Here is a 116,626-nt window from a genome sequence, read left to right as displayed (position 1 = left end):
AAAAAATAGTTTTCTCGCAGATTAAATGATAATAAAATTAATTTCTTACTATATTTTTAAGAATAAAAAAGTTTAAAATATAAAAACTCTATGTACAAAATCAATCCATTAATTCTATGTATTATATGCTAAAAGTAATCTATATAACTCGAAAGCTTATATGTTATTAAGTAGAGGAAAGTTTCAGTACGCGAACTCGTACAAATACTACAGCCACCTGAAAAAGAAAGTCAAAAGCAATATTTTATTCAATTTCTTTTTTAGGACTGTTAATAATATGTATTATCATGGGAATTTATGAGGGATAGGCTACTTTATTTATTTATGTTAGTGGGTTTTTTCAGGGAAAAATCATTTGGCAGGTGACAAGGTTGCTATTGTGGATAATACTAATTAATAAAATCTTAAAACAAAAAAGTGGCAACAATGTTAATGTTTAATATGGTAGTGGTGATGAAGTCGATATATAATAATATTTATTGCATTGTATATTTTTTATATATAAAATTTTTTATGTGTTATTAGAATAATTTATGATAAGAGAGATAAAATAGAAATAATAGAGAAAAAATACTTAAATAAATATTTTTCTATTTAAAAATAGTTAAGTCAGTTGATGTTGTGTTGTATTATGGTCTCATTTTAGGAAGAATGATGATGATTGGGTAGTTTATACATAGACAACTATTATTAATAAAACATTATTTTATTATTATTTTTTTTTTTTGCTTCTTATAAAGCCCAAGAAGCACTGGTTTTGGATTTCATTATATCCCACAATATTACTTTCTATTTTCTTTTTGCTGGGTGTTTTTATGAAATTAATATTATTACGTGCAAAATATATGAATTTTAAATAGTAAAATTCCCCTGAAAATTCGAAAAAGAAATAAACTAAAATTTTTTGGGGAAGATGCTATCAATCTTAGTTTTAAGCAACGATTTTGTTATGTTAATTTTATGGCAAGGTACGTCATATGTGAAATTTGTCGTCATCAATCCCTTTCAAAAGTGCCAAGTAAGAAAGGCACACATGTGACATTATTTTTAGCGACAAGATATTCACAAGCAAAGGCTATAAGGTACAATTTGGCCCTTCAATTCTCTGCTCAAGTTCAATGTGCCTCAATATTGACTTTTTGGTCTAATCACCCAAATTATTTCCAAAAATAACTAATTTGGCCCATAAACAAACCGTACACTGAATGCTCCAATTTGTTATTAATATACTAATATAAAAATATAAGAATAATAAAAGATGGCAAATTATTTATCATTTTTTTTTTCACTCTCTCTCTCTTTTCTATGCCAAAAAATCCCAATTTCAAAAGAATCCTAAAGAATTGATTAAACCCTATTCTTTTTACCACTCACTCTCGTCAAGGACAAGGTCAACAAAAGTCAATCTTCTACAGAGATATGATTGATATACTTCGACATTGTTCATCCTATGTGGCAAAGATTGCTGCCTTTAAATGTTCAATCTCAATAAAAGAAATAAATAGTATTTAAAAAATACTATGGAATGCTCAATTTCGATCAGTTCTTTTAAATATTATTTTTTATTAATTTTAGATAATAGTTAATGATATATAAAAATTGATACAAATTTATATAATATGTTATTAGAATATACATAAATTATAAATCTTAACATTAATAAAAATATAAGAAATAAACAAAAATATCCCCCCGAAAACCAGATACCGCTCGGGCCCGCCGTATTACCAGTCCCAGTGAAGCGTCATTTTCAAATTATTTCAACTAATAAAACAAATCAGTTGCAGCTGCTTTCCTTAGCTCTGATTAGCAACTGGCTAGAGTTTGAGCTTGAGCCAGAGGTAATAAGAAAACACATCAATATCATATGAAGAAACACAGAGCTGTAATATTTTAAGGATGGAGGTGATATACTATACCAAGCCCACTTGAGATAGGGAGAGTACACATTGGCCCACTTTTCAGTTCTTACATAATAATAATAATAATAATAGTAATAATTATAATAAACCAACCAATTCTAATGCCATAACAATCTCTAAGACATATAATATAACTTGGTCAACCAAAAAGTCGAGTTTAATTTAGATCAGGCACAAGAGCACCGAGGCCCCTAACTCTTTCCAAGTTAAGATAGCTTTGTTATGCTTAATTCTGAGGAGATGCTATGGCCAAATTAGGCACAGCAAAGACTAAGCAGCTTGTATCCATGACCGTTGCAAATATGGTGGCAGGCATATGCAAAAATCCTTTTGCTTTCTGTTACAATTATAATTACCATAAAGATCTGACAAATAGATCTAGGCATCTATAGATCAGGAAAAAAAATAAAGACATACTTGATTTACCGTTTCAATCTCAAAACACGCATACAAATTGGCATTCAGATTACAGCTCTGGCCTCTGGGCTTTTACCAGCTTCCTAGACTATCCAAAAAGGGATGAAAGGGGGGAAAAGGAAAACGAATATAGAAAGGACCTATACTGCCACAAGCGAAGGCATATTTAGTCCACCAACCTGGGCAGTCAGGGACCTCGGTAAACTTGGTGATTTTTACATAGAAACAGAACCCTTTAAATTGTAACCACAACTAGTTAGTAGAGAACCAAACATGCTTCCCAGAAGTTTCACCAATAGTACTGTACATTTTTAGAGAGCTTCATTAACATTGCAGTTTAGGGCTATACCTGACCAAAAAATAAGCAGGTAGACCCTCCCTCCCACCTTCACAAGAAGTGAACCCCATTTGTTAATTCTAGACAGTTTAACATGGTGAGAATTTCGAGATTCTTCATGGCGACACAGGATCTTCTTCTGACGCAAGCTTCTGAATTTCCGAGTCATCCAGCAAGTTCTTAGAAGAGTAATCCACCGCAGAATCACCTACAGGGAAACTACAGTTTAGCTATGTATAAATGAGTTGATATAACCATGAAGAAACACAACCACTATAAAACGTGTATAGATCCATTACTATGAAAAGAGTCTGTTGATGACTGTGATGTGCTCCTCTTTAAATCTGCAAAAGTTGCATAAAAGTTGAGAAAAATTATTAATTGACCTTCACATAAAAGCAAAAATAGAGACATCAAAACTTGCAGGCTAGAATAATTTTTATTTGTTTTTGTTTCTCCTCTTTCAGTGTAAACAAACAATCAAGTAACATGTAATGATTGAAGTGTCCAATGATGCAGCTGATCAACAAATGACTCTTCCAGATCATCCTACCACAACCCCTGTACCAATTCAGGAAACTAACTTAAATATCCTAAGGCAGATAATGGCTGATTTTGACTATCGCTTATAATTTCTTCATGTTTATACTTGTATTAATCCCATCTGTCCTAATTGGTCTACGTTCATTCATCAATAATGACAAACTCTGTCCGTATGGAATACAAAACTATACTGTAAAATGAATAGTTTACAACAGGGTTTGATGCATTTAACAAGTGACTGGTAAACATTCCAACACATCATCACCATGAATGGAGCCGCGCTGAGAAAATCATCCTTTGAAATCATAGTAAAAATTCATAACATTACCATGTATCATTTAAGACATAGAACTAAAAAGTGTTTGCCCCCATTCTCTTTAATGATCAAGCCACCCTTCCATTAGCCCTCCCACCCACAGGCTCTTTGAGGCATCTAACATTGTTGTTTACACAATAAAATTATACCTTAAAATGTTAATGGTGACAGGAATCTTGCAAACATACAGACATACTCATACAATCGAATGCCTTTTGCAAGCTACAGTAAACTTATTCAATTCATTGGGACAGACAAAACCTACCTTACTTTTTCTCATACCATCAATTGAAAATTTAGAAGTATGATAAAGTTTTGCATCATACCAGGATGCTTATCAGACTACAATATCTACCTAAGCTTCACCATATATCGGCTTACTGGGAGATGCATAAAAATTGTTGATGAGATAAACAAGTCAAACTCGAACCTTTTTCAGAGAAATTCAAATTCTTAAGCCACGCCCAAGCATAATCTTTTAGTGATAACATATTACATACGCCAATAAAAAGTAACTCTTATTTATATAATCAGGGTTGAGTTAACAAAGTTCTTGTACCAAAAGAATGATGTAACCCTTTGATAGCATCGAAGTTCTTGTATGTGTAACCAACAAAAGTAAGATCTTGAGGATTTAACATCATCTGCCAAGAAAGTGACAGAAGGTGAATAGGATGAAATAACAAAAGGATAATAGCAAAAAACAAGAGGTAGGAGGAAAAGGAAAACTCATGAGCTTTAAAAAGAATGAGCATCAAATAGGCTTGTCATGCAATTTTTATTTGAAATCCCAGATTTCTCATTAGAAAGAAAAAACACATATCCCAGTTCACATTTGGAACAACATTTATGCACGTACATCATAGATCTTTAAGACTAAAACAGATATTTGAAATGAAGAAATTTCAGGAAATGGAGCTTTAGAGCTGCACTGCTAAACTGTGTGGTTAACTTTTGTTCTCCCCACTCTTCATTTGATTAATCTTTTTAGCATCTAACTCACAAGAATGTTCCAGCAACAAAATTACCAATGTCAGATGACATTTGGTGAAAACAAACAAGGGTCTAGAATTCCAGTCTTGATGACAATTTCCATTGTAAACTTCTTCAACTTGAATATCAAATACTTAAATTTCATAAATGCTGAAAAAACTCCATACCTTTCTCATAGGTCCTGATCCTCTTCTTGTTCGTGGAGGTTCAACCTACATTATAAGATCTTTTGTTTCAATTTCAACTTCATAAAATCATCAGACTGAACATAGGCACAATCTCAAGAAAAATACATATCAATGGAAGGGGGAAAGAGCATTTACAGCTCATACGAGAATTGTTGACCCGATATAAATCATACTTATCATTATTTGCATGTTTGAATGCTTATTCATGCCGTACTATAAAATGAGTTCATTAAGATCCATTGAATACACAGGCATGTGTCACAACCCACTTTGCATATATCAAATTTCTATCAAACTTGTGCTATTTCCAGAAGAAGCTTCACTGCATCAACATGTAAGTGAAAGATCCTAAATTAAGTGAACACCTTATCCAAAAGCTTTTTTTCTTTTTTATTGAAAATCACCTAGCCCCCAAATCAGAAGTAATACTGCAAACTGTTCCAGTAAGATCTCAGGAAGATGAATAAACCTCCCATCTTCAAACACACAGGAATATACCTCTCACGCATAGAAGGAGAACACATTGACAATTTGTTACAAAGTGTTGAGCTGTATCAAACACATTTAAGCCTGTACATGCCATAAGTCCTACAACTGGGGGAAAATATTCTCTTTCTTTACCCATGTCCATTCTAAAAACAAGAAGCAAGGCTTTGTCATCTGTGTTCTCATTATCACTACTTATTACCAGTATCATAAGATGTCCTCTAAGTGTTTACTTTTGCTACTGAAGAATACCAATAGTTCGCTATTATAAAGATTCTTCCCATTTTCTCTGATGTAAATATCCTTCTATCCATCAAACCTAACTTTACTCACCTAACCCTATTTACCATTTAGGAAGATAGGATTTGATCTCAATTCTTAAAACACAATCCCCAAGAGATTTTAGCAGCATGGTAGCTAGCACTTTTAGCCTTGGGGTTGGGGATGGGAGTTCAATATGTTTCCTAATTCTCAAGTTAAAAACTAATATATTCAAGGACAAATTAATGAACCAATGACAACAGATATTGAGTTAGTAGCCCAATACAAATGGCAGCAAATGGTTCTTTAGAAAAAGTAAGAAATAAATTAATGCCTACCACCTTACCTCATCAAATTTCATGAAATTTTGAGTATCAAGTTCCCCATTAACTTGTGGTTTAAATGCTGCTTCCACTTCATAAAGTTTGTCCCATGCAACATCTTTGAACCAAGGATGAGCCTGTCGAGAGTGAATGATAATAATCTAAGAAAGCACATTAATATAAAGAGAGAAAAAGGATTATATATACTGGTTTTAGTATGAAAAATACTTTAATTTGGTCAGCCCCAAGAGTACCAAGTCTATGTTCAACATCACAAAGCAACCGACAGATCAGATCTTTTGCTTCAGGTGTCAGCCTCACTTCCTCTGGAAAATTTAAGTGATTTCTCCAGTGCACAATCTGGCATACATATATCATCAGGCTAGATAAAAGGATAAGAAAAAAGACCACCAAAAAACCGGGAAGAGAAAGAAGAAACAAGAAGGTTATGAGAAAAAAAGCATTTAAACACATAAAGAAGAACATGTAACATAAACACCATAATGCTGCATATAATAGGCGCTACTCTTTCAAAGTTCAAAATCATATCCTACTCTCAGAAGTTTGGGATTTCTTTTTCTGATTACTCGTATTTGTCTCCTGATAAATGGGCTTGGGTAGAACTCATTCCCAAAAGCTAGCTCAAGGAAAGAGGGTGCCCAGTAACCAAGCGACGTGGGATAAATACAACTTCTAACACCCTCCCTCATGCTTAATGTGACATTCAAATGGGTTAGGTCCAAACCCACCATTGCAGACAAAAAGCCGGCTCTAATACCATGATAAATGGGCTTAGGTAGAACTTATTCCCAAAAGCTAGCTCAAAGAAAGAGGGTGTCCAATCCACTTATATATACTATAACAGCCTAATAAACAAGCAACGTGGGATAAATACAACTTCTAACATTCCCTAAAATGAAAATGAAATTGCAGAGATCCACACAATACTTGAAGCCATATCAAGAAAGAGACGGGGCTTTCAACAGCATTGATAAGTAAGAAAAATCAGCAATATCTGATTCCACATATGCCAAATAAGTTAGTTCATAAGTTGAAAGGTTCCAACAAAAATCTTACAGTACATTCTGGTACGATGAGCCCATCACATAGTTATTTGAAGTAGAAAATCATGATAATTTTCACAGCAATGAAATTTTTATTAGACGTAGTTCTTACTTCTTAGCATGATATGATACAAAAAAGAAAATCAGGTTGCCATGATAATGGTATAAAAGCTATTTTTGCTTCATTAATTATGGTTGGAAAATTTAACCAATTCAACAAAATATCATGAACATGTCTAGAAGTTGGATATGATCCCATAAAAGAATTGATTAAATAAGGAGGAAATACAATATTTTGGAGAAATTTCAAATCAACAATAATAATGAGATGTGAAGGTGACAAAGCCCCGGTGCCAATAATTTTGAAGGAAAATGATATCATCAAATTTTTTTTACTTACCAAGAATATTGGTTTCGCAATGAGGTATTAATGTTCTTTATTTCATTCTTGGTTAATTCAATAAAAAAATTCTATAGAGTTCAATGAAGTTAGATGTAAAGCCACTAAAGGCCACATATGACTAATACTGACCTGCATTTTAAAGAGAAGATCCACAAACTAGAAATGGTACTCTATAGCAAAGAGCACACAACATCTATATTGTAAAAATACTTATAAGAATTGGATGATTCAACTCTGCAAAATAAATCAAACCAATGAGTGCAGCAAGCAACCTTTCTGCATGTTGTTACTGGATCATCAGAGTAAAATGGAGGATAACCGACAAGCATCTCATACATTATTGCACCAAGTGACCACCTGCAGGAAGGTAGCTAGATAAAGATTTCGCAAAAGGAAATACACTATGCCAATGTATCTTAATAGTTTGATCGGAAACAAAAAAGAAGGGAGGAACGAAATTGAACTAAGGAAAATGCAGGTACAGATAATTTCATTCGTACTTTTTGGACTTTGGATTTAAGGGGGGATTAAGTGGAATAAAATAGAAACAATTGTTTCATTTATTACAGCTCTGTGACGAAATTAATGGTATTCCCATCCTTTTTCACTTTTTCTCATTTTCTGCGGGATTTCAAAACACTAGAAATACATTCAACTGATCCTTGCTATAAATAAAACAGTGATTTCATTTTTAATTAACCAACCAGTCACACTCCATGCCATATCCTTTTTTCAGCAATACTTCTGGTGCAATATAATCTGGTGTACCAACTGTAGAATATGCCTGTCATCATTAAACACAGAGAGTTATGAACCTTGAAAACAAAAACCTTAAAGTATAGGAACTCTAGAGAGAAAATAAATGAAAATAGTTCATAGCAAAATATAACTTTAATGACAGAAGTTCATGGAATTCCAAGAGAGAGAGAGAGAGAGAGAGAGAGAGAGAGAGAAAGAGTGCACTATAGCATTTCTTATATGTTATCAAAATGGATATCATTGATCATTTTCCCAGACCAAGTAAATGTACAGGAGAGCATGTGTAAACTGGAAAATGTATGTGGGCACATGTGCACAAGCGCTTGCGTGCATGACTACATGTTGGTTGGCGAGTTTGCATTATCATGCAAAATCCTTTTTTAATTTCTATTTTATATTTCATGGATACTTTAAGTTTCAGGATTTTGGTATCACATATCAAGTAATTTTAGTTCTAAAATTTGGAAACTGAAATTTGCAAACATGTATTGCCAGACACCCTGGTTAAAATTGGCAGAAATATCAGAAATTCCATGAGAAAAAGGGGATTGATTATGTACCAATGTTCTCCTGTTCATCTGCCAATGTTGCAGTTGTTCAAGGGGACTTTTCCAGCGCCTTCCACCAGTATCTGGAAATCTTCCATTAACATCCATGGATTCCTTCAAATTCTCATCATCAAGCACTTCATTTTCATTTATGGCAGACAAATTTGAGCAGTCAAGAGGCTTGCAAAGACCAAAATCAGAAAGCTTCATGTGGCCATTTTTGTCCAGCAATAGGTTATCAGGTTTTATATCTCTGAGGAAAGAAAAGGTTGTTAAAGAGAAAGTAGATTCACAAGATCCATCATACCAAACTAGAAACGAAATCCTCTTCAAGATATTTCAGTTTCTTATATGAAACCTTTGTCCTCCTTCTTTCATTTTGAGATAACAATTGCCAGGAGAATACCTACCTGTGAATATAGTTGTGTCTATGAATAGATTCTATGGCCAGGACACTCTGAGCAATATAAAATCTAGCCACAGTTTCAGTCAAAGTCTCTTCTCTCATTAACAAAGTCATTATGTCACCACCAGGAAGATATTCCATGATTAGATATAAGTACTCAGCATCTTGGAAGGAGTAGTAGAGCTTGACAATGCAGTGACTGGCGACTTCAGCAAGCAAATTCCTTTCAGCTTTAACATGTTCAACCTACAGTGTATGCAGAGAATCAGTGAGTATAAAGAAGAGTATTTTAGACATGTTCTGTTCATTGCTTGTATATCTTCTTCGGAGATGTTACATGGCATTTCTATTGGGTTTACCCTGTCTCATCTGCAGAAGTAAGGACCTCCAACAAAATCTCCTCATCCATCTAAATTTGCTTGATTCGGCTATTCTCAAGAAAATGCAACAAGCAGAAAGCTCTTGGTTTGATATAAGAAAAGGATCGTCATAATTTGTTATTCCTTTTCTGATTTTATGAATAGTCCAAAAAATGAAGATTTTCCAACAAACATTTGCATATAAACCATTTCCTTTAAGTTTTCATGTGGTGACGTTGTGAAGTATTTAGTTATTGTAAAAGCATCAGCAATACCATGGCTCCTCTTCCCTAACTTCTAATGCGATCTGGTCTAAACATACATGCACCAGAGATGCATGTGTTGGCAAAAATCATAAACAATTAAGGCTATATCCCAAGAAAATTTCTCGCCTCGCTAATCTTAACAATTACAGAAGGTAATATACTGGAAAATTATCTAAAAGGCCAAATTGTTAATCCATATTCCACTTTTATGTAACCCTTATAAATTCTCTTCAATTTTTCATGTAATACCTATATCCAATATGTATGGGCCGCATACAATGCAACAGATCATCTAATAACACATGGAAACAAAAAAGGAAAGGGAAAAGTAGATAACAAACAAAACCAATAGCATTCAGAAAAATCATTTAATAGGAGTAAGACACCTAGAGACAGCATGATTCAACATGAAACATAATTTGTGGAGATATATGACATGAGAAATAAGGACCATATTATAAAAATTTAAGGCAAGAAGAAGAAGAATTTTGACAGTTTAAAGTCTCACCTGTCCCCTGCTAAGCATTTCTGACTTCTTCAACTTTTTCATGGCATAGATGTTCCCAGACTTCTTCTCCTGACACAACCTTACCTGTAGCATACAAACACATAAGCATCCTGATATTCTACCACTAAAAAATGCAGAAAAGATGCTTCGATGTATAAAAACCAATACAAGAACTAGTATAATATATCAAGGAACAAATAATTAACTACATGAATGGGTAGCGGAATATGGGAAAGAAAGAAAGAGAACAAGAATTCATTTTAAAAAGCTCTTGCTAGAACCAATTTGCATCTCTTCCACCATCTACCACAAGACTCATTTTGCAACTTCCTTACCCTCTGTTCTTTCTTTGTTAGTCCTCATAAAGTAGACTTGTCTGAGGCATAATCATTTACACTAAGAGGGATATATAATGTAGAAAAATTTTATTCTTAATAAAGCCCCAAAGAAGGAATAAGTTCTTAGGTTGATAATGGTGACAGTACCCATTCGCAAGATGTTTGGTACAACAATCTCTACTCACGTTGATGACCATGACATAGTGTTATGTGTTTCCCCAAGAAACAAAGGTAAAGGGACAGACTCAAGTTTACTGAACCCTAGGAAAGAGTTTAATTTTATAACAGTATATCTAGTGTAAAGTTGATTAGCATGAGGTTGGAGCCAAGTGTTGCTCCTTATACCAGATAAGCTAAGAGTCCTTGCTCCATCACTACCTTGACCTTACCTTTTCTCACCTACTACCACTAATGTATCTGTTCATAGATCCTATGTCTTGCAGCACAATACATGGACAAAGTTTCACAGTTTTGAATTGTAGAACTATAATTATGACAATCATCAAAACAAAGCTACATTCATCATGTACGATGCATTTATGCACCCAACCTCTCCAAAAGCCCCTCTGCCTATGATGGTTAAAAGGTCAAAATCGTCAACACAAATTTTGTTCCTTTTAAGTCGCATATATTCAGTCTCTTTGCGCTCTAAATCCTTCAGTAGATTAGTTTGTTCCTCTTGAGACACATCAGAAGATGCCAACTGCTTTTGCAACTCTGACCGCCTGCATTCATACAATCATCAGTTCAGATGCACCAAGATCATCAACAATTAATCATCTGTCCAATACACGAACTTCACATATGATAAATCTGAAGGTTTTTGCAAATGTAGTTTCAATTTGGCATTCCGAAAAGGTTGCACTTGTCAGAATTAGCCTTGCCAACTCTTCTGTTATTTTATTTTCATATTTAACATTCTAAAAAATAATTGATACTGTTAATTATCAAATTAAACGAGCAACTTTCTAATAAACGGTAAGTACATTTTACAAGCTGAATAAAATAATCGTGACATAAAACCTAACTGAAACTCCAAATAAAGAATGTTTCTGCTTCGGTTCTGTTTCGACGCATGCAAGCAAGCGATGCTAATCTTAAAAATGAGATATCCTCAAAAATATTAATCAAAAAGGATAATTTATTAATTAAACTAACCTTTCTTTGCGTTGTTGAATATGCTTCATTTGAGCCCTATAATGATTCTCAATGAAAAGCTTTGCAGCTGCCACCCTCTCTAACGTCAAACTGGACCCCACCTCTCCTTCCTCCTCCGCTTCTCCCGCCACCTCCTCCTGTTCCTCCTCCGCCTCCTTATTTTCCATAGCCTCTCTCTCTCTCTCTCTCTCTCTCTCTCGTGCTTGTTTGTGCGTAATTTTGATGATTGTGCCAAACCCAAACACGACCCCTCTCTCTCTCTCTCTCTCTCTCTATTCAACAGTAGCTTATCCGGATGACACGTGGATATGGTCCCACCAAAACTTAAGATTTTGCTGGCATGTTATAGGTGTTGCATTTTGCAGCTTTCTGTAATCTCCTCCTTTTTCCATCGTAAGGAAATATCTAACGGTCTTAAATCAATGATTACGTCAGTGATGAGGTCAACGTACAGTTTAAGTACATGTGGACCCTGGTAAAATGATAGCATGGAAATAGTCGTACGCTAAACTGGTCCAAGTCATTCACTTTTGGCTTTCTGGTGTACTTTACATTAAACTCTTTTTATATTTCATTTTCAGGTGTTTGTTAAGGTAGCTTCCGAGTTATTAATTTGCGGATTAATTAGTCATCCAAATATAATTTAAAATTGAGAAATTCTTATATAAACTATGCTTATCACATTAATTATAAATGCATTTAATGAAAATAAATTATATGTCACGGTACCTAACATAATTAATATATATATTATAAAAATTATGCTATAATGTCATAAAATTATTATCTCAAGTGATGTAATATTATTAATTTATAATTATTGGATATATTTTATGAAGAGTAAAATAAATCTAAAATTTTCTTAAAATTACGCTCGGGGACAGCTTAATTAAATTGTCAAAATTGTAATAACCTTATTATGCTTTCACTATTTTTTTATCCGGTACATGCATGCTTGAAAAAGTTATATTTAGATCAATAATAAGTGGTAATTTTTAAAAATATCTTTAAATTTGAACCGTTTTTTCTATCATCTGTAAATATATTGATTAGAATTTTATAATAATTGTAAGAAAATAAGCATGGTAAATTGAATCTCCAATAAATAAAACAATAGGAGAGTATACTACCATATAAGACAAAAATAATATAAGAATTTATATAGTTTATTGAAAAAAATGAACCCATTATATAACATATTATAAAAAAGGACTAATAAAGAAAATGCGAGATTAACTTATCATCCACTGATTTTTTAAAATAAATATGATTAAGGTTTAGTTATTCATCAAACAAGTAATTTAGACAGATTAGGGTTCATTGAATCATAAACACAATAACGGGCACAAAAAAGCAAATTGCCACCCTGAGGTTGGTGGTAACAGAAACTAAACCCAAGACAGACAGACAGTCGAGAAATCCCGAGGGAAGAATAGTTATTATTAGTTTGGAAGTAAAATTCAGTGATGGGATGGGATTTATATAAGTCACCAAGAACCCATAATCACTAATTCCCCCCAATCAATGCCGCCATAACCCGAACATAGTCAATGTGCATAAGAAATGCAGTCTAATTGGCACAAATATTAAAAACAAGAGACAAGAGCCAGTAATCACGAATAACGAACCATGTAAACAAAATTTGGACTAGATTCCTTAAGCAAAGCATTTGAAAATTCGTTACGGCGATGGCACCATCATTCTTTCGCAGTAGTAGAGGACTGACAATCTAGGCTATGGAAAAGCAAATTTAGATGCAAAGAAAAAGAAAAAAGAGAAAGAAATGTTGAATCATGTAAGTAAATTAATCCGTTTATTTGTTGGATGGGTAAAATAAATATTTTACATCGACCCATCAAAAAAATCTGGCGATCTGTTCTCTAATAGTACAATATGATAACCCACCACCCATGAGCTAAACTAATAGAAAATGCAAAAACTACTACAAATCCATCCTACAGAATCAATGATAACTTAGTAACTATAGGAAAGAAGTGCCTGCAAGGCCGTGATGCAAAAGGTTATGAGCAATGTGATCTCTGGCCTGGATAGCACCAACTGATCTCAACCCATTTTCAGGAATCATCTCATCATCAAAAATCTCATACCTATGCCCAGGTTCTATCTCCTCATTTCTCATCTCACAGATGTTGTGCAACACACAACAAGCACCAAGAACCACTGGCAAATCTTGCAGCTTCACTTCAGTTCTCTTCTGCAAGCAAGACCACCTTGCTTTCAGTCTTGCAAATGCTTCTTTACCCACCCTCTGAACCTCTCCAATTTTCTCATTGAAAGCATGCTGTGTCCAAGTCAAATTTTGATGTGTGTAAGGTACAAGAACCCAGTCCATCAAAGGGTACCCAGAATTCCCAACAATCCATACATCCTTCAAAGCTCCCCTATTAGCCCTCTGGAACAAAGCAGACTTCTCCAACACTTGATCATCAGTCATTGACCCAGGCCAGCCGATGCACACATCGGTGAAAACACCTCTTGGATCAACGACTCCTTGAACTGTCATCGAATACGATGTCTTCTGGTTCCTCTCAGTATGCCTCTTGTTGAAATAAGCAGCAACACTAATCTTCGGTGCAATAATTGGAATATGAGTAGTATACATCGAGCCTCCAACATTTGGTATACCTGACACTGCTTCATACTCGCTCTTGATCATCCTCAATTTCTCTTCATCGGGCCACTGAAGAAACCTGGGCATTAACACATTCCTTATAGCAGAACAAACCTCAAGAACCAACTTATGACAAGTTGATATCCCCAATCCAAACCTTTTCGACACGAGACGTAAAGGCTCACCAGTGGCCAACCTCCAAATACAAACAGCGACACGTTGGCGAACAGGAATGGCGTCGCGCAACATTGTATTCTTTTTAGTGACAGCAGAATCCAACTCATTACATATCGTCTCAAACGTTGCCTTACTCATTCGAAATGCTTTCTTGAACTCCTCTTCCGGAAAATCTGGATGGCTACATTTTTCCCACCAATCCTTCGACCTGTCTTTAACCCATAACCGCCGGTGCTGACCTGACCCACTAGCGCCACCGCCGTTGCTCTGAGCTGAATCAGCAGAAGCCACATTATTACTTGCAACAGCAACAGCAGCAGCAGCAGCAGCAGAAGCAGAAGCAGAGCGTCGCGCCTTTTTGATTCTTGAATGATCAAGTTCATGTAAATCAGTGAAATGGTTTTGGAGATGAGAACTATAAGCATCCATAGCTTGAATTTTTCGCTTGGAATTGGAATCGAACAGTGATTTATCTTGCTGAGAATCAATGAGCCACTGTTGTTGTTCTTGTTTCTCTTCTTCGTCTAACATTAAAAGAGAAGCAAGTATATTTCTCATTGTTGTACTCTTCTTCAAATCATCTTCTGTATTAGGTAACTGAAGAAGAAAAGGATCATTATCTTCATTGTCACTCTTCCTCTTTCGCTTCTTTATATCATTGTTGAGACCAAAAGAAGAAGCAGCAGAAGACCCATTGGTATTATTAGTGTCTGCATTAGAACTATCCATGTCTTGTAATAAAGAATAGAAATGTGAAAAGTCGTCTTGATTAAGAAGTGGGAAAGATGATATTTCCATTAAAAGTGAAAACGAGAAAAAAAGAAATTACAAAGGTGTTTGAGGAAAAGCCTGAAAGAGAAGAATGTGAAAGTTCGGTTTCAGATTTGATGATGGAAGTGTGGAACTGAAATGAAATGAAATTGGGGGAATTATGAAGATTAGATTATATAGGTAAGGAAGCGTGTGGGTAAGTGTGAACGCGGGGTAGGGACGACTGTATTTGGACGGTGAATTGGACCTTTCTTTGGACTATTATGTTAAGGAGATGATTTTACGCGTTTGGGGCATTTTGCAATGTTTTTTCGTTTTGATGGATTTTGAAATTCTTCTTCTTTTCTTCTGGGTATTGAAGAAGACACACGTTTTAAACAAAAGGGTGCGCGTGCGACTGGAACCTTCATAGTATTATTTGTAGAAGAGGGAAGGGAAGGTCCGAGGAAGAGAGTTTTAATTTAGTTAAGGGTATGACTGTAAATAATATAAGTTATGATTCAAGATTCTCCACATCAAAATACTATCCAGGTGCTTTTCGATCCAAACTTTTTCTGTCTTCGGACACATTATTTTTCTTTTTTGAAGAATTCATTTTTATTTTTATTTTTGGTTGAGGATATAATCAAATTGATCTAATTCATGAATATCCTGAGTCAAATTCGAGATTAAGCCAAAGTTATTCAAATAGTTTAATAAATCGACTTTGAGTTATAAAATACTAGATTTGATATACTCTTGAGCTTAATTATTTCAATTTTAATTAAATTGAGTCCATTATGTTACTCCTTAGATCTTTTGTTTTATAATATGAGGTATTTTAGAGTATTTTTAACAAAATTTTAAATTATTTTTTTATATTATGAGTAATATGTTTAAGAATTAGATTTTCAAAAGAAATCTTTAATTCATCATCTTTTATTTTATCTTTCAAGAGTAATATCTCCTCTTCTTGAATGAAAAATAACTCTCATCTTTTCTTTTTTTTTTCTTAAGAGTTACATTTCCATCTTTATTTATACTTTTTATTTTTTAAGATAATAAAAAATTAATTATAAAATAAATAGAAAATATTATTAAAATATATATATTTCAAGATAAACTGAAATAAAAAGATAAATAAATATATAAAAGGATCCTTTTACATTTATTTTTTCTAATCACAAAATTACGTATAAAAGAATTCTCTAATAATATAATTTATGGTTATATATTACTAGAATCCAAAATATACTTGAACAAAAATAATATTACTTATCCTCTTAATTTTTAAATTTTAAAAAAATAATATTTGATTCCACGCAGGGTCAAGTAAAAAAAATTAATTAATTTTTAAAATAAAAATAAGGTTAAATCAGTTGAATGGATATTGAAATTAATGATCTAACAATTAACTTCTTTTATGAATAAGATGCTTAATTCGGAGACCTTAATTAATCATTCGAAAGTTGGGTCAATGGATAAATTTAATTTGACTTCATATTTTATTGAAGAGGAAAATGAATTCCGTCCGAGTTTTAGGATTGTGAGTAGGGAGCATGGGCAAACATGTGAACGGTTTTAATTATAATAACTGCCTGAAATGTCAGATTCAATTGCCCTCTCTCATCAGCTAACTATAAAATATCTAAATCATTTAAAGCATGCTGGATCTAAACTGTTCGTATAATAAAAAGAACCTATATTACATTGAGTTTTACCAAATGCATAATCAATTAATTGATGAGTTAAAAAATAAATTAATAACGAGCTAATAATTAAACTAATAATGAGCTAAGAATGTAAATATGAAGTGTTGAGATGCAAATATGAAATAAGGATGTAAAAACGAGCTTAAATAATAAAACTAAGAGCGGTGATGTAAATATGTTGCACTAAATGAATGCTGGTAAGTTTTAAAAATTTAATTAAATAATATAAATTACTTACATATATAATCAATGTTGAGAAATATTTAAAAGTTTCGATCGTACTTGAAATTAATGACTAAGGATTGTTTTCTCTATTCTAAAAATAGCTTGACTAATCCAAGAAAAATCACCTTTTACATCTCAATAATTCTTAAGAATTATAAAATCAATTCATGGTCAATGACCCAAAGATTTACATATTGACGAATTCAAATATAGATTAAAATTTATAAACTTTAAAATTTAGAATAAAATTAAATAAATTTTTATATGGCTGACCAAAATTAGTGGGCTAAACTAGTGTGTTAAATTTGAGGATAAACAATTGAATCTTTCATTTTTTTAATCATCATTAATTGGGAATTAAATGATTAAAACTTCTTCCTACTACTATTATTATTATTATTACATTAAAGATATGCAAATTTTTAGTCAGTAAATCACGTGGCAATTGGATAATCATATGACGAAAGAAAATATAATAATATTAAATATAAACCAGGACGCAACTATATCAATGTGCTATGAGTAAAATCAGGGAGTTTCTTCTTCTTCTTCTTCTTCTTCTAGAGTTCGTGCTTGTCAACTCGAGAAGTGACCCCTTTTATACGCGTTGTTAAGGAAAAACCATCGGATGATTATTGCTGACTAACTTTGGACCCATATGAAATTATAAATACAGATACCAAATTATAATGCATATGCTCAATTATTTTATTTTGTATGCATCGACAGCTATAACTTGACTTAATTTAACATGACAAATAATTCTACACTGAATTATTATTACTTTTTAGCATACGTCTAGTGTGTGGTTCAATGGTCAATTATCAAAAATACAAATTCCTTGGTTACCCAAATAATTGTGTACTATATAAAAGAGGATATCCATGTGCTAAATGGCAATCTAATATGCTTTTGTTGTTCAAAGTTCAAACTGTTTTTATTTTATTTTTTTCTGGGTCAGAAGTATTCACATAAGTGATTACTATAATAATGTTCTAGTATTCATAACAACCACCCTATTTTCTTTATAACAACTTGACTAAACTGCAATACAAAAAATTGTACTACTAATTTTAATTTTTTCCTAGTAAAATATGACTTTCATTAGATTGATTCTGGCTTGGGAGTCAATTTGGCCCTTGAGCCATTTTTTAAAATTCAACATCTAAATAATTTCATGACCTAATTCGTCTCTAAACTTTATATTAATAATTGATTAGCTTCGATCTAATCGGTATTGAAGACTTCATTGCTATCTTCAATTATCCAAATATCATTTAAATCAATGGAAAAGAAAAACATTTAAAGAGACCAACTCCCTTAAAATTCTCTCTATCAAAATCATTACTTTAGGTGAAATTAGAAAATAACACTAATATATATGGAAATTAAGCTCCGATAAAAATGAATAATCAAAGGTGACTCTTCTCGTCACTAGAGGAAGAGGAAACTGCTTGTGAAGTTTTAGGTAAAAGGATTTAGGTATGAATCAACCATTACTATAATCTTGGAGATGAATTTTCCAAGAAGTTGATATTGAGGGCAATTGGACCTTGAAAATTAGTTTAGGGGCCAAATTGGTAGTTTAAACCTTAATATGTATAAGAAGGAAATTATGATTAGTCAAACTTTGGGAATAAGAAGTCAAGGTTTACCAAGGCGTGCACATGTGCAAATGCATTTCATCAGCCGTTAAATAAACAGTGCACAATTAGGTAGGATGATTAATTATTGAACAAATTATACAATAGGGTTTTTTTCAAATGACACACTTTAGCATATAAAGTTATAAATAGCAATTGCCAAAAAGAAAAAAAAAAAAAAAGAACATTGAATTTTCATTTATTAAAAATAAAAAAAGTAAATGTTATTTCCACAATATAAATTGCTAGTCTCACAATTTTTCTTTGTATATATAATTTTTTATATAAATAAAATATTATTGACCTTAAGACTATATGTTGTGAAAATAAGCTCACTCAATAAAAAAATTATACATATAATAATGCATTCATTTTTAGACAATTTTAAAAAATAATATATACCTAAATAACGAACTCTCGAATACGAAGTGACATAATAAATAATTTTATAATTATACTATAATTAGAGTCACATTATAACCATTTTTTTTTCCAAATTGAATGTGATATTGCTGTTCAAAACTACATTTCCAATATTTAGGTTTTGAATTTTTGAATTTTTTTAAATAAATATGGTCTATTTCTTTTTCAATTAAAAAATTGAAATCCAAAAAATAACTATAAATAATAAAAATTAAAGATACTACCCGCAAATTACAAAAAGGCAATGCTAATCGCCACCTAATTTGCTTTAATTAGTTTAAACGAAAACTTAAGTTAGCTTTAAATCGATTTTATTAAAAAAAGGCCCTTTTCTTTTTTAATATCAGAGCCATGATTGGCTGAAAATATAGATATTAATACAATTTAAGAGTCGACGAATCTAATAAAATAAAAAAGAACAGTCTGATGCCATGTAATCATTAGTTCATGGAACAGTAAATAAGTAATGCGTAACCCCTCAAAGACAAATTTATCTGGCACATTAACTGAAGTTATAACCATTTTATTATTAACATTTTGTAGAAAATGCCCAAATTCCAAGTGGCGGCCTTTGTTTATCTGGAGAAATCTGTGGCCCAAAACCTCTAACGAACACGAAAAATGGTGGCTACAAACAGTCTACCATTTAACCGGACCCAGATCACTTCACTCCTCTTCCTTTGTTCTTCCAGAAAGTTCAATGGCTTCTCTCGTTACTCCATCTGCTCCCATCTTTGTGAAACACAAGGTATTGTTATCAATTCTATCACCCCTTCTTTCTTCAGTTTGTTTGACACTTATTATTCTCAACTCAAAATCTTTGGGTCATGTGTAATTTAGCTTTTGTCTTAGAGATTGAGTCAACCTATAAAGATTTAATCTTTTGTTTTGGCCTCATTTCTTTTTTGTTATTATTGTTTTAATTTCTGTTAATTGGTTCAGCGGTTAATAATTGCTGTCTTTTATAAATTTTTAAGCTATTGTTCTTATTTCAGGTGAATCTTTTCAGTGCCAGACCCATATCTACCAACTCACTATTCAATTTTTACAAGAATGTTGTTGGTAGTGATAGATGTCATACTCTTTCTTTCCGGACAAAAGCCAAGCTTTCTGCTGAGGCTAATGTAATGGAGAAAGAATCAATCAGTGGCAATGAAAAGATAGGTCATTATTCTTGTTCTTGCTTCTCATTTTACAAATTATCAGCTTGTTCAAATTTGGAACATCATTGCATCCCTTTGGATTAATGATTATTTGTATCTAACACTGTGCTGTGTTAAATATGTAAACAAAGCTTGAGTTTTAGATACTAACCAGGGAATAGTAATGTGTTTTATGCCTTGAATCTTACCTTTCTGCACTGAAGCTGGTTCATGTTCATGTTCATCTATGTATATGGACTTGGATAAGTATCATATATAGAGGAGGATGCATTTCCACTATTTTTTTTCCCCTCAACATGTGTACATCTCTGCTACATGGTTGCTTTTGACCTACAACAAATGTCTAATAGGGTTCAACCATAAAATCACTTACTTCTACTCATCTAGGGACATGAAGTTGAGATCTTCTGTTGTTGCTGCAGATTATGGAGTTGTTAGCATGCACCATGTTGGAGTTCTGTGTGCAGACCTTGAAAGGTCACTTGAATTTTATCAGGGCATACTGGGTACGACATTTCCACGCTAACGTCAATATGTGTTGCCTTCTCATTCCATTTTTCTTTATGCTTTTCAAATTTCATACAGGAGAGAGCAAGAAAAGGGTTAATATTTACTTTTCTATTTAATTTAGGCCTTGAAATAAATGAGGCAAGGCCTGATGATAAGCTTCCATATAGGGGTGCTTGGTTGTGGGTGGGTTCTGAAATGATCCATTTGATGGAGCTTCCAAATCCTGACCCCTTAAATGGACGGCCTGAACACGGTGGCCGAGACCGACACACTTGCATTGCTATTCGTGATGTGTCTAAGCTGAAAGTAATCCTTGATAATGCTGGTAAACTTTCTCTCCTCATTCCTAGTTGTCATTCCCTGCCTTGACCAAAATAAAGTAAAATTGCACTTTCACTAATCAAGTCAGAAATGTCAAATGCTTGCTCAGCTCTTTTATGCCATAGCATTTGAGATATTAAAGGGTCTATGTTAGAATTAGCTGAGTAGCTTATCTGAAAGATTTTGTCCTAATACTGTTGTTGTATTCTGCAGGTATCCCCTATACACTTAGCAAGTCTGGGAGGCCTGCAATTTTTACACGAGACCCAGATGCAAATGCTCTAGAATTCACTCAAGTGGATAATTGATGTACATGAGCTTTTTATAGGATAGAGAAATTGTAATATGGATGACCTTGGTGTTTCCAATCTTCAACACCAAAAGAATGCGTACAGATTACAAATATTAGATGCGCAGGAACATTGATATATGTATCTACCACTTAATATACAATTTTACAGGTCCACAGTTTATGACCAATGTTATGTGCTATATCAGCTTGATTGTTTTTTTTTTTCTTTTACCAGAACTCGTATGTCATATCACAAATTATGAGTTTTCTGTGAGCAATTTTGAATGGTGATCAATTTGTTTTGTGGCCAATGATAAGTTACCATGCACAAGTTTTGGAAAAACGAGGCACCTCTTGTTCCGTTATTTACCGGATACAGTTCTTGCGGTCTATGACTATGGCTCCCTGTTAGTCTACTTAAATCGAGTTCAAAGATAATTTCCCTGTGATTTTCTCAGAATTGGTTCCTTGTGGTGATTACCACTATTTTTGAATGAGATGCGGAGACATCATCGCATGCATACCATTTGCATCTGTTTCCGTCTTTCATGTGCATTCCTTCTGCTCTTATATTTGTTTTAATTTATTTTTATTTCATGCATCGGAGTCTTATTTCCAAAAGGAGGCTCAAAGAAAGAGGATAGTATATAACCATAACAGCCCAATAATTATGCAACGTGAGATAAATTCAACTTTTAACACCAAACTGAACAGATTATCTTCCCGTCTGAGTCAGAAACCAGAGATTTCTGATCAGACAGGGGGCGCAAGCTATACATTTTAAGTATAAGCTTTTGTACGTTCATGTAATTTACATCTTATGAATTGTTCTGAGTCGCTATTTATTTTATGTAACCTAGCGTGCTTAAATTCAATACCCTACACCGTATACTGATGCATATCTTTTGTCGGCATCTTCTCGAACACTGACAGTAGTCATCTTGCAGTTTTATTTTCGGAAGTTTGCTTAAGGTGGCACAAAACTTAAATATCTTTAAGGCACTTGAAAATGCACACGGGACCTCCACTCCTGTATGGCTGAACGTAATGTGTGGTTTGGAGTTAACATTGAATGCTGAAGCCTAAGCTTCGTCACTGGTGATACATTGTGTCTGCCGAGCCATGCCTTGATTGCTCTATGCTCATATGTAAAACCATCAGCAGCAATGTATGGATCATCCATTATTTCCTGCATTAAGATATGTGAAGAGAAACATAAGATGTGATGAATACTGCATTATCATTGACATTTAAAAGCCAGATGTTCATCTTACACAGCATCACTTCTCACCTGAAGGATTGGACAGAAGTAATAGCTCGGTGCATAAGTATTGCTTCTTTCCACCTTAATGCTAGCAGGTCCAACCTCTACCAGCCTTCTGAGAACTGGTAGAACTTCAGTATCCAAATCTGGCCTGTCCCTACATTTAAGGTTTGAGCACTTCAATGCAATTTGAGCTAATTGCTCTGCTTCAGCAAGTGGCCAATCCATAATTGACGTATCTAGAATGTCAACAAGGCAGCCATTTGCGATGGCATTTTCAGCAGCCAATACAAGTCCATTTGCGCGCCGGGCTGTTAATAATTGGAGAATTATAACTCCAAAAGCGTACAGATCTGATTTTGGTCGTATGGTCCCTGTTCTCTGGTACTCCGGGTCCATGTAGAATAGAGTACCAGCAATGATCGAGTCTTTATACTCAGTGATGTTGTCAGGTACGATATCTGTCATGAGTTTAGCAAGTCCAACATCTCCAATTTTGCTCACATAATTCCTGTCTAACAATATATTACCAGGTTTAAGATCCCGATGGACAATGGGGTCCGGCTTCGAGTTGTGTAAGAATGCAAGTGCACAAGCCACTTCAAAAACTATACGGAACCGAATAAACCAAGGAAGAGATGGTTTCTCATTCCTGTGGAAGATGCAGTCATCTAGACTTCCATTTTCCAAGTATTCATATACAAGACAACCACTCTCAGGACAAGCTCCTAGCAGCAAAACCAAGTGTGGATGGTGCAACTGGCTTAGAACTTCAACCTGCATATACAAACCTTAGTCCAGCAATAAATTTGGGACTACTTAAAATATTTGAAAAATGTAAATAATTTGCAGCTTGGTATCAATTTGAAGTACTATATTAGCAGAAGTAAGCCATAGCTGACAATATCATAGGAGGATATTCTCACTAGAAAAGCCTCCTGTGTTAATTAAGGAAACCCATTTAGGAGGTTTTATAGCCAACGCGGTACCTGTCTCAAAATGCAGTAAACAGTTTGTAAATCAATGAAAGTGTGCTACCAAGTTTAAAATCATGCAACTTTTAGAATGAAAAAGAATAAAAGGTTTAAAAATAGTTAGTGGCAATTGGAGACAATTATAAGTTAAAATTACCTCTCTCAGAAACTCTTCTTTCTTGTTAACTGCATCTGACCTAAGAACCTTAACAGCTACTGGGGTATGATCAAGATTGCATTTATACACTTTCCCATACCCTCCTTCACCAATCACATTACTCTCCGAGAAGAAATCTGTTGCTGCCTCTATCTCATCCCTAGTGTATCTTTTGTACCTCTTATCATTCAAGAAAAGTGCATCAGCAATTTTCTGTTTCTCTGAGGACTCTATGTAGGCCCTGTGCTCAGCCATCTGCCTTTCATAAGCTTCTTTAGCAAGCAGATTTTTTGCATTCTCTACCTCCATCTTGGCTTGCAGATACCTTGCTTTATCTTCAGCAGCAATTTTCCTCAAAGTTTCTTCTCTGTCCAGGGCAGCATTCACCCTTCTAGCTTCCTCAACACACTCAGAAGAAAGTAATTCTACCTACAAAAAAAGCAAACATAATAAGAGGCAGCCTATGGAGGTCAGGGACAATAGTTTCCAACCATCATATGTTCTCCAGCTCACTTTTACATAATATAGTAGAATTAGCACAAGTGAATTTGGATATGAAAATTGCTTCTTCGATGCCATTTATTTTAGTTCTGAATCCTCGAGTTTTTTCTTTATACCAATGAATTATCTAAAAGAAAAAAGAAAAAGAAAAACAAAACTTTATTTCAAAATATACTAGAATATAACACCTGGCTTTGAGTGTGAACCAGCTCTTCACAAGCTCGTTTGTACATGCTAACAGTATTTTGTAACTCTAGCCTTAGCCGCTCCAATTCAGCCTGCACATATGACTGCAAAAATGAAAAGAAGTCCATACAAGTTTCCCCTGAAACATCACCTCAGTGAATGCTGATATGAGTGAAGAAACCAATGACCTGGATGCTTATTGTGGAAGCTGTTGATTCACATCTCCTAGTACTAATGGTTAAAAGATTATCTCCCATATCCTGATAAGCCCTGTCCACATCTGTACTATCATTAGTAGAAGAATCCCTATGTTCAGGTGCTTGGGAATCTAAGAACCTAAGCTCAGACAGGGATGATGCTTCAAAGGATTTTTGAACTTTGGATTCTACAGCAGAAGAATAAAGCTCAGACCCAGAAACTTGTTTACTGATGTTGCTGTAACCTTTCTTATGGTCTCTATTCTTAAACATCCAACATCTAGAGCTGGTTTCTGAGAAAGAAAACGATAAAAATAAATAGTTAAGTCATAACACCTTTTTTGGACTTTACAAACTATCATTATCAACATACCATTAATGGAAGAGAAATTAGTTGATGTAGTAATGATTTTGTTTTTAGATACAACAAAAACATCACATGTCTCTGGAGCACAATTAAGCACAGTTGCTGGTATCCCTGGTCCCTTTAGTTTCCTAAAGAAAAATGCGATGAAATTTAACAGAAGTATGGAAATAATAATGACATAGGGGCACAAACAATATGTTGTATTCTGACCTCAATGTTAAGGATGTGCTTAGTTGAATGCAGACAATCTAGCAAATACATGCAAGTTTTACTAACTTCTGCAATCAAAATATTTAGCTAAACAGACCAACTATCAGAAGGGGCATCTCAAGTAGCATTAAAGAGCCTAAATTTGCGGGATGTGTACATTGCAACCAAATGCAGAACTCAAAAACGGTATTATCCTATAACCTGACTGAAGAGAATACTACACATATTACAGATAGAACAGCAACCATATATTTGCTCAACTATTAGACGCAAACAGGAAAATAAACATATTGAACAAATACATACCTGATTATACAAGTGGGAGACCAAGAACCCAACACTATACAATTAATCCCAGATTGTGATGCATATCTTAAAATCCCAGTTGCAGGATTATCATCCTCTAGCACCAAAGTTTCCATCTATGCAAACATAATTGGTTTAAAGTTACAAACTTAACCATAAAAAGTAAACCTTAACTTCTAAGACAAAAAGCGCCAAACCCAAAACCTGCTGAGTCTTGCATAGCCTTTTAAAGGGTATAAAAACTTCTTCTAACTTCACTTTCACTTCTTGCACATACAGTGACACCACATTATCCTCCAGTTCTTCAATGGGAATACGATCTCCAGCTTTATATAAACCAAAATAATAATAATAAACAAATCACAGTGCATAAATTGTATTAAATTAAATGATCTAAATTACTAAATTAGTATTTAAAAATGAAAAGTTTTGAGAGAGAAATAGAGAGATACATGGAGTGGGTATAAAAGTGATGGCGGGAATGACGTGGACTAAAATGAAACGGTGTGCGATAGGCAATAAATTCTCGACAGCCCATCGAACGGCCCGTCGGCTTCCCTTTCCTCCGACACCATCGCCGCCGTTCACGGCAACTACCACCGACGTCATCTCGTACGCCGAAGAACTAAGTTGCTGCTAGCTGATTGTTCATTTCTTGACGGAGAATAGATTATTCAGCAGGGAGAGTCAACTTTGACTTCTTATTGGGCTTTGATTTGTTTTGTAATGGGATTATCTCATGTTTTCCTACTGGGCTTAGATTATAGCTCTAATTTGTTAAGCCCAAATTCCTTTAGTTTTTGGACAGAATCATTAAAAGAAAATCATAATCTATAATTATTGGTAAATATTATAATTTTCTCGCTATTAATGTATACATGTGTGTTGATAAGAGTTGGATGCAATAAAATTTTAATTTTTATGAATATAAATATAAATTACGTTATTTTCTAATTGTTTATTATGCATTTTGATACTGTTTATATCATGTGTGTTTGGAATTAATTTTATTTTAGTGAATTTGAAGCTTACCAACCATTTCAAGATTTTATCCCTAAATTAAATTACTAAAGGAATTAATCCTTGATTTTATTTGTATACACAAGGAAAAAAAGATACCAATAAGGTTTGAATATTTTCCGAATCAATGTAATCTATAGGTCAGTTTTCAAATAAAAATATGATCGCATAGGTCCTTTTACAAATCCATAAATGTTGCAATATCGTCCTTATTCTTATTGTGGAAGAGTAAAAAAGTTAGAAATTGGAGATGATGGGTAGGGTGGTGAAACAATAAAGTTTCCAATTTAGCCTTTTAATTGTTTTATCTTTTGGATCTATTTTCATTTAGGCAAGGCAACCACTTAACATCCCTGATGTGGTTCTCTTGATGGAATTTATTGTTAATTGGTTTTTTTAGTTTTAAATATTCTTGTTATGTTCTTTCCCCCTCTAAAACTACACCATTAATATTTGCTTCAAAATTACTGAATTGAATGCTACCTAATAATTCTATGTTATCTTGGACGCTTTAATATCCAATAATTTTAACTTAATTAATAAGGAACGAAAGTGGCACTAATTTCTGAATGGAATGGAATAAGCAATTAAAGTGGCATACTATTATTAAGAATATTTTGAAACCCAAGATGTAATTAACTGTAAACTAAGTTGGTTGGAGTAATTAGGCATTGTCTAAAATCTAAATTCCCTAATAACTTTATAACATAAAAATGTAAACTGGCTTTATATACAGATCTTGTTATGAACAACATTTATTATATTTTCACTTCACTACTGTATAGCTAACTAGCTACCTGGCAATGGCATGGCCAACCCCCCCGCACTTGCTTGAGAATTTTGAACCCCAAATATAAGAATAAAGTTGGCCGCCCTCAGTCAAAAAAACAGTACTCTACCAACAAAGATCGATCAAGCACCGGCACTCCGGCATGCCGGAAACCAGTTCTCTTGATTTATCATAAAGATGAAATCTGTGCTGAAAATAAAGAAAAAATATTTTGACCATATATTATATATATACATCACACAACAAGAAGCTCACACAGAACACGCGTATTTGCAGGTGCAAATCTTTGTTTCTTTTTCTCCTCTCTTCTTGTCATGGTAATTAGAATTTCAGAAAGAAGGAAATAATAGCCCAGGTAGGCTTATAAATATTCAAGATTACCACTAGAGAAACATATTACTTGGCAGGTGAAGCCCTTAATCTGGCTTGGTGGATGGCTTCCTGTAGGCTATCAGGATGAAAAACCCTATATATATATATATATATATATATATATATATATAACGTAAGAAATGGTTTATATAAACTTGGAAGAGAAATATGCAGCAAGTATAGAGAGAGAGGTGGGCGACAGATAGAGGGTGAGCACACAGAGCTAAAAGCATCAAGTATCGATATGCAAGAAAACCATGTGTGCTCACTCTCTTCTGTCACGCCCCTTACAAACCTGACGAATATCGGCTACTATGTATATCCTGCAATTCCAACACTCCCATGGCTCTAATAATATTGACGTCTTATGTACGAGGAAAGAGATTTATTTATATAACCTAGTTCCGTGGTGTTAGACGCTGTGGTTGGAAGGGCTTTTATAGAGGGTGAGAAGAGTGCAAATTACATCATTACGACATTATATGTATATATTTTGGTATTTAATAATGTGAATATATGTTTCACAAGAATGCTTTCATTGGTCTCTTTACATTAATCTTGCACACATCACAAAACTCATCATCTTTTGTAAAATAGATTTCTTCAGTTATCTATTGGTGTGTTCCATTCCTTCCTATTAATTAATAATTTTTTTTATCTAGATCTGATATATTTTTTCACCTATAAATTAAATTGCTAAATAATTGACATATAATTATTAATTTTAAATAATAAAATATGTGTTAATCGTTCATATTAAAAATACAAAATATTCATATATACATAACACTCTCTTATTCGTTATAATGCATACACTAAGCACAAATAATAATTTTTCTTATTTAATATATGTCAATTTTACTCACTGCATTAATTAATATATAAGAGATAATAAAATAATATGTACGAGAATTGAATTCTATGCTGAAATAGTGGATATGTCATTAATTTATTAAGTAATAAATGAAATTATTAATTTTATATAATTAAATATGTATCTATTATTTAATATTAAAATATAAAATATTTACATATTAGAGTCATTCTTATATCATTTCAATATGTGAATTTATATGAAAAATCTCACCCTTATATGGGATTCATTCATAAATTTAATTATAAGTATTGTATAAATCGGAGCATTTACATTTGAATGATTATGAGGTCCAGTGAATTTTGACCCACTAGTGAAGACGGCCATTAATATAGTTTATAAATGTGAGGTTATGTGGTTGTGGGCTCAAATTGAAGAAGAAATCTCATTCCTAATTTTAAATTTTTTTAAGAGAATTCTTGACTGAAATACTGGTGAAAAGGTGTCTACCATTAACTTTTGCCGATAATGTAGGGATGCTTAATCTATAACACCATCTTCCTCGACCCTTTTTAGGAGGAAAAATGTAAAAAAGATTGGATTGATGTTTATTAATCTACGATGAAGTTTAAAATTGGTATTATTAGATTATTGTTACAATTTGTTACTAATATATACATAAGGAAGTTAACGGTTGCTCTTTTGCTCTGAATTCAGGTCTGTGATGAGCAGTCAGTACAACTTTAGGCTGTACTGATATAAGACCTTGACTGATGGTCATTATCTTTTGGTTTGGGAAGTTGTTTTCGAGACTTATGTCTTTAATAAGAAAGATAGAGGGAAGAAATGAAGGCAAGAGATACAAAATATAAAATATTTTAATTAATTTTAGGAGAAAGTAATGTAAAAAGATAATGTTTTATTTACAAGAAGCATGTATAAAATTTAAATTTACATTATTTTTAAGTAAATTTGACTTTGCATATTAATCCTTCAATTAAATGAATCTTTTACATTAATATTTTCAAAAGTAAAAAAAAAAGAATAATAATTTATCTTTTCATTAAAATAAAGAGCCAGAATTCTTTTTTAATTCACGCATTATTTTGTTGGATGTTCTCTAGAACGGTTTTCATCTTTCTCCTCTCTTTCTCTTCCCATCCATCTCTTTCACCCACACCCAAACACAGAGTGCGTTTCACTATCATCATATAAAGTATAATGTGAAGCATATACATTGTATTCTTTGGTTGAAAACATAGATTGCCTTAGTAATTATTCAAAGGATAATCACCCTTATCAAAACATGTTTTGATTCCTTTCAAAAAAAAAAAAAAAACATGCTTTGATTAATATAATAATTAGATGTGTAGCCCAAGTCAAAGACATTTGAGCTTATTCGAAGAGACAAATTAAAATTTTTTCGCCTTTCTAATGAATTTAACTAAATGGCTAACAATTGGCTGATTTATTAATATGCATGTACCCTTCAACAATGGAATCCGAGTTCTTATATAATGCTTGTCTTTAATTGAGTTAATTAATGAATCAAGGATAAGAATAATTACATAAAGCAATATTTTCTTTTGATTATTCTTATGGACCAATGTAAGACCAACAACATCTAAATGAAAATTCATTTAAAAATAGCTATTAAGCCCCCACAAAGATCTGCCAAAAAACAAAGTGGCACAAAGGATATATGCTTTTAAGTTAAATTAAACATATGAGTAACTGTACCAAGAGCCATTGAAATTGCTCATGAATATCACTACAAGAATTATGCAATTTGGCAAGAATGACATCAACCCTTTTCCACATTCTCCATTTCTGAATGTTATCTAAAGTTTATTTTTTCTTCTGTTGGCTTATCCAAGGGAATCGCATGTGAATATGTTAATGCAAATGCTAATTGAAAAGCAAGCATTTGCAACTGTGTATGAATCTTGGACTAATTTATAGTCCGTATCATCATCATCATCATATCCTAAAGTGAAAAAGGATCACCACTACAGGGAGTATAATTCCATTTGTTTTGTCCTATCTGACAATTGTTTTAACTCGTCAATTAGTGCCTCTCTTGGTTTATTCATGCCCATTAGATGCCTTAAGGGTGTAATAGTTAGATAACCAAGTTAACTTTATGAGTAAATGTTTAGATAATCTGTATAAAGGTTAATTGTGTATTATCCAACGAATAAGGTTTGATTGGTATTTACAGACATTAGCTTAAGGGTAAAACCAGTCATAAATAGTGGTTTTTGATTTCGACAGAGTGAAGCGCGTTCCTTTTCTTTTTCAGGTGTAGATATTATGAACTGAACCATCTCTGTACTTGATTATGGTAATCTCCTGGTCATTTCTAAATTATACCAATTTCGACATAATTTTCTTTTTCGTTTTTTTTCAGTCTTGGATGTATATATGTACTTTTTTTTATTGCTGTTGTGGTGTGCTGTGGATGTCCGTCCCCCGAGTCCCCTTTCCTAAGGACCAACTTAGAGTTAGAATATTTGTCATCTATATTCCAAACATCACCACTCTGTATATGCACTCCGAGAAAAATTGCTTTTAGCAATGAACAAAACCCGTCACTGGATCTGAAATTTCCGTCTCCGATGGACCAAATCCTTTATTGAAGTGATGTGGCTGACCCCTCAGTGACAAGATTTTATGTGTGTCAGTGATGAATTTCCAACATCACTTTCATAAAGTTCTTTTATATTCGACGTATTTGATCCTCTCAAATGGGGAGACGAAATCGAATTCCTAATTAATTTAATGTTATATATTTCAACAAGATAACGTCCCTGAATTGTTGAAACATTTAGTTAGCAGAAACACTGGCTTCTCGGGAACTCATATGCATATCAAACTTGATTTCTTCTCTAATGGAAAAAGGTAACTGAATCAGAAATTGCAACATATTCTTAGAGGAGAGACGCAAATGCACCAGCGGAGCAAACTAAGTCTAGGACAGAGAGACATGGAGGTTTGGGCATGCAATTGTCAAAATTCAAAAGTCAAAGTCAATTACTTTAAACACAGAGAAAAGGAATAAAAAATGCTAATCAGCATTTTTGAACAAAACGATTGGACTTGTTTATATATATCTGAGTTTCAATCACTTAAAAATATTTAAGAAATTAGAAATTCAAGTCCTTTTCTCCTTGTGACTTTGCAGTTGCAAGCGGGAAAAAGACTGATTGCTCCGATTGAACAGAAATCTGAGTGAATTTGGGGTCTTTTCCATTTGGCTATTGACAAGAGACTGCAGACTAACTTCGATCAGTAACAAGGTGAGCTTCAGTTCGAGTTTTAGGTTTATTGAGGTCCAGAAGTACCCCATGCACAAAGAATAACAAAAATCCAACATACTCTTATCGGTAGAGTATTTGGTCTGACGGGTTTCACAGCCTCATCCTCCAATGCAGGATCAACTGAAAAATTCCTTGGGCTATTCGACAAGTTAGACTAGAATTAGTAGCAGAAAACTTGTCAACTAAAATAAGGCAGGTACAATAACATATGGGATCTGATTTTTCATTTCCTTTCTTGACGAGTTTCAAGTTACAAGCATCACAGGCAGAACAAGAATGACAAAGAATGCAGGATAACTTTTGCTCACTCTTTCACAAAGAAAAATAAAAATATACAGAATAACAGTGTATACATCATAACAGAGGTTAATTAGGCAGGTAACATTTACCACAAAAAGCGTGCCATATAGACAAATGCTTCAACTAAACAATCCTATGTTCATATTGATCCTGCTGGCTTCTCTGTTGGAGCAGAAACAGATTCAAGAGTAAGTTCTCCTATTCCCTTTGGTGGTCCACTGCTGCTCTGGGTCGTGCTGTGCAATGCAATGGCGTCTTTTATTTTTTGAAACTGCACATGGTTTTGACAAGAATCACATGTAAGTAACAGTCAATTGTCTGTACAAAGAGTATTAGTTATCTATAGGTCCGCCAATCTAAAGGGATAAATAGTTAGCCAGCAGATAATCTCCTAGCTCCTTTGCTAAAAGCATTCAACCTTATGGTATATAAATTTTTTTTCTACCACATGGTTCTTACTACCCTTTTCAGTTCAACAATCAGAGGTTACCGTCTGCATGCTGGTTTCAATTCAATATCCCCACAAACTGAATTGAACACTTCTCTGACATCAAGGTCATGCTCTAATTATTTGCCCTGGATAATGGATAGTTTATGGCAGTGACATTCAGCAGCATCATGTACAATTGTACATATCAAGGCAGTCAACTAGTTAGTGAACTACTGCTTCTAGGATTTAAATCATGTATTAAGCATCAATAAATGAAGGCTTGTCTTAAATGTTAAATGTTTTTCTCTGTAGAAAAAGAAAATAGCTGCAAAAGATGCCAACCTTAGCAAGTGAACATGAAAAGGATTCTAATTGTCCATGAGCACCCCGATAGAAGTGGAAGTAAGGCAGCACTTTAACATTCAAACTTTTGCACATAGGCTTGTTCTCGTCAAAATTTACTTTCAGGAATAAAATCTCTGGATGTTCTTCAGCTGTCCTGCAGAGCTGGATAGGACATCACAAGATAAAATCAGCAGGGTACGCCGGGAACACTTCCTAAAGACAGCATAACATGCAACACAATTTTCCTACATTTATTTTGAGAGTTGGCAAATAGCTTCCTTTAAGGTCACAGAGAACCTTCCCCCTACATCCCCCACCCCAATCCAACCCCAAATCATATGTGCATGAAAAACTGATCCCTTACATTGCATAGCATCTGAAATGCAAACAATCAATATAAACAAGGTCAACCTATGATATCCTGAGTTACTATTGTTATGTTTCACATTAATAAACAAAGATGAGAATATGAACTCCCTTGATTTCTTAATTTGCAAATAGTTAACATATCAATTATAATAGACAGACCACCAAATAGGCCTTTCTAATTTCATCCAAAGCGTCCATTCAACTTCAACAGGAAATTAAAAATGCAAATTAATAAATTTCCAAAGAAATGGCAATCTAGCGGCTCACAATATTCTAGCTAATTAGAGTTTGCCAAATAAGAATTAAATAAAATGAAAAAGACCAATGCAGATATTATTATCATTACTCCTAAAAATTTCATAGGAGCCACACCATAAAAGATAGTTGTTTTTTTTTTAAATGAAGAGAGGATTGGCAAAAGGAAAGGTGAAGAATTCTTTTGGGGTCAAAACTCACACAGGAATTACAGTAAACAGTGAATAACAGTAGACAATCAAGAATGAAATGTCAAGTAACAAAATGGACCTTGGGAAATAATGCTCGACAAGATGCACACCAAGTTCCATAAAATTCAACAATAACTAATCTATCTCCAGCTTGACTCAAGGCACTCAGAAATTCCTGTGTAGAATGAATGTCAATCATATTTGGCCCTGCATTTCTTTCCCACCATTTTGGCTGGTCAGTTTCTGCAACAGTTGCATGTACCTGCATAAAGTAATGAAGTACAACCATTATTAGCACTAGACACTAACCCAGACAGAAATCAACCAAATAAATTTTGTAAACCATGAAACTAAACCTTTTAAAAAGGTTATTTTTAGTAATATTGCTAATTCGTGCAGAAGCTTTTACTGATGTGTTTCACCGTCTCGGAGAGTTAGTGGGCAGTTTCTTTATGTGAAATTAACAGGTGAGGAAGTCATGAGAGAAAAATGAGACAATATCTTGATGAATAAAAAGCCAAAATTTTCTGGAACCTAAATTTATGTATCAAGGAAAATCATTGTCTCAAAACCTTTTTCTCACTATTTAAACGATCAAGTAGAAGAATCTAATAGAGAAGCTCAACAATGTGAAGGAAAAAGGATAAAGACAATTAAATAACTAGTAATAAGTTGTCTTTATGCAAATGCATGTTTATTCAGTGAACTAGAAAATAGTAAAAGAAGTTTTTAAGTCAAGGCATTACTCTAAGCACTGAGAAGCAAAACTAAAGAATATGGCAGGAAATTTTATACATAATGTGCCACCACAAATATTAACGTTTCAAGAATCTGCATTGAAACCAAATAGCAAACAAAAGTATAGCTTTTGCAGAATATGAAGGGATTCAATAAAAATCAAATAAGACGAAAATCAGTTTTAAGCATAAGTAAAACTAGAAGATTATAGAGTTTAAAACCTCGTGCCAATGGCTCCAAGTAACAAGATTTCCAAAAGAATAAAGCTTTACAAGAGTAGTGAGGAGGCATAAGAGCAAAATTTCAAATAGAGAAGCCTTTCACATTATTGCAAATAAATTGCCATAAGAAATATTTTAAAACAGGACTATAAAAAATCATAATTCAGGCAGCGCAAAACCACAAAAGCAGGAAAATTTTACAACCCAGGCAATTTTTGTCCCTGTCAAACTCTCCTAGCCTAAAAGATCAAAGCTTTAAATCGTTTATATAAGCAAACGTGAGTAATTAGGATGAAAATGGCCCTATTCTAGTTATTAGTAGCAAGACACAAGAAATCAGCGAGAAAGAAGCAACTCTTGAGCATGATCCTATGGATGAACGTAAAAGCCCCTAATTTCTGTGACAAGCATCCAACCGTAAGCAAAATATACAAATCCAAAAAATAAAATGAGTATCAACAGTTTAAATTTAGCTCACAGTAACATGAATTACAACATTCAGATTTATCGGTAACGTAGAATAATAACAGTCCAACAAAACGGTACTTATAGTTTCATTAAAATTATATAAAAGTTAAAAAAAAAAAAGAAAAAGAATTGATACCTTAAAAGAAAGCAATTGCTTTCTGGGCATAGAAGAGAAACGAGGAACACTAGCAGCAGAGGAAGAGGAAGAGTAAATTAAAGGGTAAATCTTCTTATCTGAATAGTAATAGTTATTAGGAGGGAGGGAATTAACGTTGACGGTGATGAGAGAAGAAGAGAAACGAAGAGAGTGAGAAGATATTAATCGAGCAACATCTGCCATTTAATTAACTAGTGAGAAAGGGTAGTCAAAATTATAAATCTTTTTCTTTATGATGCTTTTTTATTTTTTAAGGTGGAACAGGAAGAGACTGAATTGAGCTAAATGAGGAATAAAGAAGAAAATAGCAGAAAAAGAAAAGCCATGGATAGAGGAGTGAGTTCGGTGAAGTTAGGAGGGAGGAGTAGTTGAATCAGGTGGTCTTCTCTACTGGTCTCTCCCTTTTCCCTGTTATTGTGTGAACCAGATCGAAAGAAGAGGAAGAAGAAGATAGTTTTCGTTTAATTTGCACATGTACTGTGTCTTTCTTCGGTCTTTTTCGTTAAAACGAGTTTTCCAGCGGCAGCTGCTGGGTTTTATTTATTTATTTATTTATAGCAGTCAGCCGGTAACCCACCGAATTTAAGGTCCTATTTGGCTGCTGATTTCAATCAATTTTCACGGATTTTGATTTTTCTTCATGAATGTTTGCAAGGCAAATTTTATAACTTTTGTAACTTTTTTATTTTGAGCATTGAAGGGGTATGCATTTGGTGAAAGTCCCTTCAAAATATTCTCACATTTTAAATTATTAATATTAATTTTTTATTTAATATTATACTATTATTATTATTATTTTGATTATAAAAATTTTAATTTTAATAAAAATTCTAATATTTAATATTAATTTATAAAAAAATTAAGAATAATAACTCTTTTTATTTTTTATTTTTTAAAATTTTTAAATTTTATTAATATAATAATATAAAATCTATTCTAAAAATTATAATAGTATATAAATTAATATACCAATATAATTGATATTATTATTTTTTAAATTAAAAATTTATTATATAATGAAAGATATAATTTATTATTAAGTATAATATTAAAAACATGGTTTAAAATGTTATTTTTTAGAAATATTCATCTAATCACAAAATTAATTTATTAGTTAATTTAATATTAAAATATAATTATTATGTTATTTCTTGAGATATAATTAATATTATTATCTGATTAAAAAATATTTATTAATTGACATAATATAAAAATATAATTAATATGCTATTTATTAATATTAGAGTCAATATTTAATTAGGAATGTAGTTTCTGAATCACTAAATTTATAGAAAAATTATAAAATTATACAAACTCAAATTTCATGTGTCAAAAATAAGTACACATGTAAAAAAAAAAATTCTATGTGTCAAAAATTAAGTATACATATCAAAGGAAATTTTAAGTCTTAGTAGTTGATATTACTATTTTTTAGAATTAAAAATTTATTATATAATTAAAAAATTAATTATTATTGAATATAGTATTAAAAATTTAATTTAAGATTATTTTCTAGAATTAGAATTATTATCCAATTAAAAAATTAATTTATTAGTTACTATAATATTAAAATATAATTAATATATTATTTTTAGGATAGAATTAATATCGTTATCTGATTAAAAAACTAATTTATTAGTTAATATAATATTAAAATATAATTCATATGCTATTTTTTAAGATAGAATTAATATTGTTATCCGATTAAAAACTATTTATTAGTTAATATAATATTAAAATATAATTAATTATGCTATTTTTTAAAATTAAAGTTACTATTTAATTAGAAATGTAACTTATAAATCTATAAAATTACATATCAGTTTGAATTCTGTGTGTCAAAAATAAGTAAAATGTCAAAATAAAAATATTATCTGTAAATTAATTTATTAGTTAATATAATATTAAAATATAATTAATGTAATATTTTTTAGGATTAAAGTCAATAAATTAACAGGAAAAAACTATAATATTATATATCAGCTCAAATTTCATGTGTCAAAAATAAGTATACATGTCAAAATAAAATTTCTATCTATCAAAAATTAAGTACAATATTGAACAAAACTCTAAGTATCAAAAATTAATATATTTATAAAAAAATTAAAACATATATTGAAAAAATAATCGGACTGTTTAATTCACTAAAATATGATAATGCATGTAGTGTTAGGATAAAAAGAGTTCAACCCAACCTAGAATTTGATGTTTTTACATCTCTTTTACTTTCCCTTAAAATATGATAAAAGAAATACTTAAACTCGACCTTCGAGTTTGATGTTATTTACATATCTTTACTTCTTCTTCTTTTTTTTTTAAATTCTTAGTTTGATGGTATTTACATTTCTTTAAAAGATTTGGTTAAATTGATTAATACCATATTTGTCGATAAAAGCTGGAAAACCTGTTTTCATTTCCTAATAAAGTGTGGAGTTTTTATTTTGAGAATTTGCGAGGTCCAGAATTATCAGTTAAATGATCCCTCTATGGGAGAAACCAAACCAAACGAAATAAATTCATTTGCTGTCAAAAGACAAGTAGGAAAGGAAGAATCATGTGTTTCATTTTCTTGGCCATTAAATGCGTTGGTTGGGAACAAGTAATCAGATTCACAAATAAACACCGCAGGAATAAATTTGTGATTGTCTATGGTGATGGTAGCCCACCAAAGAATTGGTTAGCTTAGCTGTGGCTACGGAAACTGCCAATACATCATTCAATCAAAAAATATCAGCCAAATCTAATATCACCTTTTCTTTCGTGTTTTCCAGATTTCGCCGCACATTCTTGCATATCTATTTGGAAGGAATGCGACATTTCCAGCATCATCAGAAGAAAAAGAAGTGAAACTTTACTTTTCCATTGAAAGTTGCACAGAAGAATAATTTAGGCCAGGAAAGGGAATGCCGCATGTCCGACGTGTTTTCCGTTTGCAGGCTGAGAGTGGCTTCCTTCAAGCTCGAAGAAAACTACTTTCCTTTTTATTAAATGGATGATTAGCATGAACTTGTGATAAAATGATAGCAGCATACAATAATAGATTTCCCAAGTCCATAACCCATTTCTTCTGTCTCAGAAACTAGAATGTAGTAATCTGTACATGAAATTAACCGAGAAAAAGGATCAACATAGTCTGCCAAGTTCACCTACAGCAAGATAGAGTTGAGACATCTATGTATAATTTTTGAAGTCGACCTGATTATCTTTGATTATAAGCAAAATACTTGTATTTGCAACATCAAGTTTGTCTTATAGTTCTCTAATAACCATAATTTGATTCTCCACATTGCTTTAAGAATGAGTTCATTGAAACAACAAACAAAACTTGTCACTCAAAGATAAGTAACTTGAACTCGAGCTCGGTGCACAAAGTAAGGCATATCCTTTTTCGCGATATGCATCCAACATCTAAAGGACTCATCTGTTGCACAAAGTGCTCCCTGGCTAATGCAGGAGTCGGTCAAGGATTGGTGCATATGCTCGCATCCTTCCCCATGCATAGGTATGTTACTACAAAAATATTATAGCTAAAAGTCCCTAACAAAGGTAGGGGTCAATTAATTGCTTCTAGTTCTGATTCAAGAAAAGCCATACAATAGAATGCTAGAAAAGTACACATTCAATAGTTACATACTGCATTCACTAATACATCTGCAGCTCATACCAGATGAAAAGTTCAAACTAAGTATAATATAATTGGGCATGAGTTACAATAACAAGGCTCAGTACTAGTTTAATTACCTTGGGCACAGCCATAACATATTATCCTCAACCAACTTTGCTGGGAAACGTATGTTCATGTGGCTTCAAAAGAAAATTTGTGCAACCCAATTGCACCTCATTTTTAGGCAGCTTAGATAACGCAGGAAATGGTTCGAGGACATTTACTAAGGATTGGCCAAAAGAACAGTTTCTGCGAATGATAAAGATCCATTATTTGGAGCACCCTGAATCTTGAGAATTGAAGTAACCAAGTTGTATATCTGAACATTCTCAAAAGATGGCACCTTGTGCCCCCTTGCAAACTGAGGACCATGACCAATGAAGATAGTCCTCATGGAGAAAACTGCATTATCATAACCATGTGCTCCTCCACACTCTTGATGATATTTTGGCTTCTGTTCCACCTTAAAACCCTCTGCGACAAGCCCTATTATTGGTGTAATTCTATCACTTGCCACATAATGAAGCCTACTAGGCAGGTCTTCCTTAAGATACACCTTCAAATGCTTCCCATTTTGAACTTTACCCGACTGTAATCCTTCATTCATCTTTGCAACAACGTCTGATGGTGCCACACCTGAAGGAGGACGAATTGCAAGCAGCGGAGTATAGGACTGAACCCAATCTGCTGGAATTTTAATCCAAGAAGCCAAGTTATCCAAAAATATCAACTTCTGATCACATGTACCAACCATTCCATGATCACCCACCATAATAATATTAACATCCTCAAAAACCCCTCTCTTCTCTAACCCATCAATCAACCTCCCAATCATCCTATCAATTCTACCAACAGCTTCAGTTATCTCAGGATCATCAGGTCCCACCTGATGACCCTGATGATCAGGATCCTCAAAATACAAAGTCATAAACACAGGAATTTCATTACTAGGCAAATCAAAATAGCTCAAAATCTTATCAACTCTTTCCTCGAAAGGAACAGAACCATTGTAGAACATACAAAAATCTTCAGGACAATCCCAAGAACCTTTATGCACTTCAGACCCAGGCCAAAAGTAAGTAGCAGCCTTTAACCCATGATTAGCCACAGTCTCCCAAAGTGGCTCACCTAACCACCACTTGGGTTCATGGCTACCCATAGTAAAGTGCTCCCCGGTGTTTGGATCAACAAAATGGTTATTTATGATGCCATGATAAGCAGGGTAAAGCCCAGTAACAATAGAGTAATGATTAGGAAACGTAAGCGTAGGAAATACAGGAACTAAACCAGTCTCAGCCTCAGTACCATTATTAATTAAACGGTGAATGTTTGGTGTTGGAGTCTTGAATTGGTAACCAAACCTGAACCCGTCGGATGAAATCAAAAGAACTACAGGATGATTGAGTTTAGTCAACGGACGAGATGTCGTTTCAAGAGAAGATGGTGTCGTTTTATCGGAAGAGGAAAAGAAAAGAAAAGCAAAAGCAGAAGCAGCAGAGAGAGCAATGCAAGTGACAAGGAGAAGAGAGATGAAGATGATAGTTGTGGTGTGTTTTTGAATTGGGTTTGAAGGATCAGAAGAAGAAGAATCCGTGTTGAAAGAGAGAAGAGCTGTGGATTGATTTGGTGGGTCTTCTTCTTGAGTTGGGATTTGAGTTGGTTTTGTTGAATTCAAAGCAGAATCAGAACCCATGATTTTACCTAAAAAGGAAAAAAAGAACAAGCGGGTCGAAAAAGATTCAAACTTTACCTCAAAAAAAGATCAGTCTTTCTTCTTCTTTCTGTTATCTTTCTGGCTGTTCTAAATATGTTTCGATCTGAAGTTGAAGATCAGGAAAGTTTAACTTGTAAAGATAGGAAATTTGAAGCTGAACTGGAGTGCAATGTAAGGATTTAGGGAGTTGCTAAGAGAGATGTTGGCATGTTGCTGTCAAAAAGGACTTGTTTTGGTTTGTTTAATCAATGGTTGGGCATGGTGGACTATTTTGGAGTGCAGATGAAGATAATTTTTTTTTTTTTTACAAAAGAACAAGAATTTACAAATTATTAAAAAAAAAGAATTGAAAGGAAAAGGCAATCAAACGGTGGATATTCGGAGTGTACGTGTGATGGGTAGATGAACGATCAGGATTTGTAAAAGTACAATGTTGACTGGGTCCCATGTCCTGGGAAGCCTCACGAGACGTCTTGCAGCTGCAGTTGCAGCCTTAAAGAGTTCAGAGCCGAGAGATAAAACACGAGTGGTTGTGACTTCTTGTGAATTTGGTCTGAATTGAAAACGTGGGTTCTTGTTTTTTGTTTTTACCCTCTTTATTCTGTTCTTTATTTATACTTTTCCACTTCTTTTCTCTCTTAACAGATCTTTCCCTTCATTCATAAAAATCGTAAGACCAAATCAATCATGTTTTGTAAGTGTCTTTTCCAGATTTGTAAAACCTTTGGAGTTGAACCTTCAATTGCAGCATTTTTCTTTTCTCAACAAATAATTTTCTTTCAATTTGATATATAAAATATAGACGACTGCCTGTATTAATATATAAAATAAAATTATTATTATTTTTTTTATTTCATTTGAAAATTAATGAATTATATGAAATGGTGATAACTAGTAAAAAAACCAAAAAAAAAAAAAAATCATTCACTGAAACAAATTCTCCAAATAAGAGGAAATTACATAAAATATAGTATTTTTTGAAATAATATCATTTATATTGTGAGTGTTTTTTTTTGAATATATATTGGCTTCTTTTTTAAAAAATACTGTAAATTCTTTCTCTTTTTTTAGGGTTTGTATATAATCTAACTGTATTTTCTTTTTTCTTTTTTTTTTTTACTTTTTTTTCTCATTATCATCTTTTTTCTTTTATTCTAATCAACACTATTCTTTTTAGTTGCTTTTTTTCTTTCTTTCTCATTGGTAATAGGCTACGTAGGCCATTTCTTCTTTTTTCCAATTTTATCTTAAAATTCTCTCGGATAGAATGACTACAAATTAATGATTAAATCTTATCCAGGTGAAGACGATAAAAATGTTAAGTTTAAACTAAGAAAATTCAGATTTCATTATCAAAACTCACATGTATTTATTGTGGCCAATGTATGCACAAGCTTAGAGACCATGCAAATAATGTTATAAGGGTTTTGATGCTGTTGTGATTTCAAAATAAATGTCAAATGAGTAGTGGGGTTGACATTTTATAATTAGAGAGATTAAAAAAAAGAAAGACGAAATAATAGAAATAATGATATATATAAGTACGTTGGAAGAGTAACAGGTTCTTCTTTTTTTACTTTCTTATAGTTGGTTATAGTCTTTCTTTATTATTTTCCAATAAAATGGCGAGTATATATTATGGGTGTTTGACAAACTAATTTTATTTGAATAAGTCTTTGTTGCATATATTAACCTAGAAGAAATTTATGAGAATCTGATTTGTTGATTTGTAGCAAACAAAATTAGATGATTACAACTGATATTTTGAACATACACCTAAGGTGTTTGATGAATTTTCTGAATAAATTTTGTTTTGCTCTTAATAATAGTTTTAATGGTTGTGATACTGATGGATTTAATATTGTACTCGAAATAGTATATATATACTATATATATATGAAGAGATACTAAAATATGTATATAAATACTATTTTAATATACTAGAAACTTTTATGTATATTATGCATGCATTATTATTTTTATTTATTTATATATTTAGAAATACATAGTAAAAAATGAGAGGAAGGAGAATGAATTTATAGAATGATAAAAAAAGAAGTAAGTGGATTATTATACAAATAGCAAAGAAATGAAATGATATGAGACATTAATTCAAGACTTGTTGGCTAGTTATTTAGTTTAATTCGTTTTTTTTTCTTGTAATAGTGCTACTCATGTATGGACAAGTAATAAAATGACAACTTGAATTGGCCAATAAATTGGATTAAGTGTTATATATTGATAATATTATATAACATACTTGTTCTAAAAGATTGGCTAAATTTTTAAATAGTAGTCCAGTTTATAATTGCGTAGATACCAAAAGTATAAAACAGAAATTAAATAATAATTTCAGATACTATTTATATATTATATGTATACCAAATATATATATGAAACACATATCATAATCTATGAAATATATACTATTTACTGTAACATATACTTATATTTTTGTGAATATATAAACACAGTAAGTATACTATATATAAGAAACATATATTAACATAAAATAAAGGTATTCCGTCACATTGAATGAACATTGATATTATATCTACTATTGCTTGAAAAATAAATTGAAATAAAAATATGTTAAATAAATTAAAATTTTGATTAAAAGTTACTTAACATATATTTTCTTTAGAAATATATAAAGTATACTTAACATATAGTTAATATACACATTTCATACTTAAGATATAAAAGATAAGTATATTGTATACTATTTTTTAAGAGTTTATATTTTTATTTTTACAAATCTGCAATCTATATAATTGCATATAGCAAATATATTTAATGTATACCTATATTTATTTATTGAGCGTATACCATTTGCTGCAACTTTATACTTTCTCTAAAAGGGTAAATATTTAAAATATACTATAAATATATGCAATAGATACTAAAATCAGGGCAATATATACTATTTTTTGGGAGTTTTATCTTTTTAATTTTCTATCTTTAATATATATATTAAAATATTTCAAATATCAAATATATATTTAATGTATTTCATATTTTGTCGAATGGGTCTCATTTATTTCTACCTTTTTTATTATATTATATCAATATATACAAAATTTTTAATAATTTCATTATATAATAACAACATAATTATCATAATGATATTTTTTTAATTTCTAATAATAGTGAGATTATATATAAATCTTACTAAATCAATCAATTAAAATTGGTATTATATCTATTACTATTGAAAAAAAATATTATTGAAATTAAAATATGTTAACTAAATAAATTGAGATTTTAATTAACATATACCTAGAATATACCTAACATATACTTTTTACTACACATTTATAAAAGAAAGTTATTTTTATGATATTTTTCATATTTCTTTTTAAACAAAATTGACTTATACATAAAATAAATTATATCTTTAATAAATTCAACAATAATAAAAATTTAATTTATAATTTAATATTAATAATTCATAAAATATTTTAGAAAATTCTAAATTTTATAACATATACCATTTCTATATAAAAGTATATCATTTTTTGCATTTTTATAGAAAATATATACCATTTTTTTGAGTTTTATATTTACTTGCAATTTTTAATTATAATATTCAAAATTCAACTCAAAACCCTTTAAACTCCTACCAACATTCTAAGATGATATTGATTTATCAAATTATAACTTAGTTTCGACTAAAACAATTAAAGATTTATCTAAAAAAGATTGAGATTGTTATTACTCGATCTATCTTTTAATGAAAAAAAATAAAAATTTCAGATCTGATTATTTTCTATTTAATGATTGATTTTCATTTTAAAATTATTATAAGAAATAATATTAATAGATAAAAAAAGAAGAGTACAGTGTCTGGCTAACGCGAAAAAGAAAGATGGAAAGCTTTTTGGGAAGATGGAAATTGAAGTGTTGAAAGAGTTATAAATGAGATAAATATATTATCTATGTACTTTTAAAATAAAATTTTTAATTTTTAGTATTTTTGAAAAAGAAATTTTTTAATGTATCATGGGCTTATTTTATTTCACCCTGGTTAACTAGCAATCGGTTTGATCCTGGCTCGCTGACTTTTGAGTCAAACCGGGTCGGTTCTGATTTCTTGATTGGTTTAGTCTGTGTCGTCTCTACCCACTCTGCTAGTAATTTGAAGTTCATCATGTTCTCTCAAAAATCGAAAAAATCATACACGGACAACTTCAGCTTGTGAACTCCACATTTAATGTAAGAGTAATTTTTTCTTTTCCTATTTCAATTCGTTTCAGAGGAAAAAAGAGATAAACACAAAGATGTATCTAAGCATGGGAGAAGCACACCGGAGAATAACAGACTACCTTAACAGATTCTCCGACGCCGTTTATTCCCAAGACGGGGCTTCTCTGAAACAACTCCTTTCTCTCTCCTCCAATTCTTCTTCTATTCTATCTCTCGCTGATGCCCTCAACATTTTCCAGGTCCCAATCGCACACAGACTCTTCCTCTTTTGCACTCTCTCTCAAACGCATAGCATCAAACACTCATACTTCATTCTAAAAAATAAATTGGGTTTCTTTTTATTTATTAATTCTTTTATTGCTACAGGACGCTAATAGACTGATTAAACAATCAGAGAAGTACTCTCAATTTGGGGAAATAACATCTCCGCTTTTTCGGTCTCTTCAAAGTTACCGACTTGGCAATTTGGTTGATGCGTACCCTGCTTTTGAAAAAGCTGCTAAGTAATTCTTTTTAACTTCTTAAATTTTAATGCGCTGAGCCTGTATTAATTTGTTTGATTGATTGTTTACACCTGTTTTTTTTTTTTTTCTTCCTTGCAGTGCCTTTATTCAAGAGTTCAGAAATTGGGAATCTGCTTGGGCTTTGGACGCATTGTATGTTGTTGCCTACGAAATTAGGGTTCTTGCTGAAAAGGTTATTTCTATTTTAAAACAGAAAAATTAAATCCCTGTGTATGTGGATTTTAGTAACAGTATAATATCTGTAGGCTGATCAAGACTTGGCTTCGAATGGAAAATCACCAGAAAAATTAAAAGCAGCGGGTTCATTCCTCATGAAAGTGTTTGGTGTTCTTGCTGTATGTTTTATCTAGTCTGATATTGTTATTTTTGGAGTTTTTCCTATTCAAAGTTCCGTTATTGTTAAAAACAAATGTACCTTTTAATTAGTTGTGGCAAAAGTGTATATCTTGTTTTGGTAACTATCTAATATGGCAGTGTTAATGTATAGGGAAAGGGTTCAAAACGTGTGGGAGCACTATATGTAACTTGCCAATTGTTCAAAATCTACTTCAAGGTGTTGATGATATGTGTTTCTCTTTTTCTCTCTTTAAAAAATATATCAAGAAAGCTTGAGTAGCTTAAGTTAAATGAAGAAATCTAAAGCTTATTGTTTACTTTGCAGCTTGGCACAGTTCATCTTTGCCGAAGTGTGATAAGGAGTATTGAAACTGCTCGGATTTTTGATTTTGAAGAGTTTCCTAAAAGAGATAAGGTAAAGTTACAGCTTAGTGATGACAAACTATTCCATTTTCTTTAAGTTGAACTTAATACTCTGACTGTTACTGTTGGATTTGATTGTTTTCCTATGTGTTGCAGGTGACCTACATGTATTATACCGGCCGTTTGGAAGTTTTCAATGAAAATTTTCCTGCTGTAAGTCCTCAAATTTCCACTTAGGTAAAGATACAAACTTGTTATTGTTTCCTAATCCTCTTTATTCATGTAATTTGCTGACCTGGCAGGCTGATCATAAGTTATCATATGCCTTAATCCACTGCGATCCTCAGAATGAAGTAAATATAAGGTTTGATTCAGATGTGCTTGCTGCATTATTATGTATGCATGATACATGATAGAAGAATTTAGATATGGCTTGCTTGCAACATATCCCTATTGCTATTTTTAGTTATTTCTCCCAAAATGAGAAGGCAAATTGCTAAGTTTTCTGTTCTGTTATTTTCAGTTTTTAAGTTTGTGTGCCTACTCAATCAGCATCATCCTTAGTTTATTTACGTTAAATTAACAATGTTGTTATATGCCTCACATTCTCTTTATGTTTGGCCAATCAGGATGATATTAAAATATTTGATACCTGTGAAGCTCTCAATAGGTATCTTGCCCAGTGATGGGCTCCTGCAGAAGTACAACCTAACTGAGGTGCTCTTGAATTGTTTATTTTCTCCCGGTTTTATAATTTAGTAGCAGAAATCCTTCAAATATCCATGAGAGATTGTGTGTGGGTCACCTGATCTTCATGTTGTATGCCTGATAACCATATTAACCGGTGATTTTAGAGAAAAGACACAAATAGCCAAAGTGCTTGTAATACTTTGCCTTAAGAAATTGAATTTTTGGGTTATTATAAGTATTTTTATGTCTAAAACTTTTTTAGTTGCATCACACATCTAATTACCGATAGTTTGACTTGACAGTATGAAAATGTGGTTAAAGCTTTAAAGAGGGGTGATCTCCGACTTCTTCGACATGCCCTCCAGGAACATGAAAACCAGTATGTTTGGTTTTACTTGTATGGTGAACTTAAGCATTAAGATTTGTGGTGTGAATGCTAAGTCTGCCAAGCCTTTCCTTTTCACTTTTAGGTTTCTAAGATCTGGAGTATATCTTGTTCTTGAGAAGTTAGAGCTCCAAGTTTATCAAAGATTGCTAAAGAAAATGTAAGTTCCATCCATCAGGATAAAGAGGTGTACTTGCAAATACTTTCAATTATCAGTTAGAATGTGTTTTCTTGGTTCTGAAAGGACAACATTGCAGTTACATCATTCAGAAGAACAAAGACCCAAGTAAAGCTCACCAGATGAAGTTGGAAGTAATTATTAAAGCTTTAAAGTGGCTTGAGATGGATATGGATTTGGATGAGGTTATTTTTTTTAAATTTTATTTTCTTTTTTAATAAATTCTCCACCATTGATCCAGGGGTTTTACTGCATTCTCTCTGGATTTTAATGTACTTGGTTGCCTAATTGAAACTCTGTTATTGGCAGGTGGAATGTATTGTGGCCATGTTGATATTCAAGAACCTAGTGAAAGGATATTTTGCACACAAAAGCAAAGTGGTAGTATTGAGCAAGCAGGATCCTTTTCCCAAGTTAAATGGAAAACCTGTTAATTCATAGAGATGGTGGAAACACTATTTGTCTAATTTTCATTAGCAGGTCTAAACAGCAACCAGTGCGCCATTTGCATGATTGAAATCCACTTGCGTAGTACCATGGATTCAGCTCTGCTAAATGTAAAAATTTGATCAGATGCAATTTTGCCAGTTTGGCCGTGTGTTGTACCATCCGATTCGTTGTAGCGCACTCTTTTAGTAACAGCTATTTTTTGGAAACTTTTTCCCCTGGTTGAGCTAACTAATCACTTTGTATATGTTTTTGGGTACCTCACGTTATTCTGTTGTTTGTTAAGAGCAAGATATATTAGATAAAACCTGTTCCAATATCTTGTGAATTGGAATCAGAAAAAATAAAAATTCAATCTTCGCATTGAGAAGCCAACTTATTTACGTATCTGTACAGAGTGAAAAAGGTTGTAAGTTCACATTTTTCATTTTCTGAGAAGAAGGTTGTGAATGTTTTGACGACATAATTGGTTGGTACAAGTAGTCCCTCTGCTTTCACGATGGTGTTAACTGAAAGCTCCATCGCCTTATTTATCTGAAATATCACAAATACACAAACTTTATGCTTCCGTCGCATAAACACTTTCTTTATGTATTAGTGCACTAGTCCTCGAGTTGAATTACCATGGCTCTGTCACATATTGCTTCTACTCTTGTTAATTATCTTTTTTCCTAGTCCTATGATCAATTTCTGTATGTTTGGCAAAATGTCTTTGAGATTTTAAATTATACAAGACATATAATTATAACAAATGAGGCAAACTTACCTGATTTTCTTTGTCTAGCGAAGAGAACTAGTGTTGCAAACCCAACCATGATCACAACTCTCATCACCTGGACAAAAACAGAGAAAGCAACAATTCTCAGTTGTGTTCTGATGCTTATTGCAGAGAAGAATGCATAAAGGAGTCTTGAGTTTAAGAGTAAATTGGTACAGAAAATTTCTTTCAAAATTCTACTCCCAATAAATGCTTCTTTCGAACTTCATGCATTTATGGAAGTCGTACTTTGGCACTGAAAAGGAAAAAGTTACAACCTGTCCGACTGGCCCTCTAGGAGTTTCAGCATCTGTTGAATCATCAACTTTTGGTTCTTTGTATCTTTGAGAAGCCTCACCATCTTCTTCTACCTGAATATCAGTGCCATCAAGCTACTACTATGAGAAGAATTGGACATACAAAAACTACAGATGATAAAATCAGACAAGCAAAAAAGTCTCCTATGTTTGTTTACTCGGATGATGATGATCCCTCTGTATCCCAGTTACAATGTGATTACCTATTGAAAAAGAAATTACCTGTTTCGCATTTTCTGCAACCGGAGAAGTCAAGTTTCCTAGTTGATTTTTTGCTTCTGCAAAAAAACCTCCCATTAGGTTCATCATTTGTTTTGCATTGGTTGTAATACACATTCTCTTTCCCCCATCAGGAAATATCCAGGCACCATTGCATTCAGAGGGACAAGGATCATTCGATGAAGCTCGATCTTGATTATTTAGATGCTGCATATCTTTTGGCTGAATTCCTTTTACACTTTTTTGTTCGACTATTTTGTCACCTGAAAGTCTTCTCCTGCCGATCAAGTTTCTCAATGGGTGTCTACCTTTCTCATTAAGCATTCTTCCTGAAACAGAAGCTCTTCCACTTGTTGACACTCTTGCAAAACCTTCATAAGATGTTTTCTCTTCCTGTATGTTAACTTTCTGCTTAACTTTGGTTTTATCCTTCAAATTTTGTGTTGTTCCTTTAGTTCGAATACCAATTTGCTCTTCTCTTTCTCTGATAAGTGATGGGGTTAGTTCCAAGTCCCTTGTATGAATAGCATTCCTGACACTGTCTGAAAGCTGTGCTAGTTCAGCATTCTCTACCTTGACTTCATTTAAGTGTCTACTTGAAGAACCTTCAGCTCTAGTCTTGTCTGACTCAGATTTTATTGATGTTGGCCTTATTTTAGGTTTCATATCCTGCTTCTACACAATTTCTAGAGATCATAATTCCAAAAATCAAAAAATTGTCCTACTTATTGAGAATTATAGTTAAAACAGTAGAGTAATCATACCTGATTTACATTACTTTCAAAGGCGCTTATCATATTCCTGATCTTGCTAGGAGTTTTCTTTATTGTACTCTGCTTCTCTATGTCATTAGCTCCATCTTCGTTAAGTATTGCAGGAGTTTGAATGGGATCCTTCTCAACTGACCTCGCATGGCTTACTCCCTCCAAACGGATATCAAATCTATGTGACACAGGTGTAATAGACAAAGTGTCTTCGTATCTATCTGTATCATTCTAAAGCAGGTGGAATGTCATTAGAAAATCTCAAAGGTACTTGCAGTGTCTAGGTGTTTCCATGAAAGAGCAAATAGTTCATACACAATGCATAATAATCCTTAACTGGTTTTGTTTGCTTCTGAACAGAATGAGTTCCCTCTTTATCCTCAGGATCAGACTTTTTCTTGAAAAGAATGGACGTAGTAGTTGATCCCAGACCAGCTTGAATCACTTCACTTCGAAGAAGGCTTTTATGAGAATCTTGCGAACATGCAAGAATCCATAATAAAATAAAATAAAATAAAAGCATTTCAGATCAGGAAATTGAAAGACGACATCTTTTTTCTTCATTTTCAGCTTTCTGATTAATACTTTCATATTAACTTTTATTGTTAAGCAAGATCAAACCTGAGACTTCATGGTTGGGCTGCAAAATGGATGCATCATCACTACGAACACTAGAAGCACGTGGTGAACTTCTGAGTTCACTTTTGAGAAGTTCATCATGCTTTTTTCTTAATGCTGATTCTCTCTGCAAATAAACATTTGACGTAACTAAAAAACTATATTAGAAGAATAAGAAGAAGAAGAAGAAGAAGAAGAAACTAAATCCTAGATCTTATGACCCCAAAAATGAACTCCTGAACAAACAGACAGGCTATCTACTTCAGTCAAGTAATGTACATCTTTCAGAAAAAAATTACTAGGATAAATTTGGGATGGTGAAAATGCACCGAAAACAATGCATTACAAATTTACATTCCTGGTAACTGCTTTATAAGGTTACTAGAAAAACATTGGCGAGGTTAGTTCTAGCATTTTGGCATTCAAAACGCTTGAATTCCTGTTAGATCTTCTGTTCCATGATTCAATTTACCACAATTCCGTAACAAAAGTTTTAGAAAATCCATATATCAAAAGGGCAGAGTAGAATTAAAATTAACAAAACAAGGGACAGAAAGAGTACCATGATGCGAATACGCTGGCGATCTTCTTCACTGAGCACAAACTGCAACTTCAGATGCACATGCCCACCTCCTTCTAATTGGAATATGTCATCCCAAATGCCTTTCTCTATCACTAACCTAGTCTCAATAACTGCCATTTAAACAAGCACCCTTTGATTACCTTCACGGCTATAGTCAACTGGACATAATATTTTAAAGTACTTGCAAACAATCATTTAAAGAAAAGCACCTGTATATGATACTTCTTTTCCTTGTGCATCCTGAAGTGTAACAATCAATTTGTCGCGGAGAGTAGTTAATGGACTGCAATAAATTCAGACAACTTGGATATGTAGTTGTTAAACAGAGAAACGAGTATAAAGTAGACGATCGAAATAAAAAGTAATTTTCAGAATCATTACAAAGAGAATTCCCCCTTATCTCTAGTTTGGTAATATCTTTTTCCCATGGAAACTGCATTGCGAAACACAAAGCTCAGTATACAAATTCCCAAAGGTAACAAAAAAGAGTTGGTGGTGATTTGCACATACCCTTTATGGACATTTGTGAAAGGGGTGGTGATGATGGAAGCGCCATGAATTCCAGAACTGGAATGAAACAAATTGAAGCAAAATTAGCATCAAAGTAACTATCAAGTTTTGAGTTACGGTTAAGACTAAACAGGATTTAGTTATTGGTACCTGAAACTTGGATGATTCCTGGCATTGGAGATAAACTTTATGCTCAAAGTAGGCCAAAAATATATGAATCAGATCAACTGGCAATTAAAAAAAGAAAAAAAAAACAATCTTTACATAAAATTCTAGAAAATTGCTTCAATTTGAGCAAGATTTGCTATGTGGATACATTTCAGGATGTGGAGAAATGGGATTGGATGGAAAAGTGCGGTTGTGGTTGAACTTAAAGGAAGTTAAAATGGCGGGGTCCCCCAACCATTCATAAGTATTTACAAACCACCGCTCTTTGAGAAAGATCTATAATTTTTTTGTCTTATTAATTGCACAAACCTGAAATTATTGAGCACTGCCCTTTGCTTACCTTCTTTAATTTGAAAATTTTGCAGGAAAAAGTTACAAACAGGAAGCGGGGAGGCAAGAGCCAAACATGGTGTACCAACAAACCATATATAAAACCAACTAGATACTGCTGACGGTTAGTAAATTTTGCAACACATTGTTTACATCCACTAACGCTCCATTTAGCTTAAAATTTTTTACCTCTGCGGAAAAAGGTATGTTTGATTGCAAAAATGGAAGTTACATGAGCATTTCAGAGTAAACGCCTCTGCTTAGTGACCCTGCTTAATACATCTGATTTCTAAAGAATCCTTGGGTCGCCACGTTCAAGCTATGCATAGTAAACAAGATTACGGGCCAATCATTTTCAGCTGCTTGACCTGTAAAAGCTGTACATATAACCGATGATTCACCTCGTGGCAGAAGTTTAGTGACATGTAGTTGTATTTAGAACTGGCATGACTCATCAAACATGAACCTCCATAGGATGTGCTTAGCATTCTCCACAGTACAACTGTCAAATTCCATTCAGAAGCAACACACTGAGCTGGCCTTGCTAGCAACAGGGCGATCATGGATGTTTTTCATTATGTATTTAGAGCAAAAACATTGAAGAAGAATGTAAAGTCATTCGTATTGGATAAAATTTCTAGAATCTCAGTTTCACAATTGATTAGTACCAAATCTCTTCAAGTTACTGACTTTTGTTAGAAGCAAATCAAGTAAGAGACACCGGTTAAAGACTCGGAATATGCTTCCCCCGAATAAACTGTTTGAGAATGGCTTTCTCTTCATCAATTTGTTGCTTCTCATCAGAATCCTTTGGCTTGATTTTTCTTTTCTCTTCCAATATCCAATTGAAAAGCTCACGCTGCTGATCCTCAGGTATGGGCTCTTTTAGCTTCAGAACAGCTGGAGTAGGGGATGGAGTCTCAGGAATTGAGGGAATTGTTGCAGACTCCAACAGATCTTTACCTGAGGCTGGAATGTCTTGCACGTCTTTCTTCACAGTTTTGCTATCTCCCATGTTCAAATTTTTCATTCTTGCCTTTGCAAACATGTAAGCTACAGGTATTTGAGAGACAGTCAGAATATTCCTGTTACTGTTTGCTGGCGACTAAGCATATTTTTTGTCAAGTAATTTGGTCAAGACACATTTTACATTAATCTGGATCATTAAATATGAGCTTTGGAGAGTAACCAAGATAATAATAACTATGCAGAACAGCCATAAGACTTAAATACCACAAAATTCAACATCAGATTTGAACCACTAATAAAAATAGAACAATGATAGTCCTTCAATTATGACCTGAATAACATATAACTTCAAATCCGATTGTAGTCCACATCTGCTAAAGTAGACAGAAATAATAAAACTAGCTTCAGCACAGTTGGTCAGCGACAGGCAAAAGGCCTGAGCCTTTATATATAAGACACGCATGAATTAAAGAAACCCTCATAAACCACAAATTGTGACACAGTAATAAATACAAATGACAGCAACTCTATCAAATCAACAACTCAACCTCCCCGTATGACTGAATCCATGTACTCAAAAAGTTGAAATTTGTTTTTTTTTTTTTTTTTTTAAGTTTAAAAACTTATCATTTCAGTTATTAACCCGCTGCTCCATTCAGAAGAGAGAAAATGGAACACGTAAGAAGAGCATTATCATCCAGACTAATCAAGGCATATCAACGTGAAACTGTATTTTGAAGTATAAAATAGGTAGGCAGATACATATATCAGCTTCAACATTTATCCTAGAAAATATATCTGTACACTTTTCTCGGTAAAGTTGATAAGCAGCTCAAAGATAATAGCCTCAAAATCAGCAGGACAACCCAATGCCAATAAAGCCAACAGTCCAGCTGAAGATTTTGAGGATTCTCAAAATCATCATGCTTGGATCTTCATTGCCCACATTTGAGTCCTAAGGATGATCATAATAAATCATTATCAAGTCCGCTGATATGTATCTTACCCCGTAAAAGGCATTACTGTGCAGCATACCCATAAGCCAGTTTTTAACTATCTCCATTGTTATAATGCTATTGCCCTTTCAGCATATAGTATACAAATCTTTTATTAACCTAAGCCTCTTGCTAAAATTCAAGAGTGTAAAGAAACTATCTTTTCTCTTTCAATGACTGTTTAAATAAACAGAGCAAAATCTACACTCAACAACAAGAATTTTAAGGAAAAGAAGAAGAATACTCGAGAATAATCATCCCTAATTCCTAAAATCATTAAAAGAACTAAAAGAGATAATAAATTTATGCCTTTAACAACCCATTTATCCTTTGCCTCCAATTAAAACACTCGTCAAAGAGAACACATATCAAACACATTATCCACAGAGAGTCATAAACCCAAATCACGAAAAAAAATAAAATTCCTTTGAACACCATTTAACTGGTAAACTAAAAAAGGAAGAAGATACCCAGTAGCCAAAACCTAAAGATACAAAGAAAAGAAAAGAGCGACTGACCTCCAAGACCGAGATTAAAGATCAAAAGCGTACGCCAAAGGAACCTATAACGTTTAACTAACGATTCTTTTGGATATAATTTTGGGTTTTGAGATTCAGAACCTTCCATTTTGGGTAGTAATTAAGATGCTTCTCGCTCTCTATTCATAAAAATGATCTGTGAACTGGGAACTAAAGAAAAAATAAGTTTTCCTTTGAAGTTCTTTGGATAATGGTTGCATTAAATCTTTAACTTTTTAATTGTACTGCACTAAAAACTAGTATTTTTTTTTTTTATTCACACTAAAAACTAGTATTTTTATTTTTTATTCATTAACATCAAAATTTAATTACCAATAAGTCTTTGGCTTAGAGGTTCTATTCTCGCTTCCTTATTTCCATGATGAAAATCAATTTATAAAGATTTAATCTCGCCCATTTAAAAGTTATGTCAGGAAGAACTCATATCTAATTAAAGTTGCAACGGTGAAAATAATAACCATCTTACAAACCGTAAGAAACTTTTATAATTTATAATTTTCTTAATATTATTTAATTGCAAAAGAATTATAATATTCCAATAATATAATTATTTTCCGTAATTTAATCATTATAATAAATTAATAAATTTAATAAAAAATAGAAATATAAAAAAGCAGCTATATTTAAAAAAAATGATAACTTATTTATATTTTTTTGTAAAATTAGAATTTTTTTTATTGCTCACAGGAAAATTATAATACTATAAAAACATGATTGTTTTCCTAAATCAATAATTTATGAAAAAGTTGATAAGTTTACAAAAACACAAAATAATTTTTGTAATTAAAAAGGTCTGTATTGCCATCATTCACGTGCATTGGAGATCGGAGAGCAGTCCACAGACACAATCTAACCCTTCTTCAATCCTTGTCGTTGATTTTAGCAAAGCATGATTAAGTGAATACTACTTCCTTTTCTTATATTCTTTATTTTATATATATATTAGATAATAATAAGCATATTAAATTAGAGAAAATAAGAAATTCTTTTTATAAAATAAAAAATAAACCATTACATTTAAAGATGAATCAAGCACTCAAGTGTCTGGCCACCGGAACCAGACTTTATTTTTATATGGACTTTCAGAGTTCAAGGACCTTAAAAGATGAAAATTCCTAACATCTATAGATACAGGAAATAATCAAGCCAACCTCCTACATGTATGCATTTACATAAAAAAGGAAATAGTAAGACAACAGCCAATAATTCTTGGATTAAACTATGTACTCCTATTTATAGGCCAAAATTTGACATCAGTTGTAAACTATCTATCAATTACCAGCTACTAGACTTTCATAACTTATCAAGACAGCCATAATTATATTTGGTTCCTTGCAGAGTTCAGTCCAGGATTCCTAATAGGTCTCTCTAGCATCAAAGTTTAAGCTACAAGCAGCATTAGTTATATCCAATTCTTTCCCGCATTTAGCCTTAATCCTTCTACTCTTCCAAAATTTCCAATATTTCTCTAACTTGACAGCCAGATTCCTTTGCTATTTCCATTATACGCGAACAGTTCAAAAGCTTTTGAACACAACCATCCAACTCTGAAACACAGAAGCAGTTACCAATCATAACCATAATGAACAAACTGATGGTTTCAATAAAGCAGATTGTAAATTTTCCTATCTATAAGACAAGATTTAATTCGAAAATAGCATTTACTTGCCTTCGTTTGTAATTGAATTCATAATGGCTATTTTACGCTTATAATTTTTTTGCCGTTTATCCTCCCACCCTTTTGACATAAATCGATTTAACAGATCCTGGAAGAGAGAGGTCATGCATTGTAGAGCTTCAAAGATCGTTTCTCATATGTCTGCACTGCCTCTAGCCGCATTGCAATGTTCACTGACAATCTTTCACATTGATAATAATAAAAAAGAAAATCCAAAAGCAAATCACATGTGGTGAATTACCATCCTGAGATCTAACATAATTTTTTCTATCTACAGATAGACATTCGACAACATATCAGAGCTTTTCATCGTTGTGAGTTACGCTTCTTTCTGTTATCCTCATGACTGAGCATTGGCACACATTCTAGCTGTGAAACAGAATAATGAGGTAAGTACCTGGCCACTGTATAATTTGGATATGTGCTGGTAAAGCTTATACATACTTCTTAATGTATATCCTTGTGAGAGAAGTTCAGGCTGTTGATACATATGAAGATCCTTCTTATATCCAAGAAAGTCACTCCAGCCTAGTTGGAAGACCATCATTAAGCAAATTCTCATACAAATAAGAATTGACTTCAAATATCACAACCTTCTAGATCAGATGGACATCAAAGCAGAAATGCAAAAAGTGAAGAAAGGCAGGTCAATACCTAAAAGGCGACTAACAAATGGTTTAATGTCAAACATTTCAAACTCATGTAAATAATCTCCTCTTCCAATAAATACAATAGGAGTTTTTGTTGCTGCAACACTGCATGAATGGAAACATGGAAATTGATATCAACGCTAAAACAAGACAGGCAGTCAACCAATATTTAATGCAAGACTAAGAACAGCTAACCAAGGCATATGTAGCCATTATTAGTCTTGTTCACCAAAAAGTTTTATCTTGTAGTTATTAGTCTACATGACTTGTTCAGCTAAAAAGATATTCTTGTACAGTAAAAATAATACTTTAACTATATAACAAATGTAGCAGTTGCTGCCAGCTGTTTCTCTTAAAAGGTTCCAAACTGGAACCAGAGCCACCAGTCCAGTTCCGGATCTGGTGGCTAGTGGTGCAACCAGAACCAGGACCGGAAAAGTAGACTAATTCCAGTTACGGGTTTCCCTGGTCTGATCCAGTTTCGAGTCTGAACCGGACTGCAGTCAAGTCTAATCAATGAGGGTAGTTGTTTTAAAGAAGTCGGTCTGTTAAGACTTTAGGCATGCTCTTCTACTCCTAGACCGGAGAATAGCTTTCTTGTTCTTCAACCTGCGGCCGATAGTAGTTAAAAGTTTCAGCATAGACTCTAGGTATGCTTTCGTAAATCTTTAGCAAAATAACATGTATATAGCCGTTATTTATAGTTTTGAACCAAAATGGCAAAGGAAATAATTATTTCTCATAGGATATGGTATTTGCAAGATATGGTGTTTGCAGGCTGTAGAATTGTTTCATCAACAAGAACATGGGCCTGAATGATTTAAACTTAAGAGCATGTTTTTAAGCTAAGGAGCAGCTTGGAACTGATTGATCATTCCCATAGATTTTATTGACAATTCCACTTTCTCCTTAAACCCAAAAAGAAGTCTCAAATCCTGGGGCATGCAAAAGGGCTTCAGGAATACCAAACTCATAAGAAAATGAGGAACTGATTTTAGTTGAACAAAAGTGCTGCGTGTTTATAGACAGTGCTGTTGGTGCCACTTCTTTTATAAACACCACTTAATTACAGTGTAAAATAATAAAAAGAATTACAACTTACGCGCTAAGAGCAACACCAGCCTCCGCATTTCCATTCATTTTAGTAACAATTACCACCCCAACTTCAACACTTTGCTTAAATGCCTGAGCTTGTTCAAATGCAGCTTATCCATAACAAATACTAAAAGATCTAGTTTCTGCACGATATAAAATATTTCGGCACCTATAAAGCTGATAAACGTCCATAAATCAACTAAATCACAAACTTGAAGCAATAAAAAAACCGTTGTCTCAGAAACTTGGCGCATTTCTTTCAATAGAGAAGCTACTTCCGTATGCCGCTCAGTGGTATCAATAATTATAAGATCAGAATTTCTCTTAATGCATTTCTGCACTGCTTTCACAGGATGTGATTCCATAAAACTGCAAAAACAATAAAAATGCGGATATAATTAATTACATCCTTGTTTTTGGGTACAAGAAGAAACCAAACTAAAATCGCAAAGTATACTTACCTTCCGTAGCGTGGAATTGTAGCTTCTATTGCATTCTTCATCAACTGATCAAAATTACTCGCTCTAAATGCATCAGCATAGACAATAGCAGGTCTCCAACCTTTTTTCTTATAAAAGTAAGCAAATTGAGTACATGCAGTAGTTTTCCCAGAGGCTGAGGAGTTTATACAACATCAAGTTAGATAAAACAAAAACCACCCAGTTACACAAAATACCAGACGCATCAATCCAATTCGCTATAAATAAGGATAAGAACAAAAAGAAAGCAACTTCTATCACCTTGTAAGCCAACAAACATAACTAAACTTTTTTTATTTTTCTTGCAAAAGATGGCTCTCCAGGGTCCAACAATTTGCAAAGCTCGTTAAAGATAGCCTGCAATAAAAAAAAAAAAAATCCAAACTTTCTATCAATATCTCTAACAGTTTAAGTTCAATAACGGGGTAATATGGTGAGATTAGAAAATTACATGCTGGATAATGTATGGCTTGTCGTAGCCAGCAGCAAAGTAGTGATTATTATGGATGAATTTCTTGATGTTGACTTGCATTTTGCGAACGAGATTGAATTGTACATCAGATTGAAAGAGAGACAAAGCAATCTCGTTCAGGCACAAGTCGATTATGGACGCATTGTTCATCTGCTGGATTGCCCTAGACATGCTACCTCCTAATTCTGCCAGTGCCATTTTTCAATTTTATGTTAGGGTTTAGGGTTTGTGTTCCGAAATTAATTTAACAGAAACATAAACAAATCACATACATCAGTACGCCCGCATTATCCTATCCAAGCGAATAAAAATTGTTAACTATTAGTTGGACAATTTACATAGTACCTCAATAAAACATTATTATCTATTATTATTATTATTATTATTATTATTATAAGAAGCCTCGGATCAACCCACTGAAACAATAAAACAATAATCATTAATATAAATTTGATTAACTCATTAGGACTTTATTAGATTATTTAATAAAAATTATATGAAAAACAACGAAGAATTTAAATAGAAAGAAGAAAAATAATATACACCGTTAGAGATTACAATAATATAGCCAAACGATACCTAGGGACAAAGATTGAAATATTTATAAATATAAGTTAATACACCCTTGTAATTACAATCTGTAAGGATTGAATTATTAGAATAAGAAAAAGTAAAAATAAAATAAAATAAAAGTATTCCCAAGTCAACGGAATAATAAAGTTAAGTTGACCTACGTCTTCAGCCCATTATATCCTAAATACTTCTTTTTTCTTTTCTCCTCTGCTCGTTGAGTGTGAATTTCTTTTCCAAATAAAATACTTTCAGAGGTCCATCAAAAAATACAAATTATAATTTACATGATTTTTAAGATACTCCATATAATAATTAATCCAAATAATCCTTAGAGGATGAACAAATTAATTAGCATATATTTTCCTGCTTGAAAGAGAAAATGCATCTCTGCATTATTCCCAAACGATTCTTTCCCTTCTTCCCAAATTTCTTCTTTTCTTTGGTAACAAAAGAGAGGCAAAGCCCCAAAACAAAAAGTTACTGCACAACACTTCTAATATCACTAACACCAGATGCGTCAGCAAGCAAAAGCAGGTGAAGAAATTGTTTATATTTCTATGATCTGTGATGAATATTTACTGAAATGTGAATTCTAAGATTATTGAGTACAAGTATGTTCTGTTATATACAAGTATGTTTGCAACGGTCCTATTGCTCCTTGTTGTTGCTTGTTGCACTCCAACGTTTAAATCTAGCTTAGGGATAGGTTGAAGCAGCCTTTTTCCCTTTAGGGGAGAGGTGTTGCTCCCTTTCCCTAATAGGCCTGTGATGATCTAGAGTTCTGAGGCCATATCCAGTCAAAGACTGTTGGTCCTTACCGATCTTTGGTATTGAATATTGTTCTTTGATTTTTGTGTATCTTCAACAGATATTGAGGCTTCTTCAACACTCCCCCTCAAGGTGGGTTCGAATAAGTTGATAGAACCCATCTTGCTGAGGAGCCTTCGATGACTTGCTTTGTCTAGGGCTTTGGTGAAGATATCTGCCAGTTGTTCATGGCTTCGGATGAACGGAGTTGTGATTTCTCCTGATTGGACTTTCTCTCTTATGAAGTGACAGTCAATTTCAATATGTTTAGTCCTTTCATGAAAGACTGGGTTTGATGCAATGTGTCTGGCTGCATGGTTATCACAGTACATCTCCATCGGGCCTTATGTTTTACTCCCATATCAACCAAAACTTGCTTTATCCAAATGAGTTCACTAGCCGTCGATGCCAGCCGGCACTGGACCTTGCGGTTACTGATTGTTTTTTACTCTTCCATGTCACTAGGTTTCCTCCTACAAATGTGCAGAATCCTGAAGTCGATTTTCTCGGAGAAACCAGTAATAGTGATAGCATTATTATTATTTCTCATCCAGATACCATATCCTGGAGTACCTTTGAGGTATCTTAAGATCCTATCAACTGCATCTAAATGAGGAGTACGTGGAGCATGCATAAACTGGCTAATCATACTCACAGCATAACTAATGTCAGGTCTGGTGACGGTTAAGTAAATCAATTTCCCCACCAGGCGCTGGTAATGACCTATGTCATCTAGAGGGTCACCATCCTCTAAGTTAAGTCTAGTCTTGGTCTCTATAGGGGTATCTATAGGCTTAGCTCCTATTTTCCCTATTTCTTTTAAGAGAACTAGAACATACTTTCTCTGAGACAGAAATAGACCTTTATGAGATTTTGCCATTTCTATTCCGAGAAAGTAGGTTAATTGACCAAGATCCTTAATGTCAAATTTCCTTTTTAATTTTTACTTTACTTTCTCAATTTCCTCATTATTGTTCCCTGTTACAATAATGTCATCCACATAAATCAAGATAATGATCGTGTATGTGAGAGTGTGTTTAACGAACATGGATGAATCAGAGGTACATTTGCTGAAATCAATTTTTAATAGAAAATGACTTAGCTTGGCATACCATGCTCTAGGTGATTGCTTCAACCCGTAGATTGCCTTTTGTAACTTACATACCAGGGAGGAGTCAGAGGCAAAATTATGACCTGGAGGTAGAGACATGTACACCTCTTCTTCCAGGGATCCTTGCAGAAATGCGTTCTTAACGTCCATCCGAAATAATCCCCGACTGAGTTAGTAGCAAGATAGTAAAATCTGACGATTGCTCATTTTGCTCTGAGCAAAGGTTTCCTGGTAATCCACACCATAGGTCTGAGTGAAGCCTTTCGCTACTAGCCTAGATTTATACCTCTCAATTGAACCATCATGCTTGTATTTGATTTTATACACCCATTTACAACCCACATGTTTTTTGTTTGGTGGTAGGGGGACAAGCTTCCAAGTTTCATTTTTCTCTAAAGCCTGAAGTTCTTCTTTCATGGCTTTACACCAATTAGCGGAACTTGAGTCAAGTTTATGGGATCGTCTAATATGAACAAAAGCAATGCAACCAAAAACTCGAAGGTGGCCCAAATCTATTTTTCGGCCCTTAAGGATTTCCAAAGGACTGTGGTTTTGAAGAGTGGGAGTAGGTAATCTGTTAATAAGGTAGGCAGCGGTGAGGAGGGCATCAGACCAAAAAATATGAGGAACATTGTTTTGAAAAAAAAGTGATCTAGTGACTTCAAGAAGATGGCGGTTTTTTCGTTCAGAAACGCCATTCTGTTCAGGAGTATAAATACAGGTGGTTTGGTGTAAAATGCCTTATTCGGAGAAGAAATCAGAAAAGTTTCTATTAATATATTCAGTGCCATTATCGGATCGAAAATTTTTAATTTTGGCATCATATTGAGTTTGAACGAAATGAAAGAAATTCTGAAAACAGGAAAAAACTTCATTTTTTCCTTTTAGTAAGTATACCTAAGTGAGACGGGAGAAATCATCAATAAAGGTGACAAAATAACGAAAATGGTTGTAAGAAGTATAGGGGGCAGGTCCCCAAACATCATAATGAATTAAATCAAACATCTTTATGGAAGTAGTGGAGGACACAGGAAACGGTAACCTGGTATGTTTAGAAAATTTGCAAATATCACAATAACCAGAATTTAAATGACAAGGGAAAAGTTTGTTTAGGATGTGATCGGAGGGGTGCCCAAGTCGCCGATGCATCAACATCCCTTGATTGACCGGACTTGTTGATGCAAGACAACGGGTAGTGGAGTCTCTAAGGTAGTAAAGACCATTTTTAAAATATCCCTCACCAATCATCTTCCCGGTGATGCGATCCTGAAACAGTACTGAAGTTGGTGAGAAAATAACATTACAATTTAAATGACGGGTAATTTTTCCAACAGATAATAAGTTTGATTGAAAATCAGGTAAGAATAATATATCATGAATATTTTGGCGGAAGATGGTGGAGGTGCCACAGCCAGAGATTTTGGCATGGGCACCATTTGCGGTGATCACATGTTGAGATTCAATGGGAACAAAATTGTGTAGTTTTGTTGCGTCCCATGTCATATGGTCGGTAGCACCTGAATCAATAATCCAATCTTTAGAGTGAAACAAATTAGAATAATTTTGAGTGAGAAGCCCGAACACGACCCATGAGGCTAGCTGATTTACAAGAGATTGGAGCTGAGAAATGAGCTGGGAAAGATGCAAATTTCCAGCATGGGCGGGTCGGGTGGAGGCTGCAATCCGGGTTGGATCTATGGTGGGCCCGGCTTGGTGGGCCAATTTTCTAGGCACAGTGGGACAAGATTCTTGGGCTCGGGCAGGCGGTTTCCGGGAGGAGTTCTTGGGCTCGGGCCAATTGATGGGCTCGGATCGACTTGTGGGACCCGACCTGAAATAACCCGACCCTTTTAGGGGGCATATGTTGCCCACTTCTCCTTTAGGTTTTCTTTCTTCTTCTTCCCAGCTCTTGATGCAGCTGCCTCCAAACCGCTCATTCTCCCTTCGCCCTCCGCCGCCGCCCCTATTGCATGCGTCCCCCCTTCTCCCTTCACCCCGATCATGGAGAGGCCGCAGATGAGGGTGAAGGTGCCAGCATCTGTCGTGGGTGTGCCCGCCCGCAGGTGTCGCACCGCAGCGCCCCTTCGCAACCCTTCGTGGAGGTCGAGATGGCGTGAGAAAAACGCCCGGTTTTCTGGGTTGGAGGGGCTAGAGGCGTTCATCGTGCTTCGTCGAGTCTCTTCCTGCTAGAAGATGGCTATGACGGCATCAATCTTCAGGAAGGAGTTGGACAACAAGATTTGCGAGCGCAGAGCTTCATAATTGGAGTCCAGGCCCCCGAGGTAGGTATAAACTAAATCTTGTTCGGCTCTCTTTCTGATCTCCTCTAGATCTGTGGTGGGTGGGAGGTAGTTTTGTAACTCCTCCCACCTGGTTAAAACTTCTGTAGCGTAGTTTGTGCTTGATTTTGTCCCCTGTTTGATTTGAGAAAGCTTCTGCTTCAAATTAAAAATATGAGCAAAATTTTGCTCGTGTCCGTATAAGCCTTTCATTTTCCTCCAAATTTCTTGTGAGGATTCGAGCAATATGCATAGTCGTGAAATCTGTGGTTCCATTGTATTTGTGAGGAGGGACATGACTATATGGTCGGTTGTCTGCCATTCCTCAATCCCTTCTGTTTCTTCTTTAGTTGGTTGTGCTGAGTTGATAGGAGTTGGTCTGCTTTTGATTCCTATGATGAATCCCAACTTTTTCCTGCCGCTCAAACTGATGTATACTGATCTAGACCATTCAAAGTAGTTCTAGTTGCCTTTGAGTACAATGTTGGTTAGCTTTGAAACATCATTGTGAGACATTTTAAGTTTATGTGGTTGGGGTAGATGATGAGAGGTTAAACCTGCTCTGATACCATGAAGAAATTGTTTATATTTCTATGATCTGTGATGAATATTTACTGAAATGTGAATTCTAAGATTATTGAGTACAAGTATGTTCTGTTATATACAAGTATGTTTGCAATGGTCCTATTGCTCCTTGTTGTTGCTTGTTGCACTCCAACGTTTAAATCTAGCTTAGGGATAGGTTGAAGCAGCCTTTTTCCCTTTAGGGGAGAGGTGTTGCTCCCTTTCCCTAATAGGTCTGTGATGATCTAGAGTTCTGAGTCCATATCAAACAGTCAAAGATTGTTGGTCCTTACTGCCAGTCTTTGACTGTTGAACATTGTTGCTGCCTGGTTTTGGTGTATCTTCAACAGATATTGAGGCTTCTTCAACAGCAGGGAAAGGCCACCAGGACCAGCTACTAAATTGTGAACGCCCCAAACCATATCAAATGCAAAGTTTGCGAGCCAGTCAGCACACTTGTTTCCCTCCCGATAGGCAGCACACTTGTTTCCCTCCTGATAGGCACGAATGCAAGATAACTCCCAAGCCCAACTGAAGCACTCCCGAATTGCTCCAACAAGAGAAGAATTATTCTCAGATACCTTTCTATCTCTTGAGATGAGTTGAATAACCATACTACTGTCCACTCCGAGAATCACTTTCTTAAAGCCTTTGGAACAAGCAAGATTCATTAATTTCATATGTGCTAAATTCCTCAAATTCATTATTTGATGTTTCTTTCTCTCTCTCTCTCTCTCTCTCTCTCTCTCTCTTTTTCTCTCTCTCTTTTCCAAAGATAGAAGACACAGAAGTCCAAATTATACAGAAGAAAAGAAAAAAGAACGTTTAGCTTCAGGATGTGCGAAATGATTAAAAGTACGAGGGATATAACGAAAGACTACTCCATTGTAAATTTGCCATGATAGGAATTTGTGATTGATGGACCGCACTCAACCAACATTAAGAGCATCCCTTCTGATATAGATAAAGGCTCAGTCGGAGAAGAGGCAGGGAGAGGAAGGATATCATCAGTCAGAGGAGATCGGAGCACATCAGAATATTCATATAGATCTTTTGTAGCTTGAAAAATTTACCTCCCTTTCAGACTATGTTTCTGGTTGACAATTAAGTTAATTCTGTTTTTCCATAAATACCAAAGAATGAAAGCTACTAATGAAATTTAACCAAACTATTTAACTCATTTATAATTCTATACTAAATTATAAAAGCAACTATTTCAAATAAATTTATCGAAATCAAATTCCGCTGCAAAGTACAACAAACTTGTTCTTAAGAAAATATTAAAAAGATAAATATTTTTTTTATGTATTATATTCAGATTAAATATATTTTTAACCTCTCTCGGCACAAATAAAAAATTTATATTTTTATACATACAGCAAATTGGTTAAATTTCAGCTCATATAAAGTTTTGAAGTTGCAACTTGGAAAGACGAAACAAGTTTCAATAAATAAATTGTAGAGATGTAAGAATCGAAATTTGAAACATCACCTTTCACAGTAGAACAACAACACCCACTTGACAAAATCAATCTACAGATTCGTTTTCCAACTACTTTGTCCCAACTGAAAACCCACAGTTTTACGCCTGTCAACAATTAAAGTCATGGCTATCCACTTGTTCTTCTTGGACTACAGCTTTTCTTTAACAATACTTTTTCACTTCATTCAAAAAGTAGTCTTGGATCTAGACAATGTGTCTTAGACAAAAGTACTTTCCTCCAGGTTCTTTTATCAGAAGACTTGTAAATAAAAGCTTTATGTATTAACCCTAGTGAAGTGTGACTCTCAATCTCATCACAATCATCAATAAGTCAAGAAAATGGATTGGAATGTAACTTATTACCATATGTTCATGAGATTGTGCTAGCATGAGTACTGCGTATCAGTCCCTAATTTTCAAATTACATTTAAAATTAACTGGAGGGTACGTATATGATGATTAGCTCTTAATAGTATAGGATATCTTATACTGTTACATTGCCTATATATACATTGATCTAGGCCACTCGTTAAGAGATAAAGTGGGTTCCTGCAATGTGCAATTTCTTGATCTCGTGATTCCCTGAAATGTCCGGTAGCACCTTAATACAATCCAAAACCATTCATTATTGACTGGTTTATTGTCAACGATTATCGAGACAATGTGTACCATATTCGTTTCTTACTTCCCTTGATCAGAATCATTTTACAGTAAGAGCTGAACAAGCAATAATATAAAGAAAACGCAGGAAAAAAAGAAAGATGAAAACAAAAACCTTGGACACGGTTTATTAAGCTTGACAACACACAACAGTACGTAGATGAACAGGAGATCCATGATCTGGTTATCAACCTGCTCAAATTCACTGGAATTAGCTCCTAGATCACAACAATCTACTTATTGATGATTCTTTTTTTATTTCATTTCTTTTTTTCTCCTCACAAATCAAACAATCTTTCTCGAACAAAATATGCATAGCTAGCTAGCTCACTGCCTCACTCTACTATAAATTGTTACTAAGCAAAGAGATTAAGGTAATATCTGAAAATTGGAGAAAAGATGTTGCAAGAACTCAACCATGAACCAGGCCATAAGATAAAGCCATTAGTAGAATTGCAGCTTCCTTCTCATCTTGAGGAAAAAGTTGTTGGAAAGCTGAATTCTTGCTCAAGATCGTTGATGATAAATCTTCAAAACAAAGTTTCTTTCTGCTGCCTCGAGATTGGGCTGTAAATTTGCACCTTTTCTTGAATGGAAGATGACTATTGTTTGTCCTCTTCTCTTTGTTTTGCACCTTGTTAGTCTTCATGGCTGCTGTGTCAGGAGCAAAAATTGTCCCATTTGCGCTTGCTTGAGCTGCAGCCAAGGCTCGCCTCGCCTTTCTTTGTCGAATTCCACAGGCGTTGCAAAGTGACTGCACCGTAACAGCAATTTGTAAGAAAATTATTAATTAGGTCCCCACTGGGTTGAGCTCCAACATAACTCACTCACTCACATGCTAATTAAGAAAATTAGAAAGCCAAATATATGGTTTTCCCGATTAAGTGAAGGAGAAGGAAATTAATTACCTTAGGACCTCGTGGTCCACTTCTCCAAAGAGGGGTCTTTGTAGTGTTACAATCAGAACAAACCCTAATTGTGTTATTACTGTTGTCAGACAAGTTTTTGCTGCTATAATCATCTTGTAAAGGTAATGATCGGCTCTTCTCTTTATCCTCAAGCTTGTGCATAGAAGATGTATGCTGTGTAGTATTGACCGTTTGATCCGTAGTCATCATCTTCCTCATCAACCTCATCTTTGAAGACATCCACTTAACGGAACTGTTGTCTCTTTGATCTTCAATACTAGTACTTTTGTCTTCTTTCTTGCAAACAGATAATTCTTGGCCATTCTCGTTCTCGTTCTTAATTATTCGATGATCCCATGATCTACCATGCGAAGCATATATGTTATCCTAAGATCAAGAGAAGTGAAAAGTAATTAATAAGATCATCAAGAATTATGAATCATAATAATAATAAAAAAGAAAAAGAAAAATTATATAATACCACTTCCTGATGGTGTAAAGGCTGCAACTCTTTATGGTAATATCCAACTTCTTCTTGAGGTGGGTTAATAAAAATGGGGTAGGATATAGAAGAAGATGAAGATGCATCTTCAGTAGTAGTTTTCGAGCAGAAGATGAGCTGGTGGTGATGTTGATCTTCATTAAGGTCTATAGTAAAAGGAGGAAAAGATGAATGATAAGTAGGAGTCATGGAGAGATCAGAACTGTGTCCACTGAAAGTGGAAGTTGTAGGAGGCAAAGGAGAAGAAAGAGCAGAATAGGGTGGTAACAGAAAAAAACAGTCTATCAAAGGAGAGGAGAGGCAGAGGCAGAGGACCTTATTATTACAGCCATATATAATAAGACATTCACGTGACTTCACGACATCAGATCGATCCTAAACAAGACAAGTAGACAAACTAAAAGGAGAAGTATGGATTGCTACTGCACAGCCTCTCATATGACACAACCCTATCTGCAAAATACATATATATTCAACCCTAGCTTAGCTACAGTAAAACATGCTCCTAGACACAACAAACCAATGGTAAACTTAAACCAAAACTAAAGCATTACCACATATGCTCCTCTTACACAACATCAACCAATCATGAATCGTCTAGCTTCATTCCTTAAATTTTTCACAAACAAATATATATATATATATATATATATATATAGTCATAATTTGAACTTTTCGTGAAACAGCATCAGTTATCATTAACTATGAGGTTGCTTCCTTATAGTATATTAAACGATAAAGAGAGAAATTTTTAGATAAATTCAATTTATTGTGTATTTATAGATTAATGGAATTAAATGTTCATATATATATATATATATATATATATATAATTTTATTTATTAAATATTATATTTATATTGATTTATTTATTTATTACTATTAACCAATCATGACTAAAAATTAATAAATACAAATACAACAATTAATAGATAATGTCACATATAATTATATAATTAATTTTATTTATAAATTATGTGATATATAGAATATATTTAATAATTTCGCAAGTGAATTATGTAATGCAGCAGAGTATACTTAATAATAGTCTTAACGAATTATTACTATGAATACCCGAAAGAAACTAAATTAAATTTACCATGTCCATGGATGACTGTGTGGATCGATTGTGCTGATGATCGATCATAATCACATGGATAACATATGTATAATTCTGTGTGGTAATTGTTGCAGGATATTTCTATATTAGTGATGGAGGGAATATTTGAGCAACGTTGAGATGTGGAGACAGATGGAATTGAAATTTAGAATTGCATGGCGACATGATCTTCAACCTTAGTAATTGCCAAAAGCGCATTGAATGCCATGCAGAGGTAAGTGACAAGTGCCGCACCCACGCTGCTATTCCACACCTATATACCCATCATTCAAATTCCTTTTTACTATTTCCTCATATACGCTAGTAAAATTTTCATGTTTTCAGTTAAAAATTATACCTCTTTCTCTGTTCTTCTATTACAGTGACTTGACAGCCATAAGAAAATTAATATATAGGAAGGCTGGCAGGCCCAAAAAAAAAGGACAAGAGTTCTGAAAAAGCTTCTTAGAGTTGTATATATAAATACAGAATCAGTTCCAGTGCTTCTGAAGTTTTGGAAAGAAGCACCAAGAAACTAGGGCTTGATCCAATTTAGGTCCGACTCTAATACAGTTATGAAATCCTTTTTCTCAAAAAACTAAATGAATAAATAAAATTACAGATTATAGTTTTCGACTTTTGTCAATAAATAATTTTTTTTATTTCATTCAGCCGTTATTATTCTTATGTAACTTTAGGATGTTAAAAGATTATTAAAGTGATAGAGAAAATAAACACAGTTTTAAATTTTCGTAATTTTTTCATTTCTTTCAAGAATATATCTGGCAGTAAAGCTGAGATTTAATTTGCATAAATTGTAGGAAATTAATGATCTAACAAACAAAACTATATTTGTTTTTTGAGAGAAATGTTAATTCTAGCTGGAGTTTTGCATCTCAATTGTTACCAAACAAGCTACATATATATCTAAGAGTAAAAGTTGTGTTGTCATTTCAGCTGAGTCAACTTTATCTTATATGGTTGCAAAAAGGAAAATATTTTGTATAGCTGAAGAATTCTCAAGATTTAGCATTTCATCTACAAACTTATATATATATATATATATATATATATATATATATAATATTATAGAAATGTTTTATTGGGATACTTTATGAAATTTTAATAGAAAAAGAATTGAAATTTCTTGACACATGAGATATAATGATCATATGATGCAAGTAAAAGGCCTTTCTTGGTCTCAACTTAAGCTCTAAAGAAAAATACATGCGTAAATATTTACAGGAAAAGAAAACGAGAAAAAGAAGAAGAAGAAAACAAAAAATAGTGAAAATAGTAAATATAAAATTACAAGTTGGTGTGGGAGATATTAGAAGAAATAAAATGCAGAGATATGTAAATAAGGAGGAAGATATGAATAATGAAATTTATACGATCAGGAGACAGGCTACGTAGGCTGCTTACTATTCACTCCTGTGCATGTTGGAGGTAGAGACATGGATAGAGACACAGTTATAAAAATTATCAAGTAATTTGTCAGTAATATAAGGTATGTCCAAGCACAGGTTGTTTTCAAACTGGTGCTTGCAAATCTAAAGGCCCTTGGCCTTTCGACTACATGACACTCATCTCCTCCATGCCAAAAGGTCCCATCTTTTCTCTCTACATCTCTTCTCTAGATAACTTATGGCTATGGCTATGGCCATGATGATGATGGCTGAAAGTGTTTTTTCTTTTTTTCTTTTTTCTTTTTTCATGGGCAAAGCTGCTAAGACTTGGGTCAAGATAAAATGAGATATGGAACTCGCATTTCATTTCATCAACCCTTAATGTTCTTCTTATTCACATTTAATTTCACATTTCTGAAGAAAAATCAAAGATATACCTCAAATTATTTGAAGAATTAACCCTAAAAGTCAAGGACTTACCTTTTTCATTCAAAATAATACAATTCATTTAGTAATAGGTTTTACTAAAATCATGTATCTAAACCGAGAGTATATTTCTTATAGAAGGGATTCTGAATTTATCTGGAATTATAAAATCTGAGAAGGGTTTTATTTATATATATATCATATGTTGCGTAAAATCTCTGCAGTCGTTTTCTTGTTCTGATTTGGGTAATTAAAAATGGGTGTTGGTGGATTGGATCCAAAAACCTCACATACAAGTGAAAAAGAGATGTGAACAGTACAATAATTGTAGGACTGGACCACTTACAATTACTATTCACTCAATTAAATTGTATATATCCAAACACAATGCATATTATTATGGATTCTTTCATAAATACCTAAAAAAGGCTCCAAAATATTATTTTTATTATTAAAATTTTTTTCTTTTAAAAATACTATAAATTGAAAAATTATTTCAAAAATAAGGTGGTATATGGTAGGTATACTTTTTTTACAAAATGGTACATATGTTATTAGTAATTTGGTATATATTTTCAAAAAATTTATAATATTTAATTTCGGTGTGTGTTTAATATATACTGACATACGTTTAATATCTATTCAATAATATTAATTTGATTGCAGGTCAAATTATTAGAGAACCGAATATATACATAACTAGTATCTAAAACTATTTTTTAATAATATAATTTATTTTATATATAAGTTGCATTTGTTTAAAAAGAATTTAATAATCATTATAAAAATAACTTTTTATAAATGTACAATAAAAAGTATATATTAGGTATATATTGGATATATATTAGTTAAAATTTTAATTTATTTAATTTAAATATTTTAATTTTAAAAATTATTTTTCTTAATAGCAATAATATCAGTTTTAATTGATTGATTTAGTTAAGGTTTATATAATAACTCTCGTGATTATTAGAAATTAAGAAAATAGTCTTATGATAATTATTTTATTATTCTATATTTCTATAAAATTATTAAATATTATATACACTTATAACATAATATAATAAAGAAGGTAGAAGAAAATGAGATCCATTCGAGAAAAAAAATAAAAATATAGAAAATTAAAAAAGTAAACTCTAAAGATTGGTATGTATTATATTTATTTTAGTATTTGTTGCATATGTTTGTAGTATATTTTAAATACTTGTACCTTTTGAAAAGAGACCAAAAATAGCAGTAAATGGTATCTGCAACTATTTTAATTTATATAGATTGCATATTTATAAAAATAAAAAGATAAACTCTTAGAAAATACTATATATTACATTTATTTCATTATATGTTGGATATAAAGTGTATGTCTTAGCTATATATTAGGTATATGTTAGCTAACTTTTAATCAAACTTTCAATTTGTTTAACATGTTTTTATTTTGAAATTTAATTTTTTTTCCAATGGTAAAGATATAATATCAGTGTTTCTTCAAAATAATAAAATACATTCAATTTATTTTAATACATGTTTCTTATATATAATACACTCACTATGTTTATATATTTAGAAAAATACAAGAAAAAGTTCTAGTAAATAGTATGCCTTTTATAAATTTTAGTATATGTTTCATAAATTTTTGATATACATATAATATATACATAATATCTAAAATTGTTATTTGGTTTTTGCTTGTACTTTGGTATTATATGTACCTGTAAGTTTGTCACTATTTAAAAATTTTAGCCAGTTTCTTAGAACAAGCATATTATTAAATATCATTAGTATAAAATATAATTCTATTTAATCCAATTTATTAGCCTATTCAAATAGTCAAATTGAATAATTAGCTATGAAGTCTTGAATTAATGCTCCATCTCATCTCGTTTCTTTGCTAGTTGTAAAATAATTCATTTACTCTTCCTTTGATCGTTTTATAATTTTATTTTCATTCTTATTCTTTACTATATATTTTGAACATAGAAATGAAAAGAAAACAATAATGTTTGTATTATTACTAATAAACGTTTCTAGTATATCAAAATAAAAAGGTTAAAATAAAGTTTTTATCTTCTTAAAATTGTATAAAAATAGTATTTGTATACATATTTTGGTATTGTATATATATATATATATATATATATATATATATATATATATAGTATATGTGTAGTGTCTTGAATACAATATCAAACCTAGTAGTATCACATCCATTAAAACTATCATCAATAGCCAAAAAAAAACTTATTCAGAAAATTCATCAAACAGCTTAAGTGCATGTTCAGATGTTAGTTGCAACCATATAGTTCTCTACATTCTTCAACACTAGAAGGTAAATCACACACTTCTTATCAAATTACGAAAATCTAACATCCTAAAAACGAAATCAATAACAAATCAAAAGAATTCAACATATTTTTTTCTACCATTAATCAACAAATCAAAAACTCACAATTTATTCCAAGTTAGTCCATACATACAATAACGACCAATAATAAATGATATTTTAATGGCAATGAGCATATTTTTTTATCGATCTCCACTCTACTATATTTTTAGAAGAAGAAAATCAATACCTTGCTTATTTTTTAAATTCTTTGTTACTGATTTTTTACTCATTTTCTTAGAAATAATATTACCCGAATTTTTTTTCTTATTAATAGAATTCACCAAATTCCTTAAAAATAGTGTGGAGAAAGCATTAAAAATAATATAACTAGAGTCAAAATAATTAAAAATAAAATTCAAAATAGTAAAAATAAAAGAAAAAAAGTATAGTAAAAATAATATTTAAAAAAAAACTAGTATTTTATATAATTTTCTCCACTATTATTGCCTTGGATTGAGACGGGCTTCTACCATATCCTAACTGACTGACTGAAAAGCCCTAAAGCCCAATTGCATTTACAAGAGGAAATGCCCTCCTTTTAGGAGCTCAATTTTAAACAAAAACAATCCAATGCAGAGTGCTCCTGGGCTCCATAAAAAGAACACACAGCCTCATCTCATAGAATTTAGTTAAGGTATTTAATATTTTCTTTTTTATTATGGAGATTTCAAATCCATTCAAGCTCTATAAAAATTCAGTGGTCACTTAATTACATTTTCTAGATAATAAAGTGAATACTCAGAATCAAAAATACAAATACTATTGAAATTAATAGAATCAAAAAGCTCAAATAAATAAATAATTATAGTAAAGCAGAATTATTTATATTGTAGATGACATGGCACACCATACTTATTGCTGCACATATTATCTAAAATTTGGTAAGGAGACGTGTGAAGTCATGTAGAGTTTTCTTTTGACTTCCATAATTTTGTTTGGAGTTAGGTAATTAGGTTTAATTATTTGTGTAATTGTAGAATAATATATTGTTTATTTTAAAAAAAGAATGAAAATTTCCTTTACGATTGGAAAAAAATAATAATAATTAAGAAAAGCATGATTCATGATTGCATAAACCTCATAACTAAAGCAGAAAAACAATTTAAGGGTGGACCCTCTTAAGTGTTTGTTTTCAAGAATCATGTAAATCTGCCAAATAAACATACAAATTAATAATTTTAAAGATATGGAGCTCTACTATCTAACTAATAATTTACGACAATAATTCAAAGAAACAGGTTTCTTAAACATATATAAATTCAATGGAAAAAAGAAGGAATCTTCTAACATAAGCATTAAGCAAATAAAATTTGATAGCAACAATTAATTAATGGGTCCAAAGAGGCAGCTAGTAAGATGGCCTAACAAACAAGGGAGTAAACTGTTGTAATAGATTAGGAGTTATATTAATTGTATGTGTCAAACTCATCCCAGAACACAGAATATAACATTAGATAAGGAAGCTCAACTTCATGACTTGGGGAATTGATAAAGATTCTGTCATTTTCTTTCTTATCCTTGAACAAATTGTTAATGATCAATCTCCAATTTTGCATCAAAGCAAACCCATGTTCATCTTTAATTCTTCATACTTCATTCTCATCTAATTACTAGTCGATTGCTGGCAGTGGCACCACCTGTCCTTTTTAAGACAACGACAGGCTGTGTTTGCTTTTATCTCAATCAACCCCTTCTGAAATCAGGCTTCGGAGTTCAATTAGAAGGCCATAAATTCTTTGTTTTATAGTTTACTCTCTGCTAACCAATCTTACCACTATTTCAAATAGTAAAAGCTATCCTGTTGAGCAAAAAAGTTTATATTAATTTTTTTTTTTTGTGCGAGATGAATTATTATTTTTACAGTGAGCGTAAAAGAATGATGATATTATATATATAGTCGAGACCTTCTTAAATTTTTATAAATAAAAAATAAAATTATAAAAATTAATTAATAAATAATCCGACTGATATTTTTATTTATAAATTTTTTAAATAAGTTGAAATAAAGAATATGACATGAGATTGTTTATGCCAGTATCATATATATTTGCCTGTCAGGTGTGGAATTAAACACAAACTTGTAAATTAACAAATAAATGGTGTATATAGAGGAATTTATAAAACCACCGTCACTTTCCATTGTTGTTGTTAACAGAGATATTATTATAAAAGGTTAGCACTTTATTGAAGTTCACTCGAATCTCAAGAAGGCTAAAATTGATTGCTAATACTAATTATAGATCCATTATTGCATTGAATGTATATGATTAATATTTATTAATCGCATCTTTTCTTAATAGGTAAACTATCCTTATTTCAAGCCTCTAGTGGCTACTGTAGCAAATTGAACAAGGGAATCAAGAAAAATGGTGTGAAAAAACATTAGTGATGCAATTAGTAGGGTCAGTGAAACCAAAGGGCTTAAGTAGCAAGAACCAAACCAGATTGAATTACGGGTTGAGTTTGGTTTCTATTGAAAAGTTTCTCACCCCTCCTGCTCGCAGTTACTACCAACCAGAGTCTACTTTTAAACTCTTACGCAACAAGATCTAACAAATGGAGACAAATGGTGGGTGCGGTCACAGCAGGAAGGTGAACCCATCATCACAAGTAGTTGGGGCACAATCCAGTAAAGCCTGCAACAGCTTTACACAAAGAGGGGAGGAGAGTATGGTCCCAACCCAACCCAACACAACCAACCAAGCCTTGTACTCAGTTTAATGGGAAAGTGTATTCAGCCAACTTCCCTAACAAGGAAAACAATAATGCAGTTATAGTTGAGAAGTAGCAGGTGGAAAAATTGCAAGCCAAAATTTGTCAAAGATGAAAGCCACCCGTTCCCAGTTACTTGTTTTGAACTTCTTCGTTATGGGAGAAAAGAAAGGGCTGGTGGCAGTTGAACAAATCGAAAAAAGAAATTAAGAAAAAAAAAAAGAATCAAGTTCAATTGTTTCAATATCAAGCAAAGATTATTGGAGCTTCATTTAGCAAACTTAAGATAAATAAGAAAACTCATTCTCATTCTCATAATCATAATCATAATCATAATCATATATGTCAAGTCAAATGATCATCTCATAATCTATAATCACTGGCTAAGGTACTTCCAAGTTCAACTGTGACTGGCCCCATGTATAAATTGCCTCTGTAGAAAACCTTTTTGAAATTTTAAAAATTTTAATCAGTTAGTTTCGGACTCTTATAAATTTGAAGGTATATAAAAAAAGGGAAGTCACCACTGAGATATGGACTTATAATGCAAATATATATATATACTTTTTTGTATTTTTTTCTTTATTAAGTTTCTGAAAAAGCATTATTAGATATAAGATATTGATTTGAAATCGGTGATAATTTATCTATTTTTCTTTTAAAAGAAAAAAAAACTATATTTTAAAATTATAAATGTATTAATACGTCTAAAATATTTTAAGTTGAATAATATAAATATAAAATTTAATAAATATATATATATATTATTAATAATTCGATCGGCTAAGACGAGCTACTAATCGGGTTAGACTCTGTGACTAGAGTTTTCTTAAGATATATTTTTTTATACTTGATAAACTCCGATTATAAAATTAGTAATTTATATGAGGGTAGCTGAAGTGTTTAAGTGTATAAAATTACTTGTACCAGGGTAACTAAAGTGTTTAAGTGTGTAAAATTATTTATAACTGGTGTGTGACGTTCTCCGTCCTTATTTAGACGTTGAAGGTTTTCTAGTCTATTTAGGAGAGAACTTCATATTTGTAGGTCATTATAATTATATTATGATTTATATTTTTATTCATTTTCAGAGTTCTAAATCGGGTTAGACTCTGTGACTAGAGTTTTCTTAAGATGTATTTTTTTAGAGTCACAGTTATAGTGGAATCAAATATTTGATCAACTTGCTTGCTTAGAATGAAACAAGCTGGGTAATGATATTTTATTATTAATTATTATATAATTAATTTAATTTATAAAAAAATAAAATTGTAGATTAATTGTTTTATAGATGAGATGTGAAACCACCAAATACCATTGGTGTAGACATGACAGCTTGATGTTAAGAGAAGGAGAAGTTCATAAAAACGAGGCCCACACGCCCGCCCTTCCTAAAGGAACCCTACTCGGACTCGGACCCTCAACAAAATTTAGGATATAGATTAAATTAGGTCAAGAAAATATCAGGAATTCAGTGAGAATATAGCGTGGCGTACTCATCCAAAACCTTAACAAAGAAAGTTGCATGCTTGCTCTCTTGTTTTGAATTTTTAATCTTTTCTTTTGCTTTTTTTTCTTATAAATTTTCAGATTAATCTTTGTTTGACCTCTTTTTTATTAGCTCTGTTCACATTTGAGATGCGTTATCAATCATGTGTCACGGGTATAAGCAATTTCGAAATGAGTTGGTATCATCATTTACAGTTCCCAACATCAAGAACTGAAAGCAACAATTAACAAATGTAAAAAGCATCATATACACTGCCTTTAACAAAACCCTTTCAAGCTTCCACGGATCTTCTGGCATGGCCAGCTTTGGAATAGACACATGCTTAATCAACTTCACGTCCTCTTCAAATATTATTTCTAGAAAAAATATAATTTTCATATCATAACAGATATATTTTTATTATGTTAAAAAAGTAATAATTTTCAAATATTAATTATTTTTTATTTAGTGGTAAACTTAGTTCATGAATCCTATCCTTTAAACTTTCAAAACAGAATGGGGAAAAGGAAAACTTTAGTTATTATAGGTCCCACTACGTAAACTTGAAGATGCCATAGCACAGAAGAACTGGCCATAGTTTAATGAACTGATGACAGGAAATTGAGAATGTCCCCTTAATGACTTAAGAGAACAGGCCAGCGCAATCCAATCTGACCTCGTTTGGATTCAAGGACCCACTTTACCCAAATATAGCATACGTGTACGGCTTAACATTCATTTCGAATGAACTTGAAGTGGATAAGGTATTTGTTTTATGTGATCATCACAGCACCTGATTTGGCTAATCTAATTTCAGTGGACCAGATTGATTTGGGGCTTTCACCGAGCTGCTGCCCTATGAAACTGTGATAGAGAGACGAGATTAACTCCAGGCCAGCTCAAGATAACAAGACTTTTTAAAAAATATATTGGTGCAATATCCAATAATATTCCATATTTTTACTAATTGAATTAGACTACAAGTTCATTTAACAATTCTTGCAATAGTTTAAATACATATTTTTATTATATGTAAAATTATGATTAAATTTAGTGAAATTATAATATTTGAAAAAAATAAAAACTTATCTTTCCTAAAATATTTATTAGATTACTAGATTTTTTAGTAGAGAAATTAAACATTTTATTTTGACCCTTTAAAAGATCTTAAAGCTTCATCCCTGTAAATAAGCGAGTGATATAAGATTGATTCTTTTATTATAAATGTTATGATTCAATTCAAAGTTAAACTCCATTAAAAGAAGAAAGAAGAAAGAAAGTGCAGATGTTGGTTCTCTATGTCACTGTCATATGCAGTTAGACTGCATGGAAAGATTGCTTAGAACAGCCTATGTACCACTTTCTTAATTCCATTTGCCTAATTATTATTCTTAATTAGTTGGGTTGCTGATGAGCATTAGGTAGCTTAAACATATGTTTAAAAGATGTGTAACAAAACGTTAAACACACGAATCAGTTTTCCATTCCCTTTCAAGAGTATTTACAAATTTAATATTTATTTTCTTTTTTCCTCTACTTTTGTACGACTTTTGACTTTAAGCACACCCATATGAATAATTTATTATTTATTGTACTCGTGCACTTAATTATTTCATCCGTTCTACATATACGTCCGTTTAGTAGTTTTTTTTTAATCTTCATGTATATAAATATTATATTAATGAGACTTCAATAACAGTTACTATTTTAATATTATAATTTAAATTATAATAAAATATTTATTTTTTTGAGAGGTGTTTTATTTTTATTTTTAATATTTTTTTAAATTTATTGAAAGTTGATTCGGTCTATTATTGTCGTGTAATCATATACAATGACTTATCATAGAAATAATAAATTATTACTATAGTATAAAATAAGAAATTTGAAATCAAAACTTCTTAATTAAAAAGTTTTTTTGGAGAGTCTTTCTATCGGAAGCTAAATAAAGCAATTTTGTGTGGAAATTGTTAATATTCCATGTAACTGGGGTAAGCAAGAGTTTTTTTGGAGAATCGCTCTTTGAGACTTTGGATTAGCAAAGTATCCATGCTTTAAAGCTTCTTCTTCCAATTATTTATTGAGTGATTCCATTGGCTTTATGAGCTTTTAAACTATTAAATAATAAAATGCCATTGTTAGGTCCATGAGCATCTCTTTGTTTTTTTAATTATTAGTATTTATTTTTCTAATGTCTTTATCTTTATGGCTTTGCCCAATAATGATGGTTTCATAAAACACAAAAAGACATGAGCATAACATAAATGTCCCACAACACATATCACTAAATCAATAAAACTCTAAACATTCTTAATTAATAAAAAAATTATATTTTTTACTTTTTTTTTCTTTAAATACAATTCAAATGGTTTAGACCATAATTTAGAGAAAGTCTTTATATATTTCCAATTTTAGTGTCCATAAATTAATATAATACACAAAATTGACAAATGAAACCAAATTATATAGTTATTACCCACAAAATATTTCATTTATATGCCACCAATAAAAAATTGTAAGAAGAAAAAGAAAGAAAAGGAAACATTTTTCCTTATTCAACTTGTCAGTCATAAACAAATTAGAGAGTGAAATTAATTAAGCAGTCGAAATCATTTCCCTATAATGGTGAGGATATAATAATTTGGTAGAATAGACCAAATGCTAACACACTCATTAACTAACTTATTCATTAAGGTAGGCACCGGGTCACATTTTTTTTTGATAGGCTTAAAGTTCTTTCTATAACCACTACAAAAGACATTATTTTCTTCTTTCTTTATTATTATTATTATTATTATTATTATTATTATTTATTTATTTTAATTATATTATCAGCAAACATCAATTGCACTCTTCTTGTGTAAATTTTAATCAGGGCTTGTACAAATCAGTCTATTATTTCTATTTTTTTTCCCTTTCCATATGGCTTGTTTTTCAAGTTTTTGTTGCTACAGCTGTTCTTGACATTGTTTTGTATTAATTTTGAGAAGGCATTAATTATTATGTTTGGGAACTTATTCTAAGTGATGCTTCAATCTGTGGCAACTAATAATGCCCACTTCCTTGTTTGCAATTTTACAATTTCATTAATCGTATTTGATGAAATATCATGGTCTAATAACTGCTCTAATAGGTGCTTTTATTTATATAAATTTGAAGTGTCTCGAATTTAAATATTTTCATCTAATATTTATTATATAATGAATTAAAAAAAATTAAATATTTATTATAATTTGTAACATGGTACTTTTATATATATATATATATATATATATATATATATATTTATTATATGACCAATAATAAAATTTCTTTATATTATATTATGACAGTTGAATTATATAGTCAATTTCCAAAAATTTATCTAATTATAAAATATATTGCCAATCTTAATAATTACATATTATAAAAATCTGCCAGAGAAATTTAATAATTGGAAAAAGGACATGAAGATTAAATAAGGCTTAAAATCAGAAGTACTTAAATAAAGAGGAAGTGTGAGCATTAGAAGAAGGAAGGAGCATGGAAAGCTGTGTCTGAATGTTGCTTGTGATGAGGGAGGGATTAAGAGAATGCTTAAACTGCAATTTTTTGTTTTAAAAAAGAGTAAACCCGAAGGAACCAGTAGCCAGTGCTAATATATGGATGCGACCACTTGATTTCTTTTAAATTTCAGCTCTATTTATTTAATTAAGGATTAATGCCAATACTATACAAGACTAATTTATTGACAAAAAAAAAAAAAAAAAGGAATTATATGAATACAAGAAGTCAATGGGGGCAAGTAGGAAGCAGATTCAGTAAATTCTCAAGTAGATGAAATATACACATAAGCAATTTATTATAATAATAATAATAATTGATGATCAAGTTCTTGTATGGCTTAATTTCAAAACGCTCCCTAAGGTTGGACCTCAAATTAGCAATTTATAAGATACTATGGTCTCTGGAGTTTTAAAATTAGCCAATTTACTCCTTATAAACATAGCTTCTAAAAGTGCAATATTTTTAGGGAGTAAGAGATTCCTATGATATAATTATTTAGGGACTAAAAAAGAAATTAAATTAAACCGTAAACTTTCTATTTTTACGGTTTCAATATTTGAGACTAAAATGTATGGTCATTAGCAAATTTCAAAAACTATGTTAGTCTCAAAGTGCTAAGGGCTCGAGTTTTCTTAGTTCAAACTTCAAAGTTTCTTTTTAAATTAATCCAATTTATATCTATAATCAAATCCCTCAATACGAGAATTCTAATAAATTTTAATTTATTGTTTGTGTTAAGAATAAAAGAAAAAAGGACTCCTCCCGAGCAACAAGCTTTAGAAAAAGCAAATTTCCCCTCTTTTAAGTGGATGTATCATTCTTAAAACTGAAATAATTAAATTAAATAATTCAATTTTCCTCCCCAAAATTATGACCCTAATACATTGATGCACCCTTGATAAGTACTAATTTGCCTAAAAGAAAAAATTTTACCATCATATTTGACTTTGTGATAATCTAGAAAAACCCAATAATAAAAATAAGCTTAAAAGAAGCCCCTATTTGTCATAAAGTTAGTAGCTAAGACCGCCACGTCATGAGATTGGACCATTAAGTCAATGAATAGAAAATGTGTCCATTTACTTATTTCACTAAGCAATTTGTATTTTTCCTCAAGTCGCATATATTATTAATTATTATTTCAATTGACAAAATTTCCACCAAATGCATTGCCATCACTTTTTGAATGGCCGGTTACTTTTGCGTTCCACCAATCTACAGTTCCATTCTTTTAACAAATAAAGGTATTTCTATATATTTAAATTATTTTATTTAATTAGATACCTTTTCAAACTAACAATAATTTGTAATTTAATCAAACAATTTAAATTAATTTAGTTTATAAACAAAATTTTTTAATTGTATTAATTTCTTCACTCTTTTTTTTTTTTGGGTCCTTTTTGATTGTATCCCAACATGATTATATGGTTTTCTGTATCCATATGATCATATGATCTCATTCCTATCATCAAACTATTGAAATTCACTAATGATTTGATGAAAGATAAGTTTGAATATAATAATAAGACTCAATTCCTAATCTCTCTTATTCTACTGTTTTTCTTTTCTTTTTAATTCCAGCAAGAAAAGATAAGTAAATAGGAAACAGAAAATGCAAAATTTTAGTCCCACTTTTAATTTTTATTGTTAAGCTATTAAAATTAATTATTGATTATTTTGTTTCTTAAAATAGAATAACAAATTTTCGTAACTCAGAAAAACCATGGAAAATTGTCTTTTTAGTTATTTTAATTTTTTTTTAAAATAAATACAGTTTTCTAATTTCGAAAAATAAAAACCAGAAATAGAAACACAAAAATTGACAGCAAATTGTAAAGTGTAATTCATAATCTTGAGCTAGAAAAGGAGAGAAAAAGAAATAATTAAGAACCCAAGTTCCGTATCAGAAAAAGAAAGAGACCTCCCAAAAGGCAGAATGAACAGACCCCACCGCAGACACAGAGGTAGAGCTAAGAGCTAAGAGCTAAGAGCTAAGAGCTAAGCTAGCAATTCATTCATTCTTGAAAATGGTGGTTATAAAAGCAGTTGCCCACCATATCTGCAATATAACTAAACTCAAACTTAACCAAACCCAATCCATTTGTCACACTTCATTACATTAACACAATAGTATACTAAAAGGACTCTGCCAACTCTGCCAACTCTCCTTCCTTCTTCCTCCTTTTCTTTGTTATTTTTCTCTTTTTTTGTTTCTTAAAAGAATCAAAACCAAATAAATATTCAAAATAACCCAAATCTGTAATCTCTCTTTCTCCCTCCTTTTCATTTTTTTTTTTCATTCTTTTGTTCAAAAATCTCATACACGAACAGAGAAGAAAACAGAAGCCCATTGCTTTGAGAAATTGTCTAAATGAAAAATATGTTAAAGGGCAGCAACACTGTGTTCTTGTTCTTGTTCTTGCTGTTTTTGTTATCCTCTTCATGGGTTTGTTCTATTTTAGCTACTGTGTCTTATGACCATAGAGCTATTACAATCAATGGCCAAAGAAGGATTCTTATTTCTGGTTCCATTCACTATCCAAGAAGCACTCCTGAGGTACCTTTAACTCCAATGTAGTTCATGGCTTTGTCCTCGTTGCCTTTGCCTCTTCATCTTTCATTTCAATTTTTGAACAATGGGTGCTTTTCTTTTTCCCCCAATTCTTTGGCATTTTTTTAAAAAATATTGTATTTGGTATTAGTTTTTGACTCTTTTAATGGGTTTTAATTTTTTCTTTCGTGGATGTAGATGTGGCCTGATCTTATTCAAAAGGCTAAAGATGGAGGCTTGGATGTTATACAAACTTATGTGTTTTGGAATGGACATGAGCCTTCTCCTGGAAATGTAATTTCAATTTGCATTCCTTTTTTTTAAGTTTTAAAGTCCCTCACTTTCTTTTATTTTCTCTTCTTGTCTAAAATAAAGCTCATTTCTTTTTCCCATTCCTCTAAAAAAAAAATAAAAATCAGTACTATTTCGAAGATAGATATGATCTAGTCAAGTTCATCAAGGTGGTACAAGCAGCAGGACTTTATGTTCATCTCCGGATTGGACCCTATATTTGCGCTGAATGGAACTTCGGGTAATAATTTAAAACATGGAAGTCAGTGCCCTGAATTTCCTGTATTCTTTTTCCTACAATTTATATTCACATGCTCTGTTTTGCTCCCTTCTGATTCAGGGGATTTCCTGTGTGGCTAAAATATGTACCAGGCATTGAATTTAGAACAGACAATGGACCTTTCAAGGTTGGTCCTTTGAATCTTCCATTTCTATTTCGAATAAAGCTCTTTGTTTTCACCAATCAAATTTGTCAGTCTTATCTAATACTGCGATCGTTTTCGATAATTACAATGAAGGCGGCAATGCAAAAGTTCACTGAGAAAATTGTCAGCATGATGAAGTCAGAAAAGTTGTTTGAATCTCAAGGAGGTCCAATAATTCTATCTCAGGTAGGGAAAAAATTGGGTTGTGATTTTTTTTTGTAAAAAATTTTGTTTCTCCTAAATTGGTCCATTACTCAAGAAACGTTGTTGTTTAAATAGTCGAAATAAATGAACTTTTTCTTTAAATAAACTAGAGTATATTATCCTAATCAGCCTTTATAATCATTCTAGAAATGGGTTGTAATTATTTGTTGATCGATACCAATACCATATATATTTCATTAAATTGGCCCATTATTGGATGAAAGTAGCTCAAGTATCTTTTCTTTCTTGTTTGTTTTAAACAGATAGAAAATGAATTTGGACCAGTTGAGTGGGAGATTGGTGAACCAGGGAAAGCTTATACAAAATGGGCAGCTGATATGGCAGTTAAACTTGGCACTGGGGTCCCATGGGTCATGTGCAAGCAAGACGATGCCCCTGATCCTGTTGTGAGTGATTTTTATTTTCTCTCAATCTTTTCACTCTAGTGGTGTAATATTCTTGCAAAAATTGTTGATTTGTTACATTTAGTTGTGGTCTTCTTTTGTTGGTGGGGTTTATAATAGTTTCTTGTCTAATTAGGTGGCTTCTTTAACTGAAAGATCAACATAGCTTTATTTTCTTGCACTTCCGGCCGTGCTTTCTTTTTTTTTTTTTGGCTTCAATTTTATCTTTTGGGTCCTATCGCTCTCTTATTTTTGTCTTTTGTTCAATATACTCCTGGGGTTATCGCAACTTAATAATGAAATTTATGATTAAAAAATTTGAGTAAAGGGTAAGCAAGCCAGGATTAAAAAAAGTTCTAGTGGGTTGGTCCCATTTATTCAAACCTGTATTTGTTTCATGATATGCAGATTAACACCTGCAATGGTTTCTACTGCGAAAACTTCAAACCAAACAAGGATTACAAACCCAAACTGTGGACAGAAAACTGGACTGGCTGGTAAGTAGCATGAGTGATTCATTTACAGGCTAAAATTTGCCTTTTCTTTTTTCCTGGTCTTTCTTATTTCATATCTCTGATCTTATCTCAAAATTTTACTTTTGCTAAGACTGATTATACTTTTTTTTGATTGCTTTAACTTCCATCAGGTACACGGAATTTGGTGGTGCAGTTCCTTATAGGCCAGCAGAAGATTTGGTATTTTCGGTTGCAAGGTTTATACAGAATGGTGGTTCGTTCATGAACTATTATATGGTAAGTCGAACTCTTAAAAGTAAATTTTCTCACCCAGTATAACATGATCCGAAAGGAAGAGCTTGCTAATTCTATACTCTCTTTTTGGCAGTACCATGGAGGAACTAATTTTGGCAGAACTTCTGCCGGTCTCTTTATTGCCACTAGCTATGATTATGATGCTCCACTTGATGAATATGGTATGTGGCTGTAGAGTAGGTTGCGTTCTAAGCTTTTTGTGCACCTATCATTACTTGTACACATTAATGGCTCTACCTACTAAATATGAGTACGATATTTATCAGAGGCAATACTAAGTACAACTTGGCTGGCAACATTTAATATTCTTGTGGGAATAAAGTTATGAGCAAATATATTTCCTAAATACACGCAAAGAAAAATATAGTCAATGCCGATCTGATGTCTGAGTCCGGTTTTTATATCAGGACTGACAAGGGATCCAAAATGGGGACACTTGAGAGATTTGCATAAAGCCATCAAGCTATGTGAACCTGCTTTAGTCTCTGTAGATCCCACAGTAAAATCACTTGGAAGTAATCAAGAGGTAAGCTCAATTTGGATAGTGTAATATTTAATACTCATGTGTTCTGCAATCTTTTTGTGTGACTTAATCCTTACTCTACTCATTTTTTGTAGGCTCATGTATTCCAGTCAAAGTCATCATGTGCAGCATTCTTGGCAAACTATGATACAAAGTACTCTGTAAAATTGACCTTTGGAAATGGGCAATACGATTTGCCACCTTGGTCTATCAGCATTCTCCCTGATTGTAAGACTGCAGTTTTTAACACCGCAAGGGTAAGATATTGCCCCTTGCTTGAGATTGACATCTTAATTTATTTTTGTTTCACTTCAAATTGTAGGTTGTTTGTCCGTTTCAGTTCATGTAATAGTTTAATTTTATAAACATCTAATGATTGAGATATATTTGATAATAAACAAACTCTGCTTTTCATCTAAGCACTATAGAAAGTAAATATTTCCAATTTGCCACAAGAATAAATTTAACACTGGATAGCAAATTTCTGTGCAGCTTGGTGCACAAAGCTCACAGATGAAGATGACTCCTGTTGGCGGCGCACTTTCTTGGCAATCATACATTGAAGAAGCTGCAACTGGTTATACGGATGACACAACTACTCTGGAAGGATTGTGGGAGCAAATAAATGTTACAAGGGATGCTTCAGACTATTTGTGGTATATGACAAAGTGAGTATATAATCATTAATAATCCTACATTCACTGATATATGAAGATATAGGTGTACTGTTTTTGCTTACTGAATTCTTCCTTGCTCTTCCAGTGTCAATATAGATTCTGATGAAGGATTTTTGAAAAATGGAGATAGTCCTGTTCTCACAATTTTTTCAGCTGGCCATTCTTTGCATGTTTTCATCAATGGTCAACTAGCAGGTGGATTCAATAGATTATTGTTAATTAAATTGTCTTAAGAAGTTTCAATATTCTGTTGTACTAACTTGTCAGTTTGTTCTTATTGCAGGAACTGTGTATGGATCATTAGAGAATCCTAAATTAACATTTAGCCAGAATGTGAAGTTGACAGCTGGTAATAACAAGATTTCTTTGTTAAGCGTTGCTGTGGGTCTCCCGGTTAGTTCTCTTGCTTCATTGAAGTACCAATGCCTTTAATTCTGTGACAAGTTATAACGTTTGAACTCATTCTGTTATCATATTGGGTAATCTCAGAATGTCGGTGTCCACTTCGAAAAATGGAATGCCGGAATTCTGGGCCCAGTCACATTGAAGGGTTTGAATGAGGGAACAAGAGACCTGTCAGGATGGAAATGGTCTTACAAGGTTTGTTTCCCATATTTTCGTGATGCACATGGTCGGTTTCCCACATTTTCTGCTCTACTTGTCTGCCCTTTCCCCCATCTTATTCCATGTTCCTGAGCAGATTGGTCTGAAAGGTGAAGCTCTAAGCCTTCATACTGTCACTGGGAGTTCATCAGTTGAATGGGTAGAAGGATCACTATCAGCTAAAAAACAACCACTAACGTGGTACAAGGTAGGATTTAGTTTTGATGCTCAGTTACTTGGCACTTTATGCTATTTTGTTCATTATTTGCAAAGGACTCGCTAGATGTATCGAGTTTTCTAAGAGTTCAATGAATGTTGTAATATTACCAGGCTACTTTTGATGCACCAGAAGGTAATGACCCAGTAGCTTTAGATATGAGTAGCATGGGAAAAGGTCAGATATGGGTAAATGGTCAGAGTATAGGACGCCACTGGCCCGCATATACAGCACGTGGTAGTTGCAGTGCTTGCAACTATGCTGGAACTTATGATGATAAGAAATGTCGAAGTAATTGTGGAGAACCCTCCCAGAGATGGTAAGAAGGCTTCCATTGGCTTGTTTTGCTTTGGTTTAATTATCCATGGAAAAAATGTGAATGATATTACTCGCAGGTACCATGTTCCACGCTCATGGCTGAACCCGAGCGGGAATCTATTAGTTGTGTTTGAAGAATGGGGTGGTGAACCAAGTGGAATTTCTTTGGTTAAAAGGACTACAGGAAGTGTTTGTGCTGATATATTTGAAGGACAGCCAGCACTGAAAAACTGGCAGATGATAGCTTTGGGCAGACTTGATCACCTCCAACCCAAAGCTCATTTGTGGTGTCCTCCTGGGCAGAAAATCTCTAAAATTAAGTTTGCTAGCTACGGATCACCTCAAGGAACATGTGGAAGCTTCAAAGCGGGAAGCTGTCATGCCCACAAGTCATATGATGCTTTTGAAAAGGTATACTAGCTGAAAGTAACAAACTCTGTACAACAAATAGTTTTACTTTCACATAGCAGATTTCATACTATGGAACTGACTTTTTGAGCTTTATTGTAGAAATGTATCGGAAAACAGTCTTGTTCTGTAACTGTGGCTGCTGAGGTTTTTGGAGGGGATCCTTGTCCTGATAGCTCAAAAAAGCTTTCAGTTGAGGCTGTCTGCACTTGAAGTCACAAAGAACCAAATTTCTAACCCGAATAAATGAAATCCCAGATTACATCAGCATCAGTACATAGAAGATTTGTTTCAGAATTTATAAGATTGCAAGATTATGTGTCCAGATTGCCAAGATTTGAATCTCTAGTGAGGCAAAACACGTGGAAACATACCACACAGTTTCAATTTCGGCGAAGCCGAATGTAGTAGATTGTGAAGTGGTCAGAAAGGGAGCCTCATCATCATGTACATAGAAAAGCAAGCTATTATTTTGTCAAATACAGCTCCATACATCATACATAGGCTCATTTTCATCTGCAAGAAAATCACAGTCCTTAGATTATTGATATTTTTGATACATGTAATGTAATGTAAGTAAGCTTTTAGCTTACTGGGGTTTCTACTAGCTGAAAGCATTCTTTGTGCTTTTCCATTGTAAGAATAAAATTTAAGAGAACAGTTCCAGCTTTCCGATATCATTTGGATCATTGATCAATTCTTTCCAGGTTCCCCTGTCAAAATTCTTTTCTCCTTTCTCGGTAACTGAGGGTCGTCATCCTTTTAAACAATATTCGCATATGAAAACCAAGTCGTTTAACGAGACACAACTTTCATTTATAATACTTTCATAATATTCATTGTTCAGAAAAATTATGCTGTAATCATAAATTTGTTGAAAAGATTAGACAACATTTTTATAAGAATTTCGATTGAAACTTGAAACATATTTTACAATTATTTGCTTAAAGTACATAAATTTTAATTATTTGACTGGTTTTAATTGTTGGTGTTAGAATTTGAATCCGAATTTGTACCATAATGGATGAATTAAACAGGATCCGAGTATTTGTTAAATAAAAATAACTGCATATGATAAATAGGAACGTATGTTTTTTCTTAAACAAGAACAAAACTTTCCTCTTATTTGTCTCCAAAAGAAAACAAGAGAAATAGAAACAAAACAGGGATTTGAGGTGTGAAATCAAATTAGCCATTTTTGTGATTTTAATTATCAACCGATGGACCCTTTCACTTCCTCAAACTAAAAATTCAGCTATGACATTAGTTTTTAAAAGGCATTAGTTTTCTTTAATTGGTTCGACACTATACATCATTTTGAAAATTAACAGATTTTGGTCTGTAAAAATAAAAATCATATGCCAATTTACTTTAAAATAATAATTTAACATAATTTTAAATTATTTCTGTCTTCGGTTTACAAGGTTTTCTTTACTCACCTCATGATATGCTTCATCAAATTCAAATACTTGCTTGCCCTTTCATTTACAGTCCATGCACGGGAGTAAATGGAACTCTCTTGTGAACAGCTTTATACAATACGCAAACTATAAAAAAAAAAAAAAAAAATTAAACACTCCTTAGATTTGGATTCTTGATGAAGATGTGATGATGAGCGGAATGATGTTTTCTTTACATCTGAAACCTTTTTCTCAGAATTTAGAGTTATCGTAAGAGATACAAGTGAATATCTTCCATCTCAATACCCATGGGGGAAAAGGGATCAGATTTAGATGGTCAACTCATAGACAGAGAGAGATTTGTGCAGGCATAATGATTGGGAACTTAACTTCAACAGCAGGTTCCGATGTTTCTTCAACCTTTTCTTTTTCTTCTTTACAAATTAATCTTCGCTGTGAATATTTTCCATCCACTGACGGATAACTTGACTCTTAATTCTTTACAAAATCTTCTGTGTGGATCAGTAACTTTACATCATTTGTTTTTCGTTCAAACAATTACTAAAATAAAAATAGGAAAAAAGAGATAATCAAAGTGTGTAGGTAATGATGATTTGATGGTTTCCTTTATAAGTCTAAGAGATATCAAATAAATTAGAAATTTAATATAAAAGAAATCAAAGCTAAAACAGTTACGCCTTTTGTATGGAGTGAAAGGAACCTACACAAAGTCAGGGTACACACGCTACGGATCCTCCTTCTCTTTCCACTTTTCATCAAATTATTATTATTGCTCCAACCAACTACTCCATTTATTATAATGAAATGAACATCAAACAAATCAATGGCTGTATCTCTTTTTTAATTTCTTTTATTTTTGTGTTTTTACGTGACACTATATTTTTATAATTCATAAGAGAGTCAATGCATATATAATAATAATAATAATAATAATATTTATATAAATCATGATTAGTATAATTAATTATGAATAAAACCCTCGTACAACTATTAACTGATAAATTATATTAATTTTTCAATCTATTATGTGATCTTTTTGCTTAATTATGAGACATGTCCGTATACTGTGTGCATAAGGAATTGGATAACAAGAGACTTCGTATGATAGAAATGGTGTTTTCTTTTTTCTAAATATTTGTGGATAACTACTATTTTTTTAGGAGAATAAAGAAAAAGTCAATGTTAATAAATAATTAATTAGTCTTATAAATGTATATACAGATAATATATTTATAAAAAAAATATATAATTACTTATAATGGCAGATGAATGGTTTTTTCTCATCCAAGAAACCAACAAAATAATAGCCGTCAACGAGTACTAATATATATAAAAATTGTTCAGAAAATTTCTGTAACTGCAAAATAATAATAAAAATGCTTAAAATAGATGATTCTACCTATTCATGCTGAACTGATAGATCAATGGATAAGAATGTGAGATAAGCATCAGGTTTAATGTAAGCAAGCAATTCCAAATTTGGAGGTGTCCTAGTCATATAAATTGATGAAATCTTGAGCAACTTTACATACAAAGTACGCAGAGATGTTTCTTCCAATTTAGCTATAAAAGCACTCCTGCAATATTTCCTAGTTCCAGGGCCTTGTATTCTTATTACAAGAGAATTAAGATTTTCTCTTCTTTTTTTCTTTTTTCTTTTTTTTTCTCTGAAAGTTCAAAATGAGTAGAGGCAGCTTGTTCATATCCCTACTGTTGTTTGTTACTGCATGGGTTTGTAATGTCACAGCTACTGTCTGGTATGACCATAAAGCTATTACTATCAATAACCAAAGAAGAATCCTTATTTCAGGATCCATTCACTACCCAAGAAGCACTCCTGAGGTACAAATCAGTTCCCTGATGATTGATGGCTATTTTTCCCATTTTTGTCTTCCATATATCTGAAATTCTTATAAACTCAGTATTTTCATACATTTGTTTTGTCTTAACCCTCCCTTTTAAAAAAAAAAAAAAAAAGTTTTTGGTAAATGTTTTGTAAGAGTTTGAAACCTTTGGTTAAAGTAATAAGTTAATATTTTTACTTTTGGTATCAAGACAACAAATGGTCGTCCAGAGTTTTATGAATATTTTGTGTTCTGTTTGTTGGGTAAATTTGCATTAGTTCTGGCCAGTCCTAAAGAGTCTTGAAAAATCTTCATATCATTGGCTAATATGCAGACAGCATGTGGACTGCCTCTGAGCAGCAATGACGTCAAACGTTCCTACACTTTAGATCACATAACAAGACAAAACTGAAAATAAATTGGAAACCATTAAAAAAACCAAGACTGTAATATTATTGAAACTTTTGGACTTTTATTTCTTCTGTATATAATTTGGAACATACTTGTGTAAATTGAGCTAATATTTTGATTCTTTTTGTATGGTTTTTGTGGTGGGCACAGATGTGGCCAGGTCTCATTCAGAAAGCCAAAGAGGGAGGCATAGAAGTGATACAAACTTATGTATTCTGGAATGGACATGAACCTTCTCCTGGACAAGTAATTCAAGAACAGCATAATCTTCGAGTTTAACTTGATTATTTGATTATTGGGTATAAAGAACTCATAGAAAGTTTTCATCTTTGTCCCACCAAAAAAAAAAAAAAAAAAAACAGTATTACTTTCAGGATAGGTATGATCTAGTCAAGTTCATCAAGTTGGTACAGCAAGCAGGTCTCTATGTTCATCTCCGAATCGGACCTTATGTTTGTGCTGAATGGAACTTTGGGTAATTAACATATGAACCTATCAATTAGGTTGCTTTAACACTTAGAGAGGATAGCAATTTTTACCTTAACAAGCTTCGTTCCTTGTTCAGGGGATTTCCTATGTGGCTAAAGTATGTCCCTGGTATTGAATTTAGAACTGATAATGGACCTTTTAAGGTTAGTGATTGGAAATCTTTTTCTTTCTTTGTTAATTGCAATTACCCTTCAGCCTAATCTCTTTGTTTCCAACAACTCTGGATTTTGATGGCTACAATGAAGGCGGCAATGCAAAAGTTTGTTACGCTGATTGTCAATATGATGAAGGAACAAAAGTTGTTTCAAACTCAAGGAGGTCCTATAATTCTGTCTCAGGTATAGGAAATATTGCACTGTTATATTTTTTACTATGTTTCAAGAATTGGGTTAGGGTTGATTTATTGCTCTTGAATCAATTTTATCTTCAACTAGCCAACAGATTTTGCTCAAGTAATTTGTTTTCTTTATCGTCTAACAGATAGAAAATGAATATGGACCAGTGGAATGGACAATTGGTGCTCCAGGTAAAGCTTATACAAAATGGGCAGCTGCAATGGCAACGGGTCTCAATACAGGAGTCCCATGGATCATGTGCAAGCAAGAGGATGCCCCTGATCCTACAGTAAGTCATTTCGTATTAGTGGAAATGACAAACATCTCTGATGACTAAGAGTATGTAAAAGTCTAATTCTTGTCTTCTTCTTACGATTTGCAGATTGATACCTGCAATGGATTCTACTGTGAAGGCTACAAACCAAACAACTACAATAAACCCAAAGTATGGACAGAAAACTGGACTGGCTGGTGAGTAGTAGAAATAGGATCATATTAGAATGTATCTAGAGATTCATCTCTTTGTTAGAAGCTATTCTAAAAGACCAATTATGATGCTATCAGGTATACAGAATGGGGTGCTTCAGTTCCTTATAGGCCACCAGAAGATACAGCATTTTCAGTTGCGAGGTTTATAGCAGCCAGTGGTTCATTTGTAAATTATTATATGGTATGTGCAACTTCAAATTTCAAAGAAGAATTCATTCGCTTGGATGTATTAAATTGACATTTTTAACAAAAGAAAATTTTCCTTCCATTGTTATCATCTGCAGTACCATGGAGGAACCAATTTTGACAGAACTGCAGGCCTTTTCATGGCCACTAGCTATGATTATGATGCCCCTCTTGATGAATATGGTAATTCTCATTACTTAAGCAAAAGGTTCTAACTACTAAAACATGGCAGTAGGATATGATAACTCCCAGTAATTTCTAGGTTAGATAAATCTGATTTTGATGTCTCTTTCTCAACCAGGACTAACACATGATCCAAAGTGGGGACATTTAAGAGATTTGCACAGAGCTATCAAGCAATCTGAACGCGCTTTAGTCTCAGCGGATCCTACAGTGATATCACTTGGGAAAAATCAAGAGGTGTAAAAGAAAGTCTAAATATTAAAGTTCTAATAGATTTCTGTGATTGTTCTTTTAAGAATTTTATTCCTAATCTCTGCGCTGTTTTTAGGCTCATGTTTTCCAATCAAAGATGGGATGTGCAGCATTCTTGGCAAACTATGACACACAATACTCTGCTCGAGTTAACTTCTGGAACAAGCCATATTCGCTACCACGTTGGTCCATCAGTGTTCTCCCTGATTGCAAGACTGTAGTTTATAACACTGCAAAAGTAAGAAGTACCCTTTTGCTTCCTTTCAACATTGAAGTTATTCGTGCATGAAAAAAGAGAATAGAATTTAACAAATTCTGCTAACTTTTGTGCAGATTAGTGCCCAAAGCACCCAGAAGTGGATGATGCCTGTTGCTTCTGGATTTTCTTGGCAGTCACATATTGATGAAGTTCCCGTTGGTTATTCTGCTGGTACATTTACCAAGGTCGGACTATGGGAGCAGAAGTATCTCACTGGTGATAAAACTGATTATTTGTGGTACATGACAGAGTAAGTATTTTATGCCTCTAATTAATAGCCATAAAAAAGGGTATTCTGAACACTATTCACCTTTGCTGATTTGAACATTGATTTTGTTCTTTCAGTGTAACTATAAACTCTAACGAAGGGTTTTTGAGGTCTGGCAAAAATCCTTTTCTGACAGTTGCTTCAGCTGGCCATGTTTTGCATGTTTTTATCAATGGTCATTTAGCAGGTAATTCTTACTGGCATCTTGAACGACTAAATACACTTTGCATCTCCATCTTCTGCTTACTCATCATTTCACTGTGATTACAGGATCTGCATATGGATCATTGGAGAATCCTAAGTTAACATTTAGCCAGAATGTGAAGTTAGTGGGTGGTGTTAACAAGATTGCTTTGTTAAGTGCTACTGTCGGTCTTGCTGTCAGTATTCTCACTCTTCTGATGTCTGTTTATTTCTTTCAAACATTGCTCTGGCTGAGATTATATTGTTTCAACTAAATGTTGCCTTGTCGATTGATTTCAGAATGTCGGTGTGCATTATGATACATGGAATGTTGGGGTTCTAGGTCCAGTCACATTGCAGGGTCTGAATCAAGGGACACTAGACATGACAAAATGGAAATGGTCTTACAAGGTTTGTTATTGACAAATTTACTGAATTTTACTGAAATGGTCTTAGGTAGACCAATTGCATGCTATTGCTAAAGAAATCAAATCAATTATTGTTAATCCAGCAGATTTGCTGCATTAAACAAATCTTATTGGTCAGACTTGAGAATCATATATTTCTGTGTCTGAGCAGATTGGTCTGAAGGGCGAAGATTTGAAACTCTTCTCTGGAGGTGCAAATGTTGGCTGGGCCCAAGGAGCACAATTGGCTAAAAAGACACCGCTAACATGGTACAAGGTAAAAGTTGCTTCGGCCACCAAAAACTTTCATGTTCATTTTGTTGTTCTCTTATTTTTGCAAAGACAGCATATGAAATTTTCTGAGAACCCAACTGACGATTGAGCATACAAATTTCAGACTTTCATTAATGCACCGCCAGGCAACGATCCAGTAGCTTTATATATGGGTAGCATGGGTAAAGGTCAGATGTATATAAATGGCCGAAGTATTGGACGCCACTGGCCTGCATATACCGCCAAAGGTAATTGTAAAGATTGTGATTACGCCGGATATTATGATGATCAGAAATGTAGATCTGGATGCGGACAGCCCCCTCAACAATGGTGAGAAAACTACTTACTGGCTTGTTTCAGTCTTTAGTTTATCAGCACAATTTGAATAATTTTAATAACGAAATTTCTCTCAGGTATCATGTTCCACGCTCATGGCTGAAACCCACGGGGAATCTGTTAGTTGTATTCGAAGAAATGGGTGGTGATCCGACAGGAATTTCTTTGGTAAAAAGAGTTGTAGGAAGTGTTTGTGCTGATATAGATGATGACCAACCAGAAATGAAAAGCTGGACAGAGAACATCCCAGTCACGCCCAAAGCCCATCTGTGGTGTCCGCCAGGCCAGAAGTTCTCTAAGATCGTCTTTGCCAGCTACGGATGGCCTCAGGGTAGATGCGGCGCCTATCGACAGGGGAAGTGTCATGCCTTAAAGTCATGGGACCCTTTCCAAAAGGTACGTACCTAAGCAACAAAAATGAAATTCTTTAACAGTAGGAAAAATTTATCACAGAACTTGAGCTCTGTTCTTGCCAATTTCATTTTCTCTTCAGATTATATAGCCATTTTGAAATTTCACTTTCATTAACTGATTGTAACTTCACGTAACCTCTTGCAGTACTGCATTGGAAAGGGAGCATGCGATATAGATGTGGCTCCTGCAACTTTTGGAGGGGATCCTTGTCCAGGAAGTGCAAAGAGGCTTTCGGTCCAACTTCAATGCAGCTGAAAACCTGAATTTCAAAATTGAATTGTGGAAAAGTATTCAGAATCTAGAATTTTCTTTTTGTCTTTTTTTTCTTGGATTCATTCTTTCAAAGATTATTGTTTTCTCTGTTGAAAACGTTTATCGCAATTTGGCAAAGCCAAAGATAAGTGATTGTAAAGATATCTTTGAGAGTTTGTAAAGATAATAATGTATTACTTGCCACAACAATTCAAAACAATGGAAGAACAAATTTTAGTTCGTTATTTTCCCATGTCCATGTAGTTGAGAGTGAACATGCTAGTATGAACACAAAATAATCCAGTGCATAAACAATTCAATCCAGTCCTCAATGGGATCATCGAGAACTTGGTCAAGTTTTAAAAATCCTTACCTTGTTATCTCTGCCAATCCAATCTACTATGAAGATTCACCATGAACCAGAACCCAACAATAGGCTGGCCTGTAATCTTTCTCAAACAGTGAACCAAATGCCCCCTCAGTATAATTGAGGGAGCACTTAACTGAGAGAAGGGGGAAGCTCAACTCATTTATCCATTTTCGAAAGACACGATTAAGAACATCGATACCCACATAAGTGATTGGCACCCGAAGCCTCTTCTTTCTGGAAATGCAACACCTTACAAATTATTGGAGACAAACTAACAACGGTCTTCGCCAGATACTCGATCACTGAATCAAAACCTATAAGAGAACAATAAAGAAAAAAAATAAAACAAGCTCTATAGTCTATTCTACTATACCCTAGAAAAGAGAGAGAACACTGGGTGATGAGAATTTGGACAGAACTGACCTTTGGTGCTTTGAAGCACATGAGAGATAAAGTAGCATGCAAAACCAGAAACCCAATAGCTTTCAGTGGATGATTGAGATAGTTAGCTTAAACGCTGAGAGATTGAGTGCAAGCTTGTACAATAACAAAGTCCAAGAAAAAACACCATTATCAACAAAAGGCCTATGTCCTTCACAAGACCCCTTCATGATGGTAATAATTCATTACTCAAGGCCTTAATGGCATCATCTAGATCTTTGTCAATATTTAACATTTCTTGCCCTTGATGCCTCCATCGCTCCAGTCTATCATGGAGATCCATCTGCGTCGCATGTCCATCTTCAGCAATATTGAGCTGGATGAGGCTCTTAAGACACTTTATCAAATACCTGCCTGCCCTCAATTTCACCTGGGAAATAGCGTCCAGCCCACTTTTTTCATTCTCAAATAACGAGGCAGATATCCTCTCAACAGTATCACTTAAACTGAAGACAAGACAGGCACCTGCAACAGCTTCCTTTTTACTATTGCTTCCTAGGCCCAGATCTTCTAGTCCCATAGACTTTTTTTCTAAATGATCCTTTCTATCGTTCTTAGTCGTTAAAGGAAGCATCCTACCAGTTGCAGCATAATGCAACAGAAGTTCAAATCCATCTTCATTTACATAACTTGGGAAACCAATCAAGATGCCCAATGGGATTCTCCTGAAAAACATATGGTTCTCAAAAGCAAAAACGTATGAATTTGCTTCACAGGAGTACAAATTGTTGACAGATTCGTTACCATGCTTCATGATACTTTGGAATTCTTTAAGCCAGAGGCCAATGGTTTGACAGTTATCCTCAGTTCCAAGACTAAAATCCTCTTCAATGTTATAACATTTGGAATTCTTAAGTTTCTTCCTGCAGCTAGCTATATCTCTGCCAGAAGTACCCAAGTCAATTTGTCTCAGGGTCCAAAACTCTGATATTTTAGTCAAACCACCAAATAGCCAATCTTGTTGAGATTGGTTGTTAGGACTCAGAATCCAAGCAATGTATCTTGCAGCAGCAGCAGCAGGAGGAGATTGTTCTTTGTTATTTGTTTTTCCAGATTTGGGTACTCCAAATATGCGTTTTGACTGATGACTCTTTTGAAAACAATTGGTGGAGAAGAGTAAAACCGAAGCAAAATAAAACCAATCTGGAAAGCAGATTGCAAGAGCCCTGCGATGCAACAGTTCAAGAAAAAACTTGGGAAGTGGTATTAAGACATAGTAAATGCCACAGAGGTTTTTCTCATTAATATTAAGCAAGTATTTACCAGATAGACTTGGACTCTGTTGATGCAATCTTCAGTACTGATGCCTTACAAGTCCGACCAAATTGTTCCATGATATGAGAAACGGACTCTGTTGTCCGATAAACTAATTGAAGAAAACTTATAGATGAGAGTGGGCCGACCAAGATCCTTAATAAATGGTTTTTGTAGGGGAAATATGCATTAGCATATGGTAGCTTTGATCCCAATTCCATTGACATGCCCCACCATGTTGGTCTAGAGATGACATCTAGTATCAGCGCAACTAATTCAATTAGAAGTTCTAGTATAGAACCCAGACCCCTGTTGCACAAGTAACAAGATGGATGTTGTATAATTATTAATTTGATAAAATGAGTTTGGACAGCAAATAGAATGTTGGAAGTAAAATATTACATAGTTGTATATTGTCTTTTAGACAACATACCTTGGATGATAACAAAGAAAAACCGATATAGGTGATAATAATGATTCAAAGATGAATAGTTTGGTCAATTACAGATAATCTAGTTGGTAGCAGAGATAAGAAGAAGTGTTATAATTATTGAAATCGCGAAAGAAGAAGAACAATACTCACCTCCAGTTAATTATGAGAAAGCCTTGCTAAAATTTATTCGATATGTTTGCAAAATGCTAATAAAGGTTGAAATATTGAGCTATATTTTGGTCATGCAGAAAGGTTCTAACTGCCTCATTATATCTCCTAGAAAAGAATAAGTAGCAGGTATGCTCAGTGTCCAAGTGTGAAGTCAATGCCAGTTATTCAGAATAAGAACACTACAACCCCGCTATTTTTCTGTTGATGGGCGAAAGAGGACAGCTGCCTTTAATAGTAATGGCCGTTGGGCCAAAGAAGAGAAGAACAAAAATTGTCAAGTTCACAAAATCAAGTTGTTCAAAATAGGCCATGGGAACCAAATGAAAGTATCTGGCTAGCATATCAGTAAATTTAATATTAAAAGAAGCTTAAACTGGATTAGTTTTGAATAAGAAAAACAAAAATATGTATTAAGTTCCTTAGGAACTAAATAACACGAGTTCCATCAAGGAAAGTGAAGAAATCAAGATATAGGTACTCACGTCAACATAAACCAATTGTGTAATAGCGCTTTAGTATGAATAAACATAGTTGGAGAAAGCACCAAGCACATAAGAATGGAGCGCCACTCCATCCTGTCATAAAATTCCTTGCTCGAAAGAAGGAAAGGCCTTTCCATGGTGACTTGCAAAATATTTGAGATATTATGCTTTAAGGCTAGTGGATCGAGATACCAGGATAGCAACCTGCAGAAAATCAAGTCATACTAAAACCTCGAAAACCTCACGAAAAATTAAACATAGATGGAAACATCCAGTACAAAGCACGACATTTCAGAAAATGCAATCTCAAAACAACCAGAATAAGTCATCTTAACCTTTTTATTCACACATTTTTAAGGCGGAGAAAGCGTGATAAAACCTCAAGTATCACTCATAATTTTCATATTAAAAAAATAAAAATCCTTCCATGGCAAACCTTGGTGGTATTTCATGGTTGTTCAGAGAGTCTTTAGGCAAGGAACAGAGGAGCTTTGAAAGAGCAGAGCTTTTTCCATTAATTGATTTAGTATCCAATACATGCATTGAGGGGACCAAATATCTATAGCAGGATGCTGAAACCGCAACTCTAGCGAAAGCACATAAAAGCAAATGACAAGGCATCCCTACAAAATACAAAATAAATAATTAAATGTAACTCAGTAGGATTATCAAATGTAGACCACAAATAATCAATGAATCATCGGTCAAACCTCCTTTCGGATGATGATATGATACTTCATTATAACGTTACATAACACAAAATAATAACACGAAAATACATTGGAAAGGAGAAAGCTAACCATTTTCCTCTAATTTCGAAACAACGTCATTGACAACTTGAATAAATTCAAGAAAACTTTTTTTGGAAATTGCACTACCAATTTGCAAAACCTCTTCTTTCTCCAATCGCAACACGTTACACCTTATCGAAGAAGACAACACACTAACAATTGTCTTCACCAGATACTCAATCGTAGAATCAAAAACCTAAATAGCAGAAACGAACAATCAAGTCAAAACTCTAACCTAGTATCCCCAATAAAAGAGAGAGAGTTTAGTACCTGTGGCGCTCTGAAGCACATGAGAGAGAGAGCGGTATCTAAAACCCTAGTTTGAGTATTGTCAATTATGTTGAGAGACTGATTAAGCTTTGAAATTGAGAGATCAATAAAAGAATTTGAATCTTTTGGCGACGAAGCATGAGACAGGGTTTGGAGGTGAAATGCGAGTTTCGAGAAGAGATCAGTTATTTCTTCTAATGTGGCCATGGATGATCGTCAGTTAATCAGGCGGTAAACGATTGAGGAAATTTAAGGACTACCTGAACTGAACTGGTGGTTTTGCCGCAAATTTCTCAGTCTTCCCGCCATAATTAAAACGGGCCATGGGAAAAACATTAATATTGCCCATTTGTAGACCAAAAGAAGACACTTCGGGTTTGGGCTTTTTCTGATTTCTTTTACGACATGGCGTAAAGTTGGGCTCTGCGCTCCATTACTAATAAGAAATTAGAAATTAATTACGTATGTATATACTTGTTCTTAGCTTTCCTTTTGGTTGAAATCTGAAAAATTAATTTAGAATTTTGACTATTTAAAACAGTTATTACCTAATATATCACTTGCAGAGAATAGTTGCTTTGCTTATTCTTTTTAAGATTTATAAAAAAAAAATGAATAGGTGTAATTAAATGCATTCAATTGATCACAGTCTCATTTATTGACATAGATAACGAGATCACACTCTCGTTGACTACATGCTTCTAGTGCGACAGATAATGCAAGCAAACAGAGCCTTGGAAACCCCCCCAAAGCTAAATCTTACTTACGTCACGCCTATATATTCTTGATGAATAAAAAGGTACCATTTATTTTAAGAGTTTATATTTGAACATTCAAACGATGAATGTATTTTTTAATTATGGACATATAAACAAAACCTAGAGTATATAAATATTTAATTTAATAATTAATATTATATTTATAAACTAAATACTCATTTCTTTTGAAACAATTAATTAATGAAATAAATTTTGCTTAGTTTGATTAGTCTTTATATATATATATATATATATATATATATATTTGTTTATTACGGATGATTAAGAAAAAGCATAGAATTTAAGTTTTCCATTCAAGAGCATAACCACAAATACTATTAGGGTGTGAGCAGCTCTTACTTTTATTTTATTTTTTGTGAAGTAATAACTACACATCATACTTGAGTTCTTTTTGGTAACTCAATAATAACTGGAGTTTTATAGTTTACAGTGCAATTTCTATAAATTGCCATGAGCATTCCATCAACCAATCAAGTATTCTCTACCATTCACGTGTAGAGTAACATTAGAATCCCGAGTTAGCATCACCAACTAAATCGTTTACTTCTTCTGGCAAGCCATCTTTGTTAGATATATCGTTAGGTTATGCCAAGTCAAATTGCTGAATGTTTCGATCTGGTTCGATTCATTGTCACTTCGATACCACTTATCACGGCGCTAAGTCCTTCAAGCGTCTTATCTGATGGGGCGGATTCGGTAGCGTCTACTTCAGAATCATCCTACTCTGAAGCGAATGTAAACTGAGAACTGGATAGGAATAATACGGATATAATTTTTTTGTTTTGGCGGGATACATCTTAATCCCATTCAGGGTCCCGATTTAGTAGTTGTTGTGCGACTCTGACCATTCATAACAGGAGGGCTAGAAAAATCTAAAGTTTGAGTTTCTATGCTAAAAACGGAATATAATACATCACAATGAAGTTTATTTTTGTATACTATGTTTGGAATTGCGATAGCCAAAAAAAAAAATTTATTTATTTTTCAGAGCAAAACCTATAAATTAATATATTTTTTAAAATAAGTTTGTAGAAACAATTTAGTAAAAAAATTAATCAATTCAAAGGGAAACAAACATTTCGATTCCATGAAATTGAAAAATTAAATGTACTACTTTTTAATAACAATATTTAACAGGCATGTAATACTATAGTTAAATTTCACTTTTGACTTTCAACAATTTAATAAATCTCATCAAATTATAATAAAAACCTGTTCTCAGAAAAGAAAAGGTTAAAATAAAATCTTAGAAAATGAGGTAAGTTGTCTTTTAAACATTCAATCGTCACTCCCTCGTGTCTCCATTTGCCAATATTAGTGAAATTATCACTTTTATACTAAGTAATTTACAAGGAGGAGGATGACCCCACAATATAGCTATCATATCGATCACACTTACTATACTTTTAATAAATAAATAAACTAAGAATTTCATAAAATAACACATTTTTCTGTAGAATTTTTTAGTAATGGAGAAAGAAACTATATATATATATATTTATATATATTATTTTTGTAGTTTGGATTCAGAATTTAGGACAAATATTTTTGTCCAATACCCAAGTTTTAGTACACAGCAGTTTCTCCTCGTATATAGCTTAACATGAAGATTGGGATAGATATTGTTTGCAAGGATTATAAAATGATTATTAACCTAGGATGGCAACATGGGCTTCATGCATGTATCAGAACTTTATGATAAAAAGATATTTCCAAGCCTTTGATGGCTTGATTCCTTCTTCTTCTTCTTCTCCTTCTTCATCCAATAAGGTTGCTTTGTAATAATGTAAGTGAACTTTCCATTTACCAAGCGAATGCTGAATAAACTCAGCCACAAGTGGAAAAGTTCTGCTCAAGTATCTGTAAAAGACTGACAAGTAGAGAGATCACACTAACAACAGACCAAATTGTACCAAAATCCTCTTTTCTTCTTTTTCCTTTAAAAAGTGCCTCATCACTCCATCAATTTGAAGACAAACCATTAGTCAGCACTCAAGGAACAGTAGAATCAATTTGTAACAACCTTTTAAAATTATCAATACTTGCCAGTTCTTACTAAGAACATCTGAATTCACATTTTCTCTTATACCCCACACCACCCAACTATATGTCTTCAAATCATGCAGTTTTGTTTTTTCCCAAGTGGTAGTTTCCTGGCTAGCTATAAGCATTATTGGACCAAATATATATAGACTGATAGGACAAAATCCAAGAGATCGGAAAGTAATTTTGAATATTTGTAAGAAAAAAAGAACAAAGAGAATAAGGTCACAAATTACTTTACATTGAAAGTATATTAGTTAGTAGAGAAAAAGAAGTTAACATGCAGTTATCTTTTTTCTTTTATATAGTAATTATTTTGTTTTATTAATTTTTGATAGACAAAAATGTAACAGACATACTACTTTAGCTAAATTAAAACTTATACGGCTCAATAATATGTGAACAAAATTCTAAAAGCAAAGCTCAATCCGAAAAAAAAAAGAATATCAAGTACTGAACTTATACTATATAACCCTTGAACACTTCATGGCAGATGGCATAAGAACTGAATCATAATTGAAAATTTATGTAGCAGGTAAAGTGATTAATGAGTTTAAACTTCAAAAAGCTATCATTAGGCCATAAAAGCATCATGAATTTGATCGTATAGGTATGATGATCACTCGAGCGGAAGAGTAAATGATAAGTTGTTGCTTTGTGAGAGGGAAGACTCCAAAGAACCCTATACTCCACTATGAATAGAAACCTAGATTCCTTCCCAGTTAAAGTTTAAAAAATTAGACATGGGCATTTGATCTTTTGTTTTGTTATTTAAAGGGAGGCCAGTCCCTTATCACCACAAATCAAATGCCTTTATAAAGCAAAAATGTTACTATATACCAACATGATAACTTACTTAAATCAGGTATCTTTTCTTTCACCATCATTTAAGGACAGGAAAAGAAAATAAAGTTATTCTCATTTTGAAAGAATAAAAGCAGACATAAACACTTTTAATCTAAGATTTGCAGAAAAGCAAGTCCTTGGTTTAGAGATATTCGATACTAATTACATAAAAATTAAAGAAAAAATAAATGTTGTCTTGAGGTGGAATATATCATTGGGTTACACGTAATTTCAGAAAAGAAGATGACTGAAACCACTCAACTGAATAACTGAAAGTATCCTAGCTAAGCTAAACCCTATTTTAATAGTTATATATATATATATACAATATAATCATACTTTTGCACTCTAAATGTCTGGAATTAATTAATATCTATTGGAATAAAATTTTAAATTAAAAGTCATACCTCTCAGCATCTCCTTTAAAATGATAAATATCCAAACTCGAAATGCTTTTCTTTTCTCCAATGATTATTTAATAGAAGATAAAACTAAAGAAGATGAGAAAAAGAAAAAGAAAACTTGTGGAGATTAACAATTTAACATGATAACTACTCTAGCTAGTCTTGATGTCATTGGATCAATATGTTACTCGCTTTTCTTGCTAAGGGTTGAGATATTGGAACAGTAGTTCAATAATTCTTCCTCCTTTGTTTTTTTTTTCTGGGGAGGGGTACCAACAACAGTGTTTCAATAATTTGAATCCGTATCTGTCAACTTTTGTTCACTTTAAAGATACGTGTGCATGATTTTAGCTTTAGCAGTTCAAAGTGGAAAAGATCTTTTGCGAAAAATTCCTTGCGATGAGCACAAGAATTGGAAGAAAAACAAATGACAAATGTAAACTGCTATTCCAACTGTAAGCTATAGCAAAAGGGAAAAGAAAAGAAAAGAAACATGAACGAAGGAGATGTTACATCTCTCACTGCTAGCCTCCCATTTAGCAGGTATCGTCAATTCAAGGGTCCCTTTTACTCCCTGCACTCAGATGGCTGTAAATAAACCAAAGGGGTCAAGAAAGACCTCAGCCATATTAAAGAATCCAGTGCTAGATCGACCTTGTAATGTAGAATCTCAGGATTAAATAATCTGTTTTCTTGTTTGAAAATTTTCACATTGTTAGAAAAGATAAAGAAAAGAAGGAATAGAAAATGGTTTGATAATGTTAATAATATGTTTGTCATCTTTTTATGGTAAAGTTGATGTATCTTTTATGCTGGACAATAATTAGGGTTTTGAAAAATGTTTAAACACATCTATGTATTAGAGAGGGTCATATCATATCAAAGACAAATTACCCAATTGATGCCTTGAGGTAAATAATGACTAGAGAGATGATTAACCCAAGAAGAAGCACTATCATCAAAAAGAAAAAGAAAATTTGTTAATGATGATAATGATAAATAATGATGATCTTGGAGAGAAAAAAAGAAGAAAGAAAAAAGATCAGGGTCCAGGTGAAGTAATTAAAGATGTTGGATTAATATGGGTGGAAGGAAGGAGAGAGAAAGAGAGACCCTTATTTGTTTGTTTATTGAATGAGACAATGACTGGGTGACAGATTGGTGTATGATATGCACAATCATCAAAGAGTGATTGAAGCCCACAAGAGGCAAAAAAGAGACAGCAAGTGGGCCATTCCAGTTTCTCTGGGGGGGAGAGGACCTGCCAAAATCTTACAATAATGGAGTCTCTATGAATAGCTCTATCGATTTGACTATACAGTGTGTCGCTAAACTTACGCCACAGAAATACCCATCAACTTAGCCCCTCAACTTATGTTCCATGGTTAAGAATTTCAAAATTAAACTTTTTTTCTAATCAATAAACCCATAACTTAGACTTTTGAAACCAAATAAATTTAAAGTCAAAATGATAAATCCTGCATGTGTTATACAAACTCTTTTTCTTTAACGTATAAGATTGTCATTTTCATTATTAGTTCAACAAATTTATATCTACGAATTGTAAATTCTCTAATCTAACTGAAAAAATAAAAATCCAACATTATGGGATAAACATTTAGTCTTAGATAATCAGTTTGCTACTTGATTGTCTTTCCTTCCAGCATATATTGATTGACTATTGCTAAAATCTTATAGCTAGATGCCTAATTTCCTCAATTATAGTTATAATTTATCAAGGGATATCCTTGTTATGATGTATACGACTCTCAACTGGCATTGAGGAATCAGACTCGCAAAACACCTTTTAAAGCTTCAAACAGTTTGCCTTTGTGACTACATCCTTAGAAGCTATAGCCTTTGCAATTAGAGATAACTTGCAAAAATGTTAAATTTCAATAAGCAAAAACTAATGATCGCTATATTCAAGTACCTGTAGTAAAAGTTAGCAGAGGATTTCTAAAACTATTAGACATACATACATTGAGTCTTGAATGAGCCGAGGTTCAAGATGACTATAGTAAAGTACATCAAGAGGCCTTCCATATTCAGTTTGTTTTCTTTTGGAGGTGTGTTGCTTAATGAAATTGAAGATAACTTGCTAATCTTTTACTTCCTAAATATGTATATAATAAAGAAAACTCAGCATTAATTCAATAATATATACATATTAGGTTTATTTATTAAAAAGTTAAATTTCAACTTTAGGAGACAAGTTTAAGGGCTAATTTAAATTTTGTCCAATCTAAAAGGGGGCAATATATCATCAGCATATTTGGAGTGATACGCTGCTCAAGAGTTTTTGGTTGTTGATCCGATTGTTTTTGTTGCGTATTTATCTTTTGATATATATAAAAAAAAAAAGATTCATTGAAACAGGAAGGACATTGATAATTTAATAACATTGTTTTTTTCTTGAGACATCGATATTAAACTATCTTTTGGTCGAGTGATTTTAAGAGGGATACTCTTCTATATTAATTTGGTATATCTAAAGAGATTTTATTTTGATGGCTGCTCGCCCGAGATCTCACAATATCAATTATTGAAGAACATGTGGACCAACCCTAGTTGTCCATTTTTATTTATGATTCTACAACCATTGATTAACTTCTTGTTTGGACAATCTGAAGGATGGGATTGAGAGAGATTTAAATGACATTAGTGGACAGAAAAAAACTGTGCTAATTTTAGAGGATTGATAATGTTTTGTTCGTGGACAGTCATTTTCTGTCTGTAGTAAGCAGTGTGAGGATTTTGTGTCTGCAGAGAAATCTAAATGGTACCAAGTGGGTAGGCCAACTATTGCTGTCTACTAAGAGCTAAGTAAGTTAAAAGACTTGTCTTAACTTAATGTATGTTTTTGCTTTAGCATTTTGCATTGCCCTTTATTACGTATGCATGGAATGGGATGTATGATCTATCCTTCTCTTATCGGTCTCATAAAAATAAAAATAAAAAGATAAAAGAGAGACCTTCGTGCACTAGAATGAAAGCAATCAGATGACCATAAACTTCTCTGCAATGTCTCTTTGTTGAAGACATTTTTGAAAATCATACGAAAACCAGTATGATTGACTCCCCATTGGCCCATCATATTTACCTGCAATTTTATACAGTAGTTTTGTATTGTAAAATGGGTCCCCAGTTTAGGTTCTGTCCACATTTTCATGTGATCTAAATACTCTTTATTGGCCACACCACGGCTTATTCATTGTCTGAAATTGTAATTGCCAAACCCAGTTCCCATTCAATTCATGTTAAGGTGTCGTTGGAATTTTCAAATGTGATGCATATTTTTGATACTTCAGGGAAAATATGAGCAGTCGGTCTTAACTTTATACACTCCTCCAATAATAATAATAATAATATGATGCAATATTGATCTATAAGAGTATCTGAGAAAAATCTTTTTAAGGTATTAGGTCAGCAGACTAACACTGTGGGCAGGGAAACAAGGCACAGCGGAAAGAAAGCAACTACTGGAGGGATTTCGAGCTGGAAAGAGCCGGGGTTATCGGATCCTGTCCAAAAAACAAACACTCAACACAAGTGGGGATCCAAAGCTTTGCTTTGTTTCTTTCTTCACTTTAAATTTGGTTTAGCTTTATAGATAGAAGAGATTCAATAAATTTATAAGCAAAGAGAATTAGGCAAATATTAAATTAGAAAGAAGCTTCTTTTAATTCAGGCAATACATCTAAAAATGTCCCCATCTATCTCTTTCAATCCTCCCTAATAGCTACTTTTTCTCTTCTTCTTTGCTCTCATTGATCCCCATCATCAACTTTATAGAAAGAGAGAAAGAAAGATGTTTCAGATGGAAAATTTAAAAAGGAAAAAGAAAAGGGATATCACCAAATCAAGTGTCTAACAATTTCTTTTTAGATAAAGAAAAAGGCAAAAATAAAAATAAAATTATATAGTGCTACTAGGTATCTAAATCCCAACACAATGATAATGTTGAAGAAGCCTGTTGGCTTCCCTAAGACCACTAAAATAAGCACCGTGAGTAGTAGAATAGTGGGTTCTATGTGTTGCTTCCCCTGCAAATAGTATCTGAAGTTGAGGACATCCATCAGTTTCAAAATTACCAATCCTTGGCAATGGCTCTGCTAATTTATCCATATCATCTCCGCTCGATCCAACTGCTACATAACTGTAAGATCCCAAAAACAGAGGATCATTACCCCATCTGCTTTTCAAGACTTTACTGAATTTAATTTCACTTCCTTTTGAGCTTTCTACACAATTTTCTGAACTCACACTCCCATTGCATAATTCATGAGCTTTAGAACTCACTATCTTGTTGGGCTGTGTCTGTTGTTGTAAAAAGCTAGAAATTGTTGTTGAAACCCCATTAATAATCTCTTCGTCACTAAGAGATTCAAGCTCAAGTGCTTCTTTCCCTGCAAACCAAGATAGTAACACACTAGAATTCTTATGTATTGGACTTATTGAAGCAGTCCTTCTCATCCACCATGGTATCCTTTTATGCCTTAATTGTGAATCCTGTCTATGAAAAGCCATTTGCAAGAAGGGAAACTTAGCTTTTACATCATCCCCGCCTTTAGTAACAGCATCATTTTTTGGACTCAATTGTAAAAATAGCTTGTTAACAACACCGTATCCTAGCCGTGAAATAGCCTCAGTCTTGAAAGATGGAAGAGGAGGACTAAACATACCTGAATCTTGACCAATTCCAGCTTTAAGTACACCAAGTGAAAATGTGACTATAACATGATCAGCACACATAACCGATCCATCATTAAAATGTAGCTGTACTGGCTTGTGACCATGACCATTTTCCATTGAGTGGTTAGCTTCAGGTTGCCATTCAATTCTTGCTACCGTACGGCCTAATTGGATTAGGCCTTTGGGTAGAACAGAAGCCAGTGATTCAATTATGCTCAAGTACCCTTTTGCAATAGTGATTTCTTCACCTGAAAACATTTGGTACTCACTTTCCGCATCAAAATCTAGAGTCAAGAGGTCACCTGCAGAAGTGTATGTCCTTTGAATATTTTCATGCACAGTAAACATAGCTTCCTCCAGCAACTTTCTGCTCCAAGTACAATACCCTTTGATCTGTTCTTGATCTTTAACAGAATCCCAATAAGCATCAAGACCTTGCCTAAGAAAAGAACCAATACTGCGCTTACCAGCAACATTCACACCACCACCATTGCTTGTACAAATCTTTGAAGCTTTAGCTGCTAGGTTGTAGAAATCAACTCCATCTCCACTACTGCTTTCACTGGCTTGAACCAATTTCCCCTGAGCAAAATCCATCAGGTTCTTGAAAAGAGTGGATATGGACTCAACAAGAGATGGATTGAGCTCAAAACCACCTTCAGCTATAGTCTTTGGTTCATTCCAGAATCCATCCATGCACTCCCAAGGCTGCTTCGACTCTAAAGAATTGATTTCTTGAGCAATTTTATGAACTGGGCTGCCTCCAATGCCATGGATCCATGTTGCTCCCATCTCTATTCTGTCACCACCAAATTCTGAAGTGTTAATTCTGCCACCAATTCTTGTACCACCTTCAACAACACAAAGCTCAAACATGTCTTTCGAGCTTGTTGAAGAAGTATAAAGCTTGTTTGCAGCTGTTAGACCGGCCATTCCTGCTCCAATAATCACAATTCTTGGCTTCTTGGCCACCATTGTTACTAGCTTTTCAAGATTCACTAGCAAATTGAACACAAAACAGGATAATCGCCAAAACCCAAGAAAATAAGGTAGAGAAAAAAAATTAATGTATCTATATATATTTACCTAAATATAAAAGAGTGAAGATAGAAACTGTGTGAGGAGAGATTGAATTACTGATACGAATAAATTTATAAGGGATAGAAAGAGAGGGTGTATGTGTAATGTCTCTGTGTGTTAAGAAACCCTTTCTTTTTTACATTAATATTTTATTTTTTCTAATCTAATAAAGACAGGGCTCTACTTTTCTTGAACACTATTTAGTAGTATTACAGCTTGATACCAAAAAGACCATTCTCTCTTAAATCATCTTCCCTAGTCCTTATCAACCTTACTGCCATTTACATCACAGTGTCATTTAATGTAACTGTCATGCCCCTTCTTTTTTTTTTTTTTTTTTTTTTACTGCTATGCAAAAGTAAAAGAAAGTTGAAGCCAGAATGGGGTTACTAGAAAGGCAAAAGAATTATGGAGATGCCAAGAAAAGGTTGATAGGGCATTTCACCAACCTCACATGTAAATTGAGTTAAGGGACGGCCCACCAACTGAGCAAGTTATTGGTCTTGATCAGTCGATGGGCAGTCGTTGGATGGGTCAAAACGAGGTAATCTCACACACTTCTAAAGTTGACCAACAAAATTTGCTAAAGAGATATATAATCATTATACACCATAATCATAATGTATTTTCATCTTAAAATGATTCCTTTTTTAACTTTTTTTTTCCTTTTATGCTTTCATTGTAAGAAATGATTAAAATTCTGATAGTGGGACGAGTAGTTATTTTGAAATGACTACTGCAACAATATGTATCATATGGTCTGATGGAAGATTAAAGTATGCCTCGGCTAGTAAGTCTCTTGAAACTGCTAATGAACCATTTGCTAGAGCAAACTAAATTCATACTCGCTAAATAGCATGAAACCTGAAAAATAATAAGTTATCACTTATCTTAATTTGCTATTACTCTAAGCAAGCCTTAGAAATCAGTTAAAGACCTAAAACTTCCTAATATATGTATAAGTAGCAATAATGACCCATATTAATCCTATCCAACGGATATAAGAGAGTTATCGTGCAAAATACTTTTTTTAGCTGCATCATTATTTCGACATCTAATGATTAACACATAATGAATATGTGTCAATTATTTATTTAATTTTATATGAAATACAATAACTTTTTTATCACATACGGTCTTTTTCCTCCAATCACCTCTTTATGTTCCTAATAATAAGAGGAGACTAAATTTAAATAGGTTGAGTTATTTATTATTATCATAATTAAAAATCAATTAATATAAATACAACAATTAATAAAAAATATCATATATCATTATTATACAATTGTTCGGTTCACCAATGAGTGTCTAAAATTGATAAGTTCTCATGCATGAGCCATGCGACGTTTGTTCGAGGGATAAGTAAAAAGAAAAACTTAAAGACACCCTCCAAAGCGTAATTCTTGTAAAGCAAGCTACACACCTGATCTAAAATATTTAGAGCAGCAAGAGTAGCAAAGAAAGGTCGGCCTCAAAATTACCAGATATGTTATGAATCTGGAGCCAAATAGCCGATATTGCAAATACCCCAATTCTGCCAACAATTTGAAACCCCATCAAGAATCAACCCAAGCTCCTATGCAATAGGTGATGGAATTTGGAGCTGGGGGCCAAATCTCCTTTATTACAAATACAATCATGCATTTTCTTTTCTTGTGCAAGGATATATATATATATATATATATATATGCAATTGTATTATGTATATGCACCACATTATAAGATGGGAGCTCCAAATCATAAAAAGGCAAGAAAGAAATGATTCTTTCATATACCAAACTCCAATATGGCCATGATGTCTCTTCAACTAATTGTTATGTGGGCACAAAATTGCACCATATTTTCCTACAACCAGCGGCAAACATCAAGTATATTAAGGATTAACTAATTTAAAACTTGTGATTAATCGTGTAATTTATCATTTATCTATTTTATCAACCCTAAAATCATGTCTCTTTCATTGTTAAATATATTAATATAATGTAATTAATTAAATATTAATGTGGCCAAGCAGGTAGGATGAAATGCACGAATGATGTGAGATAAAGGCAAATCATATTATTGATAAATCTTTAGTGGCGATAAGCATTATGATAGTTTCTTATTACTATGACCCATATGTTATTATTATTTTTATGAAACTAATCTCATGTTCCCATTTGTTTATTAATTCGTCAATCTCTTTGAGAAAGACTTTTCTAATATAATATTTTATTTCTATTTACGATATCCAATGTCTGATGAACTTTCTTCCAAGTCTTCATTAAAGGAAGTGCTGATATGTTAATTAAGTACCATAGATCCAAAATATACATTTTTATTCAAATGTGATAAGATATTTTGCAACTTTTCTTGTAGATATCATTTCAGGGTTGAAATTTGTAACATGTGAGGGCTTAAAAGATACTTATCATGCAATTCTTTTTAAAAGGAGAATCTATTTCCACATACTTATTTGCTAAACCACAATCTAATTGCTATATAATATATCAAATGGCCTAATATTCCCTTATAGCAGATGGCATGGATATATCTTTTAAAGTGAGTCTGAAATCTTTCCCTATCTGCATATCCTTTCCCATATAAAAACTATTAGACTTTCCTTAAAATTATAACCAAAAAGAAAAACATGGTATATTTTATAAAGTGTTATATTTATATTAGTGAATTTTCAATTATGGTTAATTTATATTTAACCATATATCAACTAAGAATTTCTTTATATCTTGGGGTACCATTGATAAGGGAGAATATGGGTATTATGCCTAATGAGGGAGGATACAATCATGAATGACACAGAATGTGAATGGTAGGGCAAATATGTAGAGAGAAGATAAATTTACAATACGGTGTTTTAAAAGGGTCATAAAAAGAGACAAAATAAATAAATGTGGGAAAGGTTTCGGGGGCTTGGAAGCGGTGGAGAGGATGGGAAGAAAATGGAGTTTTGTAGAGAATAGTATGAGTTTCAGTAAATTCAGTAGAAGAATTGACTTAACAGAGAATTGACATATTTAAGGTCAAAAAGCATTTATTATTAAGCAATGATTTTGGCAATCCACTTTCATAAATACGACATTAAGTGATGATGCATCGTAATCAATGCTTGCTTTACTAATCAAAACACCAAAGAACAGCTAAGTCAATTTCTTGAGTTCCCAAATTATGGTCTCCCGTGACTCCTATATTTTTTCTTGAGCATTGAAGCTCGGACCCCTCGTAAAAGAAAAGGCCATATATCCTTAGGATCACGTGCCCTCCTTTTTTTGTAATTTTCTTGCCCAAACTCAATCTCCTTCAAATTCGATAACATATTCATTTTGGCACTAAATTTTTTATTCTTTTACTAAACTTGGAAAATAGTACATACAAATAATTCTACAGCTCCAAACTGCTTTTTTCTACTATTTATTACTTTCTTTATTTCATACTAAATCCTGATATTATTATTATCATTTTTTAATAATTTATTCGAATTAAAAAAATTATTTAATATAATTAATTATAGGGAACAATGAACTAAATTAGACTAATTTACTGTTTTGTAGGTATTGTAAGATTGATTACATCTGTACCAATACAAGGATAAAATAAGAAAAAAAGAATTAATGTTGCATTGAAAATATAAAAGTGACGGATATTGATATGAAAAATAAACAATTAATATGAAATGATTGTATATGGTTAAACATGTACATAATCTTTAAATGATTTAGGATGTTGAAATGAGCAAGGATTATATATTAAGATTTTTTTCATATTTAAATTGAACATAAATGTATATTAATTGAAATTTTTTATTCAATGAAAAATATTTCATTTTTAAATTTTAGATTTAATTTATAATAAAATATCGATTGTTCAATTTCAAATTTAAAAATATAGACTGCGAAGTCAACCTATCATATGGAAGTTGAACATAAGAGTATTAGAATCCAAGATATATTTAACATTTTATGTTTTATTAATTACATTTAAATATAGCTTTTCTTGGATGATTTATTATGCTGCAATACCACCAGAAAGTCACCTTTTCTCTTGCAGATCTATGTTGTCATCTAATAGATTATGAAAGATCAACTAAAGAAAGGGATGTTAAGAGTTAAATTATCGGTGTTCAATTTAAGGGTTGCTATGTCAAGATTGTGAATTAGCTTGACCACCATTTTTTTCAGTTGGGTTAATATATGGAAGATTTGGCCACCAATAAATTGAAATTACAACTATCAAAAGAGCCTCATCTGTACATGCCTCAAATGGACCAACATAGCTAACGAGTTAGCTAGATTAGTAAAAGAAATAAAAAAAAAAGTCATAATTTTGTAAAAATAGCATCATAATGTGAGTGATTTTGAGTCATAATTCATTGATTAAGACACTATTATATATTTTATATGTCATAATTTGAATTTTCGTTGTTAGGTGAAATGACTGTTACTTTTGAAAATAAAAATAATTTTAATCTTTTAAATAGCAGTTAAATAAAAAATAGAACTGACAGTTCTTCTTTTTTTTTCTTTTCTAATATCTATATTATATCAGGAGGCTAATCTGTAATAATAACAAATTGTTCATAGTTAGCATATATATATATATAGAATGTGCAGAGAAAAGTGATAGTGTCTTTCACAGTTAATTGCTTTTCTGATATGGGTCGTCAGTAATATATATAAACTAGGAACAGGGAGAGCAAATGCATTCTCATATCAGGAAGTTTGATTACGTACATTGAAGGCAGGAGATTTGACATCTATTAAGGTCAGGTACGGTTGTAATAATCAATAAATATTTGTCTATTTTCTTTATCTGCTTCCATGTTGATATCTTGAAGCGTGTGGACCTGGTAGGTTTTCTGCAACAAGTTTGAGAGGAGATGCTACCGACAACAGTAAATGTATACCGACAGAGTAACAAGTGTCGTGGAATCATGAATTGGTAATACTTTTTTCCTGATGGAAACTGTTTAACAGTGAAATAGGGATGCGGTGTTATGTGTTTGATAAATCTTTTAGCTAGTAACAGTTCGTGTAGCCATAAGATATTTTGTTTTGTTTTTTTCTTTTGGATTACAAGTAAGAACTTAGACCTCGCGGATACTCTAGGCGGACTTTCGCCTATGTTTCCTTGCAATGCATAATCATTGGGAAACTGGGCTTGTCAAAAAATTGCATCACACGGCATTAGGACCAATGGGCTACTCGAATGTACTTATTGATCATTGAGACTTTTGTATAGGCCCATTATTACAATCTTCACTAATAAGCTCGTGTCATTCGAAATGGACCCATTAGCCGATCTCTCAATAAACTTGTAGGGAGCAAAATCCCATTCTAGAAAAGATTGAGGATGAAATAATTTGGTCTTGAATTCTAGTAACAAACAAGCAGCAACTGTATAATATATAGGTCAGCGGTGGATACAGTCAAGTGAGGACATATCTCTACTAAGGAGTAGGACTGGTGGAGATTTTTAGGTGATCAAATTTTGCTTCGTCGAGGGCTATTAGGTTGAGAAAAACTGTTAGCCGAGATATATTCTATAAATAATGATATGCACCCAATCCTTGTTTTGATGGTTCCGACTGAGCCCTCTCCTGTCGCACCAGAAGGCCACCCTCCTAACTCTGCAATTCCACTGGCCTTTTCTGCTCAACCAACTAACCTCTCACATTTCTGTTCAGCTCACAAGCCTCTCTGCATAAAACACGCAGAACGTTTCACATTTTCAACATGGTCACTCTCACATGTATCCTGCCCCTGCAATGCTCCACGATAAACAGCTCGTCTCCGATCAACATTTTTTTGCTTTTCGCAGTGTATTTTGATTTTCTTTTCTTTTTTTAGATTTTCCTAAATTGTATATTCAGAATTAATTATTATTTTCCTTAAAAAAAACAGTATAAAAGCAAATGCAAATAAATGGCTAACAGTAATGCGAAACGCTAACATGACTGGGTAGCCACTTGCCAAAGCTGCTCTGATTGTGCAACTTTAAAAATTCAGAACGCGCCATTGGGATCGTCAGCATTTACTTTCAGGCACGGTTGAAATGGGAGTCATAAATTTTGTTAAATTCAGTGGATTTATTTATTTTTTACTTAATAGTGAATGCATTAGAGTTAATGTATACTCTATAAAACTTGTTAGCTTCAATTATAATAAAAAACAACTTAATATGACTC

The 116,626-nt window shown here is 32.9% G+C and overlaps 15 protein-coding genes and 2 long non-coding RNA genes across 28 annotated transcripts; 5 read left to right on the top strand and 12 right to left on the bottom strand.

The window, feature by feature from the left end:
• Positions 1 to 2,313: 2,313 nt before the first annotated feature.
• Positions 2,314 to 12,005, bottom strand: LOC8272534 (serine/threonine-protein kinase tricornered). 2 transcript variants are annotated; one of them, XM_048371964.1, is made up of 14 exons: positions 11,844 to 12,005; positions 11,596 to 11,791; positions 10,988 to 11,162; positions 10,100 to 10,183; positions 8,971 to 9,212; positions 8,573 to 8,813; positions 7,958 to 8,037; positions 7,526 to 7,610; positions 6,015 to 6,146; positions 5,810 to 5,923; positions 4,696 to 4,740; positions 4,095 to 4,179; positions 2,976 to 3,020; positions 2,314 to 2,884 (listed from the first exon to the last, which is right to left on the bottom strand). In XM_048371964.1, the coding sequence occupies exons 2-14, from the start codon at positions 11,760 to 11,762 to the stop codon at positions 2,793 to 2,795; spliced, it is 1,587 nt and encodes a 528-aa protein (XP_048227921.1). In that variant the 5' UTR covers positions 11,763 to 11,791; positions 11,844 to 12,005; the 3' UTR covers positions 2,314 to 2,792. The 2 variants fall into 2 exon arrangements, with proteins under 2 accessions (XP_048227921.1, XP_048227922.1); XM_048371965.1 differs by having other exon boundaries at positions 11,596 to 11,777.
• A 1,386-nt stretch (positions 12,006 to 13,391) lies between these two features.
• On the bottom strand, positions 13,392 to 15,459 carry LOC8272535 (protein ALP1-like). Its single transcript, XM_002514052.4, has one exon. The coding sequence runs from the start codon at positions 15,200 to 15,202 to the stop codon at positions 13,577 to 13,579; it is 1,626 nt and encodes a 541-aa protein (XP_002514098.1). The 5' UTR covers positions 15,203 to 15,459; the 3' UTR covers positions 13,392 to 13,576.
• Positions 15,460 to 19,716: 4,257 nt separating this feature from the next.
• LOC8272536 (glyoxylase I 4) lies at positions 19,717 to 21,643 on the top strand. The gene is made up of 5 exons (XM_015716196.3): positions 19,717 to 19,905; positions 20,153 to 20,321; positions 20,743 to 20,826; positions 20,952 to 21,155; positions 21,365 to 21,643. The coding sequence occupies exons 1-5, from the start codon at positions 19,858 to 19,860 to the stop codon at positions 21,457 to 21,459; spliced, it is 600 nt and encodes a 199-aa protein (XP_015571682.2). The 5' UTR covers positions 19,717 to 19,857; the 3' UTR covers positions 21,460 to 21,643.
• A 468-nt stretch (positions 21,644 to 22,111) lies between these two features.
• LOC8272537 (U-box domain-containing protein 34) lies at positions 22,112 to 26,301 on the bottom strand. Of its 2 annotated transcripts, none has more exons than XM_015716314.3 (9): positions 26,058 to 26,301; positions 25,810 to 25,931; positions 25,606 to 25,721; positions 25,096 to 25,217; positions 24,714 to 25,015; positions 24,528 to 24,617; positions 23,839 to 24,267; positions 22,735 to 23,484; positions 22,112 to 22,632 (listed from the first exon to the last, which is right to left on the bottom strand). In XM_015716314.3, the coding sequence occupies exons 1-9, from the start codon at positions 26,212 to 26,214 to the stop codon at positions 22,438 to 22,440; spliced, it is 2,283 nt and encodes a 760-aa protein (XP_015571800.1). In that variant the 5' UTR covers positions 26,215 to 26,301; the 3' UTR covers positions 22,112 to 22,437. The 2 variants fall into 2 exon arrangements, with proteins under 2 accessions (XP_015571800.1, XP_015571799.1); XM_015716313.3 differs by having other exon boundaries at positions 24,528 to 24,629; positions 26,058 to 26,300.
• Positions 26,302 to 32,118: 5,817 nt separating this feature from the next.
• LOC8272538 (thioredoxin-like 2, chloroplastic) lies at positions 32,119 to 35,929 on the bottom strand. The gene is made up of 4 exons (XM_002514055.4): positions 35,375 to 35,929; positions 33,891 to 34,073; positions 32,994 to 33,158; positions 32,119 to 32,492 (listed from the first exon to the last, which is right to left on the bottom strand). Exons 1-4 carry the CDS (start codon positions 35,576 to 35,578, stop codon positions 32,361 to 32,363), a joined length of 684 nt encoding a protein of 227 aa, XP_002514101.1. The 5' UTR covers positions 35,579 to 35,929; the 3' UTR covers positions 32,119 to 32,360.
• A 2,987-nt stretch (positions 35,930 to 38,916) lies between these two features.
• Positions 38,917 to 41,089, bottom strand: LOC8272539 (venom phosphodiesterase 2). Its single transcript, XM_015716311.3, has one exon. The coding sequence runs from the start codon at positions 40,750 to 40,752 to the stop codon at positions 39,283 to 39,285; it is 1,470 nt and encodes a 489-aa protein (XP_015571797.1). The 5' UTR covers positions 40,753 to 41,089; the 3' UTR covers positions 38,917 to 39,282.
• A 3,770-nt stretch (positions 41,090 to 44,859) lies between these two features.
• On the top strand, positions 44,860 to 48,111 carry LOC8272540 (enhanced ethylene response protein 5). The gene is made up of 13 exons (XM_002514057.4): positions 44,860 to 45,218; positions 45,346 to 45,482; positions 45,582 to 45,675; positions 45,749 to 45,838; positions 45,991 to 46,056; positions 46,165 to 46,254; positions 46,359 to 46,415; positions 46,505 to 46,566; positions 46,832 to 46,919; positions 47,195 to 47,271; positions 47,363 to 47,437; positions 47,535 to 47,640; positions 47,765 to 48,111. Exons 1-13 carry the CDS (start codon positions 45,054 to 45,056, stop codon positions 47,894 to 47,896), a joined length of 1,239 nt encoding a protein of 412 aa, XP_002514103.1. The 5' UTR covers positions 44,860 to 45,053; the 3' UTR covers positions 47,897 to 48,111.
• Positions 48,112 to 48,236: 125 nt separating this feature from the next.
• LOC8272541 lies at positions 48,237 to 52,196 on the bottom strand. Of its 6 annotated transcripts, XM_025156475.2 has the most exons (13): positions 52,179 to 52,196; positions 51,821 to 51,897; positions 51,671 to 51,727; positions 51,542 to 51,593; positions 51,370 to 51,443; positions 51,140 to 51,270; positions 50,581 to 50,704; positions 50,297 to 50,433; positions 49,960 to 50,190; positions 49,199 to 49,870; positions 48,938 to 49,030; positions 48,669 to 48,735; positions 48,237 to 48,436 (listed from the first exon to the last, which is right to left on the bottom strand). In XM_025156475.2, the coding sequence occupies exons 2-13, from the start codon at positions 51,843 to 51,845 to the stop codon at positions 48,429 to 48,431; spliced, it is 1,671 nt and encodes a 556-aa protein (XP_025012243.1). In that variant the 5' UTR covers positions 51,846 to 51,897; positions 52,179 to 52,196; the 3' UTR covers positions 48,237 to 48,428. The 6 variants fall into 6 exon arrangements, with proteins under 6 accessions (XP_025012243.1, XP_025012242.1, XP_025012244.1 ...); XM_025156474.2 differs by lacking the exon at positions 52,179 to 52,196 and having other exon boundaries at positions 51,821 to 51,988; XM_025156476.2 differs by lacking the exon at positions 52,179 to 52,196 and having other exon boundaries at positions 49,199 to 49,864; positions 51,821 to 51,988.
• On the top strand, positions 52,151 to 53,259 carry LOC125369448. 2 transcript variants are annotated; one of them, XR_007215108.1, is made up of 2 exons: positions 52,151 to 52,292; positions 52,372 to 53,259. It is a non-coding gene; the product is annotated as an uncharacterized LOC125369448 (long non-coding RNA). The 2 variants fall into 2 exon arrangements; XR_007215107.1 differs by having other exon boundaries at positions 52,156 to 52,292; positions 53,042 to 53,259.
• Positions 52,766 to 54,990, bottom strand: LOC112533963. Of its 2 annotated transcripts, XM_048371877.1 has the most exons (3): positions 54,651 to 54,990; positions 53,469 to 53,508; positions 52,766 to 53,221 (listed from the first exon to the last, which is right to left on the bottom strand). In XM_048371877.1, the coding sequence occupies exons 2-3, from the start codon at positions 53,506 to 53,508 to the stop codon at positions 52,893 to 52,895; spliced, it is 369 nt and encodes a 122-aa protein (XP_048227834.1). In that variant the 5' UTR covers positions 54,651 to 54,990; the 3' UTR covers positions 52,766 to 52,892. The 2 variants fall into 2 exon arrangements, with proteins under 2 accessions (XP_048227834.1, XP_025012246.1); XM_025156478.2 differs by lacking the exon at positions 53,469 to 53,508 and having other exon boundaries at positions 54,651 to 54,967.
• A 1,354-nt stretch (positions 54,991 to 56,344) lies between these two features.
• On the bottom strand, positions 56,345 to 57,856 carry LOC125368589. The gene is made up of 3 exons (XR_007215036.1): positions 57,004 to 57,856; positions 56,794 to 56,877; positions 56,345 to 56,718 (listed from the first exon to the last, which is right to left on the bottom strand). It is a non-coding gene; the product is annotated as an uncharacterized LOC125368589 (long non-coding RNA).
• Positions 57,857 to 58,130: 274 nt separating this feature from the next.
• On the bottom strand, positions 58,131 to 59,243 carry LOC8272543 (signal recognition particle 54 kDa protein 2-like). The gene is made up of 4 exons (XM_048372383.1): positions 59,025 to 59,243; positions 58,880 to 58,930; positions 58,556 to 58,722; positions 58,131 to 58,463 (listed from the first exon to the last, which is right to left on the bottom strand). The coding sequence occupies exons 1-4, from the start codon at positions 59,241 to 59,243 to the stop codon at positions 58,151 to 58,153; spliced, it is 750 nt and encodes a 249-aa protein (XP_048228340.1). The 3' UTR covers positions 58,131 to 58,150.
• Positions 59,244 to 66,624: 7,381 nt separating this feature from the next.
• Positions 66,625 to 68,293, bottom strand: LOC8272544 (GATA transcription factor 21). The gene is made up of 3 exons (XM_025156511.2): positions 67,912 to 68,293; positions 67,431 to 67,817; positions 66,625 to 67,276 (listed from the first exon to the last, which is right to left on the bottom strand). The coding sequence occupies exons 1-3, from the start codon at positions 68,119 to 68,121 to the stop codon at positions 66,935 to 66,937; spliced, it is 939 nt and encodes a 312-aa protein (XP_025012279.1). The 5' UTR covers positions 68,122 to 68,293; the 3' UTR covers positions 66,625 to 66,934.
• Positions 68,294 to 83,067: 14,774 nt separating this feature from the next.
• On the top strand, positions 83,068 to 89,061 carry LOC8272545 (beta-galactosidase). Its single transcript, XM_002514062.4, has 19 exons — positions 83,068 to 83,550; positions 83,743 to 83,838; positions 83,964 to 84,076; positions 84,176 to 84,242; positions 84,354 to 84,446; positions 84,728 to 84,871; positions 85,277 to 85,365; positions 85,515 to 85,620; positions 85,712 to 85,799; positions 86,046 to 86,164; positions 86,257 to 86,418; positions 86,654 to 86,829; positions 86,924 to 87,033; positions 87,122 to 87,231; positions 87,328 to 87,438; positions 87,539 to 87,649; positions 87,772 to 87,977; positions 88,054 to 88,387; positions 88,487 to 89,061. The coding sequence occupies exons 1-19, from the start codon at positions 83,365 to 83,367 to the stop codon at positions 88,595 to 88,597; spliced, it is 2,532 nt and encodes an 843-aa protein (XP_002514108.3). The 5' UTR covers positions 83,068 to 83,364; the 3' UTR covers positions 88,598 to 89,061.
• A 2,255-nt stretch (positions 89,062 to 91,316) lies between these two features.
• LOC8272546 (beta-galactosidase) lies at positions 91,317 to 96,631 on the top strand. The gene is made up of 19 exons (XM_002514063.4): positions 91,317 to 91,647; positions 92,211 to 92,306; positions 92,423 to 92,535; positions 92,626 to 92,692; positions 92,795 to 92,887; positions 93,030 to 93,173; positions 93,267 to 93,355; positions 93,449 to 93,554; positions 93,658 to 93,742; positions 93,861 to 93,979; positions 94,071 to 94,232; positions 94,328 to 94,503; positions 94,599 to 94,708; positions 94,792 to 94,901; positions 95,005 to 95,115; positions 95,284 to 95,388; positions 95,509 to 95,714; positions 95,798 to 96,116; positions 96,279 to 96,631. Exons 1-19 carry the CDS (start codon positions 91,486 to 91,488, stop codon positions 96,387 to 96,389), a joined length of 2,484 nt encoding a protein of 827 aa, XP_002514109.1. The 5' UTR covers positions 91,317 to 91,485; the 3' UTR covers positions 96,390 to 96,631.
• Positions 95,396 to 101,044, bottom strand: LOC8272547. Of its 3 annotated transcripts, none has more exons than XM_048371550.1 (9): positions 100,599 to 101,044; positions 100,338 to 100,524; positions 99,974 to 100,160; positions 99,538 to 99,741; positions 98,461 to 98,760; positions 97,180 to 98,363; positions 96,760 to 97,070; positions 96,250 to 96,393; positions 95,396 to 96,124 (listed from the first exon to the last, which is right to left on the bottom strand). In XM_048371550.1, exons 1-6 carry the CDS (start codon positions 100,803 to 100,805, stop codon positions 97,364 to 97,366), a joined length of 2,085 nt encoding a protein of 694 aa, XP_048227507.1. In that variant the 5' UTR covers positions 100,806 to 101,044; the 3' UTR covers positions 95,396 to 96,124; positions 96,250 to 96,393; positions 96,760 to 97,070; positions 97,180 to 97,363. The 3 variants fall into 3 exon arrangements, with proteins under 3 accessions (XP_048227507.1, XP_048227506.1, XP_048227508.1); XM_048371549.1 differs by having other exon boundaries at positions 96,270 to 96,393; XM_048371551.1 differs by lacking the exon at positions 100,338 to 100,524 and having other exon boundaries at positions 96,270 to 96,393; positions 100,599 to 100,711.
• Positions 101,045 to 108,284: 7,240 nt separating this feature from the next.
• LOC8272548 (probable polyamine oxidase 5) lies at positions 108,285 to 111,160 on the bottom strand. The gene has a single exon (XM_002514065.4). It carries the CDS (start codon positions 110,338 to 110,340, stop codon positions 108,610 to 108,612), a length of 1,731 nt encoding a protein of 576 aa, XP_002514111.1. The 5' UTR covers positions 110,341 to 111,160; the 3' UTR covers positions 108,285 to 108,609.
• Positions 111,161 to 116,626: the final 5,466 nt, after the last annotated feature.

Source organism: Ricinus communis, chromosome 3 (assembly GCF_019578655.1).
Source record: "Ricinus communis isolate WT05 ecotype wild-type chromosome 3, ASM1957865v1, whole genome shotgun sequence".
Taxonomy (NCBI): domain Eukaryota; kingdom Viridiplantae; phylum Streptophyta; class Magnoliopsida; order Malpighiales; family Euphorbiaceae; genus Ricinus; species Ricinus communis.
This window is presented reverse-complemented; position numbering and strand designations above follow the sequence as displayed.

Bases quoted from the DNA above. Each gene is read 5' to 3' on its own strand.
- LOC8272541 (XM_025156475.2), bottom strand. From the start codon at position 51,845: ATGCCAGGAATCATCCAAGTTTCAG. The intron at 49,031-49,198 runs GTAATTTCTTTT...ACTGATATTCAG, and splicing joins TTGCAGAAAATGCGAAACAG to GTAGAAGAAGATGGTGAGGC. The intron at 48,736-48,937 runs GTTGTAACTTTT...GTTTTTGTCCAG, and splicing joins CTAGAGGGCCAGTCGGACAG to GTGATGAGAGTTGTGATCAT.
- LOC8272543 (XM_048372383.1), bottom strand. From the start codon at position 59,243: ATGGCACTGGCAGAATTAGGAGGTAGCATGTCTAGGGCAATCCAGCAG. The intron at 58,931-59,024 runs GTAATTTTCTAA...TTTTTATTGCAG, and splicing joins AGCCATACATTATCCAGCAT to GCTATCTTTAACGAGCTTTG. The intron at 58,723-58,879 runs GCAAGAAAAATA...ACTTGATGTTGT, and splicing joins ACCCTGGAGAGCCATCTTTT to ATAAACTCCTCAGCCTCTGG.
- LOC8272536 (XM_015716196.3), top strand. From the start codon at position 19,858: ATGGCTTCTCTCGTTACTCCATCTGCTCCCATCTTTGTGAAACACAAG. The intron at 20,322-20,742 runs GTCATTATTCTT...TTGTTGCTGCAG, and splicing joins CAGTGGCAATGAAAAGATAG to ATTATGGAGTTGTTAGCATG. The intron at 21,156-21,364 runs GTAAACTTTCTC...TGTATTCTGCAG, and splicing joins AGTAATCCTTGATAATGCTG to GTATCCCCTATACACTTAGC.
- LOC112533963 (XM_025156478.2), bottom strand. From the start codon at position 54,759: ATGGAAGGTTCTGAATCTCAAAACCCAAAATTATATCCAAAAGAATCG. The intron at 53,222-54,650 runs GTCAGTCGCTCT...AAATACCTGTAG, and splicing joins CTTTAATCTCGGTCTTGGAG to CTTACATGTTTGCAAAGGCA.
- LOC8272534 (XM_048371964.1), bottom strand. From the start codon at position 11,762: ATGGAAAATAAGGAGGCGGAGGAGGAACAGGAGGAGGTGGCGGGAGAA. The intron at 8,038-8,572 runs GTACATAATCAA...TAATGATGACAG, and splicing joins AGATGAACAGGAGAACATTG to GCATATTCTACAGTTGGTAC. The intron at 3,021-4,094 runs GTACAAGAACTT...CAACTTTTGCAG, and splicing joins AGGGTTACATCATTCTTTTG to ATTTAAAGAGGAGCACATCA.
- LOC8272547 (XM_048371550.1), bottom strand. From the start codon at position 100,805: ATGGCCACATTAGAAGAAATAACTGATCTCTTCTCGAAACTCGCATTT. The intron at 100,525-100,598 runs GTACTAAACTCT...TCTGCTATTTAG, and splicing joins TGTGCTTCAGAGCGCCACAG to GTTTTTGATTCTACGATTGA. The intron at 98,761-99,537 runs GTGAGTACCTAT...CTTGTGCAACAG, and splicing joins CACAATTGGTTTATGTTGAC to GGGTCTGGGTTCTATACTAG.
- LOC8272537 (XM_015716313.3), bottom strand. From the start codon at position 26,214: ATGACGTCGGTGGTAGTTGCCGTGAACGGCGGCGATGGTGTCGGAGGA. The intron at 25,722-25,809 runs GTTTTGGGTTTG...ATGTTTGCATAG, and splicing joins GGCTATGCAAGACTCAGCAG to ATGGAAACTTTGGTGCTAGA. The intron at 24,630-24,713 runs GTCATTGGTTTC...TCATTTTTGCAG, and splicing joins CTTCCACAATAAGCATCCAG to TCATATGTGCAGGCTGAATT.
- LOC8272544 (XM_025156511.2), bottom strand. From the start codon at position 68,121: ATGACTCCTACTTATCATTCATCTTTTCCTCCTTTTACTATAGACCTT. The intron at 67,818-67,911 runs GTATTATATAAT...TCTTGATCTTAG, and splicing joins CTTTACACCATCAGGAAGTG to GATAACATATATGCTTCGCA. The intron at 67,277-67,430 runs GTAATTAATTTC...GTTACGGTGCAG, and splicing joins GTGGACCACGAGGTCCTAAG to TCACTTTGCAACGCCTGTGG.
- LOC8272540 (XM_002514057.4), top strand. From the start codon at position 45,054: ATGTATCTAAGCATGGGAGAAGCACACCGGAGAATAACAGACTACCTT. The intron at 46,416-46,504 runs GTAAGTCCTCAA...CTGACCTGGCAG, and splicing joins TCAATGAAAATTTTCCTGCT to GCTGATCATAAGTTATCATA. The intron at 46,567-46,831 runs GTTTGATTCAGA...TTGGCCAATCAG, and splicing joins CAGAATGAAGTAAATATAAG to GATGATATTAAAATATTTGA.
- LOC8272545 (XM_002514062.4), top strand. From the start codon at position 83,365: ATGAAAAATATGTTAAAGGGCAGCAACACTGTGTTCTTGTTCTTGTTC. The intron at 84,872-85,276 runs GTGAGTGATTTT...CATGATATGCAG, and splicing joins ACGATGCCCCTGATCCTGTT to ATTAACACCTGCAATGGTTT. The intron at 87,232-87,327 runs GTTAGTTCTCTT...GGGTAATCTCAG, and splicing joins GCGTTGCTGTGGGTCTCCCG to AATGTCGGTGTCCACTTCGA.
- LOC8272539 (XM_015716311.3), bottom strand. From the start codon at position 40,752: ATGGGTTCTGATTCTGCTTTGAATTCAACAAAACCAACTCAAATCCCA.
- LOC8272546 (XM_002514063.4), top strand. From the start codon at position 91,486: ATGAGTAGAGGCAGCTTGTTCATATCCCTACTGTTGTTTGTTACTGCA. The intron at 94,504-94,598 runs GTAAGTATTTTA...TTGTTCTTTCAG, and splicing joins TATTTGTGGTACATGACAGA to TGTAACTATAAACTCTAACG. The intron at 94,709-94,791 runs GTAATTCTTACT...CTGTGATTACAG, and splicing joins TATCAATGGTCATTTAGCAG to GATCTGCATATGGATCATTG.
- LOC8272548 (XM_002514065.4), bottom strand. From the start codon at position 110,340: ATGGTGGCCAAGAAGCCAAGAATTGTGATTATTGGAGCAGGAATGGCC.
- LOC8272538 (XM_002514055.4), bottom strand. From the start codon at position 35,578: ATGGCAGATGTTGCTCGATTAATATCTTCTCACTCTCTTCGTTTCTCT. The intron at 33,159-33,890 runs GTCCATTTTGTT...TGTCCTATCCAG, and splicing joins GTCGAGCATTATTTCCCAAG to CTCTGCAGGACAGCTGAAGA. The intron at 32,493-32,993 runs GTTGGCATCTTT...AACCATGTGCAG, and splicing joins TTTCATGTTCACTTGCTAAG to TTTCAAAAAATAAAAGACGC.
- LOC8272535 (XM_002514052.4), bottom strand. From the start codon at position 15,202: ATGGAAATATCATCTTTCCCACTTCTTAATCAAGACGACTTTTCACAT.